Source organism: Numenius arquata, chromosome 3 (assembly GCF_964106895.1).
Source record: "Numenius arquata chromosome 3, bNumArq3.hap1.1, whole genome shotgun sequence".
NCBI lineage: Eukaryota > Metazoa > Chordata > Aves > Charadriiformes > Scolopacidae > Numenius > Numenius arquata.
The window spans coordinates 63,603,965-63,748,143 of record NC_133578.1 but is presented as its reverse complement, the minus strand read 5'-3'; the positions used below and the strand labels follow the sequence as shown (position 1 = coordinate 63,748,143).

General features: G+C 41.5%; 2 protein-coding genes across 2 annotated transcripts in view; both read left to right on the top strand.

The window, feature by feature from the left end:
* Positions 1–15,997, top strand: part of TAF2 (TATA-box binding protein associated factor 2) — a 62,408-nt gene extending 46,411 nt beyond the window's left edge. The window contains exons 23-26 of the mRNA XM_074144952.1: positions 459–688; positions 3,353–3,505; positions 3,918–4,023; positions 14,340–15,997. Of these exons, the coding sequence (XP_074001053.1) occupies positions 459–688; positions 3,353–3,505; positions 3,918–4,023; positions 14,340–14,605 (755 nt within the window). The 3' untranslated portion in view covers positions 14,606–15,997. The remainder of the gene's footprint in view (positions 1–458; positions 689–3,352; positions 3,506–3,917; positions 4,024–14,339) is intronic.
* Positions 15,998–51,179: 35,182 nt separating this feature from the next.
* ENPP2 (ectonucleotide pyrophosphatase/phosphodiesterase 2) lies at positions 51,180–108,580 on the top strand. Its single transcript, XM_074144858.1, has 25 exons — positions 51,180–51,212; positions 51,511–51,613; positions 57,549–57,704; positions 59,817–59,942; positions 61,973–62,033; positions 63,259–63,356; positions 64,472–64,551; positions 65,746–65,865; positions 73,880–73,935; positions 77,860–77,925; positions 78,662–78,734; positions 87,135–87,246; positions 88,573–88,698; positions 91,118–91,149; positions 91,960–92,087; positions 94,194–94,281; positions 94,430–94,517; positions 95,412–95,584; positions 95,871–95,919; positions 97,807–97,943; positions 98,441–98,576; positions 99,741–99,818; positions 102,302–102,434; positions 103,046–103,202; positions 107,974–108,580. Exons 1-25 carry the CDS (start codon positions 51,180–51,182, stop codon positions 108,142–108,144), a joined length of 2,580 nt encoding a protein of 859 aa, XP_074000959.1. The 3' UTR covers positions 108,145–108,580.
* Positions 108,581–144,179: the final 35,599 nt, after the last annotated feature.

Here is a 144,179-nt window from a genome sequence, read left to right as displayed (position 1 = left end):
GGTTTCCAGAGGATACAATCTCAGTCATGCTTAAGGCTCCTACTATATTTCATGGAAAACATAGGCAAGTATGACTAAATCCATTGATACGGGAAGCCAGTGTGGTAACAAAACATTCTATTTAATTGTTGGATAGTAAAAATAAAAGTGAAACTTTAAAAATAAAAGCATATGGTTGTGATTATTTTCCCTTTAATTTTTCATTATGTTATTATAGCACTTAGTTTCCCAGTTTTGTTCTATTAAATGTATCCAGCTTACCACCCAAACAATTTAAAGCCTTCCTTTTGAACTGGATGTGGCAGTTGAGTCAATAAGAGGTAGGAATAATGAGGGAAGTGTATCTTGAGCACAGAAAATGTCATACCCTTGTGGATCCAGATCACTTAAACTGTCTTATTTGTGGGGGAGAAGAAGATATTATCTCTATATTAACAATTATCTCTTTTGGACTTTAGGAACTTCACATGACTGGAGATTACGATGTGGTGCTGTGGACCTCTATTTCACACTTTTTGGCCTCAGCAGACCTTCTTGTTTACCATTACCAGAGCTTGGACTTGTTCTTAATCTGAAAGAAAAGAAGGCTGTACTTAATCCAACGATTATCCCTGAATCAGTTGCAAATAATCAGGAACCTGTGAATAGTACTAACAATCACGGACAGTCAGTAGGATTTCAGAACACCGTAAGCACAAACCATCTGCGTACATCCCATTCAGCTGGCTCTCAGTCCTTGCACTGGTTGCTGATTTAATTTTGTATTGTGTTCAAGCTTCTCATGCCTTACCTGAGCTGCCTTTATATGTTGTTGCTCTTTATTCCTTTCACTTGACAAACTGGCATATACCATAAACTTTTTGACTTTTTTTAAACTTTTTTGCATAGTGTATGCAAGCTTTTTACTTGTTTTTTCAAGTCTCACCATTTCTGTTCTTTATAAAACTTTACTTTTTCTATATTGCTTATGAGACATGAAGTGATTCACAGAAATGTTTGATGCTGTGATGAAAACTTTTTTTTATTAGACTAAGAATATTCCTTATAGGAAAGTTATGCAATTGTCCAAAACAAAACCTTTTATCAGTAAATTTATTACATCTTAAAATACATAGATATACTTCTTTTTAAACAACTTCAAGAGATGTGAAAGTTGGAACTTCAACACCTCTTCATTGAACACTTGAATCTGACTACTTAGTGCTGTGCTCTGAAGGATTTGTAACAACTTCTGAAAAATCGCATACATTAAGTTTGATTTCTTTCTGGCTTTGGAGGCCTCAGTCCGTTGTGGAGTTAGAAAGCTATTCAAGCTTACAAACTATTCAAGTCGTACTTTTCTAAAGAATAACTGCCACTGCTTCAAGACGAAGTCTTTTTGTTGGACAAATTTAATTATGAGAGAAAAAACTCAACAGACATGGAAATTATGAGTAATGTCCTTAACAATTTAAAAAACTACATTTGATTAAAACTGCTTAGGAGTAAATCCTGAAAGAGAATGGGAACATGCCGTTAGCATGTTTAGCACTCTTCACACCCTTTTAAATGAGATGGTTTACTGTTACTTTTTGATCCCATAGTTAATTTCTAAATCATTTTTATTCAGAAGTATACTGAGAGTGCAAATTATCACAGTACCTTGCAGGCTATTTCCAGTAGGGGGAGAAAATTATGATGGAGTCAAATATCATTAGAGCTACCCTACATATTTACAGAACATGCAGTAAGTCCTATTTTGCTGCGCGCAGACATCAGAATTAAATAGCAGGAGATATTTCATTGGCAGAATTTTAGGCTGCAGTTCAGTGAACATCCAAACTTCTTTAGCAGCCAGACTATCATAAAAGATTTCCTCTTAACTCTTCTTTTTCCTATACTATCCTCTCCCTTGTGCTAGCACAGTTGCTGCGTAGTGAGCTGGATCAGGGGAGGAGCTGGTTGAATAATACCTTTTTTATATCAGTTTCCTGGTCCAGTTCATCATGTAGTTCTGCAAATGCTTGTGGTGGCCCAGGACAGATATGTGTAAGGAAGGGGAAGAGGCTGCTTCTTTTAGGAGCTGTACTGGCTTCCACTACTCTGAAATTGCAGCATTAGTATGAGCCTCAGTTCACATGTCGTCCCTCATATTTCCTCCTATGCCTCATCTCCGTTCTCCTGTCCCTGACATTGTTAAGGTTACCATTTTCACTGTAACTTGCCCAAAATTCAGGGAACTGATTTTCCTTTAAAAAAAAAACAGACCAGTAATAGAAAAGAAAGGCTGCCTCTCACATCAGCCAAAGTTTATCCAAAAGTGTTTCACACTAGAAGTGTGTTGGGTTAAATAGCAGGGATGAAAAAAGGGAAATACATATTTGAGGGGAAAAAAGAGTTAACAGCTGATAGAATACATCAGATTAACTAGATTCTTTAAAGCAGACTGTAGATTCTGAGAGTATAAACATGTTAAAATCACTACTGATAGACTTGTGATGCTGAATTTGCTGAGATTGCTAAAAATTACCCACTTCATAAAATTGAATTTGAGTTGTTCAGGGCAAGAGTTGTGGGGGTAGAGTGCCCTTTGTAGGACAGGAAGAGCTTTTCAGTGGAGCAGCATGTGCTCTTGAGAGTCTATGATACGGCTTTTATCTAGTATTTAGTGGACTTTTAATTATGTTTGCTGTGGGTACTTTATTTTTCCTTCTATATTTTATGTATTGAACTTCTTGGAACACCTGTCTCCTGTTTTAATGACTGTAAGTGTAACTTAGTAGACTCCCATGCTATTTTTATATTCCTTTGACCCTATTTTTGTTGATAATCAAGTAATCTACAAAACAGTTTAACTCTTTTTAATAAATATTGTTGTGAAATCAAAAAAAACCCCCAAGTTATATATAAGTACTTGTTATGATTTGTATTCAGCAAAATAAGCATTAGCTTTTAAAGATAACTAAAAGAAGATTTAGCTAAATCCCATGTGTAGATCAGAGGCTATCACAGTTTTTCAGCTGAGATTTGGACTGAGGAGAGTCTGCAAGGCACAGATTTATAGAAAGGCTATTCAGAGGCAGCAAATGTTGTTGCACACCAACAGTACCATGATTGTGAGAAGGGACAGAAAAGATGCCAATGCTAGATATGCAGAGGGAGCAGGGATAGAAGTAAAGAGAAACTATGTTTGTAGGAGAGGTTGGCACAAATCCATACAGGGTTTTAGAAAATACTTCTTTGCCAGAACTACAGGGAGAACTTTGTTCAAATCACCCACTTTACTCAGAAGTGTTTTCAGCTATCAGGTCTCTTTTAAGCTGAAACATGGCTCATGCTATCTTCTAATTTTGGTCTTTTAATGCTGCTTCAGGAGGATGATCATCTTATTAAGGAAACAGCATCCAGCATTTCTGGTCATCAGCAGGGGGTGAAGAGGAAGGCTGATATGCCGCTCGGGTCTCCATTGGAGCCAGGGCAAATACTAGAGAAGAATGAAGACAGTAAAGTCAAACTCAAAATCAGAGTAAGAAATGGAAATTCAACTTGCACAATACGTAGGCTATTCAGAACAACGGCAGTGGCTTCTGCTGACTTCCCTTAAAGCTGTGTTCAAACAAAAGACATGTTGTGTATATGTGTACAGTAGTTGTTACGCTTACTTTGGCAAAATCATTTCCCATCAGATTCTTTATTGGCTGGCAAGAACTAAAGTTGACAGCTAATGCTCTTGTTCACACAGCTTCACGGTAAATTAGAAAGAAGACATGACACTGACCCTTTTTAATTTTATTGAATTTATTCCTTTGCAGTGGTAGATATCACTTCCTTTCCCTCTCACCCCCAATTTACCTCAAAAATAAAATATTTTAAGATAAATTTAGTGATAATTCCTATGAATTATTAGCATCTGCTTATTTTTTTTCCTGATATCTTAGTTCTCAAACTCTCAAGAAGAGGAGGAAATTGATATGGACACAGTTCATGACAGTCAAGCCTTCATTTACCATCATTTGAATATGTTGGAGAGACCATCCACACCAGGTATGAGTTAATTTATTGGCAAAATGATAGTATGAATTTTTCAACTGTTTCAGTTGTGGGGATTTTTGCTACTGCTATTCCCATACATGCAATGCTGGTAAGTGTTGTATGTTAACTGAATTCAAGGAAGTATGTAAAGGGTGCAGAAGAGTATTTCTCTAGCTTCCAGTAGATTTTATAGATAACTGTGTACATGTGTATTTTCATACATATCTAAGTAAGGCAAGTATGTATTGTGCTTACAAAAGTGAAAACCTAAGTAACGAATAAAATTACATAAGGCAGAAATACAACCTCATAAGCAATTAGGTAAAACTTATTTTGCTGTAGTTGTCATTTTAAAAAGCAATAATTTTGAAGATTAACTTTTTTAAAAAGGGCACGACTATTCAGGTTAAAAAAGAATCTCTGATCTTAATGATTTATAATTTAACATTAGTAGTTAAAAAGCATGCAAGCCTCAAAGATGCTTAGAAGGGCTTTTCAAAGTTGAAAAGATTGCATCTATGAGTAAAATGGTTTAATTTTAAGCACTTACTTTCTTTCACTGCTTCTCTTAGTATCTTTTTCATAAAATATTGGGCAAAATTACTTCTCAAAGAGTAGTGTTCCTTAAAAACCTTAAGGCAGGATGAACTTCATTGATGAACTTCCACCTTCTTTGCTCATCTGTCACTAGCAAAGAAATTCAATGGTTAGTCTCATTTCCTCAAAATATTTTAACCACATTTCTTAAGTTTAGTTCCAGAATGTGCCAGTGGAGATAAGCTGAGGTAGTGTGACTATTTAACAAGCATTTTGAGAGATCTTCAGTACACATCCAAAACAAGGTTTTAGGGTTGCAGTACTGCAATGCTTAAAAGTGAAGTATTTGGCCTTAGAAGCAGGATTCAGAGTAATTACCCTCTTGCTTGTTTTTCTGTTTGTGTCCAGTGGTTGCCTAATGTAAAACAGAATCCTTAGCAGCAGGATCTGGAATCTTAGCAGGATCAGGATCTTAGCAGTTGGTTCCATCCTGAGCTACGCTGACAGGCGACCTTATCTGCTTTTCCTGTGCCCTGGCAATTTAGTGGCCTCATTTAAGAGAAGGGCTGGTGGATGTTCCTGCTCCGAGTATCCTGCTGAGGCTGGTGCCTTGGTGCTGGCCAGGGGTGTGGAAACTGTAGGCTCATACTCCCTTAGGGCCTAGGACTTAACGTTTTTACTTCATTGGCAGATGCTCTAGCCACTGAGGGGTTTTGTTGTTTGTTTGGTGGTGGTGGTTTTTTTTTTTTTTATAAAAGGTAACTGCTGTCATTGCTCAGCTACAAATTAAGTTCATATGGGGACATAAAACACAGGGAGGTCTAGTTTCTGGATTCCAGATGGCCTTTGGTTAATGACATGAGAGCTGGAGAGGGACTCTTTGTCAGGAAGTGTAGTGACAGGACAAGGGGTAATGGTTTTAAATTGGAAGAGGGGACATTTAGATTAGATATTAGGAAGAAATTCTTTACTGTGAGGGTGGTGAGGCACTGGAACAGGTTGTCCAGGGAGGTTGTGGGTGCCCCATCCCTGGGAGTGTTTAAGGCCAGGCTGGATGGGGCTTTGAGCAACCTGCTCTAGTGGAGGTGTCCCTGCCCATGGCAGGGGGCTTGGAACCCGTGATCTTCAAGGTCCCTTCCAACTCTAACCATTCTGTGATTCTATGTGCCAGCTCTACCAGGATGGATTTTTTGTCAGATATGTAAAGTAGCAAAATTCACAACTTTGTTGAAATGCCTAAGGTTTAGGCAAAAAGTGAAGGGGAAGACTGCATATATGTTGCTGTCATGAATTTAGGAGCCTAATTCTGCACAGCCTTTACTTTAAACCTCTCAGAGCTGTTTTGAATTTTGTCCTCAGTATTATCGTCAACCATTAAATTTCTGTTACAGCAAAGAATGACATATCCAGGGCATGCAAGTGTGAAGCTGATCCACTGAGGATTAGTATTTATAACTCTTACATGATATTTTGCAACAATTTTTTTTTTTACTAGTTTTACACACTCTACAGAATACAAAGTCAAAAACAAAAGTCTGCCAAATGCTTCACAAATAGGACTTACGGGACCTTCTGTATGCCAGCTCTGTGCTCCAGAACTGTTGCATATTCAGTTTGCACTAGAGTTCAGAAAGGGTAAGGTCTGATCAGGAGCAGAGTAATGGCCACTTGACTGCTGCATTTGTGGACCTACAGCAGACAAAAGCTACTTGGAGTTTCACTTGTGTGCTCAGTGACCTTCTCACCTCTGCCATTTAGGCATTCAGCATGCTGGAATACATTTTCTTTCCTAGGTAATAAATGAGACAAATGCTGGGTTTTGCTACAGAATTCATTTTAAATAATAAGCCTTTGAAAAGCATTATTTGGAAACACTTCAGATTAATTTAATTTTCTTTGGTTTGTGCGGTTAGAAACAGTTCCACTTCAGATATTCTTTGCTTCTAAAATTTCACCTGTTTCTTATTCATAGCGTTTTTCTTAGAAGCAGAGATGTATGAATTTCAGACCAAGTAAATGAAGACAGTTCAGTCTTTAGGAAATGGTATACTTCTGAGGAGAAATGCCAAACAGATGGGGAAAAATAAAAGCATACGTAAATAAAATTGTTCACACGTAGAAGTGTTCTGTTTTACAAAGGAATCACAGATAATATTTCCTGAGGGGTTTTGATTTTTTGCAGCAATGACAGAAGATGGGTGCGCTTCAGTGAGTGATTATTGTGAAATAGATTGACAACAGGTTCTGAAATGGTCTCAGTATCTTGTTAGTAAATCGTAAGATTTGTATCAACCTCAGTTCTGTGACTCTTACTTGGAAAGCAGTGAGCTCTTAGTCCATGCTCAGTTTTCCTCTCACAGCTGTGGGTTACGTCCCCACATGTCACATGAAGTCTTAGGTCATCAGCCAAACACAGCCTGCGAACAGCAGCTGCCAGGAGGAGGCTCATGTTGGGTCTAAATCCTGCCGTATCTGTGTATTTTTTAAATTTATTTTTTTTACACTCCCCACACCACCCTGAAGGATAATTTGTATTTGTTCAAGTCAATGTAACCCCCCCAAAAAAGCCAGGAAAATATTATTTTCCTTTAAAACCTTTTTTTTTCTGTATGCTTCTGCTCATAGATGTGAAAGGTTAGGCTTGAGACACACTGCAAGAGCAATAAAAGAAGTCTTCTACTACAACTCTTCCAGGATTACAGGTTTCAGTACTGTAATTACAGCACCTTTTGTAGTTGTTCATATTGAAAATGTTTTAAATCCTACTAAAGCATCCTGTATATGATAATAGAACTGTGGACTCTGGTAGTTATTAGGGATTCTGAGCATTTTTCAAAAAGTTATTTACAAAACATCAGTTGTGAACTGTCTGAAGAAGGCTATTGTGTTGATTATTCATCTGCCCTAAGGACTAGAAACATGGTACCCTCCTTTGAGCCTCTAAAGCTGTGGGAGGTCACGTTTCTAATGCAAGAATAGATATCTATTTGCTACTAAATCATCAAGAGTAGTAGTAATGCTTCCTACTCTTATCTAAAGATCAAAAGAATTTCAAGATCAAATTTTGTGTAAGCAGTAGATTTAAACTCTCATTTCACATTGTCAGGTGACTTGTCATATGCTGTTGACTTCAGTGAAAACAGATTAAGATACACTTCTTTATTTACTTTAATGTTTCACTCATCTGAAAGTATAATACTTCAAAATTAACCTTGAAAAAGTTCTGCTGTGTGAGTCAGTGGTTATTGATTGGCCTGTTCTTTTCAGCTTCCAAAATAAATGCCTGGCTGTAGCCTGCATGATCTACCAGTGAAGTTACATGTCTATATTTTTGGTAGTTTGATAGTTGATACAAAGCACTATCCAATTCTCTCTTATCTTTATTTCTACAAAAGAAAAAAAAATACAGCGATGCTCTTTTTATGCACTGGCAGCCCTTCTTCTCATCACATTCAGGAGCAGTGGGGCTTTGAGGACACATCCTGAGCATTCAAACCCAGATCAGAAAAAACCTTTTGCCATTCTATTAATCCATTTGCTGTTTTCCAGAATAATCAAACTGGAAATTTCCACTGCTGACCTTGTAGGTCACTCTGTTTACCATGTAAACGTACATGAAACTTGGAAGGCCTAGGCTGCACACATACGTGTTGGTTGGATTGTGGTCTTGTTTATTACATTTACTGTTTGCAATTTCAAGAAATAATGATTTAACTGGAATGAATTGTTTCTGAAATTATTTGAAACTGGATACAGCACATACTGCCATGAAGTGTAGAGGGAAACTACTGTAGTTATTATGTTTAAACAGTACATTTACAACAGTAGATTTGAGCCTGTGGTGAAAATCACCGCATTTCAAGTGTGGATACAGTAATTAATAGGAATTCAGTCGGAACCGTATAAAAAGTCTGGTCCTCTGCAGCTCAGCGGAGTTACCCGAGGTAAAGTAGCTATAAGAGCAGCAGTATCTCAGTGTTCAGCCATTAGTTAGTGGCTCCTTGATAAAAAGGATTACTGAAACATCAGCACACAGACAAATATGTAAATGAACACTTCTTGGATATGAGGACACCACTGACAATAAGAGACTTTAATTTTTAAGGAGGGAAAAGCTGTTAAAACTATTCTGTTCCACTACCCTTTAATTACATACGATATTAACATAGTATCTGTCCATTACATATATCTTGACTTTATTACCTAAAATATAACTGCTTCCAAACTGGTAACTCACAAGCTTTGAGGTTCTGTAGATAATTTTTTCCTCACTGAAATAGTATGTGGTTAATTGTACCCTTCTGAAGGAAGAGTGTTTTCAAGTGCTTCATCCTAAAGTGCATGAAAGCAGCTTTAAGACAAACGTAAGCCCAGCATATAAAGTGACAACCTACATGAGAATTGCATCAATGTGTGACCACAGTGTGTCAACTACAGGACTTAATAAAAACAACGTAATATTGTAGCTGTGACTGTCTCTGACAACTGAGCACTCTCAAACCAGAAGATAGATAAGGCTGGCAGCTAAATTTTCAGGTGAACTACCTGAAACTGTTAAAAGCATCAAGTATTCTGAATTGATTTACTGATTAACATGTCCTTTTCTCTAGAGTAGGGAATAGTCTAGAATTTTCTAGCATATTAAAGTAAACAGAATAAAAATAACACCACATTAAGCTATTATTTTAATGTAAGGACAAAGCAATATAGTTGTTAAAGTAAAATGAGAAAATTAATTAAAAAGTTACTTGTTAAAAGTGTATCTTGGCTAAATCACCAGCTCATCTTTGCAATACTTAGGAGAGGCTATCCTGTGGTATAGGTATAAGGAATTATCTATCTGTATATAAATACCACTAAAAATATTAAATCAAATTAATCTATAAATTGGAACTAGTTAAAATTTGTATGTTGGAGCCAAATTAACTGATTTGTTTAGCACATCCTCAGAAAAGTTTTGAGTGGTTTTGTTTTGGTTTTGTGTTGGCTTTTTTTTTACCAGACCTTTACTTCTCACTCTCAAACTTTAAATTTTCTCATATGGTCCTTAAAACTCTACTAGACAGAAAATTGATAACTTTTTTTTTCAGAGGTACATAATGTGAAAATTCTGCTTCTGAAAGACAATGCCAAGACACTCCTGCATTCTAGAAGCTTGGGATTATTTATGCTTGGTGACTTTCTGTGTGTGCTTTGTTGACGGTTCAACAGATGCATAAACACAGCATTCAATTAAAAAATAGTGTGTCTTGGAAGTTTCCAGGGTAATACTAAAAAAGAAAAGTAGAAATAAGGAAAAACATTGTAATTGTCAGAATAGTTTTTAAGATCTTTTCAGCTTTTTTTAGTGTTCTTTAGAGAAAATGCTAGCCAGAGCTGCAGTTCAACTGCTAGGCAAAGAGTGCATTATTTTTCTCATTAGCAACCTTTCTTTGGGTTCTGGGAGAAATGTATTAGGTGCTCACATGCCTGTGTTTGTGTCCCCTTCTTCCCAGAGGTGGTTGGTGTCAGGTTCTGGAGCACCCGCCTGTCCTCAGCTGAAACACTGGACCCATGGGCCTTACCCTTTGCTGTGATTTGTGAAGTTGTTTTCTCCCTCTCTGACATTTGAAAAAATCAGGGTGCAAATTGGGTCATTTTTACCAAGTATCTATTTGGAAAAGTCCTACATAAGTCAGCTGTTTTAAAAAATAGATTGTACATGCAAAGAAACAGAGACTGTAAGTCTGTGGTGTCCCACCCTTTTCACACAACATCAGAAATATAGGAGAGACCATATGGATGATCTTATGAAAGCTTGTTGGCGTGTAAAAGTCTCGTTACATGTTTCCCAATTGTAAAGGTTCAATAACTAAAAGTCAAATAGGTAAAACACTGTACCCAACAACATTGTTCAGTGTTCATGCACCAGTGATTCTTAAAAAGAAAAAGATAATTGATGAACAAGATTTTATGGTTATCTGACAGCTATTTTTCTTGTAACAGAAATTGTTACTTTATAGCTTATCTAGATGTAAACCTTTTTAATTCTAAAACTAAACTAGGAGATCTATGTTTTCATTGAGGGGTTAGAGCTAGATGATCTTTAAGGTCTTTTCCAACTCCAACCATTCTATGATTCTATGATTTTACTCTCTCTCACGATATCTACAGCGTTTGTATTGGTCCCAGTGACAAGGTGTGCACAAAGTTTCTGATCGTTGTCCCATGGGCTAGTAATTCTGTCTAATTTTAAACACCTACCCGGTTAGCTGGAACACTGCAAAGCCAATAACTACATTGGAATCTCCACATCCCAAACAGAAGGAGATCCAAGTGGATAGACACATGTATGTGTGTTTTCTTCCAAGGAATGCTACTAACCACTTCAGAAGTGAGCTCCTGGGCTCACCCTCCACTTATTGTGTGTTTCTGTGATTTGAGAAACACTGGTTCCAGTCCTGCTCCCTCTGCCAGGAGGAAGTGGGTTCCCTGCAGGAATAGGGAGTGCTCCATGCCTCCTTGCAGCAGTCCTGCCACCCCTGTTGACATGAGGAGGCTATTAATGCCCTGGAAAACAATTCCTATTTAGCCTTGCTTTCCTAGTTTGGCATGGTTCTGGCATGGGCTTTAAGAAGATATTAATTAAAAGGAAATTAAAATGAAGAAAAAGTGTTCTGCAACTTTAACGGTGAATTTTACAGGTACAAAGCTGTAAAAAATTTTATAGGGCTTTTACAGGTCTGTCTATTTTACAGACAACTGAGTATGGTAGTCTCTATACATTCTTTCTGAGCCATCGTCCAGGATCAGTATATTTGATTCCTGATTTCAAAGCACTCTTTAACAGTAGGACGAAATGTTCTGCATAGTTGTTATTTTTGCATTTAAAAAACTAGCATGTTATAGCTATTATTGATCTCTATGAAGAGAGTGTATGTGTACTCTTAGTACTGGCTCACTAAATGTAGATTTTTGTAATGACATTCTTTCATTTCGTGTTGACATTTGTGCCATATTGTTAATATTGACAGTCTTCTTAAGCGTTAAAGTAGCCCTTGAGTTGCAGTTCGATCCCTTCTCTCCGCTTCTTGAAGATCTTCCTGCCTTTTTCAGTTTCTAGGTGCTCATCACCATCCCTTCAGTCCTGTTTGCTTAAGCTACTGTTGTATTTGCTCCCTAACTTGCTCCAGTCAATGGTGTTCAACTGCTTCAAATAATACCTTTTTAATAACCTACCTGAAGTAAGTAAAGAAGTGATAATGCAGACTGTTGCCTTAGCAGAGCTGGCGGTTCGGCAAACAGCAGGAAATTGGCACAAGTGGCAGGTGGTGCAACAGAGCCATGGAAGTCTGTTTGATGGCATCCTTGGTCATCCCTGGCACTTGGCGCATCCCTGCAGCCCTCAGGCCCTGTCCTTATATGAGTTATACTGGGTTAAATTTTTTTAAGCTAAGTGGCTTTGGTTTGAGGTTGCTACAAATGTAGTGTCTAGACTTACAGGTTCAATTTCCATATAAAAATAACTTCACAATTTGGAAGTAATGGAGCTGTGAAGTTTTAAGGGTTTGTGTCATGTGTGTGGGTTTTCTGTTTTTTTTTAAGCTGACTTAAGTTTGCCTTCTGTATCTTAATGCATCGCCTGCCAGTAGCTTTGGGACATGTGAGAATGTGTTCCATACCTTGGTTAAATCTTTTGTACATCTTTTATGTACAAACACTCATCAGTCTTCTTCAGGCTTTTTGCCAGGACCTTTATTTCTGTGTGCACTGGAAGCTGTGATGGTGCCAGTGCAACGGTCCATCTTTAACTTCTGTAGCCTATTGTAATGATGTCAAATACTGTGTGCTTCAGTTGTCTGAGGTACAGCCTCCAACCCTTTCTTCTCTAATGGCCCAAGTCAGATATCTTCCTTTTTCCACTGTTCTGTCTTCTGCTTCATGGCTGGACTTTCATGCTTGCAACTGCTAAGGAAAATTTTGTTACTTGTTTAAAATCTGTGTGCTTTAGAGGAATGAGCTCAGGCTACAGGGATAGATTTAGGTACAGATAGGAGTTCCTTAAGAGAAATATAATTAGAAATTGTTAAATTGTGAAGCAACCTTACATCTTTTTTGCATCAAATACAGTATACTTGCATGCTGTCTGCATTGTTAAGAGCTGCTCCAAGTAACAACGTAAAAAAGTTGTAGTAACTGTGCACTGAAGTCAACAAGTGGGAGCTTGAATTTGTGTGCATATCTTCTATCTGCCATAATATACATAAAAAAGTAAAGCGTTGTGAGTTCTGACAGTAAATCTTTGCACTGATAACATGAGCTTACTACTGCATAGTTCTGATGAAATAAAAATTAAAGTGTTTTTTTTAAATACTTGTGTATTAGAGATTTTAATTCTATAGGAAACCATTGTACCCTAGTCCAGCCTCCTTCGTAACATCAGCAGAATTTTATGCTGCACCATAGTTGCAACTTGCGGTCAACCCCAAAGTTATTTCTAAGACATCACTTTTGCTGTTTAAGATTTTAAGCAATAGAGATTCCACCATGTTGCATAGTAAATCATTGGTTATCCTCACTGTAAAAATGTTTTGTATTTCTATTCTGACTTCTAAACACTGCTTACAGATGTAGATTTTGTTCTTTCCAGCCATATTTAAAAAAAAACAAAAAATGGAACAGCTGTACTGTCTAGAAACTTTCCTATAGATGTGCTTGATTGAATCGGTTCTTAATCTTTTGCATAAGGCTAGAAAGATTGCTTGGAAATCTTTCTCAGTGCTTGTTTGTCATACTGTAGGGAGCTGGCTTTTCAGACTGCTAGGAGTCATTACCATAGACCAGTCATTCTTGCCTTTAAAGATATAAAACCAACCAAAAAGATGTGCTGGGAAAAAAGCAATTTTCAAATATACAGAAAAAGATAATTACAAATTATATAACATAATTCCGTATTATTTAATAGGTTTATATTTACCAAAAACTGGAGGGAGGGAGGGGGGAACCCAACATTTAAAGCAGCTGTGAAGAAAATCCATTTTAATTAATACTTAATGGAGTAGTTGCCTTCAAAAATCTAATGGTGCTTTTCTACATTTGTCTAGTCGTTAAATCACATTCTTGCAATGTGAATGATTTGATTCAATTTTGGCCTAAAGGAATTCAAGCTTTCCCACCTTCCAAGGGTTTGCCCTCGTTAACACGTTATTCTTACATTATTGCCCTTTGATCCCTACTATTGAAGCTATTGTAGTTTATGTGAAATAACGAAATATTAAATGAGCCAAGGAGAGAATGAGGAAGTGGTTCAGAAATTGAGAGGTCATGGATAGGTTTTTCTCTCCTCAGATACCAGACTTACTCAATATATAAGTAGTTTGTGTGTATTTGTGAAATATATACTAATAAGCATGGTGTAGTTGTTTTTATTGGAATTTTCTTTTTGTTTAAGAACAAAATTTTTATAGTGGCCTTCCTACTCTGTTTAAAAATTAATTTCTGGAAGCTAGTATAACTTGCGGGTCCTTGGCTCTTTACAGTTCCTAATTGTCTGGGATACTTTTATACTTTTGAGGGAGGAAGGAGTTCCTCTGTAAAAATTGGCATGTCCAGAGCCTTTTCTTAAAAAAAACCAAAAAAAAAACCACCACCAAACCAAAAACCTGATGGTACAAGTATTGTAACAGATTCTGTGTTTTCATGTTTAAACAATAATGAAACAATAATGTAGGTTTAATGTTTCAGAATTTCTTATGTTTGAAAACAGTGAAAGTTAAACACTTATTAATCCCGCTATATCCTTTTTTTTTCAGGTAAAGAGCAGTCGTCGGGAGAGATGAACATGCACCCTGTCTCAGCAGCTCCGATGTCAGTGTTTAGTAAAGAATCAAACTCCTCAAAACATAGTGATCACCATCACCATCACCACCATGAGCACAAGAAAAAGAAGAAGAAACACAAGCATAAGCACAAGCATAAACATAAACACGATAATAAAGAAAAGGAGAAGGATCCCTTTGCTTTCTCTAACAGTCCAGCCAGTGCACGATCAATCCGCTCCCCGTCACTTTCAGACTGATGTCAATGGCTTCTCTGGAGTTCAACTTGCAATATTCTCTGAATACTTAGAAGGATGTATATAACTATAGCTTCTATCTTTTTTTATGGATGTAAGAATATGTGAATTGCCTTAGCAATTCAGAAGCTCTGCCACCATCCTTGTTTGAAGCCTTCTATTTGCATATGCGGTTGTTGAAATAATCTGATTCAAAAAATATGTTTTATGATTCTGAGTCATTTTGTATTTCGCTCTTCTCCACACCTCCCACTCTTTTTTCCATTTTAAACAAAGAAAACAGCCCTTTATGTAAGGGCCTCATGTCCACTGGCAACCCCCTGCACATCATGCTGACCATGTGTACTGCCAGAGTCAATTATGTTTCAATCCTTTGAAGAATGTTATGAGGCAGAGCATGTTTTAAGCAGAAGCCAATTGCCAGACCTTTGGTGAAGTGCTGTTTCCAGCGTGGTATTGTATAACCAAGTGTAGACCTCCTGAGAAGACGGGGATTTTCTGTAGTCTTCAGTTGAGCTGTTTCTTGCTTTAACCATTGCAATGTAATGTCCAAGTTTTACGAACAGTATATATAGAACATTTGCCTTTTTCAGATACTAAAACTCTTTAAAAATTCCAAGCTGCTTTTAAGCTGCAGGTATTTATTATGAACATGGCCCTTTGAATATAATGACATTCTGCAATTATGTTTTTGGAATTTTAGCAAAATGCTTAATGCATGTTTTGTCCTGTAATCAGGCTTTTAAAAATCCAATAAAGTTTGCAAATTATTTTGGCAGAGGCAGAATTTTTTCTTCAAGCTTGACATCGGAATATACTTTTGAAAGATGGATTTGCTAAAAGTAAAAAATATTTTTGAAAAGCTTAAAAATTAAAAGATTGAAAAAAATATATTTCCTCCTGCTGAGGGGTGGTTTTTTTGGAAGGGTTCTATACGATCAGCTCGTGAATCCACGGGAGAAATACTTCAGCAGATTAACCTAGGTCTGAGACTTTAAATGATGGATACATTTAAATTAGTTCAGCTGTATTTTATGCAGTGTACTATTTACACCCAGCAATTTTTTTTATTTAAAAACTTAAGTTTTTTAGAAGTTTTGATAATAGAGATAAGTTATCTCTGCCACTTTTTATGTGTTTTCTTTATTTGTGTATAGAGGCAGGGGTTTTATTTCCATGCACTGGTTGACTTCTGCTGCCCAGAGTTCACTTTACATTTAGCTTCCTAGAAGATGCTTGTATTTGGGTTAAATATTTTTTAATTTTTTTTTCCCAAATTCCTATGAGAGGGACTGATTCTCCTTCTTAGGGCAAAGAGCGAAAGTTCAACAGGGACCCAAGAAGACTTTTTTTAAGCCATATTCTGTTTCATGAAAGTTAATAAATACTTTTATATTATATACCTGCTATTGAATCCTGTAGTTTTTGTAATGACCAATTATCTGTAGAATGGAAAGATGGTAGACTGAGGTGTTTTGTAATGCACATATACTTATTTTATTATTCAAACACCATATCCCTTTAATACTGTTGTGCTAATAGTTGTGCTAATTGTACTTGGAACACATGTTACGGTACGTCTGGGCTGGGTTTGGACGTGCTGGACCTGGGCAGCATCACAGCCTCTGTCCTCGGGGGATGTGGTGCCCATCTGCTACCACACCAGCAGCTCTTCGTGTGAGGTGAAGCCCACCCTCGTGGGATCTGTTTCCTCTCTGCAATGACTGTGAGCTCTCACAGCTCAGATGAGCTGAAGGTTCAGCAGGAACAGGAGGACACCCAAGTGTGGGTAGAAGGAGGTACTGAGCGTGTGCTGGGTTCACCAGCCCCGCATGCGGCTCAGTTTGCCACCTCTCTTGGGCCAGCGAGCTGTTGCGTTAGCGTCACGGGCTGTGAATCACAGGGAGAGGCAGGGAGGCTGTAGCAACAGCTCCATGGAAATATTTCTAGGTGTTTTTCCCTTGGTTAAGGAGTGAGGTAATGCTGCTAAAGGTGTTTGAGAGAGACCGGGGCTAATAAGCAATGAAAGCTGGCATTGTTTGGGAGAGCAAAAGTACACGTATTTATGTTGTAAAAATGAGGTCATGGATAATTTAGGCCGGTGTAGTTTCTGCTTTTGGAGACTTGGATTTACACTCTTATGCTGAGGGAAAACGTATTGTTCAGTGGTACAGGCACAGAACGGAGGCAGAGCTGTAACATGGTGATTCTACCATCATATATTTGGCTGGATGACTTTAAGTGAACTATTAAATATATGCTAAGGAAATACGGTGAAGACACCGTTAATAGAAAATTGGAGGGGAAAAAAAAATCCCAAAAGACTTTTCCAGTGCGGTTTCTGAGGTGATGTCACGGTCCTGGTTCAGAATATCCATTAATGTGTTTGCTGGAATAGAAGGTCAGTTTGAGGTCTGCAGGTGGTACTACGTGGACAGGCAGTGCTCGCAAACTGCTCGCAATCAGGCAGATTGCACCAGTGATCCAAAAGCAACAAACTGAAATTCAGGAGGAGTGAATATAGAATATTGAACTTGAGGGAAAATTAAGTGCATGAAAGCAAACCATTCCCCCCACCTTGCAAGATGCGGTGAGGAAAAAAAGCACGGGGTTGCACAGGGGTGAGGAACTTGATACTATTGCAAAAGCAAAACTCACTTAAGGGTTAGCAGGAATTCTTTATATAAGATGTGAAAGTGCCAATGATTTTGGGCAACACATTTTAAGAAACAATCAAAGATTCACAGAATCATAGAAGAGTTTGGGTTGGAAGGGACCGTAAAGATCATCCAGTTCCAACCCCCCTGCCATGGGCAGGGACACCTCCCACTAGACCAGGTTGCTCAAAGCCCCATCCAGCCTGGCCTTTAATAGGTGAGTAAATTCCCCCAAGTGAAAACAACAAATAATGTTGCATATAAGAAAAAAATAAGGGGAATTGAGTATTCTGGCACTAGAATAAAAGAAGTCTGAAGAAGGAACTCTCCCTTCTAATACCTGAAAGATTGCTACAAGAAATGTTTATCGATTGTTCTTGACATTTCCTGTGGGAAGGAGGGGATTAGCTTTATTTGCAAGAAAAGGGGTTTTTTTTGAATGTAAAAAGGGAAAATACTCTTAACAGGCACCTAATGATGATGTGAAAGCTGTTTTCTTGTAGATTTTTGAGCAGCAGATTGGCAAACATCTGGCAGGGGATGTTTTTGGGGTGCTGCACCCTGGCACAGTGCGGGGACCTCCCTGCTTTGGTTCATTTCCATGGATTCTTCGATCTTCCATTTTTGTCGGTGAAATTACTGCGGTGGTTCCCTGGGCGTGATGGGCACTTGTGGGAGGCTTAGGAGAGGTCCTTGCCTGCCAAAGATCTTACTGATTGCAGCTTAGCTGTGGTCATTCTTCTGCTGAAAAGTCGATGACTCTTTCAAAGCTATAACATGAGATCAATTCAAGTTAAAACTTTGCATTTGGAGGGTGGATTAAAGCTCTTTGTCCTCGTCACCTTCAAACCTCGCAGGCTGGCTGTAACCTGTGCAGTTGATTTTGGTCTGGGTTCTGATTTTCAATTAAAACTTGTGGTGTGTAGTGCACTGTCCTTGCAACAAAAGGAGAAATATTTGATTTGGTTGGGGTACTATCCAAGTACGTGGGAGAAATTTGGGGAGGCTGGAGCGAGATGAGCGTGCGTGACTGGCAGTTTTTTCTTTGCTGTGTTATAATAAAAAAGGGAATGGTCTCAACAATAACGGGCCAAAGAAATGTGCTTCAAAAATTACTCCAAAGGTCATATCAGGTCAAATTTTTTTTTTTAAATTCTTTTTATTCTTTTTCTTTTATGTATTATTATTTATGTATTATTATTTTATGTATTATTTATGTATTATGTATTTATGTATTATTTATGTATTATTATTCTATTTTATTCTATTCTGTTTTATTTTCAGCCACAGAATTGATTTTCAGAAGAGTGTTAATATGAAGCATTTCATTCTGAAAATGCACTTTTCATTTTCTAAATCTTCCTATATCTTATAAATAAATCATACTGTAAAATTTAAGTAACTGATAAAACTTCTAAATGAAAATATGCCCTAAAAAGAAGGAAAAAGTTTGAAAACACATTAAGAATGAAAGCAGTTTTCAAGACCTGATTGACTTCTCTTTTCAAAAACTTATTTCAGGAAAAAAAGCCTCTTCTGGAAGTTATCTGTTCCTCACCTTTCCAGGAAAAGGAGGGATGACTCAAACTCGTTGCTGATTTAAAAGCTGTTTGAATCTATGTGAGTAACCCTCTGTTCCTCGTGGGTGCTGGACGGGCTCGTGCCAAGCCTCGCTGGGTCTGCCCGGGTGTGGGTTTCAGCGTGGGATCCCAGGGGACACCGTGGGAGCAACAGAAAGGTGGCCACAGTCTTCCTTCAGCGCCCGCCTGCAGCCTGTGTAGCAGCAGTCCTGGACCTGCTGGCTCTGCTCGGCTTCTAGTCACTTATTTTGTTAAATCTTTCAAGTTTTTTTAGTGCCTTAAACTTTGGCATTATAGGAAAGACTTTGGTGCTTTAGTAGCTCATCTGCCACCCAGGAGTCAAACTGAAGAGTTTTTAGCAATACTGCAAATATTTGAGTACAGCTTTTCAGGTTGATATGAAAGTCATTGACAGTGTGTCATTGTTTTGCTAGTTTTAGTCACTCAATTCCTAATTTTTTTGTACACTGAAAAACTGGAGGTAGGGAAGAAGAAACAACTGGAGGTATGGAAGAAGGAAGAGGGACCGAGATGATCTGTCACCACAGTGAAGAGACTTGGAGATATTAAAGGTGTTGCATCAGTTTTATCACTCATCTTCCTAAGGCAGTTTCTACTGCTTTTAGGTATTTCGGACTCACCCACAGAGCTGCTGCCATCTTCACTTGTTGTCCTCCATTGTTTATTTACCGTCAGCTCTTATTCCAGCGTATTGATGTAATAGTCATCTGAGAGATGTCCAAGCTTCAAGGAAGGCAGATGACTCAAACCATCCACCAAACCAGAGAGTTCAAGCTGCTTTGGAGCAGGATGATGCCCTGCGCTGGGGATTTCAGTCTCTTGTCTTGGTTTTTCATCATCTGTTGCCAGCTCTGTGGCCAGCAAGCTACTACAGTTTATTTCTCCTCCAGGCATAGATGTTCCTTGTCCCTTATGGACATCATACAGTTCCATTAAAGCATCTTTCTTTCTTTTTCTTGTGTTTGGAGCAGTATGGATAGAAAATGTTTCTCTATCTCAAATGCTTTTATCAAAGGATGCAGTCATTTTAAAATGTTGGAATTCATGTTTGTTATTAAGTACTTGACTAATTTCAAAATACTGAACACTTCCAATTGCTTTAATTTTGAGACTCAGATTTTTAAAACCAGACATTTGTTTTTACAGCACTGAAAATCTTCCAGGTACTTAATAAAACACTCAGCACTTACAAGCCAGGACAAGACATAGAGGAGGAGAGAGAACAAAGGGGTTTTGTATGTCTCTTCATGGAAGAGAGAAGTGCAATTGTAAGAGAATCGATAAAGGACTTCAAGGAATTGGTTATTGACTACTGCTGTAATGTAGGAGTTATGGAAATCTAAATAAAATAGTGTGGAGAGAGCAGTTGAATACAATACTCCTTTTCTTTTTTTTTTATGAAAGGCTTTTTCAACAGTTTGGAGAAAAATGCATTTATAAAATGAAAACAAGACACTGATAATGTGTATAACATATAACAGCTGCTAAGTTTTTGATTGCTGTCCTTGAGTGCTGTATTCCTTAGTGTTAATTGAGAATGTAGCAAGAGCTTCTTTTCCCTTCCCCTTCCCTTTTTTCCATAGTCAAGCAATTTATCGTGACTGAATACCTGTCCTCTACCCGAAACTAAGAGCTTGGATTTTCTCTTTTAATTTTCCTTTAATGATTTATGCTATTAAGAACAGGGAAAGCTTCTAAATATGTGATTTACAGTTGTTTTATGAAAGCCTGATTTACCTGTTCTGTAATTACATCTGTAGCGTGTACCGGGGCTGCACAGAAATACAATTGGGAATTGGCCCTTTGTGCACAGAGGAGCTGTAGTTTTATCAATATGTATTTCTGGTCGTGGTTCTAAGTGAAGCCAATGATTCGTAGCTGTTCCTAGAGTCTGGGCCGGTTTTAGGTATTCAGTGCCACCAGTTGGAGCAGATATCACCAGGCCATTGAGAGCCCTTCCAGCTTCCCCAGTTTGACTGCTGTTTTTTTCTCATTCATCTACCTTTCTCATACTTAAATATGATGGAAACTTCACTCGAGGATGATTGAGAATTCAGTCTGGGCAGACTTTCGGTCTGGGGTGATCCTGCTCCACACACTGGGCTCCTGAAGCAACTCCTGACGACAGTTACCTGTCTACTACGGAAAAACTGGAAAGCTGTGAATCTTGGGGCGTTTTTTGGAAACTCTTATTTAAAGTAAAAATGAACTAGCATAAAGCATCCATAATGCCTTATACTGCTAAAAGAAGCTCCAGGTGGTGAGTTGTTGCTCGTCTGGTACCTAATATTCTTGGGGCTTTGACATTGATCGGAAGGATCATTCAGGCTGGTTTGTTTGGGGGTTTTTTTGCATCTACAAAATTCCTCTCTGTCAAGGCAACATCCTTCTCTTCCTTCAAACTACAGCTCAAGTCCTCTATTTGCATGCAAATGACTTCTCTACCCTATCGGGAGGCAGGGTAAAATAGACAAGAAGTAATTGAGCTCACCCAAGCTGCAGTCGTAACCACCAGGACTTTTTCTCCAAGCCCTCCTGCGTGATGACCAGTCTGTTCATCAGCCACATCTGCTGTTTAGGTGAGTCGTTTAGGACATTTCGTGCACCTGCTCATGCTGTACCAGCACCTTCCCAGGCTGGGAAACGGGGAGAGACTGGAAAGGGAAGTGTTGTGTACCTCTCACAAGCTGAATTAGCTGCATGGACAAGGGCCACCTTGCACCCCATCAGTTCTCAGGCTTCTTCTCTTCTCTGTGCTCACCTCATTCTCGTGTGTCTCCTCTTCCTTCTGCCCATTTTTTTTTTCCTCTATCTTTTTTTTTATTTTCCACAGCCTCAGACATGAGCTGCTCAGGATGTCGAGGCTTCAAACCTCACGGGGATGAAGAGCAGTACCAGAAGAAGGGAGTATATTCATGCAGAAGGTATCAGTCTGTGCCACCAAATAGTCTTTAATGCCCTTGAGACAATTAAAGGTGGTTAAAACAGTATGAGCATGCCTGCGGGTGAGGACAGTCTGCTAATTAGCAGCAGTCTACTCCCATAGCTTGTTGGTTTACTTTTTTAGAGGTTTTGACTGCTCGGATGGATAGCGTTGTGCCCTCGGCTGCCTGGCACAGCTCCGGCGTGGTGGAGCCCATCGGGGAGAGGGTCACCGTAGTTGCCTGGCATGTCTCTGCTTACTGAGCTGAGGGTGACACTGGTGCCTCAGCAGCAATGACCCACTTGTTTGGTCAAAACGTAAGCAGCGATTCACCTCCACACACAGCTCGCCTCCAGCCCCGTGTTTACAGGCTGGCCTGTAAACAGGCAGCTGAGCAGCATTTTCAGCTTAGAGGAAAAGAGGTCATTTTGTTTAGGATTGGGTATTTTTTTTTTCTTTTTAAAAGGCTAGCCTTCTGTTAAACATATTAAGCACGTTAAGTTGAGCTAATCATGTGCCATGTCCTTTCCATTCGGAGACTGTAGATTTTTTTATATAAAATTTGTTTTGAATAATTGCAGGATTTTTACATAAATTGACTTTATATGGCCCCGATCATGTCCTTTGGAGTTAATAATGCTCATATTAACGTTTGATTCTGAAAAATAGCAAAACCTCAGTAGGGCATATGGAAATGAGAGGCCCCGTTGTGAGCTAATGACCTCTGTGAATGAACGAACATGTCAGCACCATAAAATGAGATACACTTAATAGCTTTTTACAATGGATGCTTGTATACGATACACATCAGCGTACTGTGAAGTGGCTTGTTATCATAAGACCATAATATAGAACTTTTCTGTTGAAATGGTTCTCTCTACTTCTTGGGAAATATTTGTTCAAATAAATATGTGGGTTAGTGAGGCAACAGATAGTTATTTGTCTCGCAAGTGTGAGTAATGTAATATGAACAAGCATTAATGACCTAACTCCTTAATTCAACAGGAGATCCTTATTTTTCTTACACGCTATCTTATTTCTTAATATTTTGGAACCCATCGCTCAGTGTGTGTTGTGTGTTCCCAGGGGAGCTGAGCACAAGCTACAAGCTTTGGATAACCCTCAGTTCTGCTCAACTTTATCATCTCTTGGACACTCTCTAAGACTTCTTCAGCTCAATGGCTGGCAACTACGTGTATCTGCTCCCTGAATCATCCACTAACATCTGCCTGAAATAATGAAAAGACTCGCAGTTTTCAGTAGATGTGAGAGGTAGAATTGGCCAAACCATCCACATGATTTAGAAGTCTTTGCCTGATTTTCAGAAGAGCCTTGGCAAAAATGAAGCTCTGTGAAATGACTTATCACTTTGATACACGGCTGAAGCAGTTCACAAAATTGCTGCCCCCGGGGCAGAGGTAGCAGGAGAGAACGGACACTTCGGGCTCAGCCGTTCCAGAGTGAAATCTAGTGGCTTAGACTGACGCCCAATGAAGGCAAGTCAAATGTAAAATGGAAAGTTAATCTAGCCCAGGGAGTAAGGCAACTAAGTGAATGGATCAAGAACTGGAACAAGGAGCCAGCGACAGAGAATAAAGTCAAAGGAAGATCTGAGAGGGAATAGCAACAAGGAGGAAAAGTTAGGCATTGAGAGACAATGGGCAAAAATGACAAGACAAAAGTCTCTTTGAACGACAATCCCCTCCAGAAGTTGGGTTGTAACCAGAGGTTCAGAAGTCTTGGTGCTCCTGGGCAACAGGTTTCATAGCTGTTTGCTAAAATGTGTGCTTTATTCCTCTGTAGGTATCAGTTACCCAAAGGATGGCAATCTACAACAGCTCTTAGTTGCCAGTCTTTTACCTTGTGTGAGCCTGATGTTTTCCAGTGCTGCTGTTGAACCACGGAAGAGTCAACATGCATCACACCATCAACATAATAGAAATCGCTTTTCTTCGAATTCAGTCTTTTTTAAAAAAAAAACAACCAAAAAAAAAAAAAAGCCCAAACCAAGCACAAAGTATTCTCTTTGGAGAATATGACTAAGGTTGCAATTCAAGTGGAGATAAGACCATCTGGGCAACTTTATTCAGCTCTTTGGCATCAAAGTACGATGAGATGATCTCAAAGCGGTGTCTTGAGTGTGGAATGGGGCTGCAGGAGGAATCAGGTCATGCTCAGATCAGCTCAGTCTTGCTCTGGAGGGCTGAATCCTGTTTCTGTGTCTCCATAGACAGAATTATTAGGGGATGCTGCCAGGTCATTTCAGCTATAATTTTCAGAAAAGGTCATTTTTAACTTCTCTGTTCATCACTCAGCTTGAGACACACAGCTCTGATTAGGAGAACTGCTGAGTCTTGATGGCTTCAGCTGGAGATGGCAGGGGCCTGTGCTGCACACATCCAGTACAGCAAGTCTCTGGTAGTGCCTGTTACAGACTGTAGCAGTAGTGCTATATAATGCTGTGAATTCTAGAAACTTGGTTTCTTGAAGTCTTAAGGCAGGCTCTTAAAATTAGTGGAAATAGTTTGTTAATGTCTCATCTGAAAACAGTGATAATGCTGCCTTTACCTCAAAGGACTGTTGTCACAATATTTTGGAAACAGCTTGGACACCACTGCAAGGACATTTCTTGATCATCTTGTCCAGGGACAGTTTTGGATGGTGCTCCATAAATAAAGAAGTCAGGAATCGGTATGTGGTGACTGTGCTGGGCTGCTCTGTCTTGCTGTTGGTACCACTGGCAGCACCTGGAAGATTCTGCTGGTCGTGCAGCCCCTATGTGCAGCCCCATGCAGTGTATGAACAGCAAGGGTGGGGTGCTGTGTCCCTTTCTTCTCAGCAGCATTTAGCATTGCAAGATGGATCTGACTGAGAGCAAGCTGGTTCAGATCTTCTGATCTGGGACAGCTGCCTGGCTTGGTCTGCAGCATGGTGTTGATGTGGGGAAGCAGATGGAGCAAGGGTGTGCTGTAAGACCCTCTGCTTGTTGCTGTGGGTGATATAGTTTGAAACAAGGGTCTACAGCACCAGGACCTGCACAGAAAGCACCTGAATAAATAGGACACACTGGAGTCAGAGCAACAGAGCCGTGAATCAGTGTCTTGCCAGGGGACACACTCCAGTGGGAGTGGGAATCTACCCTGGTTTGAGTGACTTGAGTACATTTTGGGTGATGTATTTTGCATTTAGGTGACCATGCTGATAGCTCTAAGAGCATGCTAAAACTGGTGGTTGCAGAGATATGAATATACTAAGAAGTGCAGGAGAGATGTTGGCCTACATTGGTGTCTTGCAACACAAAATTGGTCACAGTCTCCGTCAGGTCCTCAGTAGCAAACACACAACCAGCTAGGAGGTCCTTCTGTAGAAGGCAGGAGGCTGTCCCTCGGCCATACTGCCATCTCCCTTCTTCAGCCTTGTGCTGCGTGTTGAACATCGTGTGTCTTCTCAGTATTTGATCACTATTTTTCTTTGACAAGCGACCTTGGAGCTGGGATGAAATATAGTTCACGCCAGTGGCTACTTGCCATCCCTTGTTATATCTGCCTGCTTTAAGGTCATTGCAAAACATTAGACGGACTTCTGGTGAAAATAATTGGTTTTCTCTTTGGACAGCATTCCAAATTTAGCACATCCTCTCCGAAGCTTAGCAAAGCACTTTCCTGGAGCTGCATCAAGCCCCAGTGTTCAGTGTTTAAAGCTTAGTGTTAATGCCTGTTGGAGATGATGTTGTAACAGTTAGAAGACCCTGTCACACTTTGAGTGATGGTCTTGTTTTCTGGAAAGCTCTCTAGCATCTTGGAGATGTCAAATTTTGGAATCAAGCACTGACTTTAATGCTGGAATGTTCCCCATGGGCCCTGATGTTTTATCCAAAAATTCAAACCTTTGTATACAATTGTTGCTGTTGATTTCCAGTCTAGGGGATTGCCTCAAATTCCCCCCAAGTTTGGTGTCACCATAAAAGCTTACATCTCTTTGCAGCTAATCAGAGAGAGGGGCTGGGCAGTAGAAGATCATCTGAGTTTGAAGACATTGAAGGAACCCTGGATTAGTAGCTCTGGAGCTGAAGATTTATAAAGTGATTTTATGTATTCTATTCCTTTTCCTGGAGGGACTGAATCCTTCTCTTGACAAAACGAGACATGCCTTTTCTGCTTCTCTCCATTCTGCACAGTTCACGCTCCCCAGGGATGGGAGGAGTTCCTTCAATGAAATATAAACAAAAAAATCAAGATTCAGTTGCTACATGGAGAATAGCAATTAGCATTTTCACTGTGAATGTTTAAAACCCTTTACATGTTTTAACCCTCTTATTCTTGTTTTCCAGGTGAGGAAATTGATTTGGCTTAAAACTCCCCAGAAAGGCCTGGGCAATCCTGCCACTGAAACACGGAATTTCTTTGTGTGATGGGTAGAGAGAGAGACTAAGAGGCAGAAAGTGCCAATTCCCAGATTTTTTCCTCAAATATTTGTAATGGATATGAATTCACTCAGGCAAGCTCTCAGTTTTGCCATGAAACCTGAACTCTACCATCCCGTCATTGCACCTCCAGCTCAAAAGTATTCTGATGGAAGTGAACCCCACGTGAAGGCCATATCCAAGTTGCTTCGTGGCACCACGCGGAGGGTAAGATTTAGTGCCAGGTAGAGGAAGGAATCCCTTTTCTGAATGAAGGGCCCAGCTGTGCGTTACTGCTGTGCCTGTTGCTAACGTTATTTCTGATGAGGCGTGTTTACTTACTTTCACCATGACTGTCCGGAAATCCCATGGCAAGGAGCGTCAGAACATTTGCCAAATCACTACTTCACCCATCAAGCTGATTGTTTCATGTTATTCGGTCTGGTTCACATTAAGGCTTTGCTCCATTGCTGCCTTTGCTCTTTTGGGGTATATTGATTACTTGTGGTGGGTTTTATAACAAACAGCCCTTTCTGAGGGATTACTCCCCCCTTCTCTCACCAAGCCTGTGGCGTGTTAGTAAATATAGTACTAATCTCTTCTACTTCAGACACAGTCTCTCTAAGGCAATTCACCCAAAGGAATCAAAAGCAAAACTCTTTCCACTGGTTAATTACTATTGTAATGTCTTTTGCAAAGCAAACAAGAAAGAAACAGCCTACCTATAAAATGGAAGGAATGTAATAAAACTGAAAGGGGCTTAATTTCTTCTCCTGACAGGTATCTTATTTTTCCATACATCAAAACTGGTGTAAGAAAGAGACGTCCTGCAAACAGAGGGAGGCCGGTGTTGCGTGAGAGCCAACTGGCTACGTGAAGGGAAAGTCTGGCAGCCTGGAGTCCGGCTGGCTGGGGGTGCACACTGCTGAGCCCCCTCATGCCGGCTCAGTCAGGGGGGCTGAAGCCTCTCCAGGGGGACTCCTCCGGAGCAAAAGAGGAGATTTGACTGATAAAGGCAGGCCTGAAAGGCTGTCTCAGATCTGCTGTCTGCAGTCCCTGTAAAACTCTGCAATGGACAGAGGGGGCCTTTCACAGCCCAGACTTGGAAGCCTGGCGTACTCCCCAGCCTCTGATTTAACAATTTCGTCTTACTTCCAACCTTAGATGAATGGCAAAAGCATAAGGGATCAGAGAGAGAAGACTGTTGCTTTGCAAGAGAGAGGCAACACCTTCTTGGAACCTTTTGCAAGTTACATTATTGCTCCTCTTATTTATTTGCACAGTTCCATGTGGATCCTGCTGTTTTTACCTATTGGTAAAGAATGAGCTGAATTAATAGAGGGGTGAAAGTCTGCTGGAGAGTACATGCTCCAATAATTAGTTTTAAAAATGGGTTACTTGTTTTATTTCTGCTATGCATGTGTTGTGTTTATACCTAAGTTGGCTTTTTGTTGTGCTTCAAGAATTCCTGAGTGTCTTACAGGTAACTTGAGAAGGAAACAAGATGGGCTTGTGCTCTGCAGATCCTTTAAAATGTAGGAAGGCTGTCTTTTAAAGTATATTTTGTGCTTAATTTTACTTTTGAGATTCATATTGGTCTCCTGGAAGATGTGTGAGGACTGATAGTTCAAATAGCAAAATTCTACTTCTCTAGTAATTAGATGTTTTCTGAAGGTGCTGTGTAAAAGCTAAAACGTGGGGTTTGCACCAAGGTGTTTATATGCTAAACATTACATGACTGTCAATGGGGCAAGAAAAGAAAGTAGAGGAAGAACGGGTGCTGTCACCTGTTAATTTGGGTCAGGCTTCCCTAGGCTTGTTTTGTTAAATGCTTTTCTCTCTCTGAAGTAATGAATTTATGGGTGAGATGATAATAAGAGGCATAGCAGGCCAAGTCTGGAAGTTTTTCCACCTTTTGAGCCAAAAAGGGTGAAGAGAATATCAACACTGCTGCTAAGAATAAAAAATCTAGAGGAATGGAGTTACTGAACCTTAGAGATGAACCAAGGAAATATAACCTGAAATTAGGCTGTGATAGAGAGCTTTTTTGAGTTTTGAGTCAGCTCCACAGCTCTTAATTAATTGGCTGACATATGCCGATTTCGATATTGTGATCCGTAACAGCAAACTCCAAATGGAAGTGAGAAACGCAGCTGAACACAACTTGGCAAGTTTCTGTGGTGTCTGAGTTGTATGCACTCTTTCGGCTACGTGGATATGTTGCAGAAAAGGTTACAACAACTTAAACTGGAAATGCTCACAGCCCTGATGAAAGCTTTGATATCTGAAACATGGAGGAAGATTACGCTCTGGGCACATGCCAAAAATGAGAGGGAGGAGCTGGCACCACCTTAGCTGGATTTGAGCTTTCATCAGCTGAGGAGAAATCAGCTGGGAGAAGACCTGAGGAAAAAACGCATCTCTGGTAACAGGAAATTGTATTTCTTAACGCCGCTGCAGGGACTCCCTGCCATACTGTCCCATTCCCCAGTGTGCCTGTTGTGAAGGTGGCTAAAAGCTGTCAAAAAACGCAGTGCCAAGAGACACCATGTTAAGAAAATATGGGTGTTCAGCTCTCACCTGCCCCAGGCCTCTTCCTTGGCGTCCTCTCACAAGCCTGTTGCCTCTCTCCGTTCCAGCCTCACAGACCCCCCCTGTCCTGCGCATGTGAACTGCAATCAAAAAAGGAAAAAAAAAGCCTGGAGAAATGTCTTTCAAACCCTTTGTTTGGCTAAACAAGTCAATGTGATCACCAGCTTAAATTCACTGTATAGGGAATCTATACAGTCTCTGCTGTCTCTGCTGGGAAGTTCGGGAGTCCGGTTGAAAACGAATTGACAAAAGTAGCATTGATGGTAAGAGATCCTGCAAGAACTAAAGCAAAACCTCAGGACATGCAAATAAACATCCATTTCTTGGTATTTCTATACACTTACTTGCTGCTGCTTGTGAGCAGCATGGTGCAGCTGACAAATGTGGTCTCATTCCTCAGTTCCGCTTACCCTTCACCCTCCTAGGAAGGGATACAGTGCCATTGAGTTGCCTTCCTCATTCGGGCCACCGTTCTGCAGTATTTCATCTCATCATACAGCTAATTAAATATGCAAGCACTTATTATAAATTATGGCCTATCAGTGGGAAAATTCTGTCACAGATAAGTTTCCAAATTTGCTGCTGTAAATCTTGAATGGTTCATTGACGCGTGGTTAAAACACAGCTGTAAATCTCTCTGTGAGACATGTGGCGAGGAAGGAAACACACGGGGGTTTTTCATGACAGCAGTTACAAGGAAAAAGCTCAGAGCTCTGCGTTGTTGCCAATCCGACCCCATCGGTGTCTGAAGTAATTAACGGATTCCTGTTTTTGTACTATGGCTGGAAAGTGATAAAAAGAAATAATCAAGTTGCTTTTACCTTGATTCCTGTCACTGAGAAATACAAACACCCATAAAAGCCCTCAGCTGTTTTCACTTGAGTTCAAGTCAAACATTGCAAAGTTTACGGTTCCCACCCCCAACTTTTGATCTGGAGTATGAGGTAATCAAACTGTTTGCATCTTTAACTTAAAGTAGGTGTGTAGCTAACACATACCAGCTCTGAAATACGCTTAGATGCTGCTGAAAATCCATCCAGGTGTAAAAATTGCCATTGTTTTCAGGAAATCTACACTAAAATATTTTCTCATATTTTTGTATTGTAGGATGCAGACACAAAGGAGAAGGTGCATGGAGACAGACTGCAGGAAGAATATATGGAGCTGCCGCTCTCTCTTTCCTAATTAGGGTATGAGTCTACAAATAGTAAATCCAGTACCGCTGAACTCCTGTCCTCCTCCTGCTCTGTTTCTGGGGAATCCCATGCATCGGCACAGGGGCTCTCCTTGATGGGGTGAGTCAGCCAGAAACCAAATCCAACCAAAATCAGAGGGGAAAAAGCATTTTGTGCCTTTTGGAGAACAAAATTAAATCCCCTGGGGAGCAAGTGTGGGACAGAGGTGGTAGAAGGAGGGAACATCAGTGGCAGCTGGGGGTGAGACGCTGCTCCTGGGATTCAGGGGTACCAAATCCCATGGGAGTTTAAGCACTTGGTGGTGTCGAGCACTAAATGGTACTTAGCAAAAGGTGCCTCTGTCGTGTAAAAGCTGCGAGCTGGAGGCAGCTGGGGGACAGTAGATTTTGCATGCGTTTTTGGAAGAGAAAGCCAGCATGTTTGGGAACTACAAGTGGGAGGCTGTTCCCTTGCAGGGACGCAGCTATATGAAAGGAGGCATTAATGGGGAGTGCGGCTGCAGTACCAGCTCAGGAAAGCCACTCGGTGCTCTCTTAGTTCCATTCCTTCAAAGCTCGAGCACTTCGCTGAATAAAGGCATATGGGACCAATAAAGCAGATTTAAGGAGATGGAGTCCAGGTGGCAAAAGGGTATAATGGGAAGTGACTTATGGGAAAACGTTGCATTCAAAACTCTTCTGTTGGTTTAGGTGACCCTTTAAATCCAGGCCCTGCTTTTAGTCAATGGGACTACTCATGAGAGCTAAATTGCTTATGTTGCAGGACTGAGCCTACTGAAAGGAAGACTTTTCAAGGAGGTCCAAATAAATGTTGTAACTCATGCTCATAGTGCTCTTGTTTTTTAGCACTAACCCAGTTGAGAGCACAGCCAACCAATTTGCCATAATTTGTATATTTGGTTGGCCTGTGTTTACAGAGGGGAGATCTGGATTTATTTTAAAGAACTACTTTGCCCCTGGTTTCCGTATCCTTACCTTAATCCCTCTCCACAAAAGAAGCTCAAACAAAACCCCCAAAACCTCCCTTCCCCCTACTTAACTGAAAACTTGAAAGCTAACCCTGCACAGTGTACCTTTCATATGCACATAGGTACCTTGCAGTGAAATGAGAAACAGCAGAAAAGCTTTGCAAAATCCATGACAGAGTGGGCAAGGAAAAAACAAAAAGCCTTCAATAAAATACTGCTTTGTTAGATCTTAATAACAGAAAAAGTCCCCCTAGAAATAAATCCTCAACATGATTGTCATATGAAAGAGAATCCTTCCACGTTGAAACCAAATGTTCAAAAGCTCTGTGCTTTGTTTTATTAATGCCCATAATTTATTCTTCTTAGAAAACATCCCTCGCAGGCTGCCAGAGCACTCAGTGTGGTGTACATCATAATAAAAACAACTTAGAAGGCAAAAACGTTAGAACAAAAACAAAACTCTGAAAGCTTTAGTGAATAAAACCATGCAGGGGGGTCTGGAAAAAGGACACAGATGTTGTGAGGAATCAAAAGCAGAAGATAAATTATAAGCAGGAACATAAACTGAGCTTTGCGAACAAACGAGTCATTTTAGAAGTCTCAAATAGTCATATGTAAAACTCAAGTCAGAGATCATTTGTGTAGCCCCAAAACCTTCACTGCTCCGCGGCTCCTCTCTGCAGCGTCCAAAACCGAACAGGCCAGTTTGCTCTCAGATTTTTCCCCAAAATTGAGCGGGTTTCAATGCAGGAGCAGCTGTCACCGTGATCGATACCTGCTCAGTCTAGCACTCAGAAGGTCCTAATCCTTATTGCAGTTGGGCTTTCAGCTCTTTTCACAATCGATTTTACATGGGCTTCCCTTGAAATGCAAGGATGAGTTGTTCATTCACTTGACATAGCTTTTGTACCCCAACCGTAGGTAATAAGAAATAATTATTATTTTTTTCTTCCAAAAATATCAGCCAATTTCCCCGACCCCCAAAACATTGAAATGTTTATGTTCTCTCCAGATAATAACTTTCTTTTCAGGAAGATGAAAATCCAGGCACTACAGTAACGGTGGCCAACCTGCTGGTCTTGAATTACAAATGCTGCATGAACAACCCAAGTCATGCCACGGCTGGTGGACCAACAGCTTCTTGCTGGCACAGCAGCTGGTGGGTGGTTGAAATTCCTCAACGTGCTTCAAAGGCTGGTCTTACTGTATGACCTGCAAATCCACCTGTGTGTCCGACCCCTGTCCTGCAGTGGGACCCCTTGGAAGTTGTTGTTCCTTCCTCTATAAGCGTTTTCTGGAGTTTCTTCTCAGTTCTCTAGGGCACATTGGCTCTATTTGTGGCTGTGTGTGTTGGCTACTCTCACCTATGGATCGGTGTTATCATCTGGTACATTGCTTTTTGGTGAAAAAAGGTACAATTCATGGGGAGTGGGTAGCTATCATATTGGTTCATCTTTTTTTTTACTCTTTATTTAATGTTATTTACATATTCCTTGCTCCTGGTGGAATATCTCTCTTCAAGCCTTTACAGCCAGGTTTCAACACTGGATTTTCTGTAGCAGGTACAAGTAGCCTTGAGATTTGTGGTGTTCCTTTCTGGGGCATATATATGTCAAGTTTCTTGAAGGGTTTTATTAACTTTGCCCCTAGTTACAATTTGTGAGTTACTGTTTAATTTAAGAAATTTGTCTGTCTTGTTCAGAATGTGCAATTTTGACATAACTCGGATATATTGTACAAGACTCAGACCTTCAAAATGAGGTGGAGCTGTATCTGTGCTAAATTATGGAGATGTTGTTTGGGACAGGGCATAGGTATTGACTTTGGGCAAGAAAACCAGTAGAAGAGAAGGACAGGAGGTGTAAAAAGCAATGTTTTAGTGATATGGAAAGTAGATAAAGGAGCTGTGGTGTCAGCCCTCAAGCCAAGGAGCAGGATCTTGTGCGATACTGGTAGTACTCTGCTCTCCCCTGTGGCCCTGTTCTGGCCTTATCCAGGATCTGGAGTGTCCTGCGTCATGGCCAAAGTGATAAAGCTTTAAGCTACCTCACCAAGTTCATGCTCTCTCAGTGGAAACCTTCAGCCTATGCAGAGCCTTTTCATGCTGGTCAGGGAGAACTGAGCTTTAGTTAAGATCTTTATGATTCTTCATGTGTCCGTGCTTCGTTTCCCTGTGCACGTTTACCTGCAACTCCAGTTTATGGCCATTTCTCTTCCACCCCCACCTCCCCGTGGCAGATACCCTCAAGGAGATGGATCCTGCTGGTGTGGGTTTGTAAAGCTGTGCTACCTTATAGCTGCTTGTAGCCTGGTATGCTGTGATCAACAAAGCTCAAGAGTGGAGGAGGATTAATTTTTTGATGGAGGGTCTTTAGAAGTTCTGGATTTGATGACTTTTCAAAGTGGAGATACGTTTTTGCATAAACTAAGGATAGAGGATACCATGACATCCCCGCTGGTGGCCAAAGTCTATTGGAAATAAAACATTTCATGGCAGGAAAAATGTCATTGAACAGAAGTGGCAAACCTCTGGAGTTTGAGGAAAACTGTTATCCAGCCCAAATACTGTAAACTAAGGGTTAAGAAAAGGAAAATATACCAAAGCAAAGCCAGAGATACAAGACCACATCATCCATTCAGATTGCAGAAGGGGTAACTCCAGCCATGCCTAGAAGGTAGCCAGACAAAGTATGTTTTTTCCATTAGCTCAGCTCCTGCAATTATGCTTGTACAGAATTACACATTTCTGCACAATTCTGGCCACAGAAGCCATTTCTTCATGCTCAGACCTGTTTGCAGGAGGTGAAACTGAGCTGGGACATTGGAGCTGCAGAGAAACTCCAAATGAAGCAAAACCGCATGAGGTTGTACTTTGCAGGGGGTGGATGGCTGGATTAAGCGGTGTACTAAGTAATCCCCCGGGATATTTTTCAACTGTAATTCACGCTCAATCATAAAATATGGAACAGATTAACAGGAGGAGGGGTTGTATATTTCTTGTAAGTCACAATCTTCTTTTATTCATGACTATCTACAGTGCAATTCTTTTGAAGCGCTGTTTCTTATGGTTGTTTTTAGTGCTGTACTATCCATGGCATATTTAATCGCCAGTATAATTTTCTGATGAATGTATTTGCAACAATACTGTTTAAAAATGAATGCAGAAAATGAAGGGATTAAAAGGAGTAATGTTCAAAAGGTCTTTATTTCTAGCAGGCTGGGGCATCTCTAAACACAGCTTTTAAATATAGGATCTTAATGTTAGCTCCGGAAATCCATATATAGGTACTCAATGTGTGGCCTGATTTAAGTATATAGCTACTCCCTCTGATTGCACAAGATCAAGAGATGTTCAGATTTCTTATTCTGATGAGGAGAACAGCTGCTTTAAAGCTGAGCCTGTATAATCTTTTCTCCTATGGGGCTGCAGAGGTTCCCTCTTACCCACTATCATCTCCTTAAACACTGAATGTTGAAAAAGAAAGAATATTTTTTTAGCTTTAATTAACCTTGCAGTACAGCCTGGCCTGTGCTACATATGAAAGCAGAAAACTATGCCTCTCGGTAAGTCTTCTCCTCTCCTCATTTGCAACAATACATTTGTTGTAAAATCAAATTCCTTAATACCTATTTCTGAACCTAGGGGTGTCTGGAAACTCGTCATTTTGGTTTTCATGAGACTGGATGTTTTGCATGATCAAAATAGGACATTGGTGGATTTTTAATTCCTTATCCAAGACTTGCAAGCCACTGTGTGTCCAGCTGAGCTGTTCCTTCAGATGGGAAGTAGCTGCCTGCCGCACCTGGAAGCTTCCTGAGTGCAGCAGCTATATTCCCGTGCATGTCCAGCCCTGCCTGACCTGAGCAGCTTCTGCCTCACTGCTGCCTGAAGCCCAGTCCAGAAGGCAGATCCGACAGCTCTGGCCAGGACTCACCAGAGAGGCGCCGCGGGGAGAGGATGTTTGATAAAATGCAGTGACAGCCACGGTCTGTAAAAGAGCGGTGGTGGCTCTGCACAGACCCCCTCCTAGGGGTCTTAACTACCTGTTTAGATTTATATGTGTAAAAAACATGTGTTTATGGGTAGAAATCCATTCCAAAAACCCTTCCCGTGCCTTTTGGGCCCTTAAGGATGGACACTGGCTTCCACTTGCAGCGTTGTGTGCCCCTCTGACCGTGCCCTGCCCCTGCCTGAACTGTGCTAGTTGGTGTGCGTTAATTCTGAGGAAGCATTACCTAGAGCAATACCCACCGCTCCCCGTGGCATCTCGAGATAGCAGCGTCTGTTTTGCTAAATAGCCTGAGTTTGTTTATATAGAATTGAGAGAGAGTTGTCTCTCTTGCCTTTTAGCAAGGCCTTTGATACAGTGTCCCACAGTATCCTGCTGGAGAAACTGGATGCTCATGGCTTAGATGGGTATACTCTCCGCTGGGTTAAAAACTGGCTGGAGGGCCGGGCCCAGAGAGTGGTGGTGAATGGAATGAAGTCCAGTTGGCGACCGGTCACGAGTGGTGTCCCACAGGGCTCGGTACTGGGGCCGGTTCTCTTCAACATCTTTATCAATGATCTGGACGAGGGGATCGAAAGCACCCTCAGCAAATTTGCAGACGACACCAAGCTGGGTGGCAGTGTTGACCTGCTGGAGGGTAGAGAGGCTTTGCAGAGGGATCTAGACAGGCTGGATCGATGGGCTGAGACCAACGGGATGAGGTTCAATAAGGCCAAGTGCCGGGTCCTGCACTTGGGTCACAGCAACCCCAGGCAGCGCTACAGGCTTGGGGAAGAATGGCTGGAGAGCTGCCTGGCAGAAAAGGACCTGGGGGTGTTGGTCGACAGCAGGCTGAACATGAGCCGGCAGTGTGCCCAGGTGGCCAAAAAGGCCAACAGCATCCTGGCCTGTATCAAGAACAGTGTAGTGAGTAGGACCCGAGAGGTGATCGTCCCCCTGTACTCGGCACTGGTGAGACCCCACCTCGAGTACTGCGTCCAGTTTTGGGCCCCCTACCACAGGAAAGACATTGAGGTGCTGGAGCAGGTCCAGAGAAGGGCAACGAAGCTGGTGAGGGGTCTGGAGCACAAGTCTTACGAAGAGAGGCTGAGGGAGCTGGGGTTGTTCAGTCTGGGGAAGAGGAGACTGAGGGGAGACCTTATTGCTCTCTACAAGTACCTGAAAGGAGGTTGTAGAGAGGCGGGGGTCGGTCTCTTCTCCCAAGTTACAGATGATAGGACAAGAGGCAATGGCCTCAAGTTGCGCCAGGGGAAGTTCAGGTTAGATATTAGGAAATATTTCTTTACTGAAAGGGTTGTCAGGCATTGGAATGGGCTGCCCAGGGAGGTGGTTGAGGCACCATCCCTGGAGGTATTCAACAGAGGAATTGACATAGTGCTTGGGAATATGGATTAGTGTTGGGTGGTGTGGTGGTGTGTGTGTGGGTTGCGTGTGGTGGTTTTGTTTTTGTTTTTTTGTTTTTTTGTGTTGTGTTTGGTTTTGGTTTTTTGTTTTTTTTTTTTTTTTTTCATTGGTTGGACTAGATGATCTTAAAAGGTCCCTTCCAACCTCTGTGATTCTGTGATTCTGTCTGAGATTTATTTGAACCGAGTGTGACTCAAGGAAGTTGACAGCCATAAGACCAAGAATGCTGTGGTGTTAAACAGGGGAAAAGATCTACCAAAATATTCTTAGATTGCAATGAATGTGTTGGGAAATATTAAATCATGCTGGTTTTTGCGAACCGTGCTGAAATGAGACTAAGCGGGGAAGCTTGTGCTTGTCTCCAAATACAGGTAATATATAACCTCTGTAAATGTGGAGAAATCATTTATTTGATTATGTAAACATGTCTTTATTCAGCAGAGCACTTATAACAACAAGTTTAAGCCCCTCTGCTGTAGAATGGATGTATTTTCCTGGGGCTACAAATAGTTAGAAGAAGTGATAAGCTGAAAATAAATTAAAAAAAATTGAAAAATTACATTAAAGTCAGATGGGGATCAAAGAATAAAGAATTGTCAATGGCGCGGCAGGCTGCACATTAGCTTCTAAGGCAAGCAAGAAGCATCTTCTTTTAAATGGAATTCAAGCAAGTGCTAGGGAACACAATGCTGGGAACAGCCTGCTGTGAGGTGGGGAGACCTTCTGTAAGTTTGCCGATTTGTTTCTTCTTCTTTGGTACTTTTTTTTGCTCCCTTGTGTTAAGATGCTTAGATATTTTGCTTCTAGATATTGCAGAATATTTATTTAAAAAAAAAAAAAAAATGCTTGCATTTAGTACTTATATAAGTCTAACTGGATTTGTATCTAAAATTATTTGATTTGACATGCAAAAATACCAACATCGTATTTTAAGATTTCTAAACCAAACACTTGAAACCTGGCTGCTCCTATGGTCTCTGTGCATTATCATGTACTCTGTGCTGTCTTTCCAACAGCAGCCCTGTTCCGTTTACAACACAGGACCCACCACCTATTCAGCAGCTCCTCAAAGTTTTGATTTTATTCTCCCTTTCAGTGTTCTTTCTCTTGAGGGGACTGATGGTGAGGGAAAGGGCGGTAGGGAGCAGGGAGGATGGACGAGGAGTCCGTGGGGAGATTTCACAGTGGGGTTTGAGTTTGTCTGGGGGATGGGGCAGAATTTATTTCAGGATGAGGAATCTCCTTCCCCAGCATGCACGAGCACACACACACCTTTCATGGAGAGATGTGGGCTCTGCGTGCTGTTGTGCTGGTGGTGGGGGATGGTGTATGACAGACAGATGAACATGACCCCACTCCTGGATCCTTTTGTGACTGTGAGCACCTTTTAAAACTCCTTTCCCTTGAAATAAACCGTAAGAGTGACCGATGGCTCAGAGACACCCAGAGAAGATGATCTTCAGAGAGCTCAGCCGTTAAGTGCGAACAAGTTGCACACAGTGCTAAGCATACACAAAGATCTCTTAAAGATTTATAACTTGAACAAATCTGGCTGGAATTTGGTAGGGATGGATGAACGTATTCACTTAACAAAGGCCATTCTTCCCTGGTCCCTGAAATCCAATCTGTTGCTCCAAGTTATTAAAGCCTGAGATCTGTTTATGGAAAAGACAGAGAGATTTGTTTAGTATCAGTAGTACAGTGAAGTATTCATCTTTTGTGTTATTCTCAAAAATAGTTGGTATATCTTGCCTTAAAATAGATTAAAGAACTCCACTCTTTCCAGCACAAAAATGGTCAGTGCAAATCTTAGTTTGTCAGAGTAATAAACAGCAAAAATCAAGATCTTTCTTACAAAATAAAATGTTGGCTAACCTTAAAGAGGCACACTGCGATTAACCTGCCCTGTAACCTTAACAAAGAATCGCTCTGAAGGACCTTCCTTTGACCTGCTGTAGCTGCAGCGTTTGCTACTGTATCTCCGTGTAAGGGTGATAAACTCCATCTCCCACCCCTCTCACCCCCCCCGCCTATCTATAGTGATATTTGGATTTCATGTATGGTACATGTTAACAGCTTCTATTTTATATCCAGTCAAGTAGGAAGTTCTCAAAATAACTTAAAATCACATTTACAACAAAAGAATTTATAAAAAATAAACAAACAAATAGTCCCTCCAATCCATTAAAAATCCAAAGGCTCTGCTGTTCTTAACTCGATGCATACATTTAAAACTATATGCACTCTAGCAAAGGTGGTCTGAGCTTGGAAAAGAGAGAGCTCATAGGCTGGCTCAGGACATGGGATTGCAAGTTAGGGTACTCTGGTTTTGTAGTTAAATTGCTAAAAGCAGGTAAAACCACTCTGGTTAGTAGATTCTGGTGAAGACCTGTGAAAGTGAAGAAATTAATCCTGTCCGTTACTGAATAGCTCTATTAAATGATCAGAAAGAGCTCAGCACCGCCTTGTTATCTGCACATGACCTCTCCTGAGGCATCTGTGGCCAAAAAAAAAAAAAAAGAAAAGGGAATAAAAAAGGACAAATTAAGCAAGTGCCTCAGACCTCTGCATTTGAAAGCAGATCTTCAGGACAGGGATGATTTCCATAGAGTCATTTCAGGCAAAGGTCACATGTGTGCATATAAAATCATTCCTGAAAGCAGCGCCTTTGTCTCCCAGCCATCTCCCAATGGAGCCATTGTCCCGAGGGGCAGCTGGCACCCTGACTTCAGCCACGCATTGGGATCCCAGGCCCAGGGTGGCCAGGCAGTCCCCCAGGAGCCAGCCCGGGGCCAAGGCAGCCCGCGACCTCCCCGAGCAAGCACATCTGCAGGGACCTGCTGCCGGGGCCAGGGCGAAGCGAAGTTTCCACGTCAAACTTCAGTCATGGAGAAAAAAGACCCGCTGGTACGGTAGGAGCATCTTCCCTCCCCTTCAGTCCTGTGTGTTTTTCTGGCTTGTTGAAGAAGTCTTAAATAAATAAAATTACAAGCAAAGTCAGTCTATGAAGTAGCATGAAAGTGTTTTTGCCAAATGTGACTTGGATTGGGATTTGGCAAATTGGAAGTCTTTTCAATGTGCGTTCATGGGTGCTGCTGGAAGTGCTCTGATTCATAAGTAAAGGAGAAAGTATTATTTAATGCACAGAGAAGAAAGCATATTTAAAAAATCATAGTAGATCTCTTATAGCTTGTTTTGCCTTCCGAAGATGCCTTCTCTCAACCTTTTTAACATAAACTGCCTTTCATATATATCGTTATCTTATGGCAATGTCAAAATTGGCATCCAGTACAGACATAAGAAAAGTATCTTGATTTCTGTTTGTATTTACTTCCTACAATATTAATATTATGCAAATATGTAATTATGAGTTTAAAACTCCCACATCACTTGGCTTTTGATTTATATTAAAATTTCCAGTGTCTGGAGCTTCACTGGCAAATTCTTTGGCTTAAAGTCAATCTGTTTAAATAAGGTTCCTATTACAGGCACCTCTACCTAAGCCTTTTTCTCCAAAGGAAAGATATGAATTTCTTTAATCAGGACAGTAACACCTCAAGAATCTGTAATTTTTTTTCATAACTCCTTATGCCACAAAAGTAAAGTGCCGATTAGAGAGGCAAGCTGATAAGACGTTAATAAAACAGTGCATGCCTTCTGGTTCCCCTCCGTATGGTTGGACTCATAATGGTTTTGATTACTCTGATTTGAAGTATTAATCATTGGGTCCCTCTTTTGAGTCTCTTTTGCTTCTGATTTGCTTAGATTTTAATTGCGATTTGCTTCTAATTACTACTGATCCCTGCAAGCTTCCTGTCAGCATGTGCCAGTGCTGCGCAGGCTGCTCCTTCTTCCCACATCTGTGAGGGAAACGCTGAGCTCTGCAAGTCAAAGAAGGGCGCTGACTTGTCAGATTCAAAAATAGAGCATTTCTGTTGCAAAGCAGGTATTGCTCCACTTTTTGAAAGACTTGTGTTACCGAAGTGGTGTCAAAGCTCTTGTCTGCAGCTTACAGGAGTGCCCCAGCCCTCCTCACTGGAGCTGTCATGGGGAGGTGGGCTAGGGGCTAGCAGAGTAGGGGCTGGTGGGTAGGAGGAGATAGCAGGAGGATGCCTGTACCTGAAAGAAGGAAGAGGTTGACTCTGCCCTTAGCAGCGGCTGCCCACAGGGTGACCTGCTGAACTGTTCAGGGATGGCTATGGACATTTTTAGATTAATAAAGAGCTTCTCATGGAGTCCCGGGATGGTGGTGAGGAACCCATGTTGTGGCAGCAGCAGAGGGACTGGGGGATCTGCCCTACACCAAATTCAGTGTCAGGGCTACCAAAGCTGGGACAGAGAAACTCTGATTGCAGCTGCAGGGACTGTAATAAATTGCCACCCCTTCAGTTGCTTCAGTCTGCAGTTTGGTGTGTCAGCATGGCCTCGGACATGAGTGATGATGGGAAGAGGTCAAAGGCAGCCTGGTCCTCATCTATATCAACATCGGTGAAGAATTTTGTGTGCGATACTTTAATTTTAGAAATTTCATAGGTTGTATAAAGAGAAAGAATGGTTTGCTTCAGCCATCTTTAGAGAAAGAAGAACATGAATTTGTGGCTGGGGTCTGGTACCTGCAGCAGGTGACTGTGGTGGGATCTGGAAGATGGGGACGATGGCTGCTCTGGGCAGCCTGATTGTGTGGCTCAGGCCAGGAAAGTCATTCCTCAAATGCTCTGTTTGCACCCCAAAAGGAATTTTGAATGAGACAATAAAAAACATCCTGTGGATGAAAATATGGCACTACAAGGAGGTTAGGAGAAATGTGCTGATGAAACAGCACTTTGTAGATAATTAAGTTGCTACCACCGGTAAATACTTGCTTTCCTTTCTTTCCATGCTGAGGCTGCACAGCTAAGGAGGCAGTGAAGACAGCAGGCAAACACGAAAAAAGGTCACCCCATTGGGGTGGGACAGAGGGAAGGGATCGCTGCTATAAAATTGGGTGAAATTCCCTTGGAACTGATGGCCCTTCATTCAGTATAAATGTAAGAAGCTCTTAAATGCCTCTTGGATAGCCAAAACAATAGGATTCCTTTCCCTGCTCAGGGAAACAGCATTTTTTTGTACGTTCTTTGTAAACGACGGGATTGTACTAAAGAATGGCTTGATGCCACAATCTAAGTCCTCTCTTAAAGAAATCAACCTGAAGGGTCCCAATCTCAGCCGGCTGCCCAGTCCAAAAGGATTCATTACTCAGGATTCATTACACTTGACCACATAAATTCAATGCATCTAAATAGGCTCTAATTTTTTAATATCCCTTAATGTATATTGCACTTGTGTGGTACAACTGAAACAGAGCATTAACGATAGACTAGAGATCACAAGGATGGTTTCTTACCCCCCAGAGCCCCACAACAGGGGGAACAAGAAGGAAAGATTCCCTTTGGAATCTCCAAAGCTCTGTTCTCTTAATATATTTTGTCTTTTTTCACCCCCAACACTAAGATGTTGTTTTCTGCCCTTCCATTGCTCTGCCCAGCCAGCCCAGCGTTCCCCACAGATGGTAGGAGATGGCTGTGATGGTCATGGGATACTGGGTGCCCTTCAGCCACGGTGCTATCCTGGCAGTTGCCGCTGGCAGTGTCAGCCCTGGTTTATTTGCTGAAGCTGCCACCTCTCCAAAGGCCTCCCACGCCTTTGCCCTGTGTCCTCTGTCCTGCAGCCTGACTGCGCTTCCACCTGCCCTTATACAACAGGGCTTTGGGGCTGGCTTATTTTTTTTATTTATAATGTGTCAGAGTAGGAAGCAATGAAAGCAGAAGCTTTCCTAGTGTCATTTTCTTTTCACCCCATATGTTCCAAAACCATGCTGAATTATCTGCAGAATCAAGCAGATGCTTCATCAGGCTTAGGCTGCCTAGAAGCAGGGGTATGAACATGAGGTTATAGTTTGATAATCATTTTCAAAACAGCTGTCATGGCTGAAGCTACCACAGAGGAAGCTTGTACCTGCTCCTGCTCTGTCTCAGTGCAAAGTGGACTTTGTTTGCCCCAGGGGCAGGGGTGCTCCTCCTCTGCAGAATTTGGCTGTGTCACCTGAAGATACTGCTTTTCCCTGCCCGTTTCCATTGCCCAGGCTGGCTTCTTTGCTCAAACTCTGTTGTGTTTGGGCATTTTTGGGATTTTTTTTTTTTTTTCTTTTGCTATTGCTGGAAAAGGAGATGTCTCCACCCTCTTCACCAGAGACGTAGTTTACTCAAGTCCTGTTTACATGGGTTGGATCAGATGTTGCCTTCAAAGGTGTTCTTTTGGAACATGCTGGAGAAGGGGCAGCAGCGGACAGTGGAAGGATGCTAAATTAAATAGCCCCAGCTGTTTTGCTGGCTCTGTGTGAATGCCCAGGAACATCTGTCTCTGCCCTGAGAAATTTCAACATATATAATTACAAGCTGACTTTAGCCTTGTGTGCTGTGAAAAAGGGATTTACTGGGGTGGGGAGGAGTTATATCTCTTTTCTGTGAAGGCTCAGCAAAGCAGAGCTGCTTTTGTTTTACAGCAGTTGGCAATCATTAAACTGAAGAGCTGATTATTTCTGAAAATCTTGAATTGCTAGATGAAAAAAAAGATGAGAGAATCAAAACTTAACTCGGTAAGGCTATCTGCTTTAAAATATTGAAGAAAACAATATTTAAGTGGCCACAATTTCCCTGCAGTCTACTTGCTTAATCCATTTAAAAAAAGGATTCTTTATTCCCTTCCAAAGTTTTATGCTGAAAAGGTAAAAAAGTATTTGCATCAAAAAAACCCCCTGATAATCCTTATGCAAACCCATGCTAGCACAGAGCTGCATACTTTTTATTTCTAGCACTTTCCTTCATTTTTTTATATTGCATTCCTGCAGAGCTTGAAATTCATTCAGTCACACATTATGATATGGGTTTTTTTTAAAAAAAAATCCAGCAATGGATCACATTGTTTTGTTGTTGAAACGTCGCTTATACTTTTCTCACTCGGAGAAAACAGGGAGTACTGTTCCAACAGGATGTTTTTCCCTTTGTACTTACATTTGTCATCTTTGCACTCGGCTGTAATCAGAAAAAAAAAAAAAAAAAAAGCTGGCGTTTGACTAAAGTGGTGGTGACACAGTTCAACTTAGGAAAATTTGTGATGCTTGGAAAGTGGCCCGTCTGTCCTAAATGACCTAAAAAGTAATATGCGATTGTTTTAAGCTTTTGTGCTTTGCCGTTAAAGCAGGCGGCAGCAGATGCATGCTCAGAAATGCGGTGAGCCCAGCACACGCTGCGGTGACAGTGACACCGCTCCCCTGGGAGCAGCAGTGAGTTGGGGGGGGGGGGGGGGGGAGAGAGAAGAGCCTGTCTGTGCTCTGACCCCGCTCCCCTGGCCGTGGGGTGCTGCTTATTTACAGTGCCTGGCTTGGGGTTCAGAAGCAGTAGCAGTTTAAGGCTCACTGTATCTCACAGACACGCTGCTTCCAGGGCTGAGAACCAGGGAACTCCTCCAACTGCAAAACCTGTGAAAGAAAGGGAATTGTTTAACCTGTTTTGACCCACAGTGTGGCCCTGGCGGTGGCTGGTTGGGGTGAGAGGGACAGGAGTGACAGCAAGGACGAATCAGTCTGCCAGGGCTGCTGGTAGACGCTTGGTATCTGGAGTCTATCTGCTGGTTTTATTTCTGTTCTGAGGGAATAGGGCAGAAAATCCAGTTATTTTCAAGCTATTCAGACACCTTACCCCTCCCAACAGCTGTGATGTGTCCTTCAAACAAAAGCTAAATCAGTACCCCCAAAAAGGAGTTGCAGATGGGGCTAAGTCTGTGACAGTGTTAGCTGTGTCTTCCTTTCACTGAATTTCACTGAATTTTTAGAGTTGGAAGGGACCATAAAGATCATCTAGTCCAACTCCCCTGCTGAAGCAGGATTGCCCAGAGCATGTTAGAGCTTTTATACATTTTGCTTTGGGCAGAAGCCTGTGCAGTTCCTATTCTGTCCTCCTCCACATCAAAGTTCATGGAGCCACTCAGTGAATCAGATCAGGGAGTCTAGCTGGCTTTTAATAATTGTTAATTTTTTTTTCAGAGGACATCTGAAAAAGGTGTCCTGATTTCTTCAGGATTTTTTTTAATAGAGGATTTCCTTCTCTTTATGCTGGACTGACTGCATCTAGTCATGCAGTCTTGCAGTCCTTATGCAAATAAAATAGCTCCACGCTTAAATCGGATTTATGTGAATAAGTTCACACCCCAGAAGGCCCACAGCCTTTTTAAATCTTAACTATAACACTGTCACAGCCTGTCCTATGCTCGTGCATTCATTTACCATGCCAAAAAAGCTTTCATAGGTACAGGCACCTATAGGTCACCATAACAGCAGCCCATTCTTCAGTCTTCAGATGCCTCCTTGTGCACAGAAACAGGAGAAAAAAGTGCCCACCTGAGGGCACATCCCTACTTGTTGTGCGGGAATCCTCCGTTTCCAGCCTTATACCACTTTGCTTTTTCCCCAGCAGAAGTATGAGGGTTGCAGAGCATGGATGGCCAAAGCCTCAATGGCAGGCAAATTAAGAACAATCTTCCTAGTGGCGTATCGCTTTGAACTGAAATCAAACAGGGTTTTGCTATTTAGAAAATACCAGTATTTTTTTTTTAGATTAACGAGAAGAAAAATATTAATTAAAATACTTCTTTTTTTTTTTGATCCAAGTGCCAAAAACATTTTTAAAAAAGAGATTTAAAGCAAACAAACAGAAACTCTTGTTTGGCAAAGAAAACAAATTCAAAGTAAACAAAACAGTATTAATTATATCCACATTTTACTTGTAGGGAAAAGATTAACACTTGGAAATTTTTTAATCATAACCAAGCCTTGAATTTGAAAAGTGTGCCAAAACAGAGTTTGAGCTGCGGGTAAATATGATTAAGTAGGAGAGATACGTTACAGGATTATTGTAGAAGTTCCCACAAGAAGTTTTATATACCCAGGAAATTCAAAGATAATATTCTACTGAGAAAGGTTCAAACAAGGTAAAGGATGTACATAGAAGTTACACAAAGAAACTAGGAACATGATTGGAAGTCTAGAAAACCTGATTTGTTGCATGTTTAAGCAGCTTTCCCATCTTTGTTATGTTTGATTTGGTTTGGCTTTTTTTTCTCTTTTGCTTTAACTAGTTGTTTTTAAGGGGCTATGTTTTTTGTGCAATGTAATAGGTTGTATCACTTGTAAAATTCCAGTAAATTAACAGTAATTGTGTGTGGCACATACAAGGTACCCTCGAGGCCTCCAGACTGCTGGCAGAGTAGGTGCGTTATTTTCACACCACGGAAGCCTACAACTTTTTAAAAAAGATGCCTCTACTGCTATTGATAGGCACCTGTGATACCCATCACCATCTCAAACAGAGGAAAGCAAGGATGAGGACCCGAAGACATACTTAGCCTCGCATGGGCAGCATTAAAAACACATATGGGCTCTTTCGCTCCATGTTTCATGCATCCCCTTCATGAAGAAGTGATTTTTCATCATGGAACAATTTTAATTCCGTAGCATGCTATAATATTTATATATGAGTATCTTAAGAAATATAGTTCTGAACTCAGTCCATTTTGGTGAAGTATTTGTGCTACTTCATAATAATAATATTGTCCAGAAACTGAACTGGGAAAATGTTAGTTCCTTTGAAGATGATGAAGGTACACATGTTGGACTAGTGTTAATGCTGTTATGTCATACGTGTGGTTCGCAGGGAGAGGTGTAGTACCCCCTGTTGGAGCGGTTGGTCTATTGGCTGTAGTACTGCTGGGAGGAGAGAGACAGGCATTCAGACACACAAAGCTTTTTTTCAGGTCACTGGAAATTTGTTTCCTTTTTCCAGCTAACCTAGCTGTTCTGACAAAAGAGGTGACCTTGCTTCTAAGTCTTGCTCTGCATGTGTGTGGACGCAAATGGTGATTGCGTGTCTAGGATGCACTTGAGCTAAGTACATCCTACAGGCATCAGAGGCAGCTTCAGGAGCTGCAGTGCTTTCACCAAATCCACAGCCCTCGTTTAGCCACCCAAGCTGCCGTATCTGACCTGGGGTGTGGGAGAGTTTATTCCTGTACTGCATCAGGCCCTCCTTTTTTTCGCCAGGCTACCCACTGGGGTTTCAGTCCTCGTCCCAGTGAGTACACAAGAGTTTTACATCAGTAAAGCAGAGACTGGGGTTCAGGTCCTCCCTTGGCCAGTGGTTCATCTTCTCTCTCTGGGAAGGCAGAGCACATATGCTCAGTTTCAGAGAGCCATGCACTTGTTACACCTGTATTTCATGCAGGACGTGGTTTGGTAGCCCTCCTGGGGTGGCACTTACAGGAGGGTGAGGCCAGGAGGGATGCAACGTGCTTTGTTGGTCGTCCTCAGTGAAGTTTGGGCTGGATCCAGGTGCTCACATCCCAGCCCTGCAAACCCTGCAGGTGTTATGTAGGGTGCTCAGAAATGTTGATGGGTCTATAGAAGCCTAAGGCACTTGGTGCCTCAGGGGTTGGGCTGCAGCAAACTGCAATTTTGAAGACTTTAATTTGTCCATGATTTTCCCTGAGGGTCTGGCACCCCTTTATGGATCTTTCTGGCCAAGAAAGTCATCCTCAGCACACTCCTCCAGTGCACCAGGCGCTACAGTTTGCATACCCTTCCCCTCAGGGCGGTGATGAGCAGACAGATTATTGTCAAGCCTCTAGCTGCTGTCAGGTGGTGTTTCGAGGCACTGTGGTGAGCAGGGTGTACTTTCATGAGCACAGCCTGGTTTGTGGGTCTTCCCAGTCTCATAGGGTAGCAATGGGCATGGTGGTGCAGCTCCTCAGCACTTGGTCTCCTGTGCCCTCTGCCAGGGAAATCACCTCCTTGACAAAATGCAGCTTTTACATGTGTAAGAACAAAAGATACTGGCAGAAGCTGCTGCAACTCTCACATGTCCTAAAGCCCAAGGAAAGGACAGTCTGACCCTTGTCGCTGCTAATTGCTTCTTTTCCTCTATAACCTGCCTGGCCCTTTAACACATCCATGAGAACATCTGTGTCCTCTTCTGCCCTTTATCACCATATTTGTACTTTTCTATTTCCAAGCTAGCTGCCAGCCGTTTGAAGTCTATCACTTGCTGAAGTGTTTTGCCTCCGTCAGGTAAAGAGGACTTCTCAATGACCCTATTTTGGGGTCTTCAGCTGAGCAGATAGAGGTCCCTCATCCTTCAGCAACTCCTGTGTATTTTTTCCAGCATACCCAGGCTGTGCAGTCACATTTCTGGGATCCTATATGTGCCTGTAGCCTGGATATTGGGCTGATCTCTGCTGAGGGACTGCTCATCAAAGGTCATCACCCTCCTGTACTGACTCTTACTCTTCTCACTTCTCTTTTTGTCATCACACTGCTGACCCTGGCTGGCTTTGCTGTCCCTTTGCTGTCCTTTTCCTCACACACTCATTTTCCCTTCCCTCTCCCTCTTGTTTATCAGTCACTGTGCTGGCTGAGTTCCAAAGATATTTGGTTTTGATCTATAAAGTCCTATAAAAATACGGTTTAAAGTCCTTTATACACAGGAATCAGTTTCTCTTGGTATGTCGTGACTCTTCGGTTTTGCTAAAAAGCCTCAGGGTGTTTTCAGTGAGGTGCTCGCATCTGCCCATGTTCACTTTGGCTGCTGGAAATTTATTTGGTTTCACAGTGTTTGTATCTGAGGAGAATCAATGTGGAAACTGCTTGAATTTCTATAGTTTATCAGAAGGTTTTGTCCTTCGAGATTGCTATTTCATGTACGTGACTAACTGTTTTTCTTGGCCACAACTATATGTGGAGGCTGTGTTTTTGGGGGGGGGTGGTGGGGTGGAGTGAGAGTTCCTGGACATTTTGAAGAAGTCTTTCGCCTTTCTGCCTTTCATGCTGCTGTCAAGCATACTGAAGGCTTTCACCTTTGCCAATGTGTCTGCATCCAGCAGTGCAAAGTGGAGATGAGTAGCTGAAAAGGCTCATTTCTTAAGAGCCCACTCCATCCCCAACCTCTGACTCAGCCAATATACTTGATTTCTCTTTTCTCATTAAAAAAAACTGCTCAAGAAAAGTCAGTTTTATGTAACTGTAAATATTGCCTTTCTTATATTAACTCTGTGGAACAGCAGAACAGGAATGCTTGTAGCTGTGGAAATGTTACAGTATGAACTTCTCATTTGAAGTGTCACCTAGTGGCTGGTTGGAAGTTTTGCATCCCAAGTTAAATCAGCATGATCATATAAACCATAAAAGGCAAAGGCCAATTCTTATGCACAATAACTGATGAAGAGACATTTCATATTCTGCTGATCTTGGTAAAATTCCTTTTGAATGTGTTTCATTAAGCCCTAAAACTTGCACTGAAGTGCTGCATTCTTGGGCCTAGAATACGTTCTTTTAGCTTTAGTCTTTCCTATTCTGATGAGTAAAATGGCAGCCAATTGCTGAAAGAGTTAATTGCCAGTGATCCCAGCAGTGAAATTTTGCTTGAACAAAATCATTATACCTCGTTTATGCTAATAAGTTCCTTGTGCATCTGTGGGGTGGCTTCAGGCAGAGTCCTTGTGACAAAAAGAGGATTGTGCATCTGAGTATGCGGTCAGTTCAGAGCTACTGGAAAATGTGTCTTACATAACACATATGAAAAAGATTAGCAGTTTCAGAGTCGTCATCATCTGGAGTTCTAAAGGATATTACAAAGGAGGTTAATTACTTGTTAGCATGGACCAGGAAACATAAAATGAGCTCCTCTGTTTATGTGAAATTGTGCAGCTTATAAAATCCAGAGAGGTTACATGAATGGAAAAATGAAATATGTATTTTCTACTAAATCAGTAGAAGTCATCCATGATACTGTATTTATGGGGTTTGTTTCTTGCTTTATTTTTCTGGGTGGCCATTTTTAACTTATGTAGGAACTTTCTCTCAAAAGAACTGAGCACCTGTGTGTTAGGAAGATATGCAGGAACAGCAGAGGCTCAACATCTCTGAACATGAGGCTGGACTTATTGATTTGACGCTCAAAATTGGCCACCAGATTTGAAAATTCTGTTGTATTTTGCCTAGGTCACTTGCTGACCCAAGGGTCCCAGGCTGGAGGAGAGCTTGGAGCTGCTGATTCCCATTTTTTTTGCCCATGAAATCATGAACTTCATTAACTGAGGTACATAGGTAACACCATTGAGCAATTTTATTTGTGACGTCTTTTGCTGCTGTCACATACTGCTGTACTTACCTAGTGCTTGAGAGTGAAGTTGTTTAACCACAGGATATAGCAGAAGGTAAGGGTGGAGAATTTTATAGGAACTGCTAGTAAAGATTTTGGTGGTTACTTTTCTCTAGACATCTGTGCAGGTTATTTTCCTAGAAAAATATTGCCTATTGCAACTCATTTCACTTTCAACCCAGCTAGTGATGAAGTGAACATTTGAAGATGGGTCTTACCTTCATCACATTTCCCTGAGGCTTGCAGTGCAAAGATGTAGCTGCACAATGGAGCCACTTCTGCTTAAGAAACCGCATAAAAAAAGGACCAGATCCTAGCAAAGGCTGGCAGGCTGATAAGACATGGGCAGAAAAGAGGAGGGCTTTTCAGCCTCTGCCCTGTAAAGCTACATGGTGGGGAAGGAGAGATATTTCAGCAGGTAAAAGGTACCTCTAAACAAAGATCAAAACTGTGCATGTTTAACATTGCAAGATAGTTTAAAGAAAACTGTACTGGTTCTTAGTGTTAGTATAGGATATGGGACAGGTCGCAAGGGAGGCTCAGCCCATCTGAGAGCTTACAAACCTCGACTCTGTCCCTTTAAATGTAATTGTTAGTAAACACTTCAATGAAAGAAGCATTATTCAGACAAAAAAGTGGCAAACTACACTGGTAAATAATTTGCCTTGGCAATAATATTTAAGCCACTGATTGGAACAGTAATTCTGCTCAGCATGATCATTTGCTTTGTAAATAGACGTGCTTATCCAAACAGCTGAGCTTTCTGTTGTTGTTGATGAAAATGGGAAAATGTGGGACAGAGGGAACATGTCACTTCCCTTCCTTTCTGGAAGTCTGCGGTTTCCAGCTATTCAGATAAAGCTGCTTGCTTTTCCATCGATCCGAACCTTGCGCTGTTGCAGCAGCACGGGAGACAGCGTTGAAAAATAACCCCCACTCTGAAGGTGTCCCCAGTTTGGGGGAGGACCCTGCTCCGCGACCCAGTTAGAAAGTTCAGGAGCAAACTGGGAGAATGAGACGGGTGCCCGAGCTGCCGAAGCCCACCCGGCCGCGGCAAGGCCAGCAGCTGGGGCTGGCTGCTTGCCCCGTGCACTGAGCCCACCGCGCACAGCAGTGCCTGCGACACTGGGTGACATTTGAGGGTGGCGTCAGGAGATTTTAATCTCGTAGCCCCGAGTGAGCTTCCCCCCCTTTCTCCTCTGAGCCAGATGGAGATGCATTTGGTTTCTCTTTTAACCATGTTACTTTTGCGAGGAGAATAAAATGAGCAGGAACAGCTATTGGCTGCAGCAACACAAGAAAGCCCTGCTTTGCCAGAGGAAACCACATAAAAGCGCGCGTGTGTGTGTTTGGGGGGAGGGCGCAGCGAGGGATGATGCCTGGAGCTTCTTGCACTCGGAGCTGTGATTTGTGAGTGAAACATGATGAAATCACCCCCTGGACAAATCACACGAGCCTGTCAACCTCACCAGGTGGGATTACTTGTAGCTAATAGCCCGAACTCCCAGAGCAAACACAGCTCTGCGCTCACTATAAAGGAAAGGCGACGGTGCCGCGCAGGCTTTTCAAGAATTCTCTAGTATGGCTAAGAAGGGCTGCGTCCACTCGCACCAGGTAGGGGAGGAGAGGAGCGTGTTTGCTTTTAGAGGAGGAGTAGCCCGTCTCTCCTGAATAAGTTCCTACAAAAAGGAGCGTTTCAGCTTCAGAAAGAGATGTTTTATTCATAAACCCCTTCTGGTTTGTGTTACTCTCCAACGGTGACGCTGTCAGCTGCTGCTCCAGTGATGGGAACCGCAGTGCTGGGGAGCTCGAATGTATAGAGAACCATCTCTGCCCCTTTAATTGTAATACTCTTAGCTCCGAAGTCCTGCTTTTTGCACAGTTTGCTCACTTTGCTGTTTTACTTTTGCAGGTTATATCTTTATTTGCTTTTGCCTTTGGAGTAAATGTCTGCATGGGATTTACAACAAATCGATTTAGGAGATCTGAAGAATGGGATGAGGGCCCGGTCTCAGGTACAGTAACAAATGTAAATTGTACATCGCGATACCCTTATGTTGTATACTGTGGTTAGTAACCACTCCTACTCCGAAACTGTAGTTTGCTTGTTCCTTTTCCCTCTAGAATATAGAGAAGAATAAATAACTTGCCCAGCCCGAGTCAGTTGACCTTTGGGACTCACCTATAGGTCTCCTATTTACTTAAACTTTTGCTCTGTGTGCATGTGACTATGGAAAATCTAGCTTATTTTAGGACTGAGCACTGTCAGTCTCACAGAGACCGATCTCATCAGCTCCTACATAGCATTTGTTATGTTTTGTGCTCCACACAGTTTCCTTCTAGAGCTAAGAGAAACTCCCCGGTGGGCTTAAGGGAACTGGTTTTATTTTGGTAGCTATTGAAGCGGTTTCATGAAACTTGATTAGTGCTTTCAAGAGGCAATGGTGAGAAAAGCTTTTGGGATTTCTGTGGCTCCTGAGGTCATGCTGGTTTGTGAACAGTAGACGGCAGACATCTGACGGTGGAGAGGGCCGGGGAGAGGAGAGGAGAGCAGAGCAGAGCAGGTGTTCGCCCAGATGTGCTGTCACCAAGTCCTCTGTTTTTCTTTCGCCTCCTACTTTTTTCTTTGGAGGAAAGCAAGAACATGCCACAGAAGGGACCGTTGTTTGTGTTCTGGGGCAGTATAGGGTTTTGTGAGCTCAGGCATAGTCCAAGTGGAAAAACATATAAAATGGAAAACTAGTTTTTTCTTTAAAAAAAAAAGTAGGCTTGACTTGTGTCTCTGTTCCTTCTTTTGGCAGGAGAAAGGAAACTTGTGGTCATTGACTTAGAGCTGGTTAATAAAATTGAAGTGAAAGGGTTTCATTTGCAATACTTGTCTGTAATGATAGCTTGTGAATTTTAGTTATAAAATTGGTTACTGTGGCCTGAATTTATTGTGTTTCTGGTAATGAATCTGTGTGTCCGTCCATGTCCCGTCCCCCCGCCCCCCTCCCCACCCTGTCTTTCACAGGAATTGGTGTCTAATCACAGCCACAATCAGAGCTGCTGGTCACTGAGCAGAGGCATTTTAGATAACCAAAATGATAGCAGCTGTTGCTTTTGATCTTTATACAACTGTAAAAACAAAAATTGCTTGAAAATGAAATTTAGTTCTATTTTTATCTTCTAGTGCATTCATTGCAGAGCAGTTGTACAGTGTGTGTAAGAGTGACATGAAGGATTTGCATTTCACGTCTTCAACACCTGAGTGCCAGTTGCTTTGCTTTCTCTGGTGACCTTCTAGCCTTTAAGGCAGGGCTGTCCAGTTGATTTTTACTGAAGTCGCCAAGGTCTGATATGGGGGACCCATTGGAGGTCACCAGCTCACCAGCTGCTGAGCCAGCTGGCACTGTTCAACACCACCAGGGCTGGGATCAGGAGCTGCCTGCTGTTCCCAATAGCAGGAGCTTTAGCTCAGCATTCCAGGAAAACAGGAAGAAGTACAGGATCTCCTGCAAGAGGGCAGGACGTGGGGTACTTTTGGCGGTCTATTGAGAATTTGCTTACGGCTGGGATTGGACCAGCACCTGGCATAGAAGTAGTCCAGTCCATGGTGCAACAACGGGAGACAGGAAGGGGATTTGTCTCTTCTGTGTTTACGCAGCTTGGTTACTTTTATTGCTGTAAAAAAAAAGATATGATAGCAAAGAATAAAATATTATAGTCACATCTGTCTAAAGGAGAAAGTAAAAGGTTACATTGGAGACGTGCTTTTCTTAACAAAACAAAAGCACTGTGATGTAAGAACCTATGTAGGCTCTTTTAGTTGCATGACATCCAGTTGTACTTCTTCAGAAGCCAGTGCAATGAAATATCCAGAATAAAAGATTGTTATAAATTCTTTTTCGACTCCACTGTGCTTTGGCTTATTTATTTCCAAGTTTCTTGGTGTATAGAGTTAATTATTTTTGGATTGAAAATGTCTTTACCAAACATTACTGTATATGACCAATCTGTTAATTCTCCAGGGGTACGCCATGATTGTAAGCAGATTTTAGTTTTCATCTAGCATAGAACTCGCTAACAAATCAAAAACAATGTGTTTTTTTTCCTCAGTCCCTTATAAATGCACGTCAAAGAAGTAGCATAATGCTTAAACCCCTCTTCTTGTTCTGTTTTTACAGTGTACAGAGATATATACCTTTATACATTTGAGATGTTTAATAGTTATGTCCAACAAATTATTTCATTGAAACAATTTTTGACTTAAAATTTCTAAATACATTAGAGAACCAAGGCTCCCATTTTTTCCTAACCTTGCCTTTGTGAGTTATTTGCTTTATGAGCTTTCTAGACATCTTTGTAAGCACTTGCAGGGAAAATGGCCTTAGTGGTCCCTTGTAGCATGTTCCTTGGTCATGATGGGATGGTACCTTAAATTTTGGAAGGACACACACTGAAAAATTTCTATCCCTTCTCACTGGATTTTCATGCATGTCATTAAAAATAGAGTCATATCTTTCTTGTATTGGTACAGTTAGGATGTATTTTTTACTTCATGTAACTTTTCATTGAAATTTTAGTCAATGCAATGGAATTCTGCAAAATGAAATGCAAGTTCATAATATGAATGTTATCTAGCAGAACTGGTGTTCCAGATGTTTTGTATAGGTATTTGGTTGATAGATACCATATAGGATCCATTGGATCCAAAATGGCAAATTCTTACCAGGTAGTCTCCTTCCTGTAATGACTGTGTAGGCACGTCCATATTGCGTAGTCCTATGACTGAAATGCTACTGGAAGTGAATGGATTTTGTTTTTAAAAAAATATTGTAGTCAGATAGAATCAGAACAAGTAGTTTGATATGGCACTTTCCAAGATAAATATAACACTTTTACAATGGAAACGTAATAACCTCCATAGACTGAATCAGGAAAGCACTATTGCCCTGTGTAGCTCTTCTCTCTCTAACCTATGACGTAAGAGACAATCCTTGGATGGTTGTTTTGAGCTTAGTTGGCCAAAAAAAGAATGCATGGGAAAAGGTTTGAAAAGCTTTATGTATTAAATAAGGAGGGGAGGATCTTCACGTTGAGATCCCTCTGCCTGCTGCAAGGTCTGATTGCAGGAGCTGTGGAGGGATGCAGGAATTTTGAAATGGACTTTAAAATTGTGTAAATTTGCTCTGTGCAGGGGCTTCTGTTAATTTGAAAACGCTCACCAGAGATGGAGCTCCTGATGATATATTTCCAAAGTATTCTGCATGCACCAGTACCTGTGCCATGGCATTGTGCACGACCTGAAAATCATGGTCTGGCTGCAAAGGCAAGGTCAAGCATGATAAACAAAGGAACAATCTTAATGTGTTCAGAGATTAGAGGAATTAAACCAAGTCCTCTTTTGTGTTGCAATATGGAAAGTGTCCTACACTGACTCAGAAAGTGTGACTTGAATTTGCTAAGTAACTTGGGATAATTTTTTAAATCAGTAATAACGTGGTTGTCAAGAGATGTGAAAAAAGTAACTGACACGATAGCTTGGCTAAACCTTTCTTATGTGAAATGGAAACCCTACTTGCAGTTATAGAAGATGGAGCTAGAGAGGACCTTGAACAGCTTTGTAGACCTTCTCTGTATCCCAAGATGTGGTCAGTTATTACTGAAGTGCTACTGACAGATCGTGGCCTAACCTGTTCTTCAAAATCACCAAGATCAGAGATTGCACAGCCTCTGTGGGCAATGTGTTCCAGTGGTTTCTTGATAAATGAGCTGCTCTTTACAACAGCTAGGCATTCCTTGAGCTGCAATTGACTCTGTCCCTTATGTAATCTGCAGTCAGATTTACACCTTCTCTTTCCTAAACACATGTTGACATGTGGTTTTTGACCTTCTGAAATGATCTCCCTCTCATCCCTTTGAAACGAAGAGGGCAGTGCCAGTGTAAAGGATATATAGTGTATGCTAGTATGTCATACCTTTGAGTCCATAATACCTTTGATTTGCATCTTACAGGGTCTGTGACTATATATTACCTAGCTTCCAGAAAGGAAAGTAGTAGAAAAGGTTAAATAACATGGAAATATTATTTGGTAGCAGATTTTCAGAAGCATTTGGCAGGAAGCAGTTATCATTAAGAGCAAGGAACAAGACTTCATATATCTGAAAATCTGAGTGTTAGCATGCTTTGGAACAATTCCCATGTGATTAATTTCCAACATAGCTTTGTGGCCTATTTATGTGAGCAAAAAGACTACTGATCTGTGTGTTGCCAGCATAGATACATGACCTTTAGCTTCTCGGAAATGCAGATGGCCAAAAACATTGATGGCTCAATAAGAACATGCTTGTAGAGTATGTACCTATGGAGTGAAACTTCACTGTGTATGATGTTATTTGCTCTGAGCACCACTGACCTGATTGAAAAAACCCACAAAGCAGAGACACAGCTGTTTTCTGCTACCTTTTCCAGCAGGCATATGAATATGCCTTGCTGCTGCCATGATCCATGACTGCAACTGTGTTAGGTTTGGTTTTCTTACCTATTATCTTGCTGTAGGGTTGATTCGCTGTCAGGTTTGCTCCCTGAAGAGGTTTATGCTGGCGTCCCACCAGAGTCAGTGCCACCACTCCGAAGGAAGTGGTGGAGCAACAGTGCTGGAGATGGGAGCTGCTGGCACATCAGCTACTAAATGTCACCTCCAAACTCCCCCTTCATCTTCTTTTCCATCCACTCTCATGGTGTTGGGGTAATTCCATCTTGTTTGGGAAGAGATTTCCCCTCAGTTTATTTGGAGACTAAACTTTCAGCTATGTAAAGGAGTAGGGGAAAAATACTTGAGAAAAGATCAGAGCAACAGTTTCCCAAAAGTGTCATTGCATCAGTCCTCTTAAAATCACACTGCTAATCATGGTGAGGTTTGCCAAAGCCAAAACCAAACTGTGGTCTAAAAGAAAACAAATCCAAGACAATTTGAAAGACTTAATTTTAATAGGTCTCTCAAGGAACTAAAGGCATTGTGAAATTTTCCTTGGAACACCTCTGTTTTTAAAGAACAAACTACATTCATTATTTTATTTCATAAAATATTATTAACCCTAGAAAGCAGCACACAATTTTCCTGCTTCATATAAGCTGGCATGTAGGATTCTCTTATAGGAAAAATGTATAAAATATATAAGGTGTATAAAATACTAAGTTTTGAGAAAAGAGCAGAGAAGTACATATCAGCTTTGACAGTAAGGGCCCTTACTAATAAACATATTATTGAAGTCTAATACATTATTGATGGTTTTCAGACTGGCAGTCCTCCCTTTAATTATACACACTAAATATATTGATTTCTTACATACTTTTGTATTTTGTTAATGTTTTATAACTTAATGCTCTGCAGAAGCCCACCAAAAAGCCTTGCTTTACTTCTCCATTAATTTATAGAGCATCTTAGGGTTTTCTTTCACACTTGACATTGATTTGGTGCCTTCCAGTATAGTGAACCAAGTCCCACTGACTGCATGTAGATTAATTGCAGTCCTTTCCTATGCAAACTGCCCAGCCAGCCATGAAAATGTCACTTGGTTTCTGAAAACAAAGGCCTGCTTCTGAGGAATAGCTGCAGCTCCTGGAATGGGGCCTTAGAGACTTCAGTACATTTCTGCTAATGATCTCTTGATTGTTACAGAGGTAAAGCCAGGGCTGTTTCTTTGCAGGACGTTATCACAGCATGCTGCTTCCTTCTTTTTTTTTTTTTTTTTTCCTCTCCCAAAAGAGCAACCTTTTTGGAATTTGTTTCCTTCTTTTGTTTGTTTTTCATTTTTTGTTTCTTCAAGCAACCCTTCTCTTCCTGCTTCCTTCCCTTCCCCAGAGCAGGCATCTGAGGTTTTGCTCATCTGAGTGGCTCGGGGCTGAGCCGCCCATCCCACCGCTGCCGGCCTGACAGATGTTGCCCTGTTTCTTGTTCTACACAGTCCTCTCAGATTCCCCCTGGATCAGTACCTCTGGCTCCTGCAAAAACAGATGCTTTGAACTTCAAGAGGCAGAGCCTCCTGGCTGCCGCTGTGACAACCTGTGCAAGAGCTACAACAGCTGCTGCTTCGACTTTGATGAGCTGTGCTTAAAGACAGGTACGATGGGTCTCCTGTCCCGCACTGCCAGGTGCTGCTGACACCTGGTTTCTGCCAGCGGTCGGGACCTGCCAGATAAACCAGCGCTCCCTGCCATAACCTGCATCTCCTCTGCACCTCACCTCGCCTCACCGGGCAGGCTTGGCTCAGCCCAAAATGCAGCCCACGTTTCCTTGCAAGGAGCAGTAGGGATGCTCACCTATCGCTCCTCACTGCTGGGCTTTGGCCGTGGTTTCCAGGGCAGAAAAAGGAGGGTACTATTCATACTATATGAAAAGTAGGTCTTCTGATACTCAATCAAAAGCTATAATCAGTTTTCAGGAACCAGTTTGATGTCCGGGTTGCAGTGAAAAGAGCCACGGTAAAGGCTGGAGGTTGGTCATTCTGTGTCAGCCATCCTTTTTTCTCCCAAGTGATAACTTAATATTAGAGGAATTCATGCTTGCTTGTGGGCTTGTGGTTACTCGTGCAGGCGCCTCTCAACCCAGGAGTGTTGAAGCGGCGTGGGTCCTCTTGGAGCCAGCTGCAGGTGACAGGCTGGGCTTGTTATCCTTGCCCCAGACTCTGATTTCCAGATGTCAGGATGCATATAACACACTGGTTAAAAATGTTTGGCTTCAATTCATTGGACCCTGGGGGATGGAAATACAGCACTGGGTTCATTTTGGTTTTGTTTTTTTTCATGAGTCCTAGGCAAGGAAAACTTCAAAGAGGGGCATGAGTTATGTTTTACTTCTTAGCATAGTGCATTCAAATTATTAGTTGTACCCATCTCCTTGAGTGTTTGCACAGTGGTCAAAGTTGACACAGGTGCCTTCTACTTTTGCCATTAAACGCTTTCTTGCTTTATCAAAGAATTACACCTACTAAGCAGCCAAAAGAGAAGTCTAATGATTAAAAATATCATTGCCCATGGATGTGCTGCTTGAGAGTCCTGACTTCCTTGGTTCTGTTTATAATAATATCATTTTAATAGCTTAGTACCAAATGATGAGCTAATCTGGTATGAAAAACTACTTTGGTTCCAGGCCAAAACCATCTGAATTTTCTGCTGACGCTGGTGTAGATGACTGCAGAATGAGAGGCTCTTTTTGAAGACTTTCAGCACAACAAAAGACGTTTGCTCCCAAAGAGCAGATTTTCAGTTCCTCAGCCTCCTGTCTACAATGTACTATGTCCACATATGTGTATGGATAGCCCTTGGCACTCTTGTGTGAATTGTCATATACTCGTAGGCATTTATTAAGGCAATTATCACATGTACAATCTGTAACTATTACATATTTATAGAAAACAGGCCCAAATGAAGGAGAAAAGGGCATAAAAGATGTTGGATTGATGTGGCGTGTTTTTTACTGGGTGCATGTTGTCTAAAGTGATTTTTAAAGTTTCTTGTTGGTTGGGCCAGGACATGGAAAACCATACGCTTACATCCTTAGGCTTTATTCCAAAGTGTAGCAAGGTACTGCCCTTGAGAGAGCATCCTAATTCAGACAGGCTCTTAGATCCTACTTCATTCACAAGATGAGAGGAGGTGGAGTGTTTTACGGCAGCTGTGCCATGCTTTTACTTGAAGAACAGTTCTTGTTCTTATAACTTTGAAGGTGGTGCTGAAACTCACCCTGCGGATGAGGAACTGATGGGAGTAAAGCATCAATTTGCATCCACATAGTCTCTTTTCAACTTTCTCTTACTTCCTATGGATTGAACTGGGGACTCAAATAGTTGGGAGAAAAAGAATGGATTAGTCAAGAAACACCAGAAATCCTAGTTTGTGGTCGAGGCCCCATCATTTATCTTTCAAGATCCTTTCTTGTCTTCTTCTTTCCACACTTTTTGTGACATTCAGGTTGCACAAACCCTGGAGTACAACACCTGAGGGTAGCAGAAGCACTTGAGTGTGGGTGGAGGAGCCCTCCTGTACCTGCAGGACACAAGAGTCCTTTTTGTTTCTTGTTGCCATACCTACTTCTGAGGCCTTGAAATCACTGAAATGGGGCCATAAACTTTACATCCAACTTTAACGACTAGAGTGTTGTCATTATGGCTTGAGTGAGTACTTTTTGTTTTGATTATAATCTCTCATTCTTGCTTACCTTGTGAATATTTTAGCTCGGGGCTGGGAATGTACCAAAGATCGCTGTGGAGAAACCAGGAATGATGACAATGCTTGTCACTGCTCTGAAGACTGCTTAAGTAGAGGAGATTGTTGTACTAACTACCAAGTCATTTGCAAAGGTATGACTTTGGTCTTTCTACCTCTTATCTTTCCAAACCTGACAGAAGACAGCCCTGTGGGTATAGAGTTTTCTTCTAAAGAAAGAATCCTCTCCTTGTTTAGTTCTGATTTTTGGGAGGAGGCGGGGAAGAACGGGGAATACATTTGTAATTTTTTGGGCTCTAGCAGAAGTGAATAATTCTAATTTGTTGATGGTAGAAGGACATTGTCTTTGCTTGTAGAGATACTGATAGAAAGAGGTGTGGGTGGTGAAGAGTTTAAAGCAAAACACAAGTGTTCAGATGCATTTGTCCTCATCACAGCAAAAACAGGAATATCTGATGGTCTTGGAAGGAATGGAGCATTCCTAGATTTGTTATCTCCATCTCAAAGACCTCTCACCATCCCCACCACACAAGCTCCTGCTCAAACTACTTGGCCTAACACCTGTAGGCTTTATTTCTTTTGGGAAAGGGGTTGCGAGAATACAAGGGCTGTATTTTGCAGATGGGTGGCACAGGCTTCAGAGGACACGTTGGGGATAACCATGCCACCTTCTAGACACACCATGGCTGCAGTAGAGCCTGCACTGGTTGGTTGGTGGATGGGCTGTGAAGGCTTGATTTTCATCCTCAGTCCAGATCTTTTGGAGCGTGTTCTGCCTTGTGTAATGTGTCTCCCATTCAGAGCAGGTCTTGGGATCCTTGGTAATGAGCTGTACAGGTTCTCGCTTTTGTATCTCAGCTAGTTCTTAGATTTTTCGTTCTTTAACTTTACTGGTGGAAGGGTTATGGTTTGAAAAATTTTTCCACACCATTTTGGCTAACTGCATATGTTAAGAAAATTATAATAGTCCAGATCCGTACATCAGAAATGGACTTTTCTTCTTTACTTGAATTTTGCTGTTGGGAATCCAACTGAAATGTGTATCTTCCAGCAAGTCCCCACAGATTGCATTTTTCCCCTTCCCAAAGGAACCCAGGTCTGAGAGCACTTAAATACTGGTATAGTTTTTGGTTCCTGCCTTTTTTGTGAACTCCCTCTTATAAGGGTCAAGACAGATGAATTTACATGTCTCCAGCTTTAATGTACATAATCTTTGTTTAATTGGCTAATAACAAATTATCTCAATGACCCTGGCACTCTGACAGAAGTAAGCCTTATGTGAGAACAGTGTTTCCTCTTTATGCGTGCCTTTGCCTATCTGAGGATAGTGTGTTGGTTTGTTGTTTTTTTTTCCTTGGAAATTGTCCCTCCACCTCCTGTCATGGTCAGTTGGAATTGCTCTAGGACACATTTCCTGCAGGTCTTTTCTATAGCACTTTTTGTTTTGTTCTTTTAATTGAACTGCAGTTCCTTTAATAGTGCCAGGTTCAGGAAGCGAGCCTCATTAGCTAATAATTTGTTTTTAAATTGACCTGTGAAAGTGTAAGTCATAAGCCACTCTATAGTCAGCATTCAGCAGTGAAAACCTAAAGAAAATGATTACATAAAGTAATATTAACTAATATAGCTCTGAAAGAGTATTAATGCTTTTTTTAGCTGTGTCTGAGTCTCACCTGATCCATGAGCTGATCAGCTCTCTAAACCAGCTGGAAACTATTTAGAGTTGTTTTTCTTCCCCAGAATGAATTTTGTTTTGTGTCTTTAGCCAGCTGAATCAGCTCATGGAGACATCAGAGCTGGTGGGGAGGAGGGTGGGAATTCACAGCCAGAAGCTGCATTACCTGTTTTTGACAGGTCGAAAATAAAAAAATTAAAATAGATGACCACTGTGCCTAAAGCATTACCACTGTCTTCTGCGGTCAAAAGGATGCTTTTAACTCCAGTTTTAACAGCTACTTGTAGGAGTGCTAGTTTGGATGTTCTTGTTGAATAGAATATAACCAGATGGGAACTTCATGGGAAGTAGGACAAGACAATTTATTAACTGGAGCTAGACTTCTTTTTTTTTTTTTTTTTGACATTTTCTGTGAAACCTGCAGCTGTGTCCAGATATTTTATTTTATTTTTTTTTTTTGAAACTCCAATGTCACTTTTCTGTGAGTAGGAGAAACCCACTGGGTGGATGACGACTGTGAAGAGATAAAGGCTCCTGAGTGTCCAGCAGGGTAAGTGTTTGGCACACAACTGCAAAGTCAGATGGAAAGGCCATGCCAATGGTCTCCGTCTCTGCCCTGGGCCTCTGAACACCACATTTCTGCCCCGGCCCTGTCACACAGCCTGGATGCCTGTGGGTTGGATGCTTTCCTGTGCTTCACCATTTCTACAATTAGGCTTATAATGTTGTAACTAATTTGCCCTTGAGCTGCTGGTTGAGTAGGGGTGCATGATGCGTGGGCTTGAACTCTTGGCCTTTGATCACCCACTGAAGGGTTTGCCTGCTTCTCTTACCCACATAGGGAAGGTAACCAAACTCCCTTGAAGTCAGTGGAAGGGTTTAGGTTTTTATGATTTCAGTAAAATTCAGATTGAGCGGTATGAGAGCACAGTTCAGGCCATATTTTTTTATTTAATTTAATTTTATACCGTTAGTGTTATCTTCCTAAATGAAAGGATTTCTGAATTGCAGTGGGATACAGTCTTGACTTTGTGAGGTATTTGAGCATATGAGTCATTGAGAGAGTAAGCACTTTTGAAAACAGTTGGCTCACTATTATCCTTAAAGGTAAGCATCTGCTTACGCGCTGCGTTGGGTTGCAGGAGGTTGTGAGGAGGACAGTTTGGAGGCGACAGGAGCCTCTGCTGCTTCTGGTGACAGTGATGGCTGCTTACCCCCACAGCAGGTGACTAACACTGAAAGCCCAGCTGTGTACGCCCAGGACACATCTCTGCCTGCTTAGGGTCAACTCCCAGTAGCAGTTGTAAATAAAAATGTAATAAAATAACATGAAATACTGTTATCTTGACTGTGTGAGAATGAGCTCGGCCTCACAGAGCTTGCTCAAAATGCCACATGGAATTTTGTTTGTGAAGAGAGAAGTCCAGCTGTCATGAGACCTGTGGTTTTAACTACAGTTGTATGCTACGGCGGCTACTCTTGCGTACTATTTTTTTTTCCTTCTCCATCTCCTTCTATAAGCACTTGCCTTTTTGAGCTATTTACTATTAGCTGCCCAGGGAAGATGTCTTTTATGTTAGAGTTCAGCCCTTTCACTGACGGAGCGAACGCTGGATGTTACTAAGCGTGGAGATTATCAGTTTGTGCTGATCTGTTAAGTAAGCAAAAAAATTATAGACATATATGCAGTAACTGTACTTTAGATTCTCATGAGTCTCAGTGAGCAAGTGGAAAAGAAATAATTTTGAAATGCTGCCTGCTGCTTTTGCTTTTAGCTTTGTTCGTCCTCCTTTGATCATCTTCTCTGTTGATGGTTTCCGTGCATCGTATATGAAGAAAGGGAACAAGGTCATGCCCAATATTGAAAAACTGAGTGAGTACATCTGTTTTCTTACAATAAATGAAAGAATCTCTTGCAGCCCAGTAGTTTTCATTGTTCGCTGAGCAACAGAAGTCAGTGTGGAGCTGGCTGGTAGAAGGGCTGAGCCAAACGCAGGACTCCTCTGACTGAAAAGTCTAACAAAGATTAAGTCTTTTTTTCCATGCAAGTGAAATGGCAGAAGTTCCCTTTGGTTTAGATGGTATCAGCTGGTGGGTTGAAAGCACCCTGGCTAAAGCAGCACACAGCAGTTGGAGAGTGGGGAGAGAGCTGCTGCTTTGAGGAACGCTGCTCACAGTCAGTGACCTTCATATGGTTTTGTCAGCAAATAAATGCAACTTCAATACGTGACAAGTATCATGCACTCTTATAGGCTAGTTAGGAGGGGCTCACAAAGTTTTCTGCTTGATTAACTTGATGTTGAAGACACGGGTAAGTGGGTGCAGGAGCTGCGGTGAATGTGTGATAACTGGCTGGGGACATGTCCCAGCGATGAGGAGCCCTGCACTCACCTCTGGGAGAGCGGGCATCCGCTTGGGTTTGTGGAGTACTGGGCGCAATGCCTATCTGAGCTTCTCAGTATAGCGTGGTAGTTTGTATGTGGGCCCATACCCTTGAAAGTTGTTTGGTTTTGGTGTTTTCCCCCGCCCCCCTGTGTGTGGACTGACCCTCGTATTTGTGTAGCCATCTGGGGAGCTGTGGCCAAAGCCCATTGTGAAACTGCAGCTTTAGTATATTTGTCACATAAATTTAGCCTGTGTTTTCTCACATTGTTTTACCTAGCAAGATACTTCCAATGACTCTGGACTCTGGAAGGCGGCTAGCTCAGAAAGAAGGCAGTCTGTGGAAATATAGCTGGTTCTGTAGTCCTCCGGCTGCACTATTTCAGTTGTTTATTGTGAAGTACAAAGAGCGCGTGAGTGGATTTACTACTGTTTCACAGGAAGACCTGCCAATGTTAAGCAGCAGAATGTTCATTTAAATTGGTTAAAATTTAACCAGTTTCTGCAGCATTTTGAGTCACAGCAAATGATTTTTTTTTTTTGTTTTTGTTTTCTGTGTCTGAGGACTTCACTTCCTAATGTTTGCACACCCTATTGATTTTTCAGGATCTTGTGGAACACATTCTCCTTACATGAGACCTGTCTACCCTACAAAAACCTTCCCCAACTTGTACACCCTTGCTACTGTAAGTCATTGGGGAGGATTTTTTTATGATAAAATGTTGCATTGCAGTAGGAATGTGGGTTGTGGGAAGCAAGATTTATTTTATTATTTTTTTTATAAAACTGCTTTGCTGTCCATCCTTTTTGGCCTTCAGTTATGTTAAGTATTTTCTTCAGGATTTTAAAATTCTGAGATAAAGTGTATCTCACCACTATACACTGCGTTACAGCTTTCCTGTGCTTTCTTATGCCTGCTTTTGCAGTTATTTGTATTTCTGTATAATTACCGGTCACAGTTTTTCTAGGGGGAATAAAACACCCCTGAAATCCTACCCAGAATACAACCAGCAGTTGTTCCTTCTCGGAGTAGTTGAAGTCAGAGGGGCTGACCCAGCAGCCGGCTTACAATTTACAGCGGCTGAGTGTGTCTGGATGCTGAGTTGGCCCTGCAGCAAAACAAACCATCGCTTTGGCACTCTGGCAGCCAGGCTGTCCTCACCCTGGGATGCAAATGCTCCTGTGTGACAGTGACAGGGCTCCCAAAGCTGACCAAAGGGACTTCCTACCTGTTTTTCCCCCTTTCTTTCCTGCAGCTTCTGCACAAATGTTAAATGGGAAGAGAAAGGAGGGGATGGAGAAACAAAAAGCTGGGGATGGGAGAAGGCCAACAGAAAGGGAGAAGAGTGGAAACCTCTTACATTGCCTTTACTGCTGGACAAATTGTGATATAAGGCCATAGCTTTGGGTGACTTGCTTCATTTTTTTTTTCTTGGAAATAACTCCTATCTCACAGAGGCTCTGGTGAAGATAAAACATTATGAAAAGGAAATGCTAAGTGTTACTCATGCAACCAGAGGATGTATTACTGTTTCCAGAAAGGGAATTAAGGAAGAGGAACTGAAAGTTCAATTCAATCTTCTTTTCATAAATTTTTGCTTACTTCAGATGGCCTCAAACTAACTTTTAACTAATGTGAAAATACTTTAAAGTATCGAGTAGTAGGAGTTTTTGTGCTTTTTAGCAGAATTGAATCATCTCCTACTGCTTTCATTATTACAGCCAGTTTTAAATGCGCTTATCTTAAAGTTACAACCTTTTCTGGCATGCAGTTACAAAGATACCTATTATAAAATAATTTAGTGGTATTTGAAGATAGCTATGAAGAACTAGATTTGTGTGCATTAGGGTTTTACTAATTAATCTACTTCTGAACAAAGGGACTCTATCCTGAATCACATGGAATCGTTGGCAATTCGATGTATGACCCAGTGTTTGATGCCAGCTTCAGTCTTCGAGGGCGAGAGAAATTCAATCACAGATGGTGGGGAGGTCAACCGGTAAGTTTCAGATTCCCTCCTCCTTCTTTCCTCCTCTCTCTGTGCTGTGGAACATAGCCAATAATAATAATTAAAAAAATACATCTGTGAACAATTTGTACCTAATCTCCCCCCCAGCTGGCCCTGAGTCTATCAATTTAATGTAACATGTTGAGTTGGCTTTGGCTTTTCAGAATAATAAAGCCATTGATTATGGAAAGGTGCTTGCATTGATAAGTATAAATTAGATGTGGCTAGGAAAAAAACCTCACTTAGGCAGCAGTTTAACACGAATTACTATATTTTTGTCACTGTGGCATAATGTTTCCTTTTCATTATGGGTTTCTCAGGTTTTTCTCCTATTAATGTTCTTGTGGCAGTATAATATTAATGTTCTGTCAGAGTAGCATGGCACAGCTTCATAATTATCATTTGTTAAGTCCACAAGCGATCACTGTTACCTGACCTGCTGCAGAGGCTGTAGAAGTTTGTGAATTAATTTCTGCCCTGAGCACAGCAGCAGTGGCTGGGACTAGGTCCTTTCTTTCAGATTAGCATTAGACTTGTCGGTTTCTCTAGCTCTGAATTCTTATTCTGGGCAAGGGAATGGCCTCCTTCAAAGTATTCTGCATTACTACAGCTAAGAAGGTCCCCTTGCTTCTGCTGTACTTTCCCCTTTTCAGTGCATGCTGTAGTGGTTTTCTTTGCCAACAAAAGTGGGTTTAAATTAAACTAATAAGTTTTACATGCAGGCATTTACATGCACATTTCATTGCACTGATTGCTTAGGGAACTACAGTTTAAAAGCTCCCTGACCAGTTAAACCCACGAAAGAGTGGGATGGTAAGTGGTTGGCAAATCAGAAGGGTTTTGGGAACATCATAATCTGTCATTGCTGTTTGCTAAAACGATCAGTGTCATCCCCCAAATCTCTTAAGACAGAAATATCCCAAGAGACTAAAGGAAGTTACTCAGATGGTTTTAGGCTTAGCGGGTGTGTGTGTTATTTGTCTGCATGTGGGCTTAGTCCGCAACAAATGTGAGATAAGGCAATTTAGAGGTGCAGGCAGATGTGCGACAGGGAGATGTGTCTGGCTGTAGCTGAGCCAGAATGAGGTATTTGTGCTCTTGTAAAATTTGTCAGCATAACAGTGAACATAGTTACTCCCTTGACCGGCTTTGGCCTGGGTTAGCTGTTAGCACGGGCTGTGTGGAGAGGAGAGGGCGAGGAACATGCTTGGCTGTTATCCCCATAGAGGTGAGCAAAGAAGCAGGATCAAAACCAGGAGCAGTGAAAGGGCGGCAGCAGGTAACATCTTCATCTCAGCTACAGCCAGAGCCGCGCAGCTGACAAACTGTGCCAGCTGCAGTCAGGCATCGAGCTCATAGACAGTATTGTGGCTCAACTCTCATGTGACAACTTGTTAAGCAGCTGCAACTTAATTATGCATTGCAAATTTAATTGTGCATCTTACCTTAATCATGGTTAGGTGGTGGGGAACTAACTTTTGGGGACTGCACAAATGTCTCTATTTTTAAACTATGATATTTTTAAAGTAAACTGTAAGTCTACTTACAGTAGACTGCTGTGTTGAGTGGGGAATATTGGTAATTCCCGCACCCATCCATTAGAAACACCTATGCTGCTCCAGAGAATAAAAGTCACTCTGGATTGTAAACAAGGGTCATGAAGAATGTCAGCTGAAAAGAGTTCAAGAAAGTTACACAACAGTGGATGACCCTACGCTGGATGAAATCCTCAGAGGACAGGGGGTAGTGTTGCATACACAAATAAGGTTGATAAAATAAACCAGCTGATCTGAATAAGTGTTAAAAAGGAAAAACACGCAAATATGTAGTAAACTGGAAATGTCTTTGGAGAATTGGAAGCAAATGCATAAAGGAAGGGCTATAATTCAGTCCTCACACACTTAATATGAAGGAAACCTGGAAGTTTGGCAAACCTGATAGAGTGGCCATAGTAGTTGGGTAAGGAGGTGGTAGATCTCTTGCAGAAGTATACTATAAATTTTACTCTCTGCACATGGAAGAATTGCACATTTGATAAGAGATCTGCAAATTTTTATAAGAGAAAAAATTATCTCCATCTATATATAGATTAGATACAGTCAGTTTCTAACTCCCTTTTATGATTTTTTCTAAATATCACATTGACATAGACTGCCAAAAATAGCTGGGACTTGAAAGACAAGACAGTAAAATTAAGGGGGGAGGAAGAATCTTGTCTGTCATATCACGTGTTCATCTGGTTCTTTTTAGGTCTTGGGTCTCAAACTGGAGTACTCAGACAATTGCAGAGTGGTAGTTGGTTTGCACAGAATTGGGAATTACTATTTTTCTGCCCAGGAAGGCAGAAAAAGTCTGGGACCCCCAGCCTCATATTATGGCTAAAACTGCCAAGAAGAGAATGTCATGTAATGTTGATAATTTCTGAAATACTTTCTTGCTCCTGGAAACTGGCATATTGCACTTGGCCTTGTTAAAATGTGGGGGGTTTGGTGGTTTTTTTCTTTTTAATTACTTGTTCTAATACCCAGCATCTTGCTGAGAAACAGCCAGATTACCATGGACATCAATGGGATTTGGCGGATGAGTAGCTGAGTGTTTTTACCCCAGGAATTATGAGAAGGGGTGAAATGGTAGCTTGGAAGTGTTTTTAGGCGCTCTGGCTGGTTGTGGGACCTCCTGAAACCCAGTCTCCTGATTTAGTATACAACTTTAATTTATTATATAAGCTTAAAACCATCCTATTTTCAAAATAAAATTGTTTGATAGGAAACAGCCACAAATCCACTCCTCGTATTGCTACAGCATCTCACAGAAATGGTGAGCATCATGGCCCATGCTCCCAAGGGGGAAACTAAGTTTACTGCTCATTTTTCTTGATGGTGGGACTCTGTTTTCATTCCACGTAACTTTAAGCACTTAGGCCCCAGCTGCCTTTGGCTTCTGTTAAGCAGTAGTTTTCCATGTCTTGGTTTGATGTAGTGAGCTTAAGCTTACACTGCAGAGAATACATTGGGGCTTTTTAGTGATCTTTCATGACTCTTAGAAATAATCCATTGGCCTCCCCAAGGTCAGGAGATGATAGGTATAAAACTGCTGGTCTGTGGTAATGGGGAAAGAGAGACTCCTTCAGAAGGTAAAATCAGTTTGGATCTGAGTTTGGCTCCAGAGATGCTTCTCTCTTAAGAAATATCTTAATTATAAAAGCATTGAAGGTTTTTTAGGGCATCTTATATGAAGCTTTATTTTCACTATTAACATTTTAAAGGGAATACAGTCCTCAAAAAGGGCCCAGCTTGAGATGCTGAGATAATCCTTAAAAAGGGCCGTGAAGTTCCTAGATGAGTGAGAGCATGTCATGAGGCTGTCCTCACAGTCTGCAAAGTATTCCTGTAGGCACTAGGCATCATCGCTACACATCATAACTGGATGTTACTTATTTTATCTAAATTTCACATTCTATATCAATCTTTGGGATAAAACCATTTTGCTGTCCTGTTTATTGGAATTTAGTTGATTTTTGCTATCCGACGATTACAGAAAGAATTTCTTATTTTCATTTTCTTGCCTAGTCAGCCTGAGCACTGGCAAGATAGTTACATCTGAGGAGTCCAGGCTCTGCAGAGAGCTGTCATCTGCCTTTTTGTCATGAACACATTTTGCAATCACTTTGTTGATTGGTGGGGGAAGCAAAGGAACGTCTGTAATTATCTTTTAATAAGTATTTGGTTTTGTCTAGCTTGAGCCATGAACAAGCAACAGGGCCCTTTGAGTCTATCTAATTATTTAATAGGCTTCTTATACCAAAATCTTCTGTCTGGGCAAGAAGGCAATGCTTAATTGTCAAGGCTGTGAAATGGTTTGTGTCCTGTTAAAGAGTAAGGAGTATGGAAGAGGCGTTTTACCTTGTTGTCAGGACAAATTGCAAAAGGTACAGGAGTATAACATTTGGCATCACCCCAGTATTGATTCTGCATGCTTGCACCGATCTTGTACATGTTTGTTTACCTGGGAAATGCTGTGATTTCCCCCCTTCCCACCTTTGCCTGGATGTGGAACGGATTTCCCTCTCATGCATTACCAACTCTTGGCTCAGTGGGAATATGTGCTTCCCCTGCTCCTGACATGAATCTCCTTCCCTGGCTGGCAAGCAGGAGCCTGTTTGTGTAATTTGGCCCAAGGGCCGAACTTCAGAGCCATCCCCCCCATCAGCCCTGACCTGAGATGTGCTGCTGATGTGCTGAGATGCTGATGCTGATGGAAAAAGGGAGAGCTTGGGACTTCCATGTTCCATATGGCATTGCAACCTGAACTATTGCTTAGCTGGTCTATTTTTATCCATAAATAAAGGAGAAGAAATGTAGTCATTCAACATAGAGGATATAAAAATGACAGTAATTCAACTTACAGGATATTTTTAATATACATCTAGAAAAGCATGTATATTATTTCTTGGGACATTTGCCAGTGTATTAGGGTTGAATCTGTGGGTCCATAATTTAAAAGATCTTTTTGCATTGGAAAAGTTAGATATTCTGTAATTCCTGTGGCATGGTATGAAGACAGAGTGGTTAATCTTTGATTTTTATTATTTATTTATTTATAGTATTTACTCCCCTCCTCTCTCCTTACACAAATTAATTCAGAAATATGGCCTTTATATAGCTTGCAATACGGTAAGGCTTGTACCATATGCAAACCAGGGGTGCACATCTGACATAGTTAAACAGCTGACTATAAAATTCTAACACATTAACAGTTAAAACCAACGTATTTACATATGGCAAATAAATTACATAAGCTCACAAATGGTACTGACCTTGTAACGCCTAACACAGCAAACTTTATGATAAGTGACCTGAATAGATGAGACCAGCCACAGAGAGTATATAATGCATAACATTAGCACTCTCAGTACTGGAACATCTAGGATTAATTAACTTTAAGACTGTAACTAACCAACAGAAAGGAAATGGAACAATAACCCTTATTCCCTTCTTAATTTCAGCTGTTGTGGATGGATAAGGTTGAGAAGGCATCAGCCAGCTTTTTTTTTTTCTATCTTACATTGACTGAAGTGTAGACTCGTGTTAGACTGTGAGAGGCATGACTTGTAATCTGCCTTGAAAGATGATGAATTTAATTTAAGGACAGTGAGAGATGTTCCCTGGTGATTAGGCTGCAGTAACAGTTTGCCGTGCTTTTCTGCAAGAGTTATTACCCTGTAGCTGAGGGTAGTGAGGAAACGTGCTCCTATCAGCTTCTCCAGTCTGTTGTCTAATTTTACCTAAACAATAAAGGGTCTGGCTAACCAAGGGCGCTTCTGATAGAGGTTGCTACCACTAGATTAGTCTAGTAACTGTCACAACTCTGAAACACACTGGGAATTTGATTTAAAGCTTGTTTAATGCAGATAGAAATTCTTCCACCTAGATGACTGCTGCTTCTCTGCATGCTTAAAGACATCTCTGCAAGTGTATGGTTATGAGTTGCAGCTTTAGGTGTGATTTTGAGTAGTGTTGAATTTTCTTATTTTGGTTTTAAGTAAACCAAAGGCTTTTTTCTTTTTTTTCGCCTCCTTAAAAAATAGGAGGGAGGAGGTCCAGTAGTATTTTGTTGTAACCTTGAGTTGAACCAGGCTCTGCCTGGCAAAGTCAGGATGGAGTCATCTGCACTCACTTCTCAGATGTTGTGGTCAGATATGGGCCTTTTGATTTGCTGGTCTTTGACTTCAACAGATCATTGTCTTAGCTGTTGAGTTTATTGCAAATGCAGCAGACATATGTCCTCATCCAAACAGTTAATGGCTGCATTCCCGAGGTGAAATATTTGGGAGCAGGGAGGGTGCACTTTGGAGTGCTCAACTAGGAGTGATCTCCACTTGCTTGCATTACTCCCTGCTCAGAAAGGTGTTCTTGCTGTTTTCACGTGGTGTTCATTAAGCACACTCTATGCTCAACAGGAATAAAAAATAGCTACCACCTTCTTGCAGGCATGCTGGGTACCTTGGCAGTGTACATAGGGCCTAATTATTCCTCTGTCAAGATGACTACTGTTTTATTTGCTTGGCCAGAGTGAGGACGTCTTCTGGCACATGTTTAAAATCGCTGCCTAAAATAGACAGGGTCACGGGTGATTTCAGCAGTGCTAACAGTCAGGAACAGCACAGGACAGCTTCAGCTGCTGAGGGTGGAACTTGGCTGGGCTGATTTGGCCAACCAGGCAGGCTGGACCACTTGGACCTGTACAAGCGAAAGCACTAGAAAGTCAAACTAGAGTTAACAGATGGTAAAATTCAAATACTGAATTCCCCTGGACTTAGTTTGTTGGTACCTTCCCAAAGATAGCTGCAAAATTATTTAAACTTTGCAGGAACACAAACACTTTCAAAGAAAAATAAATCTGCTGCAGCTCTGCAGGGACAATGGTTTTCCAAGTACATCAAGACCAAAGAGCATAACAGCAGTGGAGCTGACACTCCTCATGCTGAATTTGTATTTGATCTCTTTTCTCTGCCGTGACAGGGTTCTGCTCTAGGAATAAATCTGCAATGCAAAGAAAAAATAATTGCTTTAAGCGTGGGCCCTTTTTCACCCAGGAAGACCATGAACCACTAATGAATACGGAGTAGCTCCTGCCTTAGTTAGACACAGGACCCAGGCTGAAGTTGTGTACCCTGTGCTGATTTATGTGACACAAATGGGCTTGCGGATGCAGCCTTGCATTGCAGTCACACCTCGGACTGCAGCGAATGGGCTCGGTGACACGGTCAGTGGATTGTAGGTGTAATTCCTCATCTTTCCTGTTCACCTGCATCCTTCTGTCCCATCCTGTCAGGGCTAGTATTCTGCAAACATTTGAAAAAAAATATCCCTGTTATTCAACAATTCAAAACCAAGTTCCAATATAAATTCAAAGCCATATTTTTTTCTTTTTGGGGGGAGATACTTTGCAGCCACATCATCTTGTGGTCGTTGTCACCATATAGACCCAGCTGGTATAAGGCTGGGGCTGCAGAAGCTGGGGGAGATGCTTGGGGGACTCCCCATTTGGTGGCAGCTTGAGCATAGTTTAATATGAACCAACTCCGAAATCAGACTCTTGAGGAGAAGCAGCTGTAAACAGAGAAGGGTGGGCTGCAAATCCATGGTCATTCTGCTCCTGCTCTTGCTACATTTATTTAGAAACCCACCATTTTTATAGAGTTACCATGGATGTATTCTTCCCTGGAAAAGGGGATTCATTAACAAAAAGTTAGAATACAATGAAAACAAATGATCTTTTATAGCTGTGACTTTAATTTGACTGGATTGAGTCCAGTAAGATTTGGAAGAGTAGAAGATGACAGATAAGTTAAGGGGTGTGTCCAGGGCACTGGAAAGGCAAAGATAACCAGTTTTCCTATAAATAATATAACATTATCCAAATTTAATTGCTGTTAACTATAGGCTCAGTGTGCAAATGATCTTTCATCAGGCTGTGCCAAATTTACTTCAATTAAGACTGATGCATGAATAATTCAGGCTTGACATTTGAATAGTGCATGCCCAGATGACAGCGTATGAGTGTCTGTTTGAGCAAGGTAGAGGGGTATGTATTTTGAACAAGTTGTATTTTCAACAAGTTGTTTTAAAGTAAACCAGAGATTTTGCAATTATTAAGTAAGGGAACTATGTTTTGGCTTAACTGCTTGTGAAATGGATAAATTGCAGTATGCATAAATAATGGAAGAAATAATCTAGCTGTATACCTAATGGTGGCCTTTAAACCATTACCACTTTTGAAGTTAGTTTTGAGATAATTTGGATAGATCTTTACAAGAGAAATTTAGTTCTGTAGTGCTACAAATTCATATTGTTTACTTTGCTTTACTGTGGACCTTTCTGATGTTTGGTCATTCTCATTCCCCTCAGGGTAGAAGAATGTGTCTTGAAAACATTTTCTTTTGATTTCAGAGGGTCATTAAAGATCTGAACACATTCTAATCCTCTTATATTTTCCTCATTAGATTTGGATTACTGCAGCCAAACAAGGGGTGAAAGCTGGCACGTTCTTCTGGTCTGTGTAAGTGCACTCTATTTTCTGGAGATTTGTAACAAATAATTCAGAATTAATTTGATGCAAGTGTTTATTAAGCCATTTTCCTTACTTTCAGCATCTGGTAGCTTGGAGACTGTACCTGTAATCCTCCTTTGTTTCATTTGTGCAATATTTCTGATAACTAAAGTTAATGCTACAGTCAGCTGCTTTAAGTTCATGCACTGATTTTTAGAAGTTGCCTGAAGAAAAGATGTGTGACTGTGTAAAAAATTACTTTATTTCATTTCACAGTGTGGTGTTTTGCCTTCTTAGTATTGCTAGCAGTGTCTCCTAGTCCTCCGAGTGTTTGTGGAAGACTCTTATTGTTCTCTTATGTCATCTGAGATCAACAGCCTAACTGACTCAAAAGCCTAACTGACTCACTCATTTTACAATCTAGTCTGACCTTTGAGTAAGATATCCAGTTTCCCTTTCCTAAAAGACAGCCTTTAGGGTCTTTGCTGTTTATTCTTTGGTTTAATGGTTCCAAATTATTTTCCCTTGTCTCAGCTAAGTTGTATCTTCCTAACCAAAAATGAATGAATTTTGATCCTTTCTTAGTTCTGAGGAATTTATATGGATCAATCTCTCTGTATCATTTTAGTAGCAGGATTGCAGCAGCAAAGAAAATGGGCAAACTGTCAAGACTGAAGTACTAAGGAGGTTTGCCTATTTTTTTTGTGATTCCATTAGGAATAATGCTCTTTCCTACTCTAAATATTATATAGCATGTGGATGTAATAATAAAATGTATCGCATACAAAGCTGACGATAGCTTTAGGCTTCAAGATGGTTACCTGACACAGCTACAGTGTTGTGCTCTACAAAACAATGGTACAAACTGGCAACAACGGACAAGGAGAAGGCTGAGATACTCAACTTTTTTGCCTTGTTCTTCACTGGCAACCTCTTTTCCCACACCTCTGGAGTGGATGGACTGCAAGCCAGAGACTGGGGGAGTGAAGTTCCTGCCAGTGTAAGAGAAGATCGGGTTTGTGACCACCTGAGGAACCTGAACATACAGAAGTCTGAGGGACCTAACAAGATGCATGGCAGAGTCCTGAGGGAATTGGCTGATGTAGTTGCCAAACCACTCTCCATGATATTTGAAAAGTCATGGCAGTCAGGTGAAGTCCCCACTGATTGGAAAACGGGAAACATTGCACCCATTTTTAAAAAGGATAAAAAGGAGGACCCTGGGAACTACTGGCCTGTCAGCGTCACCTCTGTGCCTGGGAAGATCGTGGAACAGATCCTCCCAGAAGCTATGTTAAGGCACAAGGAAGACAGGGAGGTGATTCAAGACAGCCATCATGGCTTCAGCAAGGGCAAGTCCTGCCTGACCAACCCAGTGGCCTTCTACGATGGAGTGATTACATCAGTGGACAAAGGAAGAACTACAGATGCTGTCTATCTGGATTTCTGTAAGGCCTTTGACACAGTCCCCCACAACATCCTTCTCTCTAGATTGGAAAGATATGGGTTTGACGGATGGACTGTTTGGTGGATGAGGAATTGGTCACATCCAGAGGGTGGTGGTGGTCAACAGCTCAATGTTCAGATGGAGATCAGTGTCCCTCAGGGTTCCATATTGGGACCAGTCCTGTTTAATATCTTCATCAGTGATGTAGACAGTGGGTTCAAGTGCACCCTCAGCAAGATTGTGGAGGACACCAAGCAGAGTGGTATGGTTAACATGTCTGAGGGACAGGATGCCATCCAGAGGAACTGGACAGGCTCGAGAAGTGGGTGCATGTGAACCTCATGAGGTTCAACAAGGCCAAGTGCAGGGTGCTGGACCTGGGTCGGGGCAATCCCCAGTATCAATACAGGCTGGGGGATGAGTGTATTGAGAGCAGCCCTGCCAAGAAGGACTTGGGGGTACTGGTGGTTGAAAAGCTGGACGTGAGCCAGCAATGTGTACTTACAGCCCTGAAAGCCAACCACATCCTGGGCTGTGTCAAAAGAAGGGTGGCCAGTAGGTCGAGGGAGGTTATTCTCCCCCTCTACTCTGCTCTGGTGAGACCCCACCTGGAGTACTGTGTCCAGCTTTGGAGTCCTAAGCACGGGAAAAACATGGACCTTTTGGAGTGGGTCCAGAGGAGGACCTCAAAAATTATCAGAGGGATAAAACACCTCTCTTATGAGGAAAGGCTGTGAGAGTTGGGCTTGTTCAGCCTGGAGAAGAGAAGGCTCTGGGGACATCTTATTGTGGCCTTTCAGTACTTAAAGAAGGCCTACAGGAAACTTGCAGACAGAATTTTTAGCAGGGCCTGTTGCAATAGAACAAGGTGAAATGGTTTTAAACTCGAAGAGCATAGATTTAGACTAGATATAAGGAAGAAATTTTTTACGAGTGTGGTGGGGCACTGGAACAGGTTGCCCAGAGAGGTGGTAGATGCCCTATCCCTGGAAGTGTTTAAAGTCAGGTTGGACGGGCCTCTGAGCAACCTGATCTAGTGGAAGATGTTCATTGCATGGGGGTTGGACTAGATGGCCTTTAAAGGTCTCTTCCAACCCAATTTATTCTATGATTCTAAAACAAAGAAATTAATGTGATTCCTAGGTCCTGCAACTACACAGTAACCATAAACACCCTGGCCAATGCAGGCTTGGAAATATAAAATGTTATGGTAGGTAACCAGGGATATGTCATATGAATTGCAACAGTAAGGGAGTGAGACAGCCAGTTCATGTGTGAATTAAATATATATGCCTTAAAACTGTGTCATTTAATTTGGGACACAATGTTTTTTAGGATAATTCAAGCAAACTCTTTTAGGAAAACAGAAGTGTTAAAAACATCTGAGTCACAAATGACTTAATTGAAATAACGGATCATTTTTCATATTTCTCAATAAATAAAAATTTCAAAACTGGACAATACCCAAGATTATGATTCTGCTTTATGATATTGCTTTGTTTTCAAATTTTAGCATAAATTATGATTTTTATAGTTGTTTTACAACGGAAAGTTCTCTGCATAGTTGGAGACTGTTGACCACTTTTTCTACAAGGCATTAAAAACTAACTTGTTTCAAATGGCTGTTGGCATGTCTATTTCTCTGTCAGACATTTCCAAAGAGTGTTGAATTCAGTTCAGGATGGTGAATCGAAGATGTCGTATTTGATTCCTGCCCTGGGATTCTGCTGTTGATCTAATGGAATCTGGACTGACTATGCCATTGTATTAAAATAACTGCATTGTCACTGACCAGCAGAGCTTTCCTAAGATGAGATACTTGGAAGTTTAACAGCTGTTTTTAAAGTTAGTCATTCTCATAGCATGAACTTGGCCTCGGCAGCCAAGTGAGAAGCCTCAGGATACAAACAGTGAAACAGGATGAGTCTGTTCTGCAGAGTGAGAAGCTGTCAAAGTTGTGCAAGTCACCGTGCTGATGGCCTGGTGTTTCAGATGGCTCTGTTTTGATTTACACCAGCCTAGCCCTCAGTTTGGCTACTATTAAGTCAGTGAGAACTTTTCCAGTGTCTTCAAGACAACCAGAGCAGGATGGTCATTTAAACTCACACTGATGTGAGCAATTTAAAGGTTTTTGCTCACACCAGCTGTCCGGTGGCAGCACCATCATGCGTAAAAAAGGGTTCATCTGGGTTAAAGCTACCAGAATGGATCTTTATTCACTGCTGTTTAGAACCTTGACTTCTGACTCCACTTACAGACTTTTGGTCATTTTTCTTTTGGAGTATGTGGGCATCCAGGAGATCTGAAGTGATTCTGATTGCAAAATAAGAATCAGCATTAAGCAAGAGAGAAAACACTGCATATTAAAAGCAAATGATGTTATTATGATTTATTTTAATCATGTTAGGATCAGTTTGTAGCGAGACTTTGTGGATGCTTTTTGTATTCTGTGATAACAAGATATATTTTTGTATTTTGTGGTCCAGTGTCATCCCCCATGAGCGCAGAATATTAACAATACTGCAGTGGCTAACGCTTCCAGACAATGAAAGGTAATTCACTTATTGTCCCCTTCTGTTGGGAAACTGCAAGCTTGTCTTCTCCCTAAAAGTAGCTGGAAGATCAAGGGGAAATTTAGTTCTAAAAATTATTTTTGTCTGTTGCAGACTATCACTGATTTAAGGATTTGCTGGGGGGTTGTGTTTGGGTTTTTGTGGGTTTTTTGTTTGTTTGGTTTTTTTTTTTTTTTTTTAATCTCAGCTTTTAACCATCAGCATTTTGATTCTTCTCAATAACTGTACGGTATGAATTTATTTCTTATCAAGAAGCATTTAATTACATGGATTAGCTTGGATTGTTTTTATCCTACTGAGTCTAATATGGTTTAACAACCTTACAGGCAATGGCAGTTGCAGAACTGGACCCTGAGGACTGGGAAAATGTTAAGATTTTAATTATGAGTATTTTTTAGTACACAAGTTCCCACATGCTGCTGGCTGCAAAGCTCAGGCGAGCTGCTGTTGTGATCTCTCCTACTAGACTTAGAAAGAGTGTGTGTCCTCAGATGGTACCCCATGTGCCTCCCTGCATGTGTTCTTGGATTTAATAAAACTGTAGAACAACTAATTGCTTAATCGTACCATGGAAACATGACTGAGTAACAGTCCTTTTTCCATAAAGCCAACTCTGATTGGAAAGTTGACTTGATTTGACCAGACCTAACAGGTCTGGGGTTGGTTGTTGTTGTCGAAGGAAAGCTATCCTGAACAAGACCTTTCTTTCTTTCAGGCCTTATGTTTATGCTTTCTACTCTGAACAACCAGATGCTGCTGGCCACAGATACGGTCCTTTCAACTCAGAGGTTAGTACGAATTTTCTTCTGCAGAAAAAGCACATGGCTCAAATGCATTTTTGGAATAATTGCCACTGCTCAGGCGTAATATTTTTAGCAACTTTTTTTCACCCGTTTCTGCAGAATGTTTCCCTCTGCCAGAGAAAGCAAAGTAATTGTCTTAAGGATTTATCATGTGAGATTCACTTCTGAGAGAAGGAACTGCTTGTGCCTTTCAGGAGGCTGTTTCTCTGTGTGATATAATAATGCAAATGGAAAGATTTATTTGGCAAAGACAGCAGTATATTGGGTACAACAGCATCATTTAACTTTCCTCAAATAATTTATCCTTCTTAAAAGTGATAAAAATGTAATGCAGAAAGTATTGAGGAAAAATGCAGAGAAGAATAAGCTTTGTTTAAAGCTGACAGTCTGCAGTAGCCAAAGTAATAATTCCAGTCTGTTGTGGATGGTAAAAAGCTGCTATTTCCAGTTTCATATAGGCCCTACAGGGGTTCAGGAAGCTTTGCCAGTACTGTTCCCTCAGGACTGCACTGCTGAGCTTGGAAAAAGTTTAGAAGCACCGTAAGGTATTTGAATGAAAAATTATGTGCAAAACACTACAGAAGTTAACCCCTTGTTTGAGGTTTTGGTAGCTGGCTGGGACCGATGCTTCCCTGCCAACACTGTCCAGGGGACACGAATTTAAAGACTATGCACTTGTCTGGGATTGGTGGGGAGGGCAAGTAAATTCTGCACCCAAATATCCTGCTACTTCAGCTGGCTGGGATCTGGCATCTCAGATGATCTCTGATATCGGGCAAAGGTCCCCTAGTTTCAGCGCAAATGTATGTCTGCAGATTGCTGTCTCAAGACTTTAGGAGTTTTTATACAAGCTATTTAAAGAGTGAACAGATGAGTGTATCGGATACCTACCCTTTGGAAGGTAATACAAATCTCCCCGAGCAGCCAGATAGCTTTTTACTTGTTTGGTGTACATCTGATAGACATTCTCTAATGGAGGAGAGAGCAAAGACAAGCAGCATTCATCTTTTTTATTATGCTCGCATTATTTGTTTAAATAAATTTGAGGCAGTTATGAACTTGCTGTGGGTGGCATCCCTGTTGGAGCAGTCTGAACCATGGTCCCAGAGCCACGGGTGTGAGGAATTATTCCAAACCAGCACTGAAACATCATACTGGATAGGAAGAAGGCAGTCGTTTTTCTGGATAAGCAGTGGTTAAAATGCTCTTGCTAAATTGACAGGCATTGATAATGTCTCCATGTTGTCATTTGGCTCTGGACGGGAGGGATGTCTGACTCGGTCAAGAAAGGTATCAATAATGAGAGCTCTCTGATTCAAGGATATATTATTTAATGACTTAATGACGCTTTATAGTTCCTCTTATTACTGGACTGTTGCAAATATTATGTGTGGTTTATGACTGACAACTCTAATTTTATTTGTGTGTAGACAACCACTTCCTTCTGAACAGTTGTGGGGCTCTTTCTGTGGACTTAAAGGAGAATAAGAAGATGATGACATTGAATTTGTTCTTTAAATTGTAGTCTTTAACAAACCAGTTCAGCATCCAATGCTGTAATCTAGTTTCAGGTTAATTATAAGTGTCTAAAAAATGAGGTGTAATTGTATCATTATAGGAAAAGTCACTATAAAAGCAAAAAGACCCCAAAGGCTCTTATTGTTTGAGGGTTCTTCTGGGTGGTTATCGGAAGGTTGACCTCTAATTGCAAGGCAAAGCCTAAGTTCTTAATAAGTGTGAATTAATAGCTTATGAAAGTTTTATAAATAAATTGATTTATGCCTTTTATGTAAAACACAAGAAGAGCATGAAATTGATTTTTAGCAAATTGAGAACAGACGAGTTAGCAGATGAGCATGTATGGGTTTGCAGTTCAAACAGTGGCTGTAACTTTGTGAATGGAAATTTAAATAAATGAATACAGCTGTGTAAGTATACAGGTGCTGAGATTTGGTAGGGGCCCGGTTTCAGGATAGAAAAGCTAGGAAATATTTTATGTTGCTTCTCTTGACACTGTTTTCAATGTCATTTTTAGGAGCTATGAAATCTATACAAATCAGCTGGGAAAAAAGTCCTCAAAGGGATCCCTTTCAGATGCTTCCTGATAATGAGAGCATGACCTCCCTGTGAAATCATTCTTTTCTTTTATACAGCTGGCAACAGTTAGACAGTTGGAGTAGTACTGACCACTTCATTTTTCTTCATGCAAAGGCAGATCAGTCAAACAATAATGTCTGGAAACAAGCTCTTAGCAATTCTATGTTATATTTAAGATGGACTGCTTGTTTCTTCTTTTGAAGAAGATTTTATGCTGAGTTTTTCTTGCTGCAGTTAGTAGCTTGAGCAATAGGTTTATACCTTGAAAACCTCCAAAAGTTACATATGTCTGTTAAAGTGAATGTTTGATAGAATGTATTATACCAAATAATGTTCTAAATGTATTTTAAATGTATAATCTTAAAGGTCTAGTGGCATCCATTACTGATAGTTTTCAGCTTCCAGACTTCAGTAGATGGCACTTAGAGCCTCACAGGACATGTGCAGAATGTCTTAAAAGCTAGAAATAAAGGGCCTTAGATACATTTAAACTAAGTGAATTAGCAGTGCTGTTGATAAAAACGAAATACAGATGATGGCCAGTGTCCACTATTGTACCTTTGCGTGTCCTCTAACATTATGAATTTCAGTGTAAATGAGTTGGTTGTCCAGGTTTTGGGGTTTTTTTTTTGGCTTTGGTTTGTTTTGTTGGTTTTTGGTTTTGTTTTTGTTTTGTTTTGTTTTTTTTGAGAACTTCCTTAGGAAGTTTTTCAGTGGGTACCATTACGTTTCCAGGAGTACTTATGGGAGTTATCAAATATGTGCTTGCTCTTGATTTACTTCTGCATTTTTTTTTCTTTCCCTCTGTGCTTCTGCAGTTGAACTCTGGTAGGTTGGTCCGTCCGGGTCAAGAAGCAGAGCTTTGGCTGGCTAGTTACCCTTGTGATGTTACAGTTCCCTTCTGTAAGCAGGGAGGGATTTGTTTCCCTCCTCCATAACTCTGTTCTGACTCTTCTCAAGCAAGACTAAGATTTGGCTGGTTAATAAGAACTTGGCTTTTTTTTTTTTCTCCTAGCTAACTTTTTTAAAAAAATAAAATATTCTAGAAATATACTACCATAAGAGCTCTAAAACACATCGAAATCTGGCATTGCTAAGCCGTTCCTGCTGCTCCTCTAACATGCTGTCTTGAGACGGCCGTTTCCAGTGTTCAGACCTGGGTCTCCTGCGCTCGCGTGTTTCTGGCATTGTGAAGCTCTGTCTGAGCCGATTCAGAGACAGTAAAACGAGAATCCTTCCTTTCCCTGCCGCTCCTCTCATCAGGACTGCACAAAGCTTGAAGCGTTTTAAAAACAGAAAACTCTGGTGCTGCTTTATTAAAATGCCTTTCTGGAGAGAGACGAATGAGACTGGACTAGAATCTCCTTTCCAGCTGCTTGCCTTGGAAGCAATGAAACAGCATGGCAGATGGTAACATCCCCTTCCTTCCCTTCCCTGTTTACATAGCTCTGTAACCGAACAACTGTGAGAAGCTGCCTAAGTACATAGAAGTAAAATATTATCCTAAATGTCCGACTTCTCTCAAGCCCACTCAGCGTGCTCTGTTACGGGCAGCATAGCATAGTTACTGTCTCCTGGTAGGCGTCATTGTCACGGCTTCACACGCCATCCTGAGCAGTGCCAAGAGCCTGCAACTTGTGTTAAAGTCAGTGAGAATAGTATATGTTAAAATTATTAGCTAGTTGTTTAATGGGATAGTAGTTTTTCCAGTTATGTCTTAGATTTTTTTTTTTCCCTTCTGTAAGCCTACGTCAGGTAGTATTTGTGCATTTATGAACAATAATATTACCCAAGAAGACACCATACTGAAAGTGCTAGGAAATTAAATTGTAAAATTGCCCCTAAAGCTGGTAATAAGGCAGGTAGCAGTGCAGCTTTCCGATGCACTGCCGTTAATAAATATGCCCTGCCTAGCTGATTTGAAGGATACAAACTCCGTGCTAAATGAGTCTCACCTTTGTAGCTCTGTCCTGCAGACCTGCAGTCCCCAAATAGTGGCCAGTGGGGTTCTGGTGATTTCAGTGGGGTGCATGGCCTGGCACACAATGGTGGCACCTGCTAATGATACTGATGAGGGCACCTAGTGTCACTGATTCAGCCAAAAAATGTGTGTGTGAAACCTTGCAGAAAGCTATTTGGACTGGACAGGCTCTAGTACTCGTGCTGGGAAACTAGTTGCGTTTCCACCAGCATTCTACCACAGACACTCATTAGATTGTACGCAATGAATTTTACTTAAATTGAAATTAAATGTACTTAAATTTTGATAATGTTAATGGATTAATATTTGAGGAATAAAAAACCCCCACATAACTATATATTTTCAAAACCAGAAGCCCCACCTATCTTCTGAAACGCCAATTTCATTTGCTTTTATGCTGTCTGCTCTTGTAACTGCTATTCTGCTTTCAGTACAATTTGGTGGAGTCCTCCTTAAAGAGAGACAGATCCTAAATTGTCCAAATGCCTACATTTTTGAAAAGGCCACAGTATGTATACTTCAGAATTAGATGGCACAGGTAGCTTTACTGTCTGATGTGAGTCGAGACAGGCTTTTTTTTTCTGAGTCCAGACATCTCTCCCCGCCAGTACAGGAGAGTAGTTATGGCTCCCCTCTTACTCCACCCAAGAGACCTAAGAGAAAGCTTCCTCCTAAGAGGAGACAGGAAAGACCAGTTGCAGCTCCAAAGAAAAGAAGAAGAAAAGTACATAGAGTGGATCAATATGCTGCGGAAGCTCGTCGGAAGAAAGTAAGTTTACATATGTTCCAAAATTTTATGATGGAAGTGCCACTTTTTAGGCACTAGTCTAGCTTTATTTTTTTCAACTTGGGAGTTCACTCCATGCTTCAGGTTGGGATTTTGCAGACAAAACTTCTATAAATGTACTGAAGGACACAAAGAAAAGCAGCCAAACATACCAAGTCTTCTGGGAGCTATCTATGTGTTTCTTGATTCAGACTCTGTTTGCATTAAGGAAAGTCATCTTTATAATCTCTATATTTTTAAATCAAGCCATCAGCTGGAGGCAATGTCAGATAAATCCCTGAGAAGACACTACCAGTGTTGCTAACCCTTCTGAGCTATTACAAACTCTGCAATATGTTGTAGCCTCCTTAACTCCCCGGCTCTTGGGAGCCTGGTGATTATTTGAGATTCTGTGTCTAGTCATCGTGGTTGTGGAAAAGTCCTAAAAATGTGACTCATAAAATTTAAAAGGGAAAGAACTTTAAAAAGTTGTAAAAAAAAATAATATATATCTTAAAGCCAGTTTGTGGCCTTGGAGGGTAGAGGATTCTTGATTACATGATTTCTGAATGCTGTATTTGCAATAGAAGCGGTGCAGTTTGTTTTCACAAGAAAAGGGTCAAATAGAAATTGCTTTACCAGGAAAAGGTGCAAGTGGAGGAAAAGGGTATTCCTTAGCCTGCTGTTTTTCTCCACCTGGCACTAACGCACACACTAGGAGGGGTTATAGACCACTTCAGTATTATTTTTGTTTCAGAAATTTAACTAAATAATTCAAAACATCTACAAATAAACAATTGAAATATTTCTCCTTTAGGCTTTAAACAAAAGCTGCGACATTCCATTTTATCCTACAAGAGGCTATAAACACTCTTCTCAATAGCTTTTTTGTGGGCATGTTTTTTGATTTGTTGTGTGATTCAACTCCAAGCAGTTATTTTGAGACTGATTCTTTAAGTGTAAAGACATGGCAGACAGGGACATGCAAAAAATTATCAGGTACAAGAAAACAAGAATTTTCCAAAGAGCTTTTAACACAGATTTACCTGAGAGGAGAACTGATAACCAGTATGGATGATACTGCAATTACTCATTTATTTGCCATTCCAAATTATACCATTCTGGCATGAGGTAGAGTAGGTAGCTTGTAATATTCCCGCTGATGTGACCATACATGATTCTTTCTTTTTTTCCTTCCTTTCTCGGGGTGAAAAGGTCATCCAGACTTACCCCTAAAAAACTCTTCCTGATAAGTCAACTGTGAAAACTTATCACTATTATTTCAGAAAAAATATCCTAATATTACGCAATAGTTCCCATTATATCTGCAAGTTGATCTAAATTCTTTCTTCCTTCTAATCAAGCTTCTTCTAAGGTAAAACTCAGGCGAGAATCCACTTGTGGTTTGTACTTATCAGATCCCATACACAATGCTTTCACAGTAGAACCAACTCTTTATTGTAGCACCATCTTAGAGATCCATATATCTTGAAAGATGAAACGTTTCTGTACAGCTTTCCAAAGCCTTGGTATCAGCGTGTTAGGTGAAGACAGGTATATGCAAGGGTTTTATTTGTTAACCAATAACTCTTGGGACGTCACATCTGGGAAAGAACATGAGCTGTATGTATCCACAAAAAATCCTTGCCTGAATATGCCACCTGCAGCCAACCTTAGGCTGCGAAGACCATTTGGGGAAAAACTTGATTGTTGTGTAGAATAATAAAAGATAGAAGAATTTAAAAAATTACAGACACAATGCATTGAGATGAAGAAATATTGGTCAGGGCCTTTCTAAGAGCTGCTTTGAACAGAATCAAGTAGTGAGAACTGCAAAGTTGAAGAGGGTTTCTTTCGTGGCTGTGTGAGCTGTTTCTTTCAAAAACAGGATTTTTAATTTATATTGACTTTCTTACAGTTTCAGAAGTTTCTCTGCAGGTATACAAGTTAAATTGGTGAAGAGGGTTGCTAAACAAAATTACTATAACTTGAAATCCTTGAAATCTTTGGAAGTATTGTTGCTCTTTTAAAAAAACTAGTATTATTTTTAAAGCCTCAGGCCTGCTGACAAAGGTAAACATTAATGGGAAATCCATCTGGATTTCCAGCTTCCTTGAATAAGCTTTGGATTCTGAGTAAAAGTTGTATTTCCTAGTGATTGATGTTATACAAATAGAGTTTCATAAAAATACAATTCCCACTCACTGAAAAAATTCTTTGTATTTGGAAGTGGAAGAATGCTGAAACAGACAATTTTTTTTTTTTTCTAAACTCAAAATGTTTCACAGTTTTAACTAAACTGACTACTTAGGCTTTCCTAAATTAAAATATCTCTGAATTTCACCCTTTGCCTGAACCACTTTCATATGTTGCAGGAACTGTTCCTCCTGTTCCCTACTGTGATTCCATCTCGCATGAGCTGCTTCTCCGTGTATTTATAGTGCCACATGGGAGGTGACATTTCCTGTCTCATGTTATAAACTATCAGACTCGTTTAACATCCATCCCTTAATGACTCAGGCAGAGGGAGAATTTCTGAACCGTCTCTTTCTGGGTCACACTAAGGTGGTGTTTATCTTTTCTTCTCTGAAAATTCTGCCAAAATATAGTTTTTTCTCATCCAAAATTTGTTAGTATTCCTTTTGTCACTGGGAGGATGTTTTGTTGTAGATACTTGAACCAGCCAAATCAAACAGGCAAGCAAGGAGGAAGTTGGCATAAAGGCAACAAAAAATATTTTCTTCTCAAAACCAAAACAAAATCTGAGTTCTCTGCCTAAAATCTTACTTTAAAATGTTTCCCTTCTCTGTGCCATCTGGTAACAAATGCTTCATTTTCATATAGCTGAAACCACAATCCTGTGAACATGTCTTGGTGTTTTCTCGTTTGTTTCTTAACAAAAAAGAAACTTAAATGAAGAAATCACAGTACTGTACCCATCTCTTCTGGGGCCTGCTGACAATTTTGCCAAAACTGTCATTTGAGATGTTGGAAGCTCTTGGCTTTGAAGCTGAAGTACAGTCCCTCCTGGCCCCATGTGCTACTCAAGTGACTTGCATGTTGTTGTCCTGCTATCAGATGTCCTTTGAAGTGAATTTCTTTAAGTGACTTGGCATATGAATCCCAAGTCCAAAGCTTCATTTCATGTTCATGTTTTGACTAAACCATTCACATAAAATAGCCTTTTAAAAGTATTGCTATAAGAAAGAAACTGAACCCCAAAGACGTATGCATTTTTATAATATCTGTACTTTGTTTTACCAAATGTACATGTGTCCGTGGGAGGCCTAGGATCATCCATAAAGATCTTTTGCTGTCTCGTGTCAGCATCTCAGCAGGGCTTTCTCATGGTGAAATCACAGTGTGGATATAGGAAAGGAAATGGTACGATAATTGTAGGTGTAACAGCTCAGCCAAGGCTTTGCCTCTTGACCTGGATGGTTATCCTACCAGAGTTTTGCCAAAGGACCTCCATTTGTAGAAGAAGAGGGAACACCGCAATGACAGAATTAACTTTTTTCCTTTCTGAATATTTATACAGATGATGGTGAATCCCCTCAGAGAGATTGATAAGACAGTAGGACAACTAATGGATGGACTGAAACAGTTGAAACTACATCGATGTGTCAATGTCATCTTTGTTGGTGATCATGGTAAAATAAAATTCTTTATCAGTGTATATAAATGCTTGAGCAATGTAGCTGTGTGTATAATAGGTGGCTAAAGTGAAAGTTCCATTTAAGATATTTTCTGGTAGTTTAAATCCCCCAAACCAGCCAGTAAGTGCAGATTGGCCACTCAGCTCGCCTGTTAATTGCTGCTGGACAACACTTCTCTTTCATAACAGTGATCTGGGTATTTACATCTCCACTTTGAGTTTTTCAAAGCTTGGCATTTTGGATACAACATCCAAGTGCATCTCTACTTGCATGTATCGGAAAGCTATAATGTGCCTAGAGTAATTTTTTTGGCAGTTTTAATGAAAGCACACAATTTAGTAGCACTAAAGAAAGGAGTAGGACTTTAGAGCAAGATGCTTCCGTGGCAATTAGTGGGTCAAGTTATCCTACTAGGAGAAAGACTGGAATATCTGTAAAGGACTGTGTCCAGCTTGGATGGAAAAGGTCATCAAAATAACGGAGGAAGGAGGAAAATGGTAAAAAGATATTTCAGAGTCTGGTGGAGAGCCACCCAAAAGCAGAGATACTATTTGGTAGGTCTCATTCTTTCAGACATCAGAAGAAAGTTTGCAATAAATGATGTAGTAAATAGTAGCAAAGACAAAAAGAAAAAGAAAGTTTTACTGAGGAATGTGACCATGTTTGGGTGTCCTGGTTTTGCACAACTTTTTAATGATGCTACCAAAGGTCTGCTTAGATCTTTGTTTATGGAAGTCTCACGATGACTGCTACATTAGCAATGAAATGGAATATGTCTCCTTTCTGGCTGTGGGGAGAGAAGGACAAGGGGCAGGAAGGATTTCCAGGGGAGGCAGTTTTGTGCTGAGAACCGCCTGTGACTGGCAATACATTCCTCCCCGCCACAAACGGCTGTAGGAGAGAATTGTTTATCTGTGGCTGCCTTAGAACAGACCACCAACAGACAATACCTTTTGTGTGTGACTTCTCTTAAAATCCTTTGTTTAAAAAAAAATAACCCCAAAGTAGTACACTAAACTGAAAACAGACTGATTTTTCCATGAACTTAGTTTGGAGATGTGTCAGTGCGCACATGGTATATGTGTTGACTGCTTCTATGAGGTTGAGAATGGCATTTCTCTTGTGTAGGCAAGTGCTAAAATCACCCCTAGTTTGGCTCCTACCAGTGCCTGATGTTGGAATTAGATGACTGGAAAAAACAAGAGTAAGATTCGTCATCCAAAAGAGAAGAATACATAAGCTGTTTGGGGTCTCTTTCTGTGCTGTTTTGGAAAACATGTTTATTTCAAGCTGGATTAACTTTGCATTTTCCTTCTGCAGGGATGGAAGACACTACTTGTGAAAGAACTGAATTTTTAAGCAACTATCTGAATAATGTGGAAGATATCATTTTGCTGCCTGGATCTTTAGGGCGAATTCGCCCCAGGTCTAGCAATAACCTAAAATGTAAGTTAATTTAATTATACCCCTTATGTCCTGAGAACAAGACTCGGTCCCTTCTTTGGGCTGACATTGCACGAAGGGTGCAAGTTCGCAATGTGTTGGCAGGACATTCAGAGGGAAGCCCACTGAAGACCAGCTGCTCGCTCCCTTCCCAATTTGTAGCTCACAGATCCCACAGTGGCAGAGCTGTGTAAAGTGGATGGCTGAAATGTTCTGGGTTGAAACCCACCCTTTTATGGCAAGGAGAAGTGGGAACTCTTGAAGCTAGTTTCACGTGGCAGCATACATGTCATGAGCTTACTCACACACTTCTCCCCTCTGTCAATGAAAATGAGACTTGAGCGAGCTCAGCACTGCATGGATTGGATATAAAAAAAATTGCATCTGGTACCTTTTCTGAGCTAATGGAAAAAAAAAAAAGAATTGTTAATTTTTAATTCAGCGGCTTCTCCATACTTTTGGCATAGATGAGAAGCAGCAGCACGGATGAGAAGTGGGTTGGTAAAAAACAACAGGGTGGAGATGTTGAAGGATACAAGGGATCTGTGCAGCAAATATTCAAGGCCAGCGTTGACAGTAACACTTGCTGCTTTTTTGTACCATGCCATTACGAATTCACCCTGACGGTGTTTGAGATTAGCTGATCTTTGATGAGAGCACATGGGGCTCAGGCAGGAGTCCTCTGGTGAAGCTAACCCTGTGATTTAAAGTATTACGGACCCATCTGGCCCCTACTGCTCCACTGAGGACTACCACCTCCTGGGCAGCAGTACCAGGATGGGGCTTGTGCCAGCACCGTGGCTGCTCTGGTTCAGCGTCCCAGGGCAAGCCTGGCTTTGCCAGCAGTTTAAGCTACCATGCAAACCGTGAAACTCAATCCAACCAGAAGTACCTATGGTTTTTGCAACACATGCTACAAGGATGATAACATTTTTGTAGAGGGGAAGACCAGATAGTTGGGACGGCCAACTGCCCCCTCATAACACTTGGGTATGCTTTGGCTGAGGACAGATTTCACAAAAAGTTGGTCTTTGAAGACTGAAGATTTCTAGAATAGCAGTAGAGATCATAAGAATGTGGTAAAACTTTCTTAGATACTGTCTTATGTAGGTATTTATTTTACTGTAAACGAATTTACCTGATTATTTATGCTGTAGGAATATGGGATGAGTTTATAAAGATCTGTTGAAAGTAGTGCATACGTTGATACAACTTACTAGACTACCATAAAGACTGAATTTCCTGCACTTCACAGTCTACTGAAAACTTATCTTTCAGTTCTTCTGAGGATTTTTTTTTTTTTAAGATCTTTCAATCCTTGAATTCCCAAATTGCTGAGAAAAATTAGTTTTCTTTGGAGGATGCATGGCAATATCTTCCAAAAAGACCAGCTAGTCTGACTGACCTCTGAGTCATGCTGCGGGTTTTCCCGCAATACCATTTACCTCTTTTGGCCTCTGTCCACAGCTTCCTACTGTGAATATTTGCAATTGCTTGTAAATCAGCAGTTTGAACATAGAACAAAGAAGCATATTCCTTAGTTTTTGAACTGAGATTTTCCCCCTTAAATGGCAAAATACCAGCTTTTTCATTCCTTCTCCATTCTCCTATTGATAACACTGCCTCAAGGCCTGCAGACACAGCTTTGCAATGGGTAAACCCGTAGCTTGTGTTTTGAGATTCAGTAGAGCTCATCTCAAACTCAGCAATATTGTGCCTTAAACAACCAAAACAAGTTAAGCAAGATATTTTCAATTCCTAAGATTTTCTCTTAGCCTGTTTTTTTCTCACAGGACTGAAAAATGCTTCCCCCCCCCCGACTCTGCAAAAAGACAGAGTTGGTACGGAGTGTTGCTGGTTTGGGGCTTTCTATATCTTGCATGTCCCTTTAATAGTCCGAAGACTCTCCAGAGTATTCTCCAGAAAATATTCTCCAGAATATTTTACTGTGGCTTTTCTCTTACTCTGTAGTAGCCTATGAAATACATGAAATGTTAAGAGACCAAAAAAGCTGCATATTTATCTTACTGCTTCTAAGGAAGTGCATTGTTGCATTCAAATGTGCTTTCAAAAATTTTCAAGGAAAGTCTTTGATTCTTCATTTTACAGAAAAGTTGTCAAAAGACTTAAAATTATATGTTTTCAGAAAAGAGAATAAATATTAAGCTAAGGCCCAAATCATAAAACAGTGAGCAACATTACCTAAGCAACTAAAATATCACTAAATAAAGGAAATACAGTTAAACTTTAGTTCATATTCAGGGTATCTTATCTGATATATAAAGTGTACTTTTAGTAATGATCATCCAACTTTTAAGAAGAATGCTTCCATAAAACTACATTATTACCTTGTGTCGTCTTCTGCAAATTGTTCATCTTTCATATTTTTGTCTTCTTTTTTTTTTTTTTCTTTCCTTAACAGATGACCCTAAAGTGATTGTTGCCAACCTTACAGTAAGTATTTAGGACTGGGAGGTATCTCTGTACTGCACTGCTCACTTCACATCTTAATTTGGGACATTATTCAGCATTCTCTCCTCACTCTTTAGGCAGGAAAACCAACCACTAACATGAATAAAGAGTGTTAAATGGTGCCCTTCATGAGTACAGATTAATGTTTGTCATAAATTCCACTGTTTGCTGCTGTAGTAGCTTTTATAACCTTTTTGGGCAGTGCAGAGCCAGAATCTCCCTGACCATCTTGACTCCCTGAATTGAGTCTATTTATTCGTTCTTTCAGAAATGGAAAGTAATCTTTTAGGGTAAATATTTTACTAGCACTTTGAAGACGCTGAAAAAGTTCATTTGATAGCCTTCAACTATAACCTTGCTTTTAATGGAAAAAAAGGGTTTAAAATAAAAGCTAACTTTAAAAAACTATCAAATTTTGTAACCAGATGGCTTTAAATATATCTGCAGATGAGATGTATTTTGAGAATTCAGCTTTCCTCTGAAATTTAAGCTTTGGTCCAGTTAGAATAAAATTCTTCATCTATGAGCTAAGTAAGTGTGATGTTTTGCATGATGCTTTCAAAAAGACTGTCATGAGAATGAAGCTTTCCAAATACATCTTTGAATGACTCCCTGGGCCCTGGTCTTACGTAAATCCTGCACAGAAAGGGCTGGACCACATACTCTAGATGTACACATTGTTTTCAAGACATCATCAATAATGACCTTAACAGCTTGATTTCCATAGTTCAAGGTTTTACGCTCGTCTAAGCTAACCGACAGCAGTGTCATGCTTAACCATTTATTTTTCAGTGTAGAAAGCCAGACCAGCACTTCAAGCCTTACTTGAAACAGCACCTGCCTAAACGCTTGCACTATGCTAACAACCGAAGAATTGAGGATGTCCATTTACTGGTGGATCGCAAATGGCACGTGGCAAGGTAGACTCTTGCTTTTGCTTCCGTCTTGATTTTCAGCCTTTTTTTTCTCTGAGGAAACAAGGCACCTGGGATTGCCCTGTCTGCCAGCATCCCTCTCCTGTACCCTGTGAGCAAGAGGAGTTTTGAGCTCCTGGTGACGTTCAGTCACATTTGGTGCAGGGGGATGTGGCTCAGAGCACAAAATTGTTTTAAAGTTTGGGAAAATTAGTAGCTGGATAGAGAGTAGAAACCCAGATTGGTTTCCTTAAGCAGCTGTGTGGTTTTTGACTGATTAGCTGAAGTATAGGAGCTAATAAGCTTTTTTTAATGAGATGTAAGGTTCTTTCCAATCAGGAGACAGGGAATATGGGAGGAAAGAGAAGGTATATGTGACCAGGGGATGATAGGGAACAAGAGACTGAGTGGATGCAATGGGTGAATAGGGAGAAAATGGAGATGTTGTCAGAGCAGGGGAATGCCTGAGAACACGTGGAAGGGTATGACAGGGTGGCCATCAAAGTGCCACACTGTATTATGTTGCAAAACAAATCCACAGAAAACCAGGATGCTTTAGCTCAGAAAAAAAACTGTTTCGGGTTGTTTTTTCCCCATATGGCTCTGAATTTTCAATTATAAAAAATGGACAATTTTTAATATTCCTAGCTAAAAATTGAGTGAGGAAAAACAAGTTGGCACATATATATAGAGAGTGATCAGGAGAGGAGTATTCATTTGTTTATGAATTGTGCACCCCTTTCTGTTTTATTATATATTATTTTTCTTGCTTTGATCTTTTGACATATGTTGTATATTACAATATGAGAACAGCTGGGTCTTTATGCGTAAAGTTGACTATGTGGTTCTTGGAGGATGACACAGCTTTTGGCTCATGGTAGTCTGTTATGAGCTTTAAATTATGGTAGGCTTTTTTGCCCATATAGCTGCCAGGCAAACACATGGTGTGTTGTAAGTGCCTTTTGACATCTGTGCTTATCTTTCTGTGAATTATGCAAGGATTACGCTGCTGAAGCAGTGAATGAGAAACCCCAATTGCTTTCTTGCATAACTCCGCTAGCTGGCCGGTTGCCCCGTACAGTTTCTGTGGCTAGGGTTCATGTACCTTTCAAAGAATCGCACTCTGAGTTTAGGCCTATAAAAGTTTTAGTTTTAAGAATTTTACTGGAACTGATGGGATGGCCCAAGTTGATTGACACTTAGTATTCATATTAATTACATCACTTTCTTTGGCTTACTTATTCATTAGATTTTCTGAAATCTCATTCACTAATAATTCATTCGTTAATGTAACTGTAATTCATCATGTATTCACAGCAGGAAAATGGTAGTTACAGACGTGATTGCTGTAACTCTAGGTATTTACAAGGCCAAAATCAAACTTTGGCTGACCATCATTTTATTGCAGATGAAAAAATGAACTTGTAGGATAATCTTGTCCACTGCATGTATTGCCTGCACATGGCCCTCATAAAACTGTAAAAAAGTACTCTGGAACAGGCTGGTAATAATAATTCCTATGACCCAATACTTATTTTTCCATGTATTTTGTAAAAAAACCACTCAGTAACAAGGTGATAATTAGTGTTTCTATGATACAGCACTGATTTTCATATCTATTTATCTTCATTACAATCTTTGTCTTTTCCCTCCAGCTTTGTTTCTGTTCCCCATTTTTGTTTATAGGGTGGAAGGCAAACAGGTGAAAGCACTTTACAGCATTGTATGACATTTGTAGCATTCTACATCACAAAAGTGCTTTCTTAGAAGCCTCTGTTGGCCTTTCAAGGATTGGAAGAGTATGGTCCAAAATACCTCCAGCCTGTAGGAAATGATGTGATATGAGAAAGTCTGAGAAAATAAGTAGAGAGATGCTAACGTTGTCTTCAGTGAGTAAGAGCTGGCTCTTAGGTTTGTATTCTCCTACAGTGGGAGCAGAGGGAGAGAAACCCTGGGGTGGTCGGATGAGTCCGCAGCCCCCGCTACCGCTATTCAAGAAAGATGAGCAATGCACTGCCTTGTAACCTCATCCCTCCTACCCCCAAATATGTTGTCAGGTCAGCCACTGTACCTACACCTTTGAGGAAATTTTCTAATAATTTTTCAATTTAGGAAAGCTGTGGACGTTTACAAGAAACCAACAGGAAAATGTTTCTTCCATGGAGACCATGGCTATGATAACAAGATAAACAGCATGCAGGTATGAACAATGCAGTAACTTTTGCGGGAGGGTCACTGAAGGCAGAAGAAATTGGAGGTCTCTAAAATGTAAGTATTCACTGAAAAAAGCCCTATCTTTTTAATGTTCTTCCTGTTTTGTGGTGTTTGTTTTTTTTTTTTTTTTTAAGACTGTCTTTATAGGTTATGGTCCTACATTCAAATACAAGACCAAAGTACCTCCTTTTGAAAATATTGAACTTTACAACGTCATGTGTGGTAAGTTACCTGCTTGATAAACTTGCTGTTTTAGCTCATAGGACTTCACTTAGGCACATGTGAGCTCATGCCCTGACTCTCTCCCAGTGTCCCTTCCCCAGTCCCTCTTTCCCAAGCACTTGCCTTTGGCCAGGAGGGCTGAAGGCACTTCTCAGGAGCCTCAGTTTGCTCTACTCTAGCAACTGGCCAATAAAGGGGGTTATCATAGTTTTGGTGTTTGCAGCTTAGAAGGGATATAATATACACCACTACAGTGCGTGGTATCCACACCTCAGCAGCCTGGGAAGCAGGTTTCTGTTCAGAGACTGCTTCTGCACCTGCATGTCTCATGGAGTACTCAGGGGCATCACTTAGTTTTCTATGGCACCTCTGGTATGATTATGTTTCCTACTGTAGCCATGAAGCAGAATCTGATGATGCATACAGATATTCACTATGATGTTTTCTTTAACGCTGATTTTCCAGGGTAAAAAAACTTGTCAGCTGAAGGTTTAATTTACTTATTTAATTTATTCTTTCAAACATGAAATACCAAAAAGGTAATTATGCCTTATCTCTAAAGCAGGTGACTAATAACACATTCCAGGTAGTTGGTGTAAAGTCAACATATTGACTGTAGGTTTGCACTGGAAGCTGCAGGAGTAGTTATAATAAAACTGTTTTCCAGTGTCTTGATGCAAATTAACCTCCTTGTCATAATACCCACCATACTATTCAGACAGCATTTGCAATTTTATGATTTGGAAAAAAGGTTAGTATTTTTCTTACATTAAAAGCATTCATTAAAATGTTGTGGGTGTAACCATTATTGAAAATAAATGTCTTAACTCAGTAGAGATGCTGCTACATACACGTCTGCAGTCTAACCATCATTCATCTTTGGTGTTTTCATAGATCTGCTTGGATTAAAGCCTGCTCCCAATAATGGCACCCATGGAAGTTTAAATCACCTGCTGAGAGCCAACTTTTATAAACCAACTGTGCCAGATGAAGTTGCTAAACCACTCTATCCTGTCGCTCTACCATCTGCATCAGATTTTGATATAGGTTGTACATGCGATGATAAGGTAGGTGTTTAGGATCTGCTGATGCTTCCCCTCTTAGCAGTAATTGCCTAGTAAAGTTGTAGCTATTTTATTGATTTTGAGAGGGTTTGATCTGTAAGAATTTCCCAGATCCTTCCTCTGAAGAGTTTGTGCTGTTTTGGAGCAATTATGGCTATTTGTAAAACCGGAAACAAAAAAAAGTCAGTGTTTTATAGCACTAGTTTTGTTTTGTTAGATGCCTAGTAAAATGAGATGTCAGAATGCTCCAGTGATCCTAATCTTGTTCCTTTTTTATATTCTTGAGAAGAACAAGTTGGATGAACTCAACAAGCGCTTTCATGTCAAGGGAACAGAAGGTAAGAGCCTGGTACCTTTGTTAATTAAAAAAAAAAAAAAAAAGGTTAGTTTGCATCATTGAAACCAGACAAACTCCTGCTTTGGTTTAGTTAATGGGTAGTAAATCATCTTTTCAAGTAACTGTCAAAATAGCACACAGACATACATGAGATACATAGGCTAGAGTAAGTGCTGCTCATGTGAGGAAGTGCCCACTATCTTTTGCTGTAACCAGGACTAAGGTATAACTCAAAGTAACAGGAGCTTTAGCTCTTCCTTTTCATCACTGTTAGGAGGCTTAATCTCCACTGTGGAAGCAGTGAGATGAGGAAAGAAGAGGGAGCATGAGACAGTGCTCCACTCAGCCACAAGCGATAGATGGGGTAAAAAACATAGACCACATCTCCATGCTGTGTTTTTACTAGTATCGTTCAGGTATAGGTTTCACCAGGTCAGTGTTAGGGAGGATGGTATAGCTGCTTTGACAATCCCTGGCCGGGTCGTTAATGCTTGGTTTTTAGGGTGCAGGTTATCTGCTGAAACAAGTGCAGATTGGGGGGGTTCAGGGGTGCTCAGCACAATTCTGTCCCTCATCAGTGTTCAAGTCAATGTTACTCCCAGGAGAAGGCATCCGCTGCTCTCCTGGACAGTAGTTCCCGCACCCTCCCTGCTGTATTCCAGCACTGACTTTTGTGTGGCTGCGCTCTCAGCTGCAGCAGGGCTGTGGTCCAGGTTAAAAGGTAGCAATAGGGAGAGAAGGGAGGGGAGGGGATGGGAACCGCTTTTCTGAGCGGTGATACTGGCTGGAAGGCACACCAAAGCAGAGCTTTGCTTCTCACAGCTGTCATCTGGTTCAGCATAACAATTCACAGCATTCCCCTCACCAGAACAATTGCCAAATTAGCAAATTCTGAAGTGTTGAGTTTAGACGTGGACTTCTGAGATACTTCAAATTGTGTTGCTCAGATGACTGAGATTTTTATTTTTTTTAATTCCTTTGTGAAGCTACTTCTTCAGTTTTTCTTTTGTGAACAGGAGATGTAGCGATGCAGCCTAGCCTTTAGATTCTAGAGGGAAACTTATTCCTTTTCTTTGAGGTACATCGCCTTTCTGCAGCTTTCATCTTGTAAAACTGATTTTTCCAATTAGTGAAGATTTCCACTACTCCCTGCTGTGGCAATGAAAGATTGGCCAGGAAATTTATTTTTCTTTTATCTCTTTCAATTATGTTTTTGTCTTCTTATAAGCAAACTTGTCAGAGGTATCTAATGACATTTAGCCATAACTCATCACCAAGACAGAAGAAAAGCAAGTTTTGCAGAGTTGGAGGTGTCTTTTTGTAGCCAAAGATAGGAAAAGAGTTTGTTTCTTTCTTTCTTTTCTTTGATATTACTGACAGAAAATAGCACATCAGTCTTCAGAACATCATCTCTGTCAGGCAAGAGGAAAAAAAATACTCTTAGTGAGTGAACACTTTTGCCTGTCTTTTGCAAGGGACTTTACAAAAAACATAGGAAGGAGAGAAAGTCTGAAGAGTGGCAGGAGTGATAGGATAGGGGCTGATTTAAAGCTACAAAAAGAATGCTTGTCACCTCATGTGTCACTGAAAGGTGGACACAAAGATCCTTGTGGAGTGTCCTGTGTTTGGAGAAACACCCTCTCTCCATGCTATGACCCCAACAAGCTTTCAAGTGCAGAACGGACTTTTAACCTCAAAGTGGCTTGTGAGTCTGGACTGGGATCCCAACCAAAAATATCAAAGAGCTGCTGCTCTCTCTGTTACAAAATCTCCTTAGCAGCAGTTATTCAGGGTCAATATCCCATTAAGGATCACTATAAAACCAGAATGTGTTGAAAAGCCAAGATTTTCAGTAATAAATGTAAATGTAATTTCTTCTAATCTGTAGAGAAGCATCTACTATACGGGCGCCCTGCAGTACTGTACCGCACAAAATACAATATCTTGCATCACCATGACTTTGAAAGTGGCTACAGCGAAACATTCCTGATGCCTCTCTGGACATCCTACACTATTTCCAAACAGGTCAGTGCTGACTTTGCTCTGGGAAAGTGCTTAAAAAAATCCTGGGGAAATCTGTTCAGTACCTTTATTCCTTTAGTCCTAAAATTCCCCTTGCCCAAGTAGAGTTTCCCACCAGTAATTATGTCAAATGCCATTGAAAACAATGCCAAAATCCCTTTTTTTCCTTCAGGAGAAAAGAGTTTTAAGGCAGAAGGGCTATATATTTCTCTTCCTGTTTTCATTTTTTTCTAAATTATTCTCGATGGGTGTTGGTTTTATTACAATAGCATAATCAGCGACTTCATTTGAATTATTTCCCACGGTGACTTCTGTTGCCTGAAGGAGGGGCTCTGCAGCAGGTACAGCAGCAGGACTGGCTTGTACAGTTGACTAGTTTATTTTATTCCACAGAAGGCCTTCCTTCTGTCTAATCTGTCAACTATATGAAATTGTTTTCTTTTGTCTATAAACACTGTGATTACCTTTCTGGTCGTGTCTGTGTATGTTCCTCAATGCAGGCCGAGGTTTCAGGTGTCCCCGAGCATCTGGCCAGCTGTGTGAGGCCCGACCTCCGCATTTCTCCAGGAAACAGCCAGAGCTGCGCAGCCTACAGAGGCGACAAACAGCTCTCCTATGGCTTCCTATTCCCTCCTCGTAAGTTCAGAGAGCTTAGTACCTAGAGGTTTTGTAATTTTCTTTTTTGTTAGGGAAAACCCTAAGTATGAAAAAAAACTTCCCACCAGATATAAACAGACTAAGGGGGTTTTGGAGAATATAGGTAGGAATTGTTTAATTTTCTCTGCTCTGGGGTGATTTCTTCCTCTGTGATATCTTCTCAGAGGGGCTTCTTCTGCACCAGTATCTAAATGGGGGCTAAATGGGATGGATACACTCTTCTTGCTGCACTTGCTGAGGACCAAGGACCCATGCTACAAGTTGCTGTCACGGCTGTAGTCCCTCAGCTCCGCAAATGATGCTCCAAACTGGTGTCCACCTTCATGCAGCAAAGCAGTGAAGTGTCCCAGTTTAGTTAATAAAAATAAAAGTGAACAAAGAATTGCACAGAGTAGGATTACAAGCTAGAAGACAATCTTCAAAAGCTGGCCTTTTTAAGTCAGGTACCAGCTTATATGAACTAAGAATCTAGTCAGAGTTTTAATTTTTAATTCCAACACCAGAAAGGTAAACATGTATTTAATTTATATTTCCATTTGAACTCTTGCATGCTATAAAAATTCCTGCCATCCTATAGAAACAGTGCTAGTAGAAAACTTGTGTAAATGAGTGTCCTGGGTTCTCCTGGTGCAGTTATGCTGGTTCAGTCTTGGAGCAATGATCTGGGCTTAGTAATGTTCAAGGGACACAAGTGTCTCACAGCTGTGAACTTCATTGCTCTGCCTTCCTCACTCAGTGGCTGAAATATTTTATGGTGGATTTCTGATATGGAATTACTGGTGCAGAGGCTTGCTCAGAACTTGAAGATAATCCTGCAGTCCACTCCCTGGAAACTGTGTGCCTATTTTGTAAAAGCCTGCAGAGAAACTCTCTGACTTTTGGCAATGCAAAAATAGATGAACTATAAAAATATTTTGAAACGGTTGACAGTTGAAGCAAAGATAAAATCCTTACCTTCCGTGTTCAGCTGTCTCATTGAAGTGACATAAATGTTATGCATATAATGTGCACTTGTGCAGATTGCTGTTTAGATGACAGTATTCTTTTTGATTACTCTCTGAAGCCGTTTTTGAAAAAAACAATTTGTTCCTTGAATTTCTGATATTTCATTTTATTAATACTTTTCTGTTTTATTCTTTTCAGAATTAAGTTCCTCTGCAGAAGCAAAATATGATGCTTTTCTAATAACAAATATAATTCCAATGTATCCTGCTTTCAAAAGTAAGTGCTCTTTCCATGGCTTTATTCTCCTTCCCAACATTTTAATTTTTTTAAATTATGGGTGTGTTGGACTATGGAATGAATTGATGGAAGGAGTTTAGAATATAAAGTTCAGTTATCTGTAGCCAGCAGATAATACATGTGGGCACCTGAATAGTTCTGGGTATGGGCAGGCAAAATACCACAAGAAAGGTTTAAGCCTTAAGAAAGGTTTATTTTCCTTGGTGCTGGGCTAAGATATGAGCACAGATGTGCTGTAGCTCAGCAATTTTGCTTCATGCCACAGTAATTCAGTTTGTGCAAGACTGCTCAGATTTTCTTGACTGTAGACCAAGTTAGTGCAGAACGTACTTAGGCAACTTGTTTTTACTTCTCAACACAAGCCTGGGAGTGTGCACTTTGCATGTTGTTGTAGTTCAGGGACAAGTGATTATTTTTGTTTTCTATTTGTATCCATAAGAGGGAGACCAAACATATTTATTACCTGTAAACAAAAAGGAAGAGGAAACAAATTTATGGAAAATGAGGAATAACTTAAACCTGGCTGAAACTTTCAGAGCTGCAGGAATATAGTATTAACTTTTCTTTTGTCTGCACATCCCTTTTCTCTCTAGTTTTGCCAAGAGGTAGGAAAACCATCAGACTATTCTGGTGGCATTTTTGGCTTGGCAGGATTTGAGAAGCCTTGGAAGAATCTCAAGAGCCTGTTCTTGTGAGATTTCCAATTCAGATTTTAGGCCAGAGAGGTTTGGATAAACATCAAAGCCTATGGGAGGCTTTTTCTTTTTAACCAGAAAAGAGTGTTTTTAACTGAAAAACCTCTGAGTAGGAACAAGTGGTGCTGTTTGCTAGAAATTTGAGCAAAGGCACTTAACTGATTACAGAGTGCAAAATTATTGGGGATTTCCCGCTCTCAAATCACTTCATAAAAATGCTTTTTATGCTAATGTTAGTCTAAGCAAATTAGCTGAGATGCTAATCACAGGAGAACAACGTACCACCAGCAGCTCATTTTGTCTAGTGGCCTTTGTCTTCATCACAAGGGGGTGAAGGATTCCCTGAGAACAAATGCTGGAACTAATGTAATTCCTGGGGAGTTACGAACCACTACATCTGTGCAGGTTGCAGTGCAGAAAGCTGATTGTAAGGTCATTTTATGGAGTTTTTTCCACAGCAGGGAAAATACAAAGTGACAGCTTTATGCTATGCTGGCTTTGGTGGCAGTGCTGGCTGCAGATGGCCTCTCCTCTGCTTTGTTGTTTTGTTTTTTTTTTTAATTCACTGTCCCATCCCATCCTCCCAGGCAGTAATTCTGTATCCATCTTTTCTCTAGTGAGTCTGGCTTAAGCAGCTTCCACTTTGCCGGAGCTGCGAGATGATGCCCCTGGGCTGGCCCCCGTTGCACTGGCGTTTCTATCCATGTGGCTGCAGTGGGAGCCCAAGTGGGGAACTGGTTCAGCTGGAAAACTCAGAGCAGGGGGGGGAGCTTTCCTTTTTGGGCTATTTTTATTGTTGAGGCTGATGTATTGGAGGAGTGAGCAGCTGGAGGAGTGGTACTGCCAAGTGGCTACCACAGCTGAGGTTCTTGTTAGACCATTGCTTGTGGGGCCCTCTGCATCAGCCCGAGCAGGGAGTTCAGATAGCACTGAGCAGTCTGAGGACAAGTAACGGGGGACATGCTGAGGCTGGCATTGCTGTCAAAAGTTAAACTTTTACAAGTCTGAAATGCTTTGTTTACACACACTTCTGTTAGTGTTAAAATTAAAAGGAAAAGAATGATGTAACTGGAGATTCCAGTGTGTTTCCCATCTCTGCAAGCATCTTAACTCGGTTAAGGTTGAGGTGGGTGTGGTGGGAGAAAGTGTCATGCTCTTCCCAAAAGTTGTTGTAATGAGATGCCATGCCATAATGTGGTCATCCTTGACGCACTTAATTTAAAAGTTAGACATTTTGTATCCAAGGGGAATTTAACTGGAAGAATATGACCTTTGTACTTCCCTTTCTTTTAAAATGTTTGCATTTTGCTTTTAATTATGGTGCTTTTTCCTTTCTAGAATTAAAAAAAAACCCACCAACACAGCACCATTCCCTGTAACTAGATAAGAAAGACAAAGGAAGTGTTTACAGGGACATCAAAACCGTGTGAATAGCTGTTTCTACTGCTGGTGAAGGAACAGCAAGCTCTCTGTGCAATGTCTATGGCAATGCCAGCCTGGGAGTGGTACCGTGCATTTCCTTTATCACTGGTTGGGAAAAAAAATCAACAGGGAACAAAGAAGTCTGAATAGGCTTTATTGACCAAACTGAATGAAGCTGCAGTAAATCTGTAATGCTTAGTCTTTGATTTCCCCTGCCACTGTGTAAATGATGTCCACTGGATTTTTATTTTCAGGAAAAAAACCCATTGTTTATAATCTTGACATGTTTTAGCTTATACAAATTTTTGTGTGTTTTATTTTTTGCCGGGTTTTTTCCCCTCACAGAGGTATGGAACTATTTCCAAAGGGTTTTGGTGAAGAGATATGCCACTGAACGAAATGGAGTCAATGTTATAAGTGGACCAGTCTTTGACTATGACTATGACGGTTTACATGACACACCTGACAAAATAAAACAGTAAGAATTTGTCTTTAATTGCTTTGGTGTTGCTTCTCTTAATGGTGGCTTTGACTTAAACAATTCATTACCTGCACTTTATTTAATTTTTGGGAGGAGATGTAATTTTCTAGCTCTTTCTAAAATTATTGTTCATCAGAACTGAATGCCCCTGTAGGTTGGACAGTGGTAAAAATAAGGAAATGGCAATTCAGCAGGTAACTGTTCACCTTGACTTTGAAATTAAGGGTTCATTTATCCTCGAGATGAAGCTGAACTATGTTTCAAAGACTCTTTTTTCTCTAGAATTCTCCAGAACTTAAGAGTTGACAGCTAGATAGCAGTGTTATTTGGTTATAGATACTCAAGTGTTTTGTTAATTCAGTAATGCTTTCTCTCCATGTCCCTGAACTGAAGGAGCCTTTCAGCACTGGTGGGTGGTATTTCTACATACACAGTATCAAAACATGAACTAATCGAATGCTCATTTTCAGGCCATGTCTAGGAATCAAACACATGTCAACAATGTACGTGTGTCCTCACATGTAGGAGAGGAAAGACCATGCTGTTTGTGTAACCTTCTTCCAAACAGGTTTATCCTTTGTGGATAAATGTTTGCTTTATACCCCCAGGTTTGTGGAAGGCAGTGCCATCCCCGTTCCCACTCATTACTATGCCATCATAACCAGCTGCTTAGATTTCACTCAGCCAGCCGACAAGTGTGATGGACCACTCTCCGTTCTCTCGTACATCCTTCCCCACCGGCCTGACAATGATGAGAGCTGCAACGTAAGTTCTGCTGCACTACTATAGCCCCATGGTAAATATGTCCCTGGGACATGTGAAACCCCGTTACAGTTAGGTAGTAGTGCCCACTGCTGTCTTGAATGAAAGCACAGGGTAGGAGTCTATCAAGTGTCATGTTCAACTCATTAGACAAAAGCACTCCTCCGTGATATCAGAGAAAATACGGAACTGCTACTGCATCTAAAGTTGTCTGAAAGAGCTGACGTACAGCAGGTTGGCAGTAAACAACCTGTGGACTTCTATGTTTTGGCAGAGACTGTCAGTGTAACCTCAGAGCAGATTGGGGGGAGGCTGTGTGCGTAGATGTATTGTGCTGGCAGCCAGCTTGCTGTTTTTATTGCGGTCTGTCTCCATATGCAGGGACAATATAGTCTGTCTGTTACGGCAGACTGAGTGCATCAGACAGTGTGATTACATCCAACCCACACAATATTAAAACTATATGCTAAAACCTGCTGAGGGTAGAGTGCCAGCTTTTGCTGCTTCCAGAACATGTCTTGATTTTAAGGGAAAAGTTTGGATTCTCGTTGCCAGAGATGACCAGACACCTTCCTGGTTCCTTTCCTATCTTCCTTTAGGGTGCAAGATCCTATAGCTTAAGAATCTTGGTGAAGTATAAAGGTTTCAGTCTGGTCAGCACTGCAAAAAGTAACACACGCACTCGGCAGCTGATTGTGCAGCAGGAGAGTGTTCGGGTCCCCACGGGCTCCAGCGCTCCGCAAGGACAGCAGTCCTCCCAGGCAGCTGTATTTAGACTTGTCCTTCCGCCTGAACTTGTTCTCCCATTACACAGCTGCGCGGATTCCTGCACACAGACGCTTCACTATAGGCTGCCAGGAGACCGTTTCCTGAATGAACGCATTAATGTTATGAATTTTGTATTGGCACAAAAAGTTAAGACTCCTATTCCAGCTACACGCAGAAATAGTCATTCCAACTCTGTACACAATTCACCTGGAACACTGTCTCTTTCTCATTCATCAAACATCGCCTGCTTTCAGGTCCCTCTTTTTAAAACCACACTTTTGGAGCGGTATCCCTCTCTCTTGAGCAGGTCTGGCTTCCCCCTGTTTAGGCTCTTAACTGCTTTGGGCAGAGATGTCTTCCACCAGAAGTCTCAGAAAGTCCTACATATATATTTCATTGTGGTTTCTCTCTGGACCACTTTCCTCGGAATCAAGATCCAGTTGGTGATCTGGAAGCTACTAATCTGGCAGTTATTAGTGCCTCTGTCCTTGTATCTCTGCCCATATGTAATTTTATTACAAAGTCAATTTTTTTCCTCCCTATATTGAATGTCATAGTCTTCTTAAACTGCTGAAATCTTTTCTTTTTTGAACTATTTAGAATAATGGCCTCTTTCACTCTTTGATTTCTTATATTCCAACCCAGACTTCTTTTCTCTGTAGGTCATACTACTTACGGTGTATGTATTTAGAGTTCTGGGGTGAACTTCAGGTCATTAGTTGATATTGGTTTATGCTTTTTACATAGCAAAGAACCACTCCAAAAATACTTAAATGTAGCTTGTGAATGAAAAAGCAGTTAGGCAAAATTTTCTTTCAAAATACACTGTGAGTCTTACTTTTGCGCATCGTGTTCCATCTTATTTGTTCAAAAAAGTGATTGTGTAAAACCTCACATACTTCATGGATGAAATGCATAGGATAATATAGGAATTTTTCCTTAACGTCTCCACAGCTTTCTTTTAAGATCTGAAGAAATATTAGCTTTCCCTCCACTCTGCTCTTCTTGCACACACTTTCTCTCTCTTCACACAGCCGTTGGAGAACACCACTACTCTCTCATTTGAATTTGTTCCATTTCCAAACTGTGTTTATTCATGGTGAGGTTATACCCATTTATTCTTGTGTCAACATTTTTCTATGGCTTAAATAGCCCTTCACTGGGCTTCTTTGGGATTTACCCTAGTGATGATTTATGATGATTCTCAAAGCATATACTTCTCTCTATTCATGGGAGACCCAGGATCTTTTTTACTCTTCTTGTAAGAGAGGATGAGCATTTTAGTAGCCTTCCTATGCATCTGTTCCAGTCTGATTTTTTTTTATTATTATTATTTTTTTTCTGGAACATGAATGAAATAAAATATTCCAGCTGAGATCTCAGAATGAAAATTATTTTCTTTACACTGGACACAACTCCTCTGATACTATCTAGGACTTGCTTTTTCCAAAGTGTTTTTATAATGGTGGGTCACAATCATGTACAACCAGTACACCCAGATCCCCCTCTTTTATCTGCTGTTTCACCTGAGAAGCTCCCAGCTTAGCAGAAATTTCTGCTGTCAGTGTAGGATTTCACATGTCAGTGTGCCCAATTTCATACTACTCCAGGGACTCCCCCATCTGCATCCTCAAATATGCTATTCCAGTCTTCCTCTGCATTGACAGGAGCTCCCAATTGTTTGGTTTTTTTTTTTTTTTACTAGCACACTAATGTCCTTGGCACAAAAGTCGTGTATGAAAACATTACACATAATCCTTTCCAAGACCAAAGCTGGAGGAACCCTACTAGAAACTTCCTTCAGGCCGCTATTTTCTCTTTCAGCAAAACTTTTAAATTTCTCTTTTAATAAGCGAGTTTCTCACCCACCTGTCTACACTCTGATCTTGTTCAGCTTTCCAGATGATAATTAGATATCCAGAGAGATTCTTTTGTCCAAAACACCTGGTATCTTCTCCAGTGCATTTTAGGTTAGTCTCCTAATTGATTGCCTATTTCTGTCTACCCGCGTGGTTTCAATTGTTATTTTCTCCTTCTGAGACTCACTGTACTGTTGAGGTGAGACTAACCAGCACGGATGGATAAAACTATCATTTTAAATGTGTACACTTCATTTGTTGTTCTACCATATAATATAATAATATGTTGGCTGATCACTGTGTTTAAAGTCCTTGCTGCTGGACCTGAGATTTCATGAGCCAGTTGTGGAATGGAAAAACTAAACGTAGATCAGTTGATTCATTTTCAGGGCTCATGCAAATGCTGCCTTGTTGGACTTGGTTTAAAACCAACCTCACAGTCCTGTGATTTATTCATATTGCAGATCTCTTGCAAACTCTTTGGAGTCCTCCTTGTATTCAAAAACGCAAGCTTTGTGTAGCAATGGGACTTCGCTTGGAGCTCTGTAAAATGCAGATTTCCTGCTCAGAAGGAAGGCTTGAAGACAACAAAAATGTGACAGTGACTGCATTTTGCAGTAATAACCCTGTTGAGGCCCATTTGCAGACCAGCAACCTGATGGCCAGGCTGAAAGCTGAACAAGAGGCTTCCTGCAGGCACCACATGGCACCGCGGGTGAAGGGGAGCAAGCAGGGCATGCTCCCTTCTTTTCCCTCTTAAGCTGTACCTCTTTTTCCATGCTCCAGACCTGGTTTTGGACTTCACGTTACTAGTGACATAAAAAGGAAAGTGGTTCTAGAGCTGAAAAGCTTCAAAACAGATGAGTGCTGACAGGGTCATGGACATTTGCTTTGAGCAGCCGGCTGTGATCTAGCTGGTACTTCGTGTCCTCTCTGTACAAATGATGACACTCGCCCTCCTGGCCTTTGCAGGGTGACCCACTGCCTGTGGCACATCTACTGCATTGGGTAGGCTTCTGGCATTGCTGAAGCTTAGTCTTGACTGGTGAGAGGATCTTGCTGAGACGGTCAGAAAAGGGCTCATTTTCAGGAGTAAGCCCAGAAATAAATTTTTATCAGTGAGATTTCTAAGTCACATGCATGGAGTCCAAATGCCTGGAGGCACAACCCTCCATTCCTAACTTGCTTCCCCAACAGCAGCGTAGATGTACCAGCTGGAGAGGCCAAAGGGGGGAAAGTCCTGTTTGCTCTGTCCTTTTCCCACATCTGCTCCCTGCTGTGCAGTCCCTGGGGCTGGCTGCAATGCTCATGGGACGCGTCACTGAGCTGGTTCACGCACTCAAGCAGCCAGTGACTGCAGTGTTTTGCAGGGCTGATTTTCTGATGTGTTAGTGAGTTACATTAGTTTGTGGATGGCTCCAACAAGTGCCAGAACTGGCACAAGGCGTGCAGCAGGAGCAGTCCCCTAAGAGAGATTACACCCATGCAACCCAACCACAATCACTCTGGCAGCGTCATCTTCCTGATTTGTTTTATTTATTCCCATATTGGGAAATGCTTAGTGAAAGTCTTTTTTCTACCGATGAATAATACGTATGTTCTAATAACAGGATTTTACAGGTACCAACATAAACCATAGTCTCAACTGTGTAATAAATTGTAACGGTCTCCTAACAGTAAACTGGAAAGATTAAAATAATACTGTGTTAGATGAGGTGCTAACACACCTCATGATGAGAACAATGTGTAGGGGTAGGGTTCAAAACTAAACAGCGTAGAGTCTGGGCTTTGGTAATACACAAGTGATTAATGTGGAGCTCTTTCTGTAAGATAAAATAGTATGTAGTGACCAATGGATCTTCTGAAAGCATATGGCTGTTCTTTTGAAACACCTGCAACATGGGGACAACTTTTCCTAGATGTCATTGTCTCAACCCCATCCTAAAATGGGTCTGGAAATAAAACATGTTAAGTTTCAAATATATTTTCTTGCAACTTGTTTATTGTAGTCATTCCAGAATAGAGCAGAGAGATTCTTCAAAGGGACCCAAAGTTTAGAAAAGTTGCATTTGCTTTCAGAGCAGATTTTTGACGTTGCGTGTTATAAAACTTTTTTTTTTTACTTTTTTTTTTTTTATATATTTCAGAGCTTGGAGGATGAATCAAAGTGGGTTGAAGATCTTCTTAAGATGCATACTGCACGTGTGCGTGACATCGAACAGCTCACAAGCTTGGACTTCTTCCGAAAGACCAGTCGCAGCTACACAGAAATCCTCTCCCTAAAGACATACCTGCATACGTTTGAAAGTGAAATTTAGCTTTCTAACCTTACTCAGTGCATCCTTTTATCATCTGGTGTATATTTTTATATTGTTTTTATATTTATTAATTTGAAACCAGGACATTAAAAATATTAGTATTTTAATCCTGTATCAAATCTTAAATATTAAACCCTTGTGTCATTTGTTTCGTTTCTCTAATGTTTAACATAGATATGTCTCTTGGTTTATTTAGTAGCGCTTGTAATACTGCAGCTTGAGTCCTTACTCTGAGCTTTTAAGTGGTGCTGCAGGATTTGATACGTGCATCAAGGAAATATTAATTTCCCATGCTCCTTTACCACACTTGTAGTCCTGTACTGTGTATCAAAATACTGAACATGTAAAATTACATTCATTTACTTTTAACTATGTGACAGACATATTTAAACCCTATAGACAAATAGCATCTTAAGTATAATAAACCACACATTCAGTTTTTATAATGTGTTTTGATTTCCTTTCACAGGGACATTGAGGGACTTGTGGGCAACTGAGTGCTGCCAGATCTCTCTCATTCACCGGGCAGAGCCCTTCTCAAGAGCTTAGGTTTTCTGGTAAGAGGACTGGCAGGATCTCAGGTGCCCTGCCCTGGTACTCAGCAGTGAGACCATAAAACAGACACCCAGAGTAGTCACTACTGGATAGGTTTTGCCATAGGGGCAGAACTGGGAGAGGAGGTTGGTTGGTGTCATAAGCTACCAGGGGTACCACATACTTGAAACCACTTGGTCCTGCTCTGGAGCCACAGGGAGGATGTGAGGTGACAACATCTGCTGTCACCAGTCAGGCTGTGTCGCATCCCTTCTCCACCACCGCTGCTCTGGGCTGGTTCCTGAGAATACCTGTTCCATCGTATTTTGCTTTGATGTTGAGGGAGGCTGAGATAAGGCAGGTGTTGAAGGAGGTGACATTGCTAAACACCCAGCAGTGGGCTTTTACCTGGGAGGAAAAAATCTGATTTTCGTCATCTTGTCATAATGGCCAGAATTTACAGAGTTTTCCCTCCATCTGTGTTTGAGGCTTAATGCCAGCCCTCATTTTGCAAGGAAGCCCCTTGGCCTGGTTGCATGTGTATAACTTCTGGTGCTGTGAACGCCATACAGTGCACATGATTGACAACCATCACCTACCTGATCAAGTGGGTATCTAGACAACGGCCTGATTTGACTTGGACAGCTTTTATAGAAGGCATATGGTACAGAGCATTAGCCTTAATGTAGTTAGATGATGTAAAAGATAAATTATTGTTTGGAGTGCCTCTTGAGGCTGAACCCACTAGTGGCACTAGTACAAAACCATCATTTGGGGTTATGAATTTTTCTTCTCTCTACTGAAGTGGTTTGTGTCTATTTTCTCTTTGAGGGTTGCAAATGCTGGAGGGAAGCAGGAAGGGCTGGAAAGCATCTCAACCATGAACACAGACAAACACAGGTCTCCTAAGTAAAATTCATCTGGCACAATTTTAGCACCTTACATGCCTATAGCATCTCTCTAAGAGAAAGCAGCAAACTGGAATTAATCATGTTAGCACTTATGATAAAATTCTTGTGACTGATAGATGAAATTTTATTATTCTAGGTGCCAAATTCTGTTGCAATTAGAAGAGCACAAAACTTGAATGCTATAGAATCCCCCCAAAATGTTAGGATGGAAATTCTAATAACCGCACAAAGCTCTGGGAAACATCCTATTCTTACAACTTAAAAATTGTCTCTTGTGGTTGTCTGGTAGCACAGAAACAATTTTCTGTAAGCTTTTGGCAGGGCTTCCTGCCATGATAAACTTTATGTTCTTATATGTGCTGCAGAAGGGTATTTCCTCTGGATTTAAAACAGTTTTTAGTTAAGACCTAATTTCTCTAACACTGGCTTTAACAATGATGTAATGTGATTGTTCATAAACTAAACCAAAGACCACCACTACTGTGTTGCTTTGACATCCATCTGCTGCTTTGTTTGTTTGTTTGTTTGAATTAAATCTAACAAATGATGTAATTCTTCTATTTTTTTCCCAAAGTAAGATGACATTTATACCAAAGGAACATTTAAGCTCTGAAAGATACTCTTGTTCTTGTGTTCAGAGAAGTTTGCTTTTGAAATACCATTAGTGATGATTGTTGAGAGAGACGGTTTAACTCTATCTCAGTTTCACTAGAGAATGATGATTAGTGTATAGGGAAATGTGATTTCTTTTTTTTTCTCAGTTGCTTACTGTGAGACTAAATACTAGTTATTTACTTCTGTTCTACTTACTTCTCTTCAGCCCTTGGCCCTGCACTCTTGTGTGGTATTGCTGTTTTATTTTACTGTGCTGGCAGAAGTAGCTGTGCTGGGGAATGTTTGTGGTGACTTCTGTGAATTGCAGGGGTTTTTTTTCCTGTTGAAAGATGCCTTATCAACACAAAAGCTCCAGTGCAAAACTAAAGCCTTGTGAATCCCTCTAAGCAACATGAGCTCTGCAAGAACAACGGACATTTTTAAGAAAACTTGTAATTTCCCTTTGGTATTCTTCAGGGTGAATGTTAGCTTAGGGCAGTGTGTAGCAAGGAACCCCTCTGTTTTCCATTCCTGTTTGACCATTTTGAAAATATTAAATACCACTCGCTTCTGTTACATGTTTCCTTTTCTTGACACTACTCTGGCTTCTGCAAGGGGTCCATTGAGGAGAACAAGCACTGGCTTTTTCTGTCGAGCAAACACCAGTTTTGAGGGTTTGAGTAATTACTGTTTGCAATTGGTGATGTAAATTTGAGGGATGTTTAATGAGTTAGAGGCGGTTCAGTTGAGCAATGTGCAAAGCAACAAAAGCCGTAGGTGCCCTGCACACCTAACAAAGTCCTATTTCTCTGGGAAAAAACCTCCAGAGGTAGTTATGCAACTGGAACATCCCTACTACAGGAAACTGTTACTTTTTTTAACCCCTTTTTCACAGCCACATACCAGAACAAAATCCTTAGTAGATAACCACTGAAAGCAGGTCAAATAACCTGACCAACAGCGTGGTTATGATGGCAAAATTATAGCAAAAGGCACCATCCTATATTGGTGGTACTGACATACGTAATTACCACTGATTATATTCTGTCCTGGTCAGCTTACAGTTTGATTAGATTGGTACTTTCTGCTTGCTGCTACTTCCCTGTTCTTCATGTCCAGCCTTTAGTCCCTTCATGGTGTCATGTGCATCGTTCTACAGATTCTGCTCTCCCTTGGACACTGGCAGTGTTTTGGTAATAGTGGATTGGTTTGTATAGTGTTATAAAGCACTTTCAGCTCCAGGTGAAAGAGAAAATTAAAAAATATAATCGTCAGGTCTGTGCCATCTTGTGATGGCTTTCCATTATTTACAGCGATATGATGTCAGTAAATTTAAATACCTGTGTTTAATTAGGCCAATCTTGCTGTGTGCCTGGAGGCTGCTCCAAAACAATCCTGCCATGGTCCCCTGCTTCTCGGTGCTTTGTATGCAAATCATCAGTCAACTGGTTGTGTGAAGATTTTAACAAATGAAAACATGCACTTCTTGTAGGCAAGGCCAGAAAACAAAAGCAGTGATAAAGCGATAAGAGAGGAAGTTTCCCACTTCAGGAGACAGACAGAAGAGGCTGAGCAGGTTGAAGGTCTGGGAGATGCTGCCAGAAGGGAACCGGGGCTGGAGAAGATTTATTTGGCTGGTTTATGAAGTCCCTGTTCCCCCTGCATCCGGCTTCTTCCAATAGATCAGTCCTTCACGTACAACAGATGAAATAGCTCCCAGCTTTCCGCACACAGCTGGGAAGCAGAAAACTTCTCAGGAAAGTTGAAGGAGTTGCCGTCTGAAGGTGCTGCTGGTTGCAGGAGCAGCACATGAGCTCCGGAAGCGTCGGGGCCTGTACAGTGAGGACAGAGTGCAGGGTTTGACCTGAAAGAAACAAATTTGTAGCAGCTGGAGCTGGTGTTCCAGCAGACCTTCCCTTCAGTCTCACCTCCACTCCGAACATCTTTAACTTTAAATTCGCATTACAGAGCTGTGCAGCTTACCTCAGCTGCTCTCTGCAGGAGACAGGAGATATTGCTGGTGGGGCTAAGCAGCATGAGAAAATTACATTTTTTTATACTTTTTTTTTTTTTTAAACTGCAAGCCCACTCCCCACAGGAAGGCAAATGCACTTATTCTGCCCTGGGAGAGAGATGGGAGAAACCCAGGCTCTCCCGGGGCAGGGGAGTGTGTGGGTGCTGCCGACCTGCCACCCTCCTGGTTTGACACAGAGGACAAACAAAACTTCACAACCTTCCTGGGAAGCAGCTCTTCTCACAGAAGTGGATGAAACTGTGGCATGCAGAGGTTGAATAATACGTTTAACGGCATGTGTATGGTAAGCCCACTAAAGCTGGTCTCAGCACTCCTGCATGGGGTTTGATATGTGGCATTTTTAAAACGCTTTTGGTAGTGTTACCACCAGTGGGAGGGCACAGGGTAAATTTTGTAAAACAGAAGCCTCAGAATCACGTGGCTGAAATACAATTCGAATACAGGTCTACAGAAGCAAAATTCCCTTCCTTTGGGAACTATAAATTATACTGAATTAGTTTTCTATCAATCCCATCCATCGAAGTGCTTTTGGTAGTCCTGGTTCCTCACCAGAATCCTCCCCTGTTTCCAGAGGAATGCCACACTATGAGTCTGCCCATCCTGTCTGTAGTTCCAGTCCAGCTCGATTTTGTGACCCTAGTTTCCATTTCCCTTGCTGCAGTCCCAGGCAGCCATTGCACTTGACCTGAGATACACGGTACAGTCATGGCAACGCGAGTATACTCTGATCAGGATAGACCTGCCAGCAAATGATTAGTACCGTGTTAACTGTACATCTTCCAAGCGGGGCCATATGTGTTTGAAATGTTTAAAGTTCAGCCCTTGTTCAAGACAGGAGAAAAAAAGGCATTTGAAACATTGTGGAAAAATACCTAATCTCCTTTCTTTGCACTTGTTGTGTAAATATAAGATAAGAGCAGTATTGCCAAGGTTACTGCAAACAGCCCATCACTACAGAGTACAAGCTAACATTTACTAAAATGTATGTTGACATAAAAAGCAGCATTGCTGCAGTCAACTGCGGTAAACAAAACCACAGGCGTCTTTGCCTTTATAAGTCAAAAGTTTGGGATGTAACCTATTCAGACCTGCCCTCACAAAGCAAAATCTCTGCCCTGCTATAGCATCCACAGTATGTGCACAGTTGTTCTACCTTACCTGCTGTTTCATAAATATGGCAGGGAAAGGCAGATGGAGGTCACTCTGGTTTCATCTGCAGTTTTTGCCAGGGAGAGATCAGCAGGCAAAGTTAGTAATTGTGGATTAGCACAGCTGTAACTGATTTACCCTAAAACTAGAATTTACTAGAAAAGAGGTGGGATTATTTGTCATCATAAGCCCTCGACAGAAAAGGATGAAATCCTTTTCAGGGGATATTTTCCTGAGAAGTTTTCTGCTTCTGACTGTGTACAGAAAGTAGGGAGCTATTTAATCTGTTGTATGTGAAAGCCTGATCTATTGGAAGAGGCTGGATGCTGGGGAAACACGGATTTCCTAAGCCTGTCAAATCAATCTCCAGCTCAAATTCCCTTCTGGCAGCATCTCCTGGACCTCCAACCTGTTTAGCCTCTTCTATCTCCTGAAGTGGGAAACTTCCTCTCTTATCTCTTTATCGCTGCCTTTTTTTTTTTTTTTTTGCTGGCCTCCCTGTTTCTTTTTCCAGCTTTGATCTGTTCATGATCTCCAAATAGCCCTAGCGTTAGCCCAGCCAGTGCAATTTCTGTGCACATGTATATCTCTACAGCATGCACTGCCACCAGCTCTTAGCTCTGTCTGGCCTTACACTCTCCTCTGCAGAAGAGAGAACTTGGAAGATCCTGATATATTCCCATTTTATTCTCTAGTACCATTAAAACCCCAGGACCACTTTTTGCAGGTGAAAACCCTCTTCAGAGTATGTAAGGTAGTGACCTTTACCTATGTGTGTGGTTTTGTATGGATGTATTTCATGTCATTGAGGGTAGGACATCAAAGATCTGATGTATCAACCAGAAATTCTCCACACACGCCATGCTTGACTGGACGATTACTAACAACTGAGAAAAGTAACTATTAATAATGTCAGTATTTTCTCCTCTGGGACTGGGAAGTCCAGACCCAACCCAGACACATCAGAGGTCAGGATCTGTCTCAGCATTGACTTTGGTGGGAACCATGGCAGACCATCTTCTCTGCTCCTCTGACCCTTTTCATCTAACAAAGTCCCTAGGACGTTGGTGATGGCTGTAGTTTCACCTGCTCTTTTCCTGATGCACATTGTAATTTGTACTTCTAGTCTTTTCTATGTTTCTAGCTGGCTGTTGGGATGTATTGTGGGGTGCATTGTTCTGACCCATTGTTCTGGGTCAACAGCAACTGCACCCTCCTCTTCCTTGACCATTGTACAGACACATGAACAGTTGTCCCTACCCGCTTCACTTAATCAGATGCTCATCTGCCTCAATGACCACCATTGCCTCCCCATGTCTGAGGGCTTCTGGCTGGACTTGGGGTCTGTAGTACAATTACTTGCCTCATCTGCAGAGTCTAGTGAAAAAGACAGTAGGAAGCAGGTGACAGATGATGTGTTACCTTCTGGTGGGCTGTATCTAATCTGTGTGGGCTGCAGTTGTTGACAGTCTTTTCCCATATGAGAAAAATTGAATCCCCAAACTTTATTAACTAGCAGAAAAGACCCTTTAATTTCAAAGTTCTTCTTACTGGTAACACCAGAAGAAACAGCACTGCTTCAGGGCTTTAGCACCTGACATTTTTATGATGATTCTTTTATGGCAGCAGGGAAAAAGAAGTTTGCAGAAGACTTCCTATTACTTCTCTATTTTGTTGAAGACAAAAGCCATTATATGTAGCTTGCTGAGCCAGCCCAGCAGGTGCTCAGTCTGAACTAAGGGTGCAAGTCCATGGCTTTCATCTTCCATGCCTCATGATCTATTTCTAGCCTTTTTCAAGAGGTTTCCATATGCATTCATGAAACCTGGGAGCCCTCCTGTGGTCAAAATCATGAGCCATTCTTCTGGTTGTTACCCCAAATCTGATGTAGCTAATCCAGTTTATAACGTTATTGTTGCAGTATTCATTAAGAAAAGTTTCAATCAATTAAAAAGAAGAAAAGTTTAGATAGTTTCCTGGGTCTTCGGTGGGGGTGACCTCATTACATCTCACTCCCCTTGGCCATATCTGATGCTGTCCACATCTCTTTCACAAGAGGTTGCCTGGCAACCTGCCTATTACTTCATCTTTCTCCCCTCCATAGTCCTGCTTCCTGTCTGCTGTTCTTTGTAGGTTTTTGCTATTCTGCTCTGATCTAGCCAGGTTCTCACCACCAATCTGTTCAAGGACCTTCCAGCTGTGCGTTAAATAATGTAATTGCCATAAATTCTGTGTTTATTGTCTCACTGTCTTCCAAGTTGGAGAAGTATGTGATTCAGAGGGCTTTGGTGTGCTTAATTTTAATCTTGTGCTGAAGTTTGAGAAACGGTTTTATGTGTCCTCAGGGAGTTCATTTTGTGGTCTTCATCCAGCCTCCCAGGAAAATTCTGTTTCCAGATGGACAGTTGCTTGGTTTTTAACAGTGTTTCAAAGTGCACAAGAAGCAAAACTGTCAGTTATCTGGAGCAGGTTTATGAGGGAGGAGGAAAGGGTGAAGTGAAAATGAGGAAGGGCAAGAGGAACAATAGCCCTTTTGCTTTTGCCTTTAATGGGGCTGATGCCGTATGTTCTGCGCTGCTGTACAACTAAAGAGGGGAACAGGCACACAGTTGTGCTACCTAACACCTGTGACATCAGAGCTGTTTGTGTCCTACATCGCAGATCCCAGCATGGTCCATTGGAGGTGTTGGATTCACCACACAGAGTGAGTAGCAGAGAAGGTCTGAGATCCTCAGCTCTTCCGAGTACCCTCTCTGCCCTGGAACATGTAAAGGCAGATTCATGAGGGTATGTACTTCAAGGCTTGTCATTTGTAACATAATGCAGCACACACCACAAGGGCTTGGAAAAGGTTTGAAGCTTTGAGCCTGTATGACTGTTACAACATTTGAAGATATGGCAGAGCATGGAAAATCCCATCCGAAATTTCAGCATCGAGTTTGAATTGAGTAGGTCTCACAAGGCTGGCCTGGGATGGGGCAGAGTTTGGAGCTTTGCTTGTATCATAAGCATTACCCGACAGAGAAACAAGTATCCAAAACTCCACAGTCTTAGAGTTTACTTCTGAATTTCACTCAAAAGAGTGCATATTTTCAGAAGTGAGACTTTTTCAGACCACTGCGTCCCAACTTGACACCAAAGGCAACTGGTCTAGGAAAATGCTAGGGGGAACTGCAACAAGCTGTAGCTCGGGTGGAGTTAAGCTCTTGGCCTCGCTGTTCTAACTGGAAGCTAGATCCAGAGCTGTAATGATAAAAAATGACAAGCCTAAATGTGTTCATGGTCAGTTTATATCTTCTTATCCCGTTTGTGTTAACATCATTCTTATCTTAACAAGCTTGCCTTCCTCTCTGGTATTTAAATAATCCACCCACTCCTTCCCCTATTTTTTTTTTTTTTCCAAGCTGCAAGCACATTTCTTCTGAATAAGAAAAGAAACTGTTGCAACTGATTCCTGGAAAAAAGACTCGTTTAAATTTTGTATTTATTTTATGGTTTCAGATTTATGGGAGTACGTTTCTACATTTTATGCCACAGGTACCTTTGCTTAATTCTGGTTTTACAATACGGATGTCATAGACAGGACTGTGTTTCCCATTCTCATAATTAAATGTATACCAGCAAATAAAGCTTGCACAAAGATAATAATTTTCCAGCAGCCACTTAGTCCATCCCCACATAATTTAGTGTTGTTTTTTGCCTAAGGATATATTCTTGTGGGACTTTCTGGAATGGTTTAACAAGTCACCACCTCCACCAGAAGGTTAAATTTCTTGGTGTTGCAGAATCGGATTGTGTGATGTTAGTGGGCTTTGGACACAGGCTTTCAGCTGCGCTGAGTTGGCTGAAGAAATTATTGCCTCTTCTCCTTGCGAGGATTATTGTTTCCTCAGTGCCTGCAGAATTACTCCCCACTAACCCACTCCAGTTGGAGTAACAGATTATTTCACTGAACAGTTTAAAAGCTAGAGATCTACTCACATGGCTCATGTTACTTGCAAATGGGTGGGGAAGCAACCATTGTATGGGTTATACCCATATGGATATGGGCAAGGATATACCTGGTTAGAAAACTAAAAAGGATGATAATTAGAGATGGAGGGACCGAGTTGATCTAGTGGGGACTGTAGATATTTTCATCTGAGACAGCTGGAATTAGGAAAGGTGATTCTTCACAACCCTTGTCTGCTTCAGACCCAAAGCAGCCTGGTTATTTTAAATCACCTTTACTAATGGCTCAAACCAATCCAGTTACCCATGTTGGTTCAGGCTTGTCCTGTAGAGCTACAAGGCGGCTGAGCCTGTTAAACAACCCATTGCTACCCAAAGGAATGGCCTTACCCACCTTAAGCTTCTGCCTGCTTTCAGCTCAGCCCATCTCCTGGCACTTCATCCTGGGGCTGCTCTCAAAAGCAGGGGCTCTGCTATGGGCCTGTCAGATGTTAACAAAGTAAACCACTACCCCTGATCATGGAAAGTAAAATAAGTATGTCTGTAGAGCACATCCACGTACCTAAGAGCATGTCCTTAGCTGCAGTGCAGCAGAGTACGCAAGTTTGGTTTTTTTTGCTATGCTTTCTTCTAACTATCTCTTGTTTAAGAGAGCTTCAGTCCAAAGCACGAGGACTTTGCATGTGCTGAGGTCGTTATTTTACAGTAGGTAAAATAAGGTAGCTGCCAAACTACATTTTCCTCAAGTAGCCACACGATTTTTAATGGCAGTTTCCATTGACTCCAACAGGATTCATTCCTTGCTCTTAAGTCCTGAAAATAAGGCCCTGACTTTGCTGAGCTCGCCATTCAGCAAAGCATTTCGGGAGCTGCCTAAATCCACATATGTAAATATACTCCCGTCTGGAGTGCAAAGCATTTCTGGCCCGGTGGTGTGATCATGCCCTTTGTGTGATCTCCTCCCTTCAGCAACCTTTGTCTTTGTGGACATATTCAACCCATATAACCATTGGGTAAAGGTCTGAAAAAACTGGGTCCAACAGGTGCCACAAATATTAGTGACGGTCTGCCCAGTGCTCTCCTTGGGAGAGGACCTTTGCAAATTAACATGCATAAACCAGTGGATCACAAAACCTGCTGGTCAGGGGGAAGCGGAAGATGTAAACACTGGGGGTATGCTTTGGCATTTATACATTTTTGTATGTCCTGTATATGCCACACTACTGAAAGCAACCAAGCAGCCATGAGAAGAGATGGGTCTGATAGGATGCAATTTCAGCCTGTTTCACTGTACCAGGAATATATTCCTTCCAGGATAATATTCCTGGAAAATCCCCATTAGATGACGTTATTCTTGCCCGTGCAGCTGTTCCCTGCTACGTGTTCTTGTTTCACTTCAAATGACCCAAGGCTGGGGTTTAACCGCTTCACTGGCAGTCTGTTGCCCCTCCACACAGGCCTCCTTGTTGGGACTTTTTTCCTGTACCCAGCATTTTCTTTGTCTGTTTCACACCTTGCTTCCAGCTGAAGATCCTCGCACTGAACCCTCTCAAGACCCTTTTAGGCAATGCGATTTTTTTCCTGTTCACTTGTTTACCTTTTTAGTGGGTACATTTGCAAGGCTGAAAGAAAAGGAGAAGCCATTTTTGCAGCACTTCACTGCAAGCCTATGCAGGACGTCTTCTTCAAAGTGTGCTTAACATTTGAATGAAAAAGCTCCTATTATTATCTGATGAATCATGTTTTCTTTGATACCCTTTATTTGCAATGTAAAGAGCAGTATTTCCCTCTGAAAGGTGCTTAATCTCTTTCTGCTTTTCACCGAGGTCTTACACTGAATTATCTTTAGATCACTGACTCTCCACTGTGAATTATGTTTTTGTCCTCCCTGGCCAGGTAGATCATTGCCAAGCCATTTAGTAACCACATTTATTGAGGGAACAAGGAGATTAGTTTTACATTGGGTCCTACATGTGGTTAAAACTTGGGATTCTCCTTCTTACCCAGGTTGTACAAATTTGTAAATTTAAAAGTGTAAAACAGTTCCAAGAACTTCCTTTCCAACCAAAAGGAATTTCAGTGCTCCAGACCTTTCTAGGAAAGATGAATATTTCATCCTACACAACATAAATTTTGGGAGGACGGATGAACATTGACTGTTAGAGCAAATTAGATCAAATCACGTTAGATAACAGTTGCTTCTTTCTGGCCTGGCCAGTTATTCAAAACTCTGGAGTCTCGAAGGCTGGTTAAGTTAAGAGAAAGAACCGGTGATGTTGTTCCTCTGACGATGTTTATTTCCAGGGAATTCTCCTGTAATGCAGCCCGGGATTTGGAAAGATGGGTGCAGTGAGGGACAGACTGTCTATGGCACACCCAGAGCCTGCCCGGGCCTCCTGGCTGCTCTGAACATGCCGAAGCCATCAGTGCAGTGCCCCAGCACATCCCAGGGATGAGACGCACAGAATGAGCACGGCACCTCTACTGTCTGCTCAGACCAGAGCTGCACCAGAGCCTCTGAAAGCCATGACTGAGAGGCAGCAGTAACCAAGTCTTCAGTATGGAAGCTGCCTGGACAAAGTTCACAGCTGGAAATAGAAGAGGCTCTACAGGAAACATGGCCTTAGGGTAACTCTGATTAAACTGAAATTAAGAAGTTGGGGTTTTTCTAGATAAAGTGGATGCTAGCAAAGGAGAAAACTCTTCTCAGTGTCTCTACCCTTTCCTAGCTCTTCTGTATAGACACCTCCCCTTTGCAGAACAACTCCTGGGGGGAAATTCTGGGGTATTGTACAATGGATATGTTGTACCATGCAACTGCCTTGGCTTTAAACACACGACTATTACCGGACTGTGGATTTGCTCTGTCTGTCAAATCTGTGTCAGTGTGTAATCCAGCAGGATACTTAAGTGTGTGTTTAGCTCACATCTGTGTACTTAAAACCCTTTGATTTTGGAGGGCACATGAGCACGTGTTTAAAGCTGTAAAGTGTTTTTCTACGTTGGGTTTTACTTTGGGGGAGAAGTACATTGGGGTGTTGGAAAAAAATGTTTATAAATTGCAAATCCTTTCATATCTTTTTGCTTTGCTGCATCTGCCTTCCCCTCTGCAAAGCAGAGTAATAATCTTACATGCATTTGCTAGAGCATTGTGGGGATTAGACAGTGCTACTCTGCACTTCCTGAGTGTAGACTGCTATGTCCTACTGTGGTCCCAGTGTGGCTCCCAGAATTGACTAAAGCCTGCTCAAGTATGATTCTTGTTACCATGGCAATAGGAGGCTCTGTATTAAAATATGTTTGGTCTCTCACACCATGAATTATAGGACCGAACTCTTCTACATAGTGATACCAGCTGTGGCTATGATACGTGTTCCTTTTGGAAAGAAATCAGAGTTTCCAGTTTTCCAAGTCTGTCTAACCATGTCCTTGGCAAATCATTCAATCATTACTCCAGTTCCTAACCTGTACTAAAAATATTGTAGATTGATTTTCCAGATATGGTAATGTATGGTTGAAAACAACCTTGATCTTTATAAGTAAGTATAATGTCTGTTATCTACAAATTATATGTATAAATTTACTTGCCCATTGCATTTCTGTATATCTTCTACATGCTGGAATAGTAATTGTTTGCTCCATTAGCTTGAGTTTATTCCAAAATGCATGGGTTTGGAGGGCTCCTTGTTTGTTTATTTTGTTGTTCTTTAAGTATGCTGAACTGCAGTGAATTCTTATGTTCATCAGTTATGCAAAATAGCATATAAAAGGAAATGAAAAGATAATTATGTATCTTTAAGAGTGCCTGCAAAACAGCAGTGATTAAAAGGCCAATTAGTGTGCACTATTTCATGGCCTACCAGGTAGCGAGCTTTCATTAAAAACAAACAAAGAAAAGAATCTTTGTCTGTTGATGAGATGTTTGGTATTACAAATTATTGAATGAGGTAAGAATTGCCTTTTATTTTGGTTAGATAAATTGCCTTGACCTGAGGTTGTCCAGGAAGTTGAAAAAAAGTGTTTCTGCAAAGTTGGGGGGGGGGAAGGAGGGAAAAACAAAATAGATTTTGGCATTTTGACGTCTAGCTTGGTATGGGCTGTTGACTACCCTGTAGTGTTTGTGTTGGTGCTGGTTTAGTGCACAAGTTTCAAAGCTTAATAATCTCTTTAACTCTTCTAAAAACACACACTTCACTTGCAAGTGCCTTTCAAAATATGGTTTTTTCCCTGTATTTTTTAAGTAGTGCATTCATCTCAATTGATTTTTTCTCAGTATGGATGAAATTTATGGATGAAATTTTAAATGTTGAGTCATGGAAGATTTGTAAGTGCTTAACATTCAAAATAGTTCTTAAATATTCTTTAAATGTTAAATTAAAATCTCTATTTACAATGAGGTAAAAGATAAAACACATGTGTAAAAGGTATTAAAGTTGCATCCAGGCCAAAGATATAAATATTGAGCTAGCATCTTTTCATATATCAATTAACCTGTTTTACATATACAGCTCAGTCTATTTTTGACCTGTTGTATTAAATCTGTTCAAATATATCACTAAAGCTAATGCGTTAAGAAAACAAGATGACCTCAAAACATGAAAAATCAAGCAGCGGCTCATGGAGCTTTATTCTTAGTGGGGAGGCTCAAATCAAGTCCATTTTCTTTCCGCAGGTTAAAAGATTAATTCAGAACACAAAAATCCTTAGTTTTTCTAAACTTTTCAGTAAAGCAAGTCTCTCAGCTAAAATTTCCTTAAGCAATGCAGGACATAATTTGAGGTAGTGAATTTTAATAGAGCAACATTCCTTGAAATAACTGCTAGGGTAAGAGATAATTGTATGCCTAAATAGGACTTAGATCTGGGAGCACATCTGAACAGTTTCCAAAGAGATGCCCAACTACTTTGCTCCCCATCTCGTTGTCTTTCTCTGGGGAATGCTGTTGCAGCCACCTTGACAAGGTAAGAGGGTGAGAAGAGAGAGAGCTCACAGAAGAGACCAGTCATCAAATAATCTAAGAAGGGAAGAAAATCCCGAGAGGTGAGGGAAGCCCTTGCAATGGACCCCACCAACTGCATCACTCCTTGAAGCAACACAGTGGTTGCAAATAAAAGCTTGATGAGCTTTTTCTTCAGTCTCTATTTCTGTGTAGAAATATATAGTAATAGGGTTATATTTCCAGTTCCACCTTGCTTCCAGGGCTTGTGAACCTCTCCAAGTAGTTTGTCCCACTGCCCTCTCAGGGTCCCCACTGGGGAGGGAGCGGTGGGAGCAGCCCCAGCTCCCTGACCAGCTGGGCACCAAGACAAGGAGGAGGCGGATCAAGCCATGCTTGCATTATGTGCTGCAGTTTATTTCTACAGGTACCTGCACCACAGTTTGGGAATCTCATCTCATTGACAAAAGGAAAAAAGGACCTCACATCTGACCTGTAGGAAATTTTCAGCTCCTGGCTGGCAATGCCTAAGGGCATTTCTGTGGTGGAAAGCCAGGGCAGTGGTTCCAGCTGGCCGCAGCCTCAGCACATCATCGTGGGGTCATAGAATTATTTAGGTTAGAAGAGACCTTTAAGATCATTTTGTCCAGCATACTGGTCATTTCCCAGTAGCTCTTTCCTCTCTGGGTTGTCCCTTATATGTGGCAGAAACAAGCAGCAACGCCCTGTTTTGCAGAAACATGTCTGTGGTTGCATTTGTTCCTCTTCTGGCCAGCAACTGTCTTAATACTCCTTCAGTTGTTCATCTCTTTTTTTTTTTTTTTTTTTTTTCCTGAGGAGGATGGGCCACAAAAATACTATTTTAAAGCTCCTCATAGAAGCAGGCAATACTTATTTTTTGATACTTCTTTTTTCTCTTTTGAGTGATAATTAATGCAAAAAACTTGTCTGGAGAGGGTGGAATTGTGGCAATGGGCTAAAAGCCCTCAGTCTGGGTTTGAGCCTTGGCTCCAGGTGACATGGGCTCTGAGAAGAGCAGGCGATACCCAGTACTTGGGTGATTCTGTTCCTTTTCCTGAGAGTGAACATTCCTGGACACTGGAGCAGCTTGTGAACTCCATAGCCAGGCTTTACTGGAAGAGAAATTAAGACAAGAAAGCTTCAAGTAAATTTAGGATTAAATTAAGAAGGTTTGTAAACAAATCTTGTTCCTGCTCATCGTGTCCTTACAGAAAGATCCTTTCCTTCAAGCCTGGGCTTAGTCCTGCCACCTCATACTGGCTTCTCCAATTGCATCCAGCCCTCCCAGTCCCCTCCAGGCAACTGGGAGAAGTGCCTCCATCGAAAGGCTCGCCCTTTGCCAAAAGAGGGATGTTCCCTGTGCCCACCACATCTTCCCATCTGACAGTTTTCTCCCCCTCCCAGGATTTTCAGGGAAGACGCCATCTCCCTTCCCCATGGATGACTCTGCCTGACCCACAGCACAGCAGCCAGGACAGGGCAGACTGGTAGCCTTTCTCTCTGTTGCTCAGCCAAATCCTTTCAAAAGAACGTAACGTATTCACATACAACCAGCTGTGAGCAAAACACATACCATCTGTCACAGCAACTTAAAACCACTGTTCTCATGGCCTGACTTGGAAGTCATCGTAAATGCCATGGATCAAGTTAGCATAGGAGCCTGGACTTTGCAGTCACTTTAAGGATGCCTCTTGCAGGGCAGATGAGCGTATTTCCAGTGAACACTAGCACTGACGTCAATAATCTTTCAAGGGTGGGGTGTCAGGCTGCATTACGGGCTAAAAGAACTGGCAGAAAGCCTACAAACCCCAAGAGATCATGTGCCTGTGTAAGGTCCCTGGCCCTGCCAAGTCGGAGACTGTGGGAGCTGGACATGGAAAGCAAAGGAGGCTTTGTGCTGGCTCCGCTCCTACTGTCCACTTCTGCCCAATCTGCTGCTACGGGCTGTAGGGACCAGGCATTGGCATGCAATTCAGAGGCCTGGATTCAGTGTTTAACATGTACGGCCTTGGGTAGATCATACTTAGGTTGCTTTTCAGGCTCCTGAGGTATTCAGAAACCAGCTTTTTAACTAAGCATACAGTCTGTGCTGCTGTGGGTGTGGTGCATAAAGGTGGACAAATCTGAGCATGGGAGAGGCATCTCCTGCAGAACACCTCCATCAGCTTGTAAAGCTGAGTAGCATGGCCTCTTCCTCCTAACATACATCCTCTGAGACCCCACAGGCACTGTATGCCTCACTTGGGATCTGTGGTGGGACAGGGCTGTCCATGGAACTGCAAAAGGTCTGTCACACCTTCCCTGCCATGCACTGTCCCCTGGATCCTGCTGCCTGTCACAGAGGCACTGAACTGTGCTACTTTGGGCAGGCATTTTTGAACACATTTAATGTGCACCAAAATGAATTTCTGCGGTTGCATTACTTTTTCCCAGTTCTAAACTGAAATCTCCTTATGGAGATTTAAGTACATAGTGATAACAGTATGACCTCTATCAACAACATTTGTAACCTCAACAGAAAGATGTATGTTTGTTTGATAAGATCTATTTCTCATGTATTTATTGCCACTGTGTTTTCTGCCTCCCCTTCACTCCCAGTTCTTCAATAACTCAGCCTCATCACAGCTGTTCTGTTACTTTGCCTATGCTCAGTGCCAGGTAGATAAGTCTGTCATTCATTTTGTTGCCTTTGGTCACCTTCTCTGAAAATTGGCCAAACTTGAACCTTCTTACTGTCCTATATGTTTCTTGATACTTTAACAAATTGTAAATCACCAATTAAATTTTTAACTCATGGGTGAGACACTTGATTGAAGGTGATGTGGGCTTGTCACTTTATTCACATTTATTTTTCATAACCTTGTCTTTATTGCATTTCACCAGCACCCCAGTCAGCACAGTACAGAGCTAAACCAAGAATTTTTTTCCCCTGCAAATGGAAAAAAAAAAAACAAAAAAAAAAAGAAAAAAATCCTGAAACTATGATTCATAGCTCTTCCACTTTTACCATCTAACAGGGAATAATCAGTGCTCTTAGGAGGCTGTTTTCCTCTGACACACTTTGGAGAAAAAGTCCCTTCCCACTGTCATTCCAATGGCTGTACACCCCCCGTTGTGTTCTGTTGCTTCCCGTTCCAGTCATCTACCTTTGGTGGTGTCTGATATACAGTTGTTATCAGCAGTTCCTTCCTTATTCATTATGATATATGTGTTTTTGGTTTGTTTAATATTTTGTTGCTGGGAGAATGGTGGAGGGGGATTGTTTGTGGAAGTTTTTACAAAAGCTGATTTAATTTCCTCTCTAAGCCAGCCTGTGCTTTTGTTTTGTTTTGCTTTTGTTTTGCTTTTGTTTTTAGCTCCACTTGACCTCTTTTGTGCAATGTGAGAATGTGCCTTTTGGGGCACTTAGTAAATTGTGTTTAAATAGTTCCCAATTATCACTCACATTTTTCCTGTTTAAATTCTTTCTCTGAAATAATTTGGCTCATAATTGTTTTCAGCTTTGTGTAATTTGACTTCTTGAAAGCACTAAGTATATGGAACTGCTGGTTTAGATTTCATTCTGGTTGCATGCAGTTAATGTAAACCAGCCTCCCCGATTCCTTCCTTTGTAACCATCAAGACAAGTCTAATACTAGTACTACCTCCAGTTGGGTGCTATATTTCTATATAAGAATTTCTGTTGGGGTTGTTACATGTCCATTCCTGTAAAATCTGTGTGCTCTCTAGTCTTTCACATCATGTTTTCTTACTTGTCCTTGGAGATTCCCCTTCTTCCTTCTCAAGCTGAAAGTGTTTCTTGATGCTCTCCACCAGGATCAAGTGGGTAAGAAATACCCTTCCTCCTGCCTTTTTTCCACTGCTGGTAAGGAGTACTGTGAGAAGAGTGGATAATCTGTGATAAAAGCCAAATTAATGTTTCTCCTTGCCTTACTGTGATCAAAGTAGAAGAGGAATTGTGAATTGGTGACTTACTGCTTTTCATAAGAGAGCTCCAGTTTTGCACAGCCCTTTGCTGCAGGAGAGTAGGGCCTGCCATGAGAGTCACAGAATCACAGAATCGTCATGGTTGGAAAGGACCTCTGAGATCACCGAGTCCAACCATACACGCACAAAAAAAACCCCTACAATCTTGGCCACTAGAGCATACCCTGAAGTGCCACATCTACATGTTTCTTAAATACCTCCAGGGATGGTGACTCAACGACCTCCCTGGGAAGGCTGTTCCAGTGCCTGACCACTCAGTAAAGTCATTCTTCCTAATATCTAATCTAAACCTCCCCTGCCACAACTTCAGACCATTTCCTCTGGTCCTGTCATTATTCACTTGGGAGAAGAGGCCAACACCCACTTCTCTACAACCTCCTTTCAGGTAGTTGTAGAGGGAAATGAGGTCTCCCCTCAGCCTCTTCTTATACAAACTAAACATGCCCAGTTCCCTCAGCCTCTCCTCATATGACTTGTTCGCTAGACCTCTCATCAGCTTGATAGCTCTCCTCTGGACACACTCCAGTCACCGAAGTGATTATTATCATTATTCTTTAATCCACTAACCTGATTTGATTTGGGGGCTGAAGCTTCTCCCCACCCCCATTTTGAACATCTGTCACAAAAAGAAACCACAGAAAGTGTGGTCTTGGAAGGACACACCCCACATGAGGCAGGAAAGGGGTCAGTATGGGAGCCTGTCCCCATGGATTGGCGGTGGGGACACCTGTAGAAGTTGTGAGGACCCACATTCAGTTCACTCTTCCACTTGAGGAGGTCTGTACCTCCTCTGTATAAGTGCCTCTCTCCAGGTATACTAGCCCTTGTGGTATGGGCAGACCACTCTGGGATGTCCCCTGTGCTCCTGCTGATGTTGGCTCCCACTGCAGGTAATCCTGCAGGATTCCTGCAACGAGAGGAAGCAGTAGTCATTCCTCAGCTTAGTAGTTGTGGTTACGTGGGTTCCAGACATCATGAATATTCAGTAAAATAAATTGACATGTTTTTAAAGAAAAGATGAGACCCCATTCCAGAGCTCCATGTGGTTGCCTCTGAGTTAGAAGGGAATTTAAATTGGCTCTCCCATGCCCATCTTGGACTTATGTCCCTGGATGTTCCTGAAGTCTAACACAACGTAACATTTATCCAGCCACAAAGTATTTATTTGCTTATTCTTTTTGCCAAGTGATTTGATTGTTTCTTGTGTGTTTAAAACTTCTCTCTTCAGTCATATTTCATTGCCAAGCATCCAGAATTTTAATTTAATGGTCCTAATTTGGTCTATAAAAATCTGCATGTTTCATGGGAGAAAAATTTTATGCCAAAAGGGCCACTAATGAAAGATGATAACAGCCTTGCACAATGAAAGGAGGTATGGTACAGGGCGAACAAAAAGCCCTTTTACAACATTATAAGGTTGTTCCCTTCTGTTTTGCTTAAGGCTCTATTCATTTTAAACTGAATGGTGTCTCTAATTCCACACTCTCTAATTTTTCCTTCTCCGGGAAGGCATTGATCAGTATCATTGCCTGGGTCACCACGTTGGATCTCAAGCACTGCCACTGTTTACTCCTTCCCCAGAATGCTAACTTTGGTTTATTTACCCATCATTAGTAATCCCTGAGGTTTGGCTATTTTTTCCAAACCGTATGATGAAAGTCATTTTCAGTCTGCTTGGAGTAAGAAGTCCACAATGTCTTTAAAAGCACAGCTGCTGAAGCAATCTATCCTACATTTGCAAAGATGAATTTGTATGGTTTAAACATCATTACACAGCAAGGGCAATTGTCGTAAGAGTTGCAAGTTGATCTGTCTCAGAGTTTGTTCTTGGTTTCGAGTTTCTGGACATAGCTGCCTATGACAAGTAAAAATATATAAATAATCATTCGAGCACATGTTGGGGAAACCTTCAGTGCTTGCTAAACACAAATATCAGTGGCAGTAGCTTTTTAGAGAGTGGGTTAAAGAAGGAACAGCTAATATGAACCACAATAAAGGGAAACAAAAAAAGTCTGTGTGGTTTAAGAAACATCTCAGTTATGGCTGTCTCTGTTTCAGGAAAAGCTTTTGGTTTCCAGTCACCAGATGTCCCCATGTCCTGGTAAGACTGGTGCAGATAGGCAAAATCTGCTACGAGCTGTGATTTCCTCTTGCCTAGTTTACGCTGGTTTCAGGCAGGGGTGACCTGAACCAATGTAAATTGTGGTTTCAAGCACATTTTCCTGCTTAATTAAGAAGATGGTTTAACCACAGCAGCTGCAGGGACTGAATCTTGGCTTTTGAGTCCCTGACTGTCCACCAAGCCACCCTGGCAGTAGCAGGAGCTGCTGAACTCTTCTGCCTGGCCAAGTGAAGCAGGCCACCACTGCTATTTCTGGAGAAAGCATGGAGGAAAGAGTCCTTGGTGGTGCCCAGGGTCATCCCCTGCTGCCTTGGGCTGCCACAGGCCCAAGGTGAGATGCAAGGTGAGGACAAATACAGGACAATGGGGCAATGGGGGAAGCCCGGGGGTAGCCTGCTCTGGAGCTGCTGCCCATGGCTTTACTTGATGGGCCCAGCCTGAGAGCTGTCAACTCCCCAGGGTGGCGGTTCAGCTGCAGCATCTCTCCTGGACACAGGGACTGAAGGGTATTTACGCAATTTAATGCACAGGAGGAAGTAAGTGTTAGTAAGGCCTGAGCACTACATGCAGTGAGGTGTTTTCACCTCAGTAGCTTTTCTTGGCTGTTTTGCATGGGTGGTGTGCCTCAGTCTGCCTTAAGTAAATCAGGAGAGTGGATTGAAACCTTTCCAACAAAAGACTTCTATCATTTTTCCAAATTTCAAGTTCAAAAGTGTTCCCCGAGAATGTGACCATATTGAAAAAGTTTTGCTTTGGGGAAATATAAATTAGTCATTTAGATAAAACTTGAAATGTATTGCTTGAGCTTCTTGAAAGGAAATGTTTCACCTTTTTAAAAAAAGACTGTTTTAACATTGATACCATGTATTTAAAATGCGGTATGCCATTATTAATCAAATGAAGCAAGGTGATTTTTTTGAGAAGAAATATCTTATGGTTCCAGAATGACTTTTTAAAATTTTTTTTTCACATAAATATTGACTATTTTTTAAAAAAATATTGACAGAAAACTGATTTCCAGATGTCAAAACATTCCTTGGACTAGGCACTTCTTGACTTTACATGGCTGTACATTACAGTTTACACCAATTCTCTTTAATTATTGTAATATCAGACTGTTTTTTCATATTTACTATAACTTGTTTTCACAAGAGAAATGGCAAGACAGTTGTGCATTTTTTTTTATTCCATCATCCTTGGGATTCTTTCCTTTTTTGCTAGAAAAAAAATCAGCTGAAGCTTCCTACTATTTCTCAGCAATTAATTGTTTTAGGCTTTTATTTTTTAGTGCATTTAGCCAAAACCCTCCTCTCTAAACCTCAAAATATTCAAACAAAATGTTGGGTTTTTTAAGCAGTGGTTGATTTGAAGCCAATATGAAAACTCAGGGATGGGAAAAAAATAGTAGTTTTAGCATGGGAAAAAGAGCCTTTCACTTTTAGGTCACTGGTTCAGATCCTGCAAAGAACAGACTGCCCCCAGCTCCAAGTCATTTAAATGGACTGATGACACCTCACTTATCTGAGCCAGGTGACTGGCCCATACAGCACGTGACAGCTTGCCATGCTTGATAACATGTGATAATGTGTTCTCTTCCGGTCTCTAGTCACAGAAGTCACTGCATGCCATTGCGCTTCACAGGACTGTGGGTGTGAGGGCTGTAGCTTGATGAAGACAACCACATTGCATCCTGACTTCAGCCTCCTGCTCTTCCACAGGCATCATGTGTGACCCTCAGCACATCTACTGAGGTTACAGCAAGCCATGGCCAGGCCAAGCAACTTGCCCAAGACTGATGAGAGAAACCCAGGTGGGTGTTCAAGCTTCCTCATCAGTGGAGGGAGAGAGCAAATCACCTCAGGAGTTCAGTCATACCAGTACATGGAGAGGTGAGCAGCCTTATCCGGCCCTTGAAGAGCAGAGCACCATTCTGGGTCTGACACTGGATGAGGACTATCTCCTGAACTGAGACTTGCAAGGTTGGTCTTTCTGTCCATTCAAAGTTGCCTTAGTTTTCAGGCTGATGTCAGGCTGACTGCTTTTCAGTAGGAGCTCTGGGTTTGCATCACTTCAGACTGAGGAAGGTCTCCAGCCTCAGTTTCTGCTTCCTGGACACATGCCTTGTCCTCTAGACAGACAAGGTGGGTTGTGGTTGCACCCCATACTCCAGCTGCTTCTTCAGAAAAAGTGGTTGTAGCATTTTGTGAAAGGCCTAACCCTGCTGGTGTGCATTGGAGCCCATATGGGCCCTGCTGAAGGGGCCTCAGGAAGAGCTGTCCCACCCAGGTGAGTGTGAGTTTTGGTTCCCAGCAGCATTCATGTGGAATCTTGGTGATTTGGTGTTTAGCAAGCAGACCTCTGAGGTGCCAAGTGGCAGAGCCTGTGCAGATCCCTCACCAAACAAGAAAGCTGTTGACTCAAGGAGTTACTTAAATTGGGATTTTGGACTTAAGTACAGAATTCTCTCCACTGAGATGGGAGACTTCCATAAGGAGTCTCAAAAATACCCTTTGCTTTTCAGTTGTCCTGTGTAGTGGGGATCAGTATTTCCCTACCCCACAGGCATGCTGTGCCACAGGGAGAAGAGAGAGATGGGGACTGAGGATGATATGCTGTCCCCTATATGAGCATCTCCTTGTTCTAGTGTTAGGGGCAGGATGTGTATCATCTGAAGTCTACACTGATGGGGACAGATAAATGCCATAGAAGGACTCTAAAAAGAAGATATTTTTTTTAGCTCCAGTGTGGAGTGAAAACTAAGTGCACCTTGGGAGTTCAATCCCTTTCTTCTCCTGAAATTGATATTTTTTTTTTCTGGATTAAAACTAATCCAAGAGAAAACTACTATGAAAATTTGTGGCAGGCCTCAGAGGCACTGTTCATGGGGGAGAAAGTGGGAGGAGACTCCACTGTACACTAAATCAGCTGCTGGGATGGGTTGGAGGAAAAACCCTCTTTTTTTCCTGTAAAAGCATCTGGATTTGCAGACCACTTCTTAATCTGGTTCCCTTTTCAGCAGCTGAACCTTAGATGTTCTGTGTCTGGGTGATGCCGCTGCTATTTTATGGACATATGACTTTCTAATGCACTAGTAATGCAGCTTCAGATATGTCCATTAAATGCACTGGAACATGAGAAGTTTGCATTAGAAAGTGGGTAGTCATAACAGGCTTATCGAAGGATGGAAACAACGTTTGCTTTACATTGTCAACAACAATTACCAGGCTTTGGTCATTTGAAAAATAAGGGAATGGAGGCTTATACTTTCTTTTGGAAAATAGAGTGAACACTTGCATCCAAAACCTACCCTGAAACAGGGAGATAACTCACAGAGCAAAAAACTAGTTTTTAAGTCCCCTTATCCTGAAAGATCATGATGGGCATAGTCAGAGATGGAAGGAGTTACTGGCCAGGCAGCTGGGAAAAGTAAATCATAAGAATGCAAAGGGATAGAGACGAACTAAATATGCACCACTTGGTGCCCTAACGAATGGCAAACATAGTTTATGTAGCTCTGTAAGTCATAAGACATCTGAGGAAATATCATCTCAGTGCCATGCAGTTGAGAAACATGTGTTTAAGGGAAACCCAAATAAAGCTGAATTTCTTTGTCTGTGGGTTTCTCCTTTTTTCTCTTGCTGTTTGTTTTTGGTTTTTCACAGGCTTTTCAAATTCCTTAAGGAGCTTCCAGGATGAAATAAAATGAGATTAAGTCTGGTCTTCTTGCCATGCTTCCTTCAAGCAGGATCTGAGGTATCATGAGAAAAACAGACCTCAGGTTATTTCAGACTCACAAGCTCCCAGATTCCAAAAACAGTCTGTCAAAAACATGAAAAAAATAAAATATAAATGCTAGTTTATATGTTCCCCATCAGGAAGCAAAGAGCTGGCTGCCTCCTCCAGGAGAGCTGCAAACCTGCAGAAGGAGGCAGGTGGAGCGTCCTTGGAGGCTGAGCTGCCTTGCCTTTGGCTCCCCGGTGGAGATGTGCTAGCCCAGCATGCAGGAGCTAGTGAGCAGCGGGACACGTCCTGCTGCACCGTCCCGTGTCCTACCGCAGCTCCATGCCCGCATGATCCGCTTGCCACAGGCTGGCTCCCAGCGTGGGAAGTGGGGCTTTTGCATGCCTCCGAGCACCGTAGGTTCACATGCGCTTGCACTGGAAGCAACAGAAAAGAAATTATCTTTTTTTTTCGGGAGGGACTTAGGATTGCTTCATTAGATGTCACACTAATTTCTCAGTCACAGAGGCTGAGCAGCGTTGGAACAGCACATTGTGGTTGGGGTGCTATGGGCAATGGCAAGCACTAGCATCAGCATCAGCATAGTGTTCGTGTAAACCGAGTATATCTGCATGATCTTCCTTGTATAAAAAAACCCAAATCTCTCTGGCTCTTCTGTCTCATGAAGCCACATGCTATTGATAGGTTTTTTCCCAGAGTACAGCTTTGCCCAGCTCTACTCTCATTTTTTTCCCAATAAAAGGTCAGGGATAAAGAAGAATAAGGCAAGTTTCTGTTACAACCAAACAAAAATGAGTTAGTTTGCTGGCTCAAGTCCATTCTTGAAGTAAGTTTGTCTCTTTCCTTCACTAATGTTGCACAAGAGATAAATTTGTCTCCACAGGCTTGGCCTGGGACAGCTGCTGCTGTTTCCATGTGACAAACAGCTTTTCAGGGGTGATATGGAACGTCTTCCTCTCTGCAATCTCTTTTGCAGATTTTTAATCTTACTCTTCTTTTACTCGCTCCCTCTCCTGTGTTTGCCTGAGTGAGAGACGCCTTTTGCATCAGTGGGATGCAGGCGCAGGGTCAAGAGAAGAGAACATGTAATCAGCTCTCCTCGCCTTGGTTTTTGGCCCTGCCACTGCTTTGCTGTACATTTTAGAGCAACTGACCCAGCTTTTCTGTATCCAAATGATAATGTGCCATTTGCTTCCCAAGCAGCCATAAACACTGCCCGAAAAGCCTTACCATGTCCAAATCAGAAAGTGCCAAAGATTAATTTTGCATAAAAATATCTTCTGATCCTTTAAAGGCGTTTGTAAGGGTTTACCTTAGGAATGGTTGAGGAGGTCTGAAGAGGCTCACTCATCCCTTCTGACAGCTTGAAATCCTCCCTTTGTGTTTTCTTGGACTTCGTATATTGTAACAAGCCTGTTGCTACATGGGGACTTTGCAGCTTCATGGTGCTTATTTACCTCTCCATGAGAGAGTGAGGATTAAATGTGAATTTTCTTCTCCAAAGGCACCACAGAAGCCTGTAAGTATGTTAGTACTAAAGAATATGTCACTTACAATATACCTTAATTGCTCCACGAGGTCATGGCTACACTATTTGTAGAATCTGAGTAAGCTTGCTTAGAGACAACTTGGGCTTCTCTACTTTGTGGTAGCTTGCTTAGAGACGACTTGGGCTTCTCTACTTTGTGGTATCCACCGACACCAGAAATGAAAAGGCTGGCCTTTAAGATCCTCTGGGTTTCTGAGCACAGCTCTATGCAGTGCTGTGCAGTCCTCAGCAAGGTCATTTAGAGATAGTTAAGACATTTCTGCACAGCACCTCACTGTCCTGTAGATAAACCCTCTGTGTATGTGTGTACATGTATATTACAGCATGTTAAACAAGTATCTGCTATTCAAAGATCAATGTGTATTTACAGTTTGGATGGACCTAAAAACATAAACCAAGAATTCAAGAATGCCCAAAACATATAAGAAAACTGTATTTGGGCAAGACTCGAAGTAGTCATTTGTGGCTAGAGATCTCTGGTTTGTGCTGCTCCACCTCCTCTATGTGAGGAGGAGAACCAGGCCTTAAAATACAGACCCACAAGGCTCAGGGACTTTGAAAAAAGCAGCTCAGGCCCGTAACTAGTTAAAGAATGAGGCAAACAAGAAGGAGCCCAATTAAACTATTTTATTAGACGTAGGAGAACCGTCAGTTGTGAAATTTACTGGTAGCCAAGTTTTCCTCCCTGCCCTACCACATATAATTATGCCTTAATTGTAGCTACTGGCTGTGGCACAAAGCTCATGCATATAAACAAGTCCCAGGATGTGCTGCAAAAAATACACTGTATGGGAGGCATTAGCAAGAAGACAATCAGGAGCTGGATTTGTGTTCCCACATGGAAAGCTGCGGGTGGTATAAAGAGCTCTGTATCCATATGGCTAGTTATGTGTAATATCTTTGTAACGACATTAGTACCCCAGCATTGCTTTTTCTGGCACATTTCTAGCCTTGAGTCATTTGGACCGATAGTTACCAAATTGTGGTTTGCAGACCACTGGTGGTCCATGAGCTTATGGTAAGTGGCCCACAGCTGGGCTGCAGAACCAAACTGAGCAGCTTTCAGTCGTGTTTTCAATTAAAAGTGTGATAATATAGGATACATGAGAGGGTCCTAGCACTAACGGTGGTCCCATTACCCTAAAAGTTTGGAAACACTGGCTTAAACAACCATGCAGATCAACAGTCTATTTGTGTTGTTTGAAGTTAAATGTTACAGCATGCCCTCTCCTTTCATGTGTTAGGAGCTGCATTGCCTGCTCTGCTTGTCAGTTTTAAAAACAAAAATATCGTGAAGTAATGACAAATAATGCTTAGTTTCCAGTTTATGATTTATTTAGCTCAGTATTTTATATATTTTACTGTAGTCATGTATCAGAAGTATTTGCGCAAAACCTTGCAGTGTTGTGAGAGGAAAACAAGGGGTGTTTTTCATGTTTCATTCACTGAAGTGGAAGTTAGGCACTCGGGAGGGAAGGGGGGAGGGATAGAGCTGAGTAGCAGAGAGACTTTGGAGAGACAGTCATTGCAGTCTGTTTCCAAAGACTGAGCTGAGATGAGTAAATAAGGAGATAAATTTTATTTTCTTTGGGAAGTTCCGTTGGTCCCCTTATTGCTTCATTAGGTTAAAAACTGGGAAATTCTCTGAAAGGGAAAGTACCTCATTTTAGGCTGGATATTTAGGATTAGGCAAAGGAAAGAGTCTGTTCATAAGGTTTGTTTGATCTTTATAAACTCTGGCTAGAGGCTTACATCTTTTAAAGAAAGCTGTTTACAGATTTGTCAGCTAGCAAGTAGGAGCAGCCCAAGGCTATATAAAGGGCAGTTCGCCTCCCATACCTGGAGCCAGGCTCCAGAAGCACCACAGAAGCATTATGGAGAAGACACCTGTGGCCATGCTTTAGCCAGCAGAGCTGGATTTAGGTGGGACAGGCTGCCTCATTGCTTGTCCCTTCCACATTGGGTTTCCGAATGTTACCGCAGCAGAAAGTCCTGCTGAGTTCTCTGTGTGCTCCAGGGAATGGTGACTTCAGATGAGTACACCCCATCCATGGCAAACAGTAGGATGTGCTGAGGACAGGGGCATGTCAAAAATCCCACTCTTCCCTGAGGATTATCCTGGAAAAACTTTCCAGCTCATTTGTGGTCCTTATCTTAGAAACTCTCACAAACACTGTTTTCTCTGAGACCAGCGTGGCTCAGCTCCATCCAGGTGGAGTCAGCCATGGTAGGACTGCAGAGATGCTGCAGGACATGGTCTGACTGCATCATGGGTCTCACGGCATAGATCTACTGATAAAGAAAGGAAGGAAAGGACTATATCCATGCCTGCTTTTGGTGGTTACAACAGCTGTCCATCATTCAAAACCATGGCTCCCCTCAAGCAGCAGCCTCTGAGTCACCAGCTCCAGACTATTCTGGACTGGGCAAGCTGCATTGCTCTTGGGGAAGCTGCAGGGAAGAATTCAGGATGCATTGGAGGAGAGGAAGAACACAAACATGACCTTTTAGTTCAGGGCACAGAGCACTTAGCTGGGAAGGAAGTGGCCTGGCTTCTCCTCTCTGCTCCCAAAGCTGTTTTCATATCTTATCCAAAGTCTGGTAACATTACAGGGTGACTCCTGGGAGCAGGGACAGGACCTACGGTTCCTTCTGCCCACAGACTTCTGACCTCCTCTTGCCTTCTCTGTCTTGCTGAGCCATGTGATCCTTATCCCCTGCTGAATGTGGGTCAGGGTGAGTTCCCACCAGGTCCACGTATCCCATTTCCCAGACAAATATTTTCACTGCTAAGATGTAACACGCGGGAGATCAGCACCCCTGCTGTTGTCACCTCAAAGACAGCAGAATTGTGTGTATAGTTGGCTGATACTGCCAGCTGATGATCACAGAGCAAAGCTGGTACCTCAGCCTGAACCTCTGAACTGGTTTAGGAGGAGTAAAAGACCATTTTGGCACCTCGGTTAAGTTCAGGTGAAAAGCCCAGCTGCTTCCTCTGGTAAGACTGCGCATAGCCAGGACTGTGCAATATCTCTGTGAAGTAATCCAACCTCAGACTCAAGTTCTTTGCCACTGCAGTAAAACAGATGGTTCAAATGAATTTAACAAGCACTGTCCTAGAAATAAGTTGGGGTTTGTGCTTCTCCCCTTCCTACTGGAATATTCTGCTTTCTGTGTTAAGAGTTCTTTTAAATTTTCAGCATAAACTCCTTCACTGCCACTCTGTGCCCGTGTGTTCTTGGATGAGCTTTTCTAGTTTACTTTATTAGCTCTGTTCCTTCTCTGGTTTTGGTCTGCTTTACTGTGTTTATAGAGAGTAATCACAGCTTTTCTCCATGAGTGTTTTCTTCAGGCTAACCCAAACTGTTCTAACAGTCTCTTGTAAGGCAGACATTCCCCTCCCCTGTTTTCTGCCTGGCTACTCTAACTTAAATTCACCTTTATTGAAAATGGGTATTTAAAAAAAAATACATATCAAATACTGTTCTTCACAACAAATCCTTTACCTGTTCCAGGCAAATCCTGGAATGTCAGGTATATTCTGTACTCACAGGAATATCTCTCCTTGTATATGCCATGACACATCCCTGGCTGCCTCACCGTGGCAACTAGGATACGTATCAGTCATTCTCCTTTGATGTTCTCAAATCACGGTCCCTTGTTTTCTGTCAGATATTCTTCTTAGTTCCCAAAGTGCACAGCTTTGGATTATATTCCATAAATTTCATCCTGCTTCTGCTCCTGCAGTGGCAAGGTTCATCCAAGTCTCCCTTTCCTGTTCCCGTCAGCTGATTGGGGCTTCTTCCTCCAAACCACCAGCCAGGCTGAGCCAGGGCCAAAGGCACTGACCATCTGCACCTTACTGCGATAAAGAGTGATGTGTCCTAACAATGCTAGCATTTGGGGATGGTAAAGCAAGGCAGTATGAAATCAGTTTATAGGGACTCTCCGTGCAGACCAATATCCTGTTTTAATTTGGCCCAAACCAGAATGCTCTTTGGTTCACCAAGAAGATGAAGGGTTGGCCAAAACACAGTGGTTTTCTTGCTGGATCCGAATGGCTTTGCAACTTTTAAAATCCCAGAGGTTGGACAGTTTCAGGTTTTGGTTAGGCACAAGTGCTATCCCAGTTACAAGAGCTCCAGGTGTTTGTGTGGTGGTTAATTCTACATTTGATCTTTTATTATGATAGTTTATCATGACCTATATTGCATCAGATCCGTAAGTACAAGCACCATCATGCTAGGCACAAGTAATTAGGTTTGTTTCCAAGTGGTGAGATAAATATTTGAAAAATACGTAGAGAAAGTTTATGGTGAGATTTTCATCTCTCTCTTATTCAGAAAGTGTGAGTCTTACAATTTTTGTTTCAGGTAAGCACCTGCTCTGTGTGTGCCTCCTGATACTGCTTCTTGACAGACGGGGCTGAAATGGTAAAACTCAGAGAAGAAATAGTAAAACTGGAAGCTGAAACAGTGAAACTCAAAGCCAAAATGGTTCTAAGTTTAGAAGTGTCTACAACATGGTCATGTTAGGGGTAATTTTCTTCTGGTGACAACTTCATTGCAGTCTGTGAGATGCTACGGATCTTTATTTTGGCTAAACCTTACAGGTATATTTTACCAGAACACAGAATTTTGTTGGGTGTTTTTTTTTTTTCCCCTATGCTGTTATCTTTATCTCTATCACAATCAAAATACTGACTTGTTCTGTGAAGAAGCATATTTTTTTTTGTACAGTTGGCTTTTTTTCAGAGCTCTTGAGACCTACAAGAAGCAGATCAAAATAGTTCTGCTCTGCAGAGAGATCATAAGATGCAGTGACAGGACTGTGCTCAGGCTGGCTCACTACCCACAGCACTGTGAGGGCATCACAAATCAAGTTTACGTTGCCTTTTGATGTCAGTCAAACTGAACAACACAGTCTTTAGAGGATGGGCCTGGGCTGCATCATGTCAGAGGTGATTTCACAACCCTGTTTCTTATTTATATATGCAATATGATTCTGGGACTTGGGAGGTGGATAGAAGGGCTGCCTGGAAAAAATAAAGTGTATTAAAACACATCTTGATACAATTCTCTGGTAATGATTTTCTGGATGCAAATATCAAACAACTTCAAAACCATGAAATCAAACAGTGAAAAACAGACCTGCAAATGGCACACAACAGAGAGAGCCCTGAAGGCTGGAGAACTGGTCCTCACTACTTGTATCTCAGCTGCTGAAGTCATTTACAGGAAGCATCTCCTTCGCAGAGCTCCTCTGTGCATACAGGAAAATTTGTGAAGATTCTTGTGGTCCTTGGGATCCTTTCTACTGGGTGATGACCCAGATACCTTGTTAATACATCTCTATCACTTCTAGCTTCCCAGCCTCCTGTTCTTGTCTTATGCTGCCCTGTTGTATTCCTAGAAGTGAAACTTCTTAATCTGAAACATAGAAACATCTGAAAATGACCTTGTAAAAGCAAAGGCCCCAGGCAGGCCCTATGAAGAGCTCATGTCAAAAAAAGCAAGAGGGTAAAAAGAAGCTCTGAGGGATCAGACCAGTAACGAAAAGCACTTCCAGTGACACAAACCATCGGATTACAATTCACATAACCACTGCCTATTTTAATGATTGTCAATCACTGCAAGTAATTTTGGCTATTTAAATACAATAAAACTATCTGAAGTTACTTAATTAATTAATTTTTCTAAAGGGACAAATTCAAGCTGTAATTCATACTTCCATGAGAGAACATATGTCTCACAGCTGTAGAAACTAGAAGTGCTTTGAACCAGGTAAGGTCCATGTATGAGTCCTGTGTTGAGGATAATGAGGAGAACGTTGTAAATGAGTTACTCACTCACTTCCTTTAACCCTTCCTTTAAGGGTTAGTAGGAAGTGAAGACCTGGGAGATACATGTGGATCTGACAGAGAGAAAATGCCCAGAGGAATCAGGATGGTGTTCCTATGATCACTCAAAGCAGCTGTGGCATCTACTGACCTTTCCCATATTTCGTCTGTATCAAGAAGGACACCTCTGCTACAGCCATTCCATCTCCTGCCTAGCTGATGTCACCTAGTTTCAGAGACAGCATAGATTGTTTGGCTCATACAGCTTACTTCCCTGCCTGTCTGCAAGGGAAAACCAGCTCCTGCTGCCTTGGCCCCTGTCATCTTGGTTCGTCATCATGGAGACTCCTCCAGCAGCTATACCCAGTACAACCATTATCTTCAGAGGGGAGCTCTTGAGTTTCACAATAGTTCCTTTGGCCACGGATCCAAGGTGAGATGTGAATTCCTGGTTACTATCTGCAGTGATGATTGTAACATCAAGATTCAACTCTTAAAGCGTGTAAGGGGTGAGACTGATGAGGGAACCTGTTTGAATCACAGCTCACGCAGGCAGCTTTATTGGTGGGATTCGTAGATTGGGAGGGCTTGAATTTGTGATAATGTTAATTGTTCTCTTTTATAATGGATTAAATTTTTAATACAGATACTTCCTTCTGTGCAGCTATTCTTGCAGGCTGATTGCCTGATCTCCTGTGCATTGGAGGGGCTCTGTTGACTTTCCTCCCTGTGACTTGAAGTAAAATTCAATTGGTGTAAGTCCCACTGTTGTGCCAGTATCTAGCTCACTGTTGTCCCATGTTCCTGCATGCCACCTGCATGCCCTTTGCCCTTGGCTGCATCCTGCTCTTCCCCACAGGCTTCCTGCAAATTCCTGTCTGTGTGGTTGTGTATACCCCCATCAGAAATTAGGCTGGATGCGGGATTTTCATTTCGTGGTAATATGGGAAACAATTGTGCCTAGTGGGATGAGACCTTGCCAAGTGACCTTATATATCTGCACAAGGGTCTGAGAATTTCTTTTCTATGAAATTGAGTTTACCCCAGGCCATGAGACACCATCTGTAAACCGCATGGATCACAAGGGGCATAAAATGCACATTGTCTGGGGTTGGCTTTGCTGAGGACCATGTCACGTAACTGCAGGGTTGAAGATACCTCTTCAGTGGTGACATATTACAGAGGTTACACAGTTGTTCCCCATCATAGCTGCCATGTGATACAGTCCCGGTTCTCTGTGGCTCAGCAGGCTGCTCCTACAGCTGTGGCTTGAGCAACTCATGGTCACTAATTGGCGGAAAACAGAGCCAGGCAGCTCAGCAGGGTGCTGAGGGAGCACAGCCCCTCGCCCAATCCTGTGCTGTGCAACATGGCCTCAGGCTCCCGGGATGGGGTCCTGCTGTGCTGTGTCCCCTCAACATGCCGCTCGGTGCCACATCTTCTAGCAATCACTTCATCCATAGGGTGAGGTTGGTCTGAAAGCCATCCTTCCCTGCCAGGAGTCCTAGAAACTCAAAAATACGTGATGGTGAACATCTAGAAACTAGCACTTTTTTTGGTGGTTGCCCCCCTTGACCTGGTGGGTGTGCAAGCATCCTTGCTCTGGGCTTTGCAGTGTTGTCCTGCGCCACAGCACTGTTGCAATCCCTGATTTTTTACGCTGTGGAAACTGAGGCAAACAAAGGCTGAGTAAGACGACCAGTGCTACACAGCGAGCCTGTGGCAGAGCTGGGAACCGAAGGCAGACTTTCTGACTCCCGGTCCTGGGCTTTAGCTACCCACTGAGCTCTGACGTGGGATGAAGTGAATCTCACCAGAGACATCAGATAACCACAGTTTAATTTGGTTTCTCTGTGCTCCATACCCTGGGGAGATAGCAGCCCGCTGGCCACGAAAGGCAAGTTATTGAGAGATTTACTGTTAATTCCTCCTTATGAGGTCCATCTTGTTATGTTTGGAGTTGCCATAGGTTTCTGTTTGTTTTGTCTGTTTTTTTGCGTGTGGGGCTTGTGTATTTTATTAAGCCTTTGGCTAGTATCTTGTGCATGTTTAGGATTTTATAAGGGTTTCTTTCGAGGTTATTCATTATAGCTTTCAAAGGTGACCTATTCTGCAGGCTTGCTATTGAATGCCAATCTTTGATAGAGTGGTGTCTCACACAGGAGAGAAGACCGTTTCTCATACACTCATAATTAGTGTCCCCAAAGGGTTCCCCAGCTGCTTTTCATAGCTCTATACTCACGATGATCTTGGACTTTGAGCGCTCCATGGCTTGTTGAAGTACAGTCATCAGAGACATAGACTGAGAGAAAAACCTCCTTTTATTTTCATCACTTAAAAAGAAAAGCCATCCAAGAGATACCTTGCTAGTACCTTGTATTTTTGGATCTGCCACTGATCTGCTGGAGACCACAGGGAAGGGAGTTGACCTCTCTCTGCCTCATCTGGCTTTTTTCTCTGCCTTGTCTGCTGGTGCTGAGGCAGTGGAAGGTTTTTGGTGACCTTATTTATTGCTCTAAGACTTTTCATGTTCTTAGGTTTTGGTAGTTATGTCCTTTAAAATTCTGTTACAGACACACTGCAAAATTAATTATTTTGGGGAACATATTTAGAGTGTGTGGAATATTCCATTAGAAAGAGAAAATGGCAGCTATTTTAGTACAAGTATGTATTTTTCAATTCAATGTGTAGTATAACACACCTAAAATTTACAAATATTTTTTCTTTGATCTACTTCATATTAAACACACAGCGTGTGTTTGCTGGTTGATTTAAACTCTGGAGAAACTATTTCTATTATTTCACTCCATATATAGAAACAAGAGCATCATTTCCATTAGCAGATTTCCTTCCTCTGGGAAATGCTGATTTTTATTCTAACTGCAATTAATAAGATTTAAAAAAAACAAAACCTGCTTAAAAGGATATGAATTGATAACAGCCATGAAAAGGTTAATATTTTCTCTAACCCTGAAGAGAGGTTTGCTTACACTCTTTTTGCGGGTGTCCCTTTGTTTTTCACAAAAAAACCCCAAGAGTTCTTAGTGTCTGATAATTTTTCAGCTGCCTCCCCCTCGTGGTAAATTTGAAAAACCTCTTTTCATGGAAATTTTGAAAAGCTGCGTAAATCTCAGCACTTGCATTTCAACAGATTTTTTTAAAATTATTTGTTGGAGGAGGGCTATACGCGGGTTCTAAAATGCTGAACAAATGTGAATTACGGCAAGAACGTATCAGGTCTTTCCAGGAACCAAAAACCCAAGTCAGCTTAAATAGAAGAGCACAGATACCTCAAAGAACTTGATGTAACAGCTGCAACTGACTTAAGGCTTTTTCTGTCTCTCAAAACTATGCTCTTGCCCTTCCCTCTCCCCTCCGACTTCAGGCAGGCTGAAGGCTGCAGCAGAAACTTCTCCACTCTTCTGTTTTTTGTGTGCCAAGTGCCCAGGGAGCGGGGCAGGGACTCACTCCCCAGCCCTGGAGCTCCTGGACTTCCTTGTCTCTCTCTGGAGTCGTTGTTCTGCTGTTGTACATGGGCTGCAAATACTGACCCGTAGGCCTGGTGTTTTTTTCACACTGATAAGGAATCTAAAATTTTCACTACAGCCTGGAAGAGGAAAGATTCAGCAGCCACATTGAATAATGGTCAGCACAAGTGAGAGACGAGCATTTCCTCCACAAGCATCTGCAGGAAGAAAGATGCAAAGCCATATTCCACCAGGCAATGTGTAAACCCAAACATGGTGGTTTGCGATCAAATGAAGTAAGAGTGTCTTAAGTACATCTGTGTCATACACAGAGAGCAGCCTCTTAATGACAGAGCGAACAGCCACCATGCCTGAGACCATCATTTTCCCTGAGCTTGTTGTCCTTCTAGTTTGTAAAGGTCTCCTGTGGTGCCTGAGACCCCTCCGTTTCTCTAAAAAGAAAGCATATCTCTTCATTTCCTCTGCAACATGATCTGCTGAAGTGCAGGATGGACTTGAAAGGATAAAGCTAAAAGGAGGAGGACAGCCTTTGCAGTTAAGGCTGTAGATTGGGACTTAAGAGAAATGGGATCATTTCCTGTTTTTACCACAAATTGTGTGTGGTGGGGAAGAAGCTGCTCATATATTCTGAGCTTTCCATGCCTTGTGTGCTAACCAGAGAAAAGAGCCTTTCCTTCTTTTCATCCTTTGTGTCTTTCCCACTTAACTGGAAAGTCTCTGGGATGAGAAACTTTCTTCTGCGTTATATATCTACACCAAACCAAAGGAGGTCCCTGGTGGAGCTGGGGCCTGCAGGGACTGCCATAATGCTAATAATAATTTGGATGCATTTAAAAAATGGACAGCTATCCAGGCTTCTGCCCTGACTCATTGTTAATGTCCCCACAACCAGTGACAGGCTGTCATAAACATAACACCACTTGGTCTCATCTTTCTGGATGCATCCCTACATCAGGCCCAAAATTTGTCATCGCTGACAAGACAAAATGGCCTGTAGCCACCAGGTGTCCCCCTTCCCCATGGTTTGGAGGAGAACTGGGCCATCCCACAAAAACCCACCTTTACTGTAAATTTGAAACGACATGCTGCTTCTAATTCTGGCCCCGAGTGATGGGCTCTCCCTTCCTCCCTCTAAGCCACGCAGAGCTGGCAAAGGCAGCCTTTAGCATGGCCCTTGG

What these genes read in the sequence shown, in the direction of transcription:
- ENPP2 (XM_074144858.1), top strand. Translation starts at nt 51,180, where the DNA reads ATGGCTAAGAAGGGCTGCGTCCACTCGCACCAG. An exon ending in ACACCTGACAAAATAAAACA is followed by an intron (nt 102,435 to 103,045) that starts GTAAGAATTTGT and finishes TTATACCCCCAG; the next exon opens with GTTTGTGGAAGGCAGTGCCA. An exon ending in ACAATGATGAGAGCTGCAAC is followed by an intron (nt 103,203 to 107,973) that starts GTAAGTTCTGCT and finishes TATATATTTCAG; the next exon opens with AGCTTGGAGGATGAATCAAA.